General features: G+C 41.5%; 1 protein-coding gene across 1 annotated transcript; it reads right to left on the bottom strand.

Moving 5' to 3' along the window:
* Nucleotides 1-48,208: 48,208 nt before the first annotated feature.
* Nucleotides 48,209-139,836, bottom strand: FOXB1 (forkhead box B1; the record flags this gene model as incomplete). The annotated part of the gene is made up of 2 exons (XM_082448180.1): nucleotides 48,209-48,700; nucleotides 128,709-139,836. The coding sequence occupies one exon, from the start codon at nucleotides 139,834-139,836 to the stop codon at nucleotides 138,859-138,861; it is 978 nt and encodes a 325-aa protein (XP_082304306.1). The 3' UTR covers nucleotides 48,209-48,700; nucleotides 128,709-138,858.
* Between the last annotated feature and the right edge of the window lie 4,343 nt (nucleotides 139,837-144,179).

Raw genomic sequence — 144,179 nt, 5'->3', positions numbered from 1 at the left:
GACTTTGGTTCGAATTCTCACCCTTTGCCGGCTTCTGCCGGTTTTCCCAGGATCCCATCGGCAGGTCTGGAGAGAGTGGGTGTCCCAGCGGGTTTCATCCTGGTCACCAGATACTGTAGGGGAGGAAAGATCATTTTTCCTGTACTCTTTATGGTGAGTGCTTAGCTGAGACCCTCTAGGGCACCTCCTAAATGGATAAGCTTATCTAGGTTAAAAGTTCTCTACTGTGGCCACTGTAATTCCAGATTACCTTTGGTAAGGTTAACCTACCTGTTCAGCCTTAAGACAAAGTTTTATTCACTTGAGGCCTCACACTGGACCTAGGCCAGCTTATAGTCAGACCCAGTCTGACCCTGTACCCCGTCTGGTTTCTGAGTCAGCCCAGTCTGACCCCAGATCCTGTCTTGTTTAAGTCAGACTCAGTCTGAGACCAGCAGATTTCTGGACCCAGTCTGGAAAAAGAGATGCTTAAATAAAATCTGAAAGCTCATAATGCAAAAACTTCGGAACTAGGTTCTAAAAGGGACTTACCCACACCTCTGGACACAGCGAGAAAGCAGAGAGCTCAAGCAGCTCACAGGTGCCTACTATGCCTGTTTGTTTGCTGCTTCTGGGGGCCCTGGGGGTCTCCTCAGTTTCCTCTTGGACACCAGAGCTATCAGAGCTCTTGAATTTGATTTGTTAAAAATTGGGCTTGCCTTTTCTATGTTTTGTTTTGTATTTCATTTTTCTAACAATTCATTTGTATTGCTTTTTTACAAAAGTATTGACCCATGACTGATTGGAAGGGGAAAAAAATGGACTCTTCATCACAGATAATTCAATAACTCGGGGTGTGTCCACAGAAAGCTTAAATGTGTGGACTCTGGAGTTATAGGTCCTGGATTGGTGCCCTGGTTGTCTGGATGACTGTGTGAGTGTATTATCTGCATGACTTTGGGGAGCTTATCCTCTTCTGCCTTGATTTCTTTATCTGTATAATGGAGGTGGTGGTAATTGTACCTACATCATTGGATTGTGAGGAGTAAAGAGGTTAGTAGTTTCAAGGCTCTTAGAAAAGTGCCTTGTGCAGGGTAAGCGGTCAGAGTGTTTTAGGTATTGTCACTTGCCCTTCCAGACGTTATTGCTCACCTGTGTTGTTGTGTAAGCCAGGGCTGATGACTTACGCATTGTGACTTTTGAAGGCCCTAAGTATTTTTGCCTTTATGGGCTGCTGCTTCCAGTAAAAAAAATTAAGCATTATATTTTATGACCTTGTTGATAAAAAGCTGAGTAGAATCCAGGCTAGATTCATTATTATATATTCATCATCATTGTATTCATTTTTCGCTTTTGCTTTTAACATATTTTTGACCGGAGTCATATTAAGGCCACAGGCGTTAGTTTCTGCAAAAAAATCCCCCGGCCAATGATGTGTTAAAATAAATGAGAACAAAACCATTTCTGCAGTCCCCTAAAAGCAGGTTGGGTCCTGGGCACTGTACTTACTGTGGAGGGTTCAGACAAGCTGGAGCTATAGGCCGAGCTGTCCCCGGTGCAAGCTCTTCCTTCCCTTGCCGGAATGCTCTTCTTTCGGGCATCTTCTCTTGAGCATCATTTCTTCTCCTCTTGAGCAGCTCCTCTTCATCATTTGAGATTCCACCCAAGCTTCCTTCTCGGTCCATCCTATGTGTACTGCAGTCTTATAATTGCGCATTTACCCATCTGTTGCCCAGGCTAGACTATAAGTTCTTCAGGCTCAAGGAACACCTCTGTCTCCCCATGACTAAGCACGCTGTAGTCACACCAGTTCATTACTTAATGTGGTTGGATAAAATGTGTCGTTGTGGAGGGAACAGCATGGATTTGGGCCTCAGAGAGTCTTCAAAGGAGGTTTATTTAGAAACCGGGGGACTTCCCTGGTGGTCCAGTGGTTAAGACTCCGTGCTCCCAAGGCAGGGGGCCCGGGTTCGATCCCTGGTCAGGGAACTAGATCCCGCGTGTCGCAACTAAGAGCCTGAACGTTGCAACTAAAAGATTCCACAAGCCGCAACTAAAGATCCCACATGCTGCAACTGAGGATCCCACATGCTGCAATGGAGATCCCTCTTGCCGCAGCTAAGACCCGGTGCAGCCAAGGAAAGGAAGGAAAGAAAGAAAACAGTAGAAGGTTAAAGACAGTCTTTTTATTCTCATTTTGGGCTAGTGCCTGAACACTGGTAGACTTCAAAGCACAGAAAGAAGAGGATTTGAGCATCGGGTAGGAAGAGCTAATACAGTTGTCTGAGCAGTGGGAACTCCCCATTGATGAACATTAACGGGAGCTCCATTCATACATCACTTGGAGAAGAGACCCCTAAAAGCTGATCTGCTGCCTCATTAGAAGCCAGTCAGATGCTTTCAGTGTTGAGTAATAGGTTTGGCTGAGCTGGCTCCAGAAACAGAACAGCAGCGAGGTTCTCTGCTAATTTCAGATGTGGTGGCGAGGCTGGTACAGAGCGGAGCCCTGGCACGCGGATGTTGTGGCTGAACCACAGGATAAAAATCTCTACGGGGAGATGGTCCAATTCGATGAGATTGCCTGCTACAGCATCTCCCTCACAAGACAGGCACGGGCTTTATTTCACAGCATTGCCCAGTCTCACCATCCACTGACTCTTGCAGGGGCGCTCCACTTCAGGGTGCAGACTGAGCACCCAAGAATCTTGTCGAACACGCAGACCCTGGGGCACCCCCAGAGCTTCTGAGTCAGCGAGTCTAGGAGGGAGCCTGAAACTCACAGGTTTAACAAGCAGCTCGGGTAAATGATGTTGCGGATAAATTAGATCAGACTTTAAGAACATGGACACTGCTGACTAGGTTATCTTTGAACAAGGGGGAATCCTTCCTTCCATGTTCTGGCCCCAGTGGTCTGTATCCATAGCACTTGGTGCTCATTTCTTGGATGCCTGGAAACTAATATAGTCCTTAAGAATGAGAGGAAACGAGAAATACTCCCTCTCAGCCCCCAAACATCTCCCCTGCAGATCCTGAAGCCCCTGTTTTTCTTGCTCTTCTGGTTTTAGGGGCTGGCATGTGGGCATCTGCAAGATAGGGTCATCTCGCTTTTTTCCCCCTCTCAGAACTAAGTCTTGTGCTGTGAAACCAGCTCTCTGGAACTCTGCACTGGAGTTTCATTTACTATTAAGGGCTCTAATGAGGAGGGACAGGCAATTATTATTATTTATTCCACTAATTAGCCAGATAATCATTCATTTTGAAACTATTCAGGGTTGGAAATCTGTTCATTTTGTGCCCTTTGTGTAATGTGGATTCATTTCATTTTTTTTTTCTTTTGCTTTACAAAAACGGCTGCTTTGTTTAAATGAGGGGCAAAGGTAGGGAGTGAGAAGAGGGGAATTAAAAAAGAGAGAGAGAGATAATTTCTGAGCTGTGAAGATAATGCAACAAGGAGCCAGAGTCCATAAAAACATCACTTTTCAGTCTCTGAAGACATAATGCTTGATGATAACCATAAAACATGTTAGTGCAAAATGAATTGCTGTTCTGTTCAAATCCTTAAACGTACTGCTGTGGATGTCACTGGAGATATGCAACTCTTTTCTCCGATGCCGAGGTATATTTTATCATAATTTGTGGGGTGGGTGACAGCCTTGTACACATGATTGCCTTTTCCTGCTCAGTTAGCTTGTCAAGGTCAGAGTCCTTTGGCCTTTTATGAATGTAGGACTATTAAGAAATGAGCAGGATAACTGAACAGCATGGAGAGGAAACTTTATTTTTCTTTACTGATCAGTACCTTATGTTTTCATGGTGTTTGCTTATAGCGAGCTACCATTCCACTCTCCAGGTTATTTTGGAGGTGGGAGGGCATGCTGTTGTTGTTTGGTTGCTCTGCATCTTATTTTTGTTGTGAGATGCAGAGAACTTCTGGGAGGCTGGGATTCATCTTCAAAAATAAACTGTTCAGGAACACTTGTAATTTCAGGTAGCATTTTTTTTTTAGATGGATATTTTTTAAAATTTATTTATTTTTGGCCTCACGGCATGCGGGATCTTAGTTCCCTGACCAGGGATTGAACCTGTGGCCCCTGCAATGGAAGCACAGAGTCTTAACCACTGGACTGCCAGGGAAGTCCCTCAGGTAGCATTTTTTTTTACGGTAGATCATTACCATGGAAGTTGTGCTTCTATAGGTTGGTGCTTCTATAGGGTACAAATGCAGTATGGCACACTCTTTGTAAGTCAGGTCTCCTAGATATAATGAGCCTGGTAGATTAGGCTGAGAGTCTGTGTATTTGTTTGTTTGATTTTTGGTTTTGTTTGTTTGTTTTCTGTGACTTCCGTTTTGAGAATTAAAACCAGATCTGAGGACGATAGGAGCTGTAGCCAAGGATCTCAATCCAAGGAAATGTGAGATGGTGGCCATTTCTCATAGAAATGGAAACCCTTGGTAAGCATTGGGGTCGGAGAAAGGATCCTAGCAAAAGGTAGAGGAGGTTTCACCTCCCTGAAGGATGTCTTAGCTAGCTCCCATAACTTAGCAGTACACTTTTCACCTTGGAATCCTCAATAGGTTAAAGGATTCAGTGTAGGAACTTCTAGTCTAAATGACTCTTTTCCCTTATGGGCTCCTGTGTCGTCACTAACACTGGAAATTGCTCGGAAGTCTTGATAAAAGCAGTCAGTCATGCATAAATAAGTCCTTGTGCAGAAAGTTCAAGGAACCGTTGTTCCCAGATCTTCATCTGCTTCTACTAAACTTTCAGAAGTTCTATCAGAGGGAAACTTTTATACCCCAGGGTGGGGGAGGTATCAGGGTTAATTCTGATAGGAGTAACAGCAGGAAAAATGTCCTGGTATCTATTCTACTCACCACCACAGTGATAAAATGTTTACTGAAAAGGATAAAAGGAACTTTAAAAATAAGAAGCCCTTCACAGCATTGAATGTTTAGATCCTAACAGGTTAATTTACTGGAGTTGATCTTTATACTTTATATAGAAGAAAAATAGAAGAAAGTAATGTAAATGAAAGAAATGTTTACACTGCTTAAGAGTGAGATACAACTACTGAATCCAAGAACCACTTTAATATAGTGCTGCCATATTAAAAATGAATTTGATTATTTTCAATAATTCTGCTCTATTCTTGAAAGTACTTTCAAGAGCTCTAGGGGAAGCAAAATGTGAAGGTACTAAAAAACTAGTCAAGCTGCATTTTTAAAAGACTTTAAATAACCTAGACTTCTCCTGAAGGTCATCTTACTAAGTCACCTGCACTGCATGATGACAAAGAAATGGAGATAATGGACAAATGCTGGAGGTCAAGGTTGAATACGAGACACTTGCAGGGACAGAATTTTGTAATAATTGTTTAATATGGCAAAGGATAGACATGAGAAGTTGAGAAAGAAAATGGCTGAAATAGAAAGCAAAGGTGGAGCGGGACAAGGGCAGCTGGAAGTTGTCTTCCTGTTGTAAGATCCTACGTTTAGCACAACATTCGGGTGGCTATGGGAACATCACCTTTTAGTGTCGTTGGGGCTGGATAAAGGCCATGGCAGCAGCTGGGAGAATGTTTGCTCGCCTTAAGAACAAGCCCCCAAAGTGGCAGTTTCTCAGACCTTGAGACACATACACAGGGTCGTCGTCAGAGTAAGCTTTGGGGTCGTTAAAGTAAGCTTTGTAGGCAGTGGTTCCAACTGAGCTGAAATTGAGAACCTGAGGTCTCTGTGAGGCCAGCACTTCCAGGTCAACCTGCTTGTGGAAACCAAAATAGGTTTTCCTGGTCAGTCTCATCAATAACGGGTTCCCTTCGACCTGTCAACGCTCGCCTGCATCAGGGTATTTGCCCTTGCTGTTCTCTCTTCCTAGAATGTTCTTCTCCCAGAGATCTGTGTGGTTTGCCCCCTAACTTCATGAAGGATTCTGCTCAAATATCACTCGTCAGTGCTGCCTTCCTCCCCCAGCCACCCTATTGAGAAGAACAGCTTGCTATCGCTCTCTAACTCCACTCTTTTTTTTTTTTGGCTGCGTAGCATGTGAGATCTTAGTTCCCCGACCAGGGATCGAACCCGCGCCCCCTGCATTGGAAGCGTGGAGTCTTAACCACTGGACCACCAGGGAAGTCCCTAACCCCACTGTTTTTTTTCCTTCCATAGCATTTACCATCACTGGACATAACATTTTTGTTTGTTTGTTTGTCTCCCCTGTTAGAAATTAAGCTCTGTGAGGATGGGGTCTGTGCTGTATGGAAGCTCCCAGCAAGTTGAGAATTACTCACTGCTATATTCCCAGTGCCTTACCAGTGCCTGCCATAGCGCAGGAACTCAATGAATGTTTGTTGAATGAGTGCGTAAATAATAACAATAATAGCGTTCCTTTTTTGTGCACTTTCCCTGTGCCACTGTCCACATTGAGTTCCCCACACACTGCAGTGCCCTATAAGCTAGGTGGCTGCTATTTTATACCCCATTTTACAGAGAAGGATGCCCTCCTAGTGATCCTACATGCGCAGACTCTGCTGTAAGGAGTACAAAGCTGACCTGAGGATAGTAGCACTCTACACCTTCTTCCTAATAAGAAATTTGCTGTCACACACAAAGTTAAATATAAAATGAAATTAACAAAGCATCCACATTACAAAAAAAAGTTAATAGGAAAGGAGAACTTGACTCAGAAGGATTTCAGTTTCAGCAGGCTTCTTGGAAGGGACCTTTTGCTTAGGGTTGCCATTTTGGGAAAAATGGAGATGCCTCGTTAAATTTGAATTTCAGATAGGCAATGAATGATTTTGTTTTTCAGTATTGAGCATGTTCCATATATTGTGTGGGACATGCTTATGCTAAAAAAATTATACATTATTTATCTGAAATTCAAATTTAAGTGGGCATCCTATACTTTATCTGGCAACTTTACCTTTTCTGGTTTCCATTTCTTTTTTTAATTTTATTGAAGTATAGTTGATTTACAGTGTTGTGTTCATGTCTGCTGTACAGCAGAGTGACTCAGTTATATATATATTCCTTTTCATTATGGTTTATCACAGGATATTGAATATATTGATAGTTTCCTGCGCTCTACAGTAGAAACTTGTCGTTTATCCATGCTATGTATACTAGTTTGCGTCCGCTAATCCCTAACTCCCACTCCTTCCCTCCCCCCCCACCTTGGCAACCACAAGCCTGTTCTCTATGTCTGTGAGTCTGTTACTGTTTTGTAGATATGATCATTTGTGTCGTATTTTAGATTCCACGTATAAGTGATATCATATGGTATTTGTAATTTTTAAAAATTTGCTGGTTTCCATTTCTAATGAGACAGAGCAAAAAATAATAATAATGAAAATAATAGTAATACAAACCATTACAGTTACCACTTCTGTTCCCCAGGAACTATGTGCCCTTTGCATATGTCATTTCTAGTCCTCACAAGAACCTTGCATGGTAGGTAGTGTCTTCCATTCTTCAGATAAGGAAATTGAAGCTCAGAGAGGATAAGTAATTTGCCTAAAGCCACACAGCCAAAAAGCCAGTTTTCCTTCTTTAACACTTATCATCATCTCACATAAAATATTGTTTTGTTTGTCTCCGCCACTAGAAAGTAAGCTCAGTGAGGGTAGGGTCTTTGTCCCAAAGAACATGTTACCAGGTCTCTCTCTTTGCCCACTGTTTCCTCTCTATGACCCCCACTCTGTTCTCGGACATACTAGGTTAGAGCCAATCCACGAGCAGAGAGGAGCCCTCGTTCCTAGCTGGACCCCAGAAGGAGCTGCCCGGGATCTGAATGCTCATCTCTGCCTCCTTGGTCCTCACACCCTGAGCAACTTTTGTGCCAAGTCTGGCCAGTTCCCTGTGGGATCATTGAGACATGGGACTTCCTTGTTATTACTCTTTTTTTTGTTTTGTTTTTTGGTTCACTGGAAAATAACTAAGGATAAACAGAAAGCAGCAACAACTTGCGCTATCTCAGTTCCAGAGTCACATGCACTTTATTCTAAATGACAATATTTAACAACAAAATTGCTTCATTTCAACCTCATTGCATTCCTTGAAGTGGGAGTACTATAATTTAAAAATAATAAATGCAACAGAGTGAATATAGTGCTTTCATTAATCCCCAATACTGCTTATTTTCAGCACTTTTTAATTATTTGGGTGTGCTCAATAGATTTAGCTGAAGTGGAAAAAGAATCATTCAAATTTCAGACCATTTGCAATGATCAATTTATCTGCTGTTTTCCAGCCAAGTAACTGAACTTCAGAGTAGCATGTGGTTTGAATGATTTCCTCCCCACCCCCTGCCTGGTATGAAACAGTGAATTAGTCAAGTAAAAATGTCTGTGGAATTGAAGGTGCTATAAACAAGGGCATCATCTCCTCTGAATTATCAGCCAGCACAGGTGATGTTGATTGCATGTCATGGTGTCCCAAGGACATCCAGAGTGACAGTGGAAACTTTCTGCCTCTATGCCTAAAGTAAAGTATTAAGGTAATAATCTAAGCATTTCACTTCTAACCTGCCCTTTGCTTGATTCCCAAGTATTTATTTAAAGGATAATATGCAATTGTAAGGTCTTTAAGTACCAGACCTTAAGCCAGGTCAAATACAGAATGCCCCCATTGAATTTGAATTTCAGGTAAACACTGAATAATTTGTTAGTACAAATGTGCCCCAACTATTGTGTCCTGTATTTTAATTTGCTACATCTGGCAACCCTTTTGAGGACCAATACCCTGTATCTTATTAACATGGCATGTTTTTTGAAGCATGGCAAGGTTGTGACTAATTATAGTGGCTGGAATTTATTTTATTATTATTATTTTTTAATATTTTGCTGTTTTATTTTATGTTTATTTAATTTATTTATTTATTGGCCTCGCGGCATGTGGGATCTTAGTTCCCTGACCAGGGTTTGAACCAGTGCCCCCTGCATTGGGAGCGTCGCATCTTAACCACTGGACCACCAGGGAAGTCCCAGTGGCTAGAATTTATTGAATGATTACTATGTGCCCAGCGTTCTCCTACATGCTTTACATTTATGATCATCCAGGCTTCACAATACTCCTGCCGTTTAGGTGTAGTGTTATCCCATTTTATAAATACAGGAAAATGAGGCTTGGAGAGGTTAAGGTACTCGCCTAAGATCTCAGCAAACAGGCGGTGGTGGTGGGTGGTGGCTGGTGGCTGAGGTTCTTTACAAAGACCTTTCTGTTTTCACTGCACTATGCATTCTAATTAAATGAAAACAAATGACCGGCTGCAGATGAGATCTTGTGTCTCACAAACTTTTCTTTAAGGATACAAATACAGTCTTAAATTCATATGGACAGATTCAAGGTTGAGTTTTGCAGTGTACATGTTAAGGCGTACATGCAGAACTCAACTGATGGGCAAATGGACTGGCCCATTCCCTTATTATCAAAAGGAATTTCTTAACTATGGCAAAAATGTAGATTCAGAGCGTGAAATGGAATGGCAGTAATTGGACAAATGAGTGAAAGCAGCTCCCAAACAATTAGTTGTTTTGAACTCAGTAAAACGGCAGTTCTTTCATTTAATTTTAAACTCATTATGAGTGGCCGGGAGGTGTTTACATTTAATTTGGGGGTTTTTGAATTGTGGGTTTGCTTAAACATAGGCTCCATCTTCTAATTGGATAATGAGCAAGTTCATTTGCAAATGGGCCCAGTTCCATGCTGAGGGTCTCATCCTGACATTTCTTCTTAAATATCTACTGTGCATGATTATTGAAAAGATGATGAAACAGCATGGTGAAAAAATTCAAAAGAAGAAAACAGCGCCCACGACACAGCACAATTATTTTCATTTTTGCACATTCCTTTCCTGTTACTAATTTCTGAAGTGGCCAGAACTGACAGAGATTCCACGGTGCTCGTTAGAAATGAACTCATGGTTTCTGTCAAGAAGAAACTGCCTACATGGAAGAAAAGGCAGATGAGGGAAGAAAACTCATCTTGCAATCTGAAGCAATTCTATTTTTTGTTCTTTTTTAAAATTCCATAAACAGGGCATGCAGTGAAATTTTAAGTGGTTTTTTTTTTCCTCTTTCACCATAATTATTCTCTTTATTTTGGAGGCACTGAGGGTCCTAAGACTTGCTTTCTGGATTCTGAGATCAGGAGGTTCAAGCACCTGCCATTGAGTTAGAAAGAGACTGACATTCAGGTGGGACTTCTTGGTCCCTCCAGCACTGATTTATTGAGCACCCACAAGGCCCTTGGCGCTCGGCACTAGGTTAAGTACTAGGAATGAACAAACACATACTGAACTTGAACTTGCCGCGCCGTGACAGAAGTCTGAATTATTGTGGACAGAGAGCAGCATTGTGCTGGTGGACTAAAATGACTGGTATGACAAGAGGCAAGATCAGAGGGTTGTGATTCTTCCAAGAGAAGCTGCCCCCGCCTAGGACCAGCCTTCACTCGTGCCAGGAAGGACTGGGGGTCATTTGGTCACACAGCTCGTGCCCTCGATCAGTTGACAGTAGTACTGCCTGAGATGGGAAGACGCGTAAAACATTTAAAGAGAACAGTGATTTGCCAGTAAACGAAGGGAATTCAACTGCAGCCCCCATAGAGCGGCCGTATGATGTAACACAAATTGTTCCACCGCAGGATCAATGCGGGGACCTTGCAGGAGCTCGCCACACTAGCAAAAATGGAATGATTTACATTTGGAAGCCACAGCTGGTAGGAAAATAAACATCGAATCAGTTCCTTCCTCTAAGTCCATGTTCCATTAGAATAACTACGGTAGGGGACATTTTTCACATTTTAATTGGTGTTTTGCTGATTTTATCAGAATTTCTGCTGATCAAAGCAAATTGGCTATTTATTTATTTTGCCATGAAGCTAACTGTTCAGTGCAAGTTTAATGTACTGTAATGAATTTTAAATATCCTCCTAGTCAGATTACAGAGTGTTTGAATCAAGATGGCCTTGTTATACTTAAATTATTAGTTACTCAAATGGACAAAAGGCAACTTTCAGATATAATGTCACATTTTAAATGGATCTGAACTGGATGAAAATGTTGGGCCTGCTTTGGAAGATGTCAGAGAAATAAAAATGTTTCCCCCTGCAGTCTGCTTAACCCCCTCATTCCTGCTTGGCTTTTAGATGTATGATAAATACTTTCATTATTAGTTTATTTTCAGTTGCTTACAGAACAATAAGTTTTTATGTTATTTACACTCCAGTGACTTTGGTTTAATTGGCTTCTTTTATGTTATTTATATAAATATAAATCATACTGGGTTTTAAAGTATTAACGATGCATTTTATGTTATAATGCTGTTTTTATCCAGACTAGCACTCCAAGAATTCATACCATCCATGGGTAACAGCTCAGGATCTTTACAAAATCTACTTCAAAAGTTGAAGCAAATGCACTCTGAACCTCGACAGAATTCAGGCTTGGGATGAAAAGATCCACTGAATTGCACTTCATTTGCATTTGAGTTAGCAAATTAATTTATTCAGATATTTCTGGAGGGCAATTCTCAGGTCTGTATACTTGGGAAACTACATAGATTTGTTTTTCAAGGCACTGTAACAAAGCAAAGCAAAAAAACCCATTTAAATAAAACTGAGTTTTAAGTATTTGCTTCCACCAGTTGAGGGATCATGGGCGAATCTCTGGAAACCCTCAGAGACGGCATCTGTCAAGTAAAGAGGCTGGTTGAGACATCTTTTGGTTCTATTTAAATATTTGCGGTTGTAGGTTTTTATAAACACTCATTTGGTGATCGTTGGACATTTTTTGCTCGCATCCTAAGATGATGTTATGAGTAAATAGAATTTTCTCAGGTAGCTCACATTTCTAAATACACTTTAAGATTTTGTTGATATTTAGGTTTTTCCAAGTGACTCTCTGCATACTGGCCTCTTTCAGTGATGAAAGCCATGTGAAAAATAAAAGAGTCAATAAAAGATGTTTTTGAATGGACAAGTGATGTCATTTCAATTGTTGGTTAAAAGCATATGCCCTAGGGATGGGGGTGGGGAACAGATAAATCAACTTGATTAAGTTTAAACAAACAAACAAAACACCCCAGTAATTGTGTGACATGATGAGAGTGGTAATTTAATTTTGGTTTATTTAGGTAAAGTTAGGTGCCCACCTGAAACACAGCCTTGATCTTTGGGATGAAAAAGTAGTGAGTAGAGAAGGATGAAATGCTTCTTGAATTCCTAAAATGTCACTCGAAGTCTACCCAAATACAGGTTTTCTTATTGAGAGGCATGTGATATGAGCTGATTCATTTGTCTTGGTCCTTGTCTTAGCATGTTTAGTTTTCAAAGTGCCCAAAGAGTTCCAGCAGAAGATGATTTTATTATACAGGGTGGGCCATTGAAAGAGCTCTAGGAATCAAAGAGATCTTCCTAGCTGGAAAGCTTTGGTCAAGTTAATTACCCTTAGGGTTCTCATTTATAAAACAGGGATAGTCGTAGTGCTTGCTCCATGTGGATGTTTTGAGGAATGAATGAAATGAGGTATGTGGAGCCTTAGCACACAGTACCTTGTTCCTAATAGTTGCTCAGTAAATGGTTATTATTGTAATGTGTCTTCAGTATAGTTACTCTATACAAGTTTGACAGGATATCAACAAGTGAGTCTTGCTGCTAACTATGGCATATTTTCAACTCAGACGGAAACCACTGGGGGAATAACAAATATTTATTTAGTGAGAATGATGTCACCGAAGAGGAGAATGTCTAATATCTAAACAAGTACTGCAGAAGACACTGGGAAAATAGCTTGTAGACTGTGGCAGCTGCTCTCAGTGTGAATTGAGTGCTCAGTGTGAATTGACAGTTCATTGGATTTGTACTGCACTGATGGCGGGGAAATCACAATCACGTTGGTGAATGTGGCAGACATTTACTACCCTGCCTTATATATCTCTTTTGGTTTACAAAGAACTTACACCAGCCCAATGATGCAAGTGGTTCAGATGTAATAGTCCCATTTACAGATGAAGTCACTGTGTCTCAGGGAAATAAACGGGTTTGCCCAAGACAGAACTTGAGGCAGATCTTCCTTCCTTAGGAGAATATTCCTCAATAAGTAGTTTAACTCCATAATAGGAGCTAACAGTTATTCAAACAATTCATTTAATCCTTACAACCAACCGTTGGAAAGGTATACTACTATTAACCCCATTTTACAGATAAGGAAACTGAGGCACAGAAAGGGGAAGCAGTTTGTGCAATAGCATATGGTGAGCGGGAGAACTGGAATTTGAAGTCAGAAAGTCTGGCTCCAAAATCCACACTCTTCACACTATTCCACCTCCAGTGAACCAAAACTGAGAATAATCTATGGTTCTCAAACTTTAGCAAGCATCTCAAACTTTAGTAAGCATCAGAATCTCCTGGAGCATTGGTTAAAACACAGAATCCTGATCCTCACCGCTGGATCATTAGGTCTGGAGTGAAGCTCGAGAATTTTCATTTTTTTTTTTTTAATTTATTATTTATTTATTGGGTCTTCGTTTCTGTGCGAGGGCTTTCTCTAGTTGCGGCAAGCGGGGGCCACTCTTCATCACGGTGCGCAGGCCTCTCACTGTCACAGCCTCTCTTGTTGCGGAGCACAGGCTCCAGACGCGCAGGCTCAGTAGTTGTGGCTCACGGGCTTAGTCGCTCCGCGGCATGTGGGATCTTCCCAGACCAGGGCTCGAACCCATGTCCCCTGCATTAGTAGGCAGATTCTCAACCACTGCGCCACCAGGGAAGCCCGAGAATTTTCATTTTCAACAAGTTCCCAGATGATGCTGATGCTGGTGGCCTGGAGACCACACTTAGAACCCTTGGTCCAGAGACACAAAACCCTGAAGGTCTAGACGCCCTATACACCTCAGCATTCTTTGGCCTATGAAAGAGTGTTGTTCATTGGGGGAGGGGACTGCACCTGGGGCTCCCCCATAGGCTCACACCTCCTGGTTCCTCTAGCATCCACAGCATACCAAGGTGAAGCCACTTGTTTGAATGCTCATAAAGGACTCCCCTAAAAAAGTTAGTTTGTGTAGTTATGGCCGTTCTCGGGGATAGCGGGTCGGGATGGGGAGAAAGGAAAATCACATGGATCCCCTTCCGGTTACTATTATATGTGCAGTCAATTAAAGTGATTATCACAGGAAGTCTGGAAATGGACAAGAATAGAGCAGATGGAAGGGAAAATAGGAACATGATCCCTTTGTCAGGGAGAGTTATAGGAGGATGTATGCGTTCAGATCCCTAGAACTATGGCTGCTTTTCTGGAATTTTTAGCAATATTATTATTTTAATGACCAAGGTGGCAGTTTGGTTACATCTGCTTAAAAATGCCCAAAGGGTAGTGAATATGTTTATGCATTTGCTGATGTGTTTTAATGAAAATAATATAGCAATAAAAAATACAGTAAAGACATTGTGCTCTTAGGCTCTGCTGTTTAGTATTTAATGTAGCTGCCCAAACTTCTCCCTTGTTTTATGCATTTAGTAAACTTAATACAACAAGACACTAACAGTTATCATTGGTTAAATTGTCCACTTGAAAGAGAAATTAAGTCTAAAATGGTAGTGATCTGCATGGAAATTTGGTGCCTTGCCCCCTACCTACCTGGAGTCCAGGCAGCCTCTGCCCACAAGGACCCTCAGCACTGCTTTTATTCAGGCGTTTGTCTTTGTCAGGCTCCACAACCCTCTGAGGAGAACAAATGTTCTATGCCAGCTTGGCTGAACTTAACAGAAGAAACAAGTACTTGGCAGTGAATAAAACTTTGAACCCAGGGCTGTCTGTTGCTCATCCAACATGGTACTCTCCATCACTGGGGTGGCCAGACCACCAAAGGACAGACGACCTTTGGACTACCAAAGGTATCCAGTTGGCATCATTTTGACCCCCTCTCCACCTGATGGAGTTATTTACACTGAATTGCATGTCTTTCTGTCATTTACATTGGCTTTCATCAAACTGTTGAAAAGAGAGGGCTGAAAGACCTTGCACTTACTGTGTTTACTTTAAGGTTGTTGAAATACATTGCTCGTTACATTCCCCATGTAAACTTCAAATCCTTTTCTTTATATTTATGAAATATCTCAAACATACAGAAAGTAATAGACCTCAAAGTGTCATGAAAAGTTTACTTTTTCCTTTATCTGTCTCATTTTTTTTTTTTTAAATTATTTATTTATTTAATTTTATTTTATTTATTTAGCTGTGTTGGGTCTTAGTTGTGGCATGAGGGTTCTTGGTTGCAGCATGCATGTGGGATCTAGTTCCCTGACTAGGGATCAAACCCGGGTCCCCTGCATTGGGAGCGTGGAGTCTTATCCACTGCACCACCAGGGAAGTCCCTATCTGTCTCATTTTTGAAAAAGAAATAGAATGTTATAAATATGGTTTAACATTCCCCCCCACATCCATTCCCCTTTCTCACTCCTTAGAGGTAACCATTGTCCCAGAGTTGGTATGTATCTTTCCTGTCCACATTTTGTGTGCTTGTTAGTGCGTATCCAAGTGTCTGCAAACAATATGTAATATTGTTTTAAACGTTTTCAAAAGTTTTCATAAATGACACAGTGCATCTCTGTGTGCATGCAGTAGACTCTTCACGAAGACATATGTGAGAAACTTTTATCAGGTATTAGGCTGAGCATCGGTTTTTCTCATGGACACCACAGAACATAAAAATGGTGTTCCCTTCTGTGCGGTGATGATTGGGAATCTGAATTCTAATTTCTCGTCCACTTTCCTTTTGCCTACTTAACTTCATCTGAATAGTTCCTTACCTTATTTTCTCTCTGCTTACATTTCTTCGTTTAATTTCTTAAAGCTTGTTACATTTATATTCTTGTAACAAGATCCTTTTTAATAATTATTTTGAGCCCCACCTCTCCCTCTCCCATTCAATGACTCCTCCAGTTACATACTAGTTACCAGCAGGCATCTTTTGCCACCCTACCCCCCTCAAGCATTGAACTCAAGACAATTAGCAAGGTTTACTATATGCTAAGCATGACATTGTGTTTAGCAAACTAAATTTGTTAATCCTGAAATCCAGATGTGTTACCTGTCGATATCCAAGAAATCAGGTACAAAATGTGCAATGGATTTTCTTGTTAAAATACTTCCTGCCCAGAAGTGGACCCCTGTCTTTTATTCCCCAGTGCCCAAGTTGTTTTCAGTAGGAGAAAGAGCCTTAAGATTGCAGGCTGATGAGCACACATAGCAATATTTTCATAATTTGGAGCCAAAATTACTGCAGAGGAAAGGAGCAGAAGCCTGGGGAAACTATTAACAATTTAAGAATTTACCATTTCCAGTTACTGTAAGAATGTTAATTCCATTTCCAAAGAGAAGCATAGAAATGGTGTGTGTTATGACTCTTAGAGACATATTTTGTACCGTAGAGTATTAAAATATCAGAGTTTGGTGTTTTATCCTTTGAGTCTTTGCTAATTTTCCCTCCAGCTTATAGTTAAGCATGACTCTGGGATTTTTCCTAAAGGCAGCCATTCTAAATATATCTAGATTCATCTTTTTGGAATTATAATGGCCACCTTGAATGGTTGTGTTAGTGTCAAAGGTAACCAAGTGATTCTCCAACTCTAGGCAGGAAACAAGAGTAGTTATATATTAATTTTGACATAAAAGAGCATTTTCAAATAGCAGAGAAATATTTGATAGAATAGGGGAGATTTTTCTTCAAGGCATACAGAGGAATGGGTGTCTACAATTTGTTATTTAAAATAATATGAATTTTAATATCTTATTGATAGTCATCCATGTATTCATTTAAATCTCTCTATTTTCAAGCTATGTCATAGCTACAATATCTGCACAAATTGTTGTGTTAATTAATATAGCTTTGTTAATACAGTAGTTGTGATAAGCCATATATTACCTCATTCCTCCATCTATATGTGTATACACTTACATACAAAAAAATTTACTAAACTCTTATTGTTGACACTCTTGGGTACTAGAAATACAAAGATGAGTAAGATCTGTACCACCCTTTCAAGAAACTTACAATTTCATGTTAGTGATAGAGTTATAAACAAACTGTAGTAAAATGTGATAACTGATATGGTTGATGAATATAAAGAGTGTTATGGAAACACTGAAACGCTGTAAATTAATCCTACTTGAAACTATTGAGGAAAGGAAGAAACAGAGGTTACATTTGAATAAAAGTAGCTTAAGAAAGCATTTCCTGTCTCCCTAGGGCAGATTTAATCTTCCTTCATCTCTCTCCCAAGAATAATATATACTTATCTCCATTGTGTATTATCATATTTCATTAGAGCTAGTGGTTCTCATATCCTTCTATTTTACTAGATAAAACTTCTTGAGACAGAAAAAATGTTTTATTCTACTTTGTATCCTTAGTACCTAGCACAGGATAAGAAGCTCAGTAAAATGTTTGTTGAATGACTAAACACATGAATCAAGAAATATCAAGAGAAATTTTAAATTTTTTGAGCTAAATGAAAATAGAAAGACAAAATTTGTGGGATGCAGCAAAAGCAATAAGTAGAGGAAAATTTATAGCACTGAATGCATATATTAGAAAAGAAGAAAGATCTGAAATCGATCATCTAAGCTTTCACCTTCGACAATTAGAAAAAGAAGAGCAAATTAAATCCAAAGTAATCAGAAGAAAAGAAATAATAAGAATTACAGCATAAGCCAATGAAGTTGAAAACAGGAAATCGATAGAATTAATGAACCCAAAAGATGGTTGTTTGAAAAGATGTATAAAATCAGTAAGCCTCTGGCCAGACTAACTAAGAAAAAAAGAACAGTGGCACAAATGACTAATATCAGAAATGAAAGATTGGGCATCGCTACAGATCCTATGGACAGTAAATGTATAATCAAGGAATACAATGAAAACTCTATGCCCACAGATTTGATAACCTAGATGAAATAAACCAATTCCTTGAAAGATACAATTTGCCAAAACTCACACAAGAAGAAATAGACAATCTAAAAAAGCCCATATCTATGAAAGAAATTGAATCAATAATTGATAACCTTCCAAAACAGAAGGCACCAGGCCCAGAATTAATAAGTGATTATAGGAAGTTTGCAAGATACAAGATTAACATACAAAAGTCAATCACTTTGCTGTATACCAGCAATGAACATGTGGAATTTGAAATTAGAAACCCAATACCACTTACATTACCATCCCCTACCCAAAAGAAATACTTAGGTGCAAATCTAACAGAATATGTACAATGTCTATATAAGGAAAACTACAAAACTCTGATGAATGAAATCAAAGGCAAACTGAATAAATGGAGAGATATTCCATGTTCATGGATAGGAAGGTTGAATATGGTCAAGCTGTCAGTTTTTCCCAACTTGATCAAGAGATTCATTAAAATCCCGGTCAAAATATTAGCAACTTATTTTGTGAATATTGACAGACTGATTCTAAAGTTTATATAGAGCAGCAAAAGACCCAGTACAGTAAACACAATGTTGGAGGAGAACAGCAAAGTTAGAGAACTGACACACCCAACTTCAAGACTTACTATAAAGCTACAGTAATCAAGACAGTGTGGTTCTGATGAAAGAACACACAAGTAGATCAATGGAACAGAACAGAGAGCCCAGAAAAAGACCCCATAAATATAGTCAACTGATATTTGACAAAGGAACAAAGGCCCTACAATGGAGCAAAGTTAGTTTCTTCAGCAAATGGTGCTGAAACAACTAGATATCACATGGAAAAAAAAAAAAAAGAATCTAGACACAGACCTTACACCCTTTACAAAAATTAACTCAAAGTGGATTGTAGGCCTAAATGTGAGACACGAAACTTTAAAAGTCTCAGAAGATAACGTAACAGAAAGCCTAGATGACCTTGGGTCTGGCAATGACTTTTAGATACAACACCAAAAACACCATCCATTAAAGAAATAATTGATGAGCTAGACGTCATTAAAATTAAAATTTTCTACTCTGTGAAAGACAATGTCAAGAGAATTAGAAGACAGGCCTCAGACTGGGAGAAAATATTTTCAAAAGATACATCTTATAAGGGACTGTTATTCAAAATTACAATAAGAAAACATACAACCAGATTAAAAAATGAGCCAAAGACCTTAATAGACACCTCACCAAAGAAGATATACAGATGGCAAATAAGCATATGAAAAGATGCTCCACATCATATGTTGTCAAGGAAACAATAGGGTGATGTACTTAAGTATGTTAATGTTGTCAGGAATCCAGATTTTTAGTACAAGAGGAAAGAAAGAATTATAAAACATCAAAAAACTTACATTAAATTCTTTTTCCAGTTTTACTGAGATATAATTGATATATAATATTGTATTTAAGGTGTACAATATCATTTTATATGTATATATTTATTTGTTTATATAGTGAAATGTGTAACAGTAAGTTTAGTTAGCATGTGTCACATCGTGTAGTTACACGGTCTTTTCTTGTGATGAGAACTTTCAAAAGTTCTCTGTTAGCAACTTTCAAATTTACAATACAATATTATTAACTATAGTCATATGCTGTTCATTACATCCCCCAAACTTATTTGTCTTGTAACTGGAAGTTTGTACCTATTGACCTATTTTCTCCATCCCTTGGCCTCTACCTCTGGCAACCACCAATCTGTTCATTTCTATGAGTTTGTTTTTTTTAGATTTCACATCAAGATAGTATTTGTCTTTGTCTGACTTTCTTCATTTGGCATAAGGTCCTCAAGGTCATCCATGTTGGAAAATGGCAGGATTTCTTTCTTATTTATGACTGAATAATATTCCATTGTTTACATACCATGTTTTCTTTATCCATTCATCTGTCAATGGGCAGTTAGGTTATTTTCATGTCTTGGACTGTGAATAATGCTCCAATGAACATGAGGGTACAGGTATCTCTTCAAGATAGTGATTTCATTTCCTTTATATATAATACCCAGAAGTGGAATTGCTGGATCATATGGCAGTTCTCTTTTTAATTTTTTGAGGAACCTTCATACTGTTTTCTATAGTGGTAGCACCAATTTACATTTCCACCAACAATACACAAGGGTTTCCTTTTCTCCACATCCTTGCTAAGACTCGTTATCTCTTGCCTTTTTGATGATAGCCATACATAAAAATCTTGTAATATTACATTTGAATAGGTAATACCAGTATAAGCTTATTTTTTTTTTCTTTTTTTAGGTACACATTTTCCTAGCTTTTTTTACAGAAAATGTATGACAAAGCTAAGAAGCCCAATGACAACAAACATCTCACTGTCAATGTGGTTTCTTAATACCAAAAGGAATCAGAACTCTTTGGGGGAATGATTGAATGCACGTCTGGGATAAGAAATTTGCAAGATGTCTCTGGAACATCTTGTGCCTGAAAGCAAGGGTGCTATCAAAGACTAATGGTTCATGTCAGAGGGATATGGGAGTCAACATGAAGGAGCTTCTCTGTATAAGGATGGGAAAATCTTAGGACCGGAAACACCAGTGCATTGTATTGAATGAAAAACATTGGCTATATAGATTCCATAATGGTCTTCAACAACAAAAGAAGAAAAGGAGAACGCCAACAAACAAAAACACCTCAGTAGGTACACATTGTTGAAAGTAATTAGGACAATAGTTTCTTACTCTAAAAGGTGTCAATTATAAAGAAAGATTAAGTATTTATCTTGTCTTTCGTGTACAAACATTACATTGGGGTAATCAAATAGAGCTAGGTGATGAGTGAAAGCTTTTCTTTACAGAAAAATTTCACATTAAAAAAAAGTAGAAGAAGTAATAGAAAGTCAGCATTTTTAACCTCTAATGAACAATGGATTGGGGCAATAATCATCAGTGGATAAAACCATTAGATGAAATTTTGTTGGAAACCCTACAATGGAAGAAACAGACTATCGTCTCCCAAACCCACTGATCCATCTTTGCATCAGACAGTGCATGCCTCCTGATATGATGCAGTTATGATTTACAGATTGTGACCTATAAAATAAATTTATTTATATATATATTTACTTATTTTCGGCTGCGTTGGGTCTTTGTTGCTGCGTGCGGGCTTTCTTTTTAGTTGCAGTGAGAGGGGGCTATTCTTCATTGCGGTGCGCAGGCCTGTCATTAAGGTGGCTTCTCTTGTGGAGCACGGGCTCTAGGTGAGTGGGCTTCAGTAGTTGTGGCACATGGGCTCAGCTGTTGTGGCTCGCGGGCTCTAGAGCGCAGGCTTAGTAGTTGTGGCACATGGGCTTAGTTGCTCCGTGGCATGTGGGATCTTCCTGGACCCATGTCCCCTGTATTGGCAGGCAGATTCTTAACCACTGTGCCACTGGGGAAGCCCTGTGACCTGTAAAATATTCTTGCCAAAGAGTTGGACCTGAATCTGATCCAACCTTTAACGCCAACTTCCATTTGGAGGAAATACAAGGGATGAATGAACAATCAATTGACACTACAAGGAAGTAAACAGACAAACACCAAATGTTAGATCTTCTATAGAACAATACATTCGTTCCTTCACAAATCAATTACCTGAAAAAAAGGAAAAATAAAGGGGAAGGAGGAGAGACAATTTTAGATTGAGAGACTTTAGATAATTAAATATAATGTGTGGACCTTGTTTGGATCCCATAAAACCAAATGTGAAAACATTTTAAACAGAGAAATCTGAATATGCGTAAGTCTTGGATGATCTCAAGTAAAGTTTTACATTTATCTATGTGTGTAAAAATGGTAATATGGTTATGTAAGAGAACGCTATATTTTCTAGAGATGCGTATATGCAAGTATATAGAACTGAAATGACATGGTGTCTGAGATTTGCTTCAAAATAATTCACCCAAAAAATGAGAGAGAGAGAGAGGGAAACGAAGGAGGAGGGAGAAAGGGAGGGGGAGAGGCAGGGGAGGAGGGAGAGGAGGGGGGCCGTTAACAAGAGAGATGATGAAGACAGAGAGAGTGAGAAAAAAAAAAAAGGAATTAATCATAGCTACAATAAAATAAAATTTCCCTAAGCTGAAGAAAGACCCAAGTGTTCACATCCCTCAGGAAACAACATACCATGTTGACCCAAAAAATCTGTACTTGTTTGGGTGACATTAACTACTGAGTATGAATACGTACGTGTTATTTTTTAGCCAACAAATAGAGAACCTATGTTCCATTCAGATAACTTGTAAACTTTTTCTGTAATTGACAGTTGGTCACAAAGACTATGTCAACTTTATTGGCTGATTTTTTAGTGGTCATTCTCTGGAATTTAGATTTGCAAATTTATCTTAAATTGGATTTTGATTGTTCTCTCTCTGTCTCTTTCTTTCTCTCTCTCTCTTGCTTGACAGCTCGCTTGCTGAGGCCTCCAGTCTATAAACATGCTTATTCTGCTGGCTCTGGGCTCTGATGTCATGGTGATATTAGAGATAAAGTATATCTGCTCACCAAAACTGAGGGTATCTTAGTTGTGTCTTCTTTCTCCTCCCCAAATTTACTTGGCTATTCCTCACACTTAATGTTCTAGAATAACTTTACACACAATTTGTCAAGTTGTATAAAGTATCCCACTGCTATTTGTTTGGGATTGCACTGATTTTTATAAAGATAACTGAGATAATTGATATGTTTACAATATTCTATCTGGGAACAAGGTATATGTCTCTACCATTCTAGTCTTCTTGTATATCTGTCAATACATTTTACAGATTTTTTAATATTGTTCTTACACGTTTCTTCTATTACTGTGAGTGGGCTTTTAAAAGATTACATTTTGTGATTAGTTATTGGTGGTATGTGGAAGGCTCTTGATTTTTATATGTTGTTCTCCTATCTGGCTGTCTGAGAAAATTTATAATTATTTAAAAATTGATTGGAAATAATGTAAATCTTCATCAATAGAAGAATGATTAAAGTAATCAGGGTAAATCTAGTCTATGGAATATTATGCAGCTCTTTTGAAATTATATATATATATAATATATAGTGAGGAAGAGAACCCTCTCCAAGATAAAATGAAAAAAGCAATTAACCAAAAAAAGGTTCAACATAATAATATAATATGGTTCAGGTGTGTAAAACTACTACATGTGGCGATATGCACATACAATATAAATGCATAGAATAAAGTCTAGAAAAATGCATCCTAATGGTAACAGTAATTAGCTTTGAGTAGAGGAGGAAAGGAGATTTTTCGGGTTTTTACTGTATATATTTTTGTATTGTTCAAATATTTTCTAAAACATGAATTTATATAATGCTTTTGTAATTAGAAATTTAAAGAAAAATGCGAAAATAAGATGTTGGGAAGTAGACAAGTTGATAAAGATTGACATGGAGGAAGCCCTAGGGAGAGTGCATGTAAGTCCATAGAAAACCCTCACGGGTCATTAATTTCCACAATATCTCTAAAGTCACTTCCATTTGGCTTTGGAAAATCTGTAGCTCTACACACCCTGTCAAGAAGTATTACCGGCATCTATTAGAGCAGAAAATGAAGATAAAATGTCGCACAACTGACCAATGAAGTCAGTGGAGACATCCTCTCCCCTATGTTTATCTACCTCTTGTGATTTCTTCTATGCAAGGGCCGTGGACTAGTCAAAGACCCAAATAAATGAGCTGGCTAAATGAATTGGATAATTCTCCTTCTAGCCCTCTCTCATTGCCAGCTGGACACCAGATGAGACCAGCCTTTATTTCCTAGGTCTTCCTAATGTCTAGAGGTTCTGTATGGGAAACTCTTCCAACCTGAATTTAGAAATGGAAGCCTGTTGGTTTATGTGTATCAGGTGGGTCGAGGCACACTTGTTTGCCTTGAGGTGAGCCCTTCCTTGCCTTGGCATGTGAGGTCTTTATGAAAGGACCCTGAGTACCTCATATCATCGTAAGTGCCTGTGCCATGTCCCTTGCAGTGAGTTAGTTGTGACAAAAGCACGTGTGACCTGGACTTCTATTTTTATAACACGGTAAATGGAGAACAATGGTAAACACCTAACACAGTGTCTAGCAGTGCTTCTCAAACTTTAATGTGGGAATCACGTCAGAATGTTGATTCAGTAGGTCTAGGTAAACCCTTGAGCTTGTATTTCTCAGAAGCTCCCAGGTTATGTCAATGTGGCTGGTCCAGGAAACATACTTAAAGTAGCAAGAGTGTAGAGCACAGGCTTGGCACTTAATAAGTATTTGTTGAATGAGTCGTCTTCTGTCTTAACCCCCGGCAATGTGACTCCTCCTATAGAGGACACACCCTTTCTCTTTCTTCTCCGTGTAAGACTGTGGGGCATTTTTACTTTCTGGAAAGCTAATTCTATCAGGCTATTATGTTTTACATACTTAAACCCACATCCCAGTATTCTACCCACGTGGAGACAGGACCCAGGGCTGTTTTCCCATATAGCCAGCATTGCTGTGCACACCTGATCGAGTCACCCTTTCCCAGCCCAGTGTAACATAATGAGCAGTCTCTCCCCTGTAGAGATGCCCCACTGGGGCTGCAGGTCAGCATCACAGGCACAGTCAAGCCTTTTGGGGTCATTTTCCTTAGGGCTGGATCAAAAGCCAAGTGGGAAAATGATGGAAATATGTATGTTGAAATATTCTTTTGGAGTAAACTAGGCATGTTTTGGACAGATAAAGATACTAGTTTTATGGTGTGAAATCATGTTTAGTATTTTAAGAACTGTCTTGTTCAAGATCACTGGATTGTGTAGACAGAAAAATTCTGTTGTCTTACGATCAGTTTAACAGTTATCCTCGCTTATTGGCTACTTAGCTGGGGACTCTGGGGGTACAGTGTTAGCGGAATTCACCTGGGGATTCTCGCACGTGCACATTAGCAGACTAGATTGGGCTGTGATTTGTAGCTCGAGCCTGATTTTACAGGGGGCATTTTCCACCCACCCACGGCTTCGCGGTGATGTTGAAATCTGTCTAGTTGGTGGAGGATCAGTAGCTCTAGGAGCTAATGAATATTCATTTCTTTTCCCTGGGTACAAAGTAAAATAACCAGTAATTAGTATAATATTTAATACTTCTATTCAAAATAAATAAATCTTTTGTGAAAAAAACCCCTAATTATTATAATGTAGCAAATTCCACATATGTAACTGGAATGGGATGTGGTGTTTTGAAAATGCTTCTAAGCCCTCATTTACATGTTTTGAGATTAGTTAATTATTCCCCTTGTATGCATAAAACAGAACTCTAAATTTTTAACCTGCAATTTATTATTCATTTTCCTCTCTCCCAAGTTTAACTGATTCTAAATTTTACTTTTTTTTTGGATACTGAAGATATTTGTATTTTGAAGTAATGTTTTGAATATGGGTTTGTTCTTGTCGTCTTCTTCTCTTGCCTCACAGAGGATGCAGGTGGCTTACAGAGATTCCCAGGTGGTGTTTCTTATCCGATCCTAGGTTCATGTGACAAGGTTTAGCTGTTCCAATTTTTAAAAATACATGTTTTTGAGCACGGAATACATGGTAGGCACTGTGCAGGGTGCTTTCACATATGTCATCATGTTTTTATTCTATGACAATCCTGTGTGGTTTGTTTTTCTACCATCATTCTGTAGAGAAGGCAGTGAAGATCGAAGCAGTTAACTGTGCTCGTGCAAAGTATAGAATTCTAAATGATCCGTCTGTCTGACTTCAAATCCAGTTTATACCACAACTGTGAGATTCTGAAGCTTGTTCTATCCCGTTGCTGAGGGAGAAAGGTTTGGAGGAGGTGATGATATGCTTGTTTGCAAATAAATGCTCCCCAGGGTGTCGTCATGGGGTTGGGTGCTTGTGGGTGCTAACCTCTGCTGGGGAGAAGGGACAGCCCAGGATTGGTGGCCTCACTGTAGACAAGTACTTTCTGAGCCTGTGATAAGCAGGGAAACTTCTCATCCACTGCCTGGAGGTTTCTCGGTAATGCTGGTTAGTACCTGCCAGACAGAATTCACATTCTTGCCCAGATGCAAATGGATAGATCTCTGTCAGATACAGTGGTGATTCCTGAAGACCTGGGTAATTCATGGTGCTGCTGTTCCTCAATTCTATGGAAAAATGCAAATACTGCCATGCAGGGATTTTGTATGACTCATCCAAGGTGGCGATGAGGCAAGAGCTTCTATTTCAGATTCTTTTAAGAGATTCCCAGGACAACTAGAATAAAATTCAGACTTCAGACCATGGCCTTTCAGGCCCAGGTGGCCCAGCTACTGCCTGCCTCTCCCAGCCCTCACGTGGTCCCTTCTCCCCTCCGCGCTCTGCATCCTCCTTTCTGTCTCTCTGACTCGCAAGTTTGTTCCTGCCTCACAGCCTTTGCATTTATTGTTCTCTCTGCTTGGGGAACTCTTCCCTCTGTCTCCACATGGTTGATTCTTCCTCATCTTCAGGCCTTTGTTCAGATACCCCCTCCACACAGAGCCTTCCCTGACCCCCCTGCCCCGCCCCGTCTAAAGGAGCCTCTACCCATGACCCCCGCAGCCTCACAAAAACTCATCATCCTATTGGGCGATGGGGATTGACATGTATACACTGATGTGTATAAAATTGATGACTAATAAGAACCTGCTGTATAAAAAAATAAATAAAATTAAAAAAAAACAAAACAAAACATCATCCTGTGACCCTGTTCACTTAACTTCACAGTTTTGCTTTCTGAAATGATCTTTGTTTATTTTCTTTTTTATTAGCTGTTTTCTCTATCATTTTGTCACCCAGAGAAGCTTTGACATGTTGCAAGTACTCAGTAAATATATGGTAAATAAATGGATGAATGACTCGATGAATGAATGAAAGTTAGATGTATAAAATTACAAATGCTAGAGTTTGAGGGTGCCTGCCAGCTAATCTGTCCCAACTTTACATCCACTATCTTTATTTGATTATTTCTAGTGAGAGAAAGCTCATGACTTGATAAAACGAGTGTCTCCAATTTTTGTCTTGCGAGGCAGTGTGGGACTGTGGAAATCAAGTCAAACTCACCTCGATTTAAATCCAAATCTGCTACAAACTAGCTGTGGACCTTGGTTAGGTCAGTTAACCTTGCCGTATCCTGTTTCCTCATCTGAAAAGGGGGTGACAGTACCTACTTGACAAGCTATTGTGAGAAAGAAATGAAGCCGGGTCTGCAGCGTGTCGTGCATATTTGTATACACATGGTATAGGAAAGGTTAGCATGTCAAAGGGGACACGTAAATGTTCATTTGCTTTTTATTTTTGTTCTCTGTGCCAGTTAGTCCTGGATTATGCATCTCACACGTATTCACATTTAGTCTTACCCACGAGGGAGGTGAAATCTGCATCCATCCTCCTCTTTTACAGACAAGGAAACTAAGTGACCTGCCTGAAGTTTCCCTTCTAAGGAATGGTCCAGCCCCTATGTCCTCAGGTTCTCTTTCTATCCCTCCAAAGCTCCTTCTTCCTCTGCCCCCAACAGCAAACAGCCTACAGGTTGATGAAATGGAAGGAAACAAATCTCCTGGCCAGTTTAACTCTCAGGATGGCAGAGGGCATCTGCTTCACCACCAGGGGCAGCGCAGCCTGAGGACTTGAGGGCCTGTGCTGAGGAGATGAACAAACGTGGGCAAAGGAGGAGGTGCTAACCTCTTATGTCCACCCCCCTCCCAGGCCTTTAGAGCATGGCAGCCTCTCTGTTGGTTAATTCAGGCTTTGGCTCTGAAATGAATCAAGTGACAGGTGAGTTCTTAGTGCTGCTTGTCACTGTTCTTGCATGCCAAGGAACTCTAGCATATTGCTCTTGGGCCCTGTGATGCTCCAGCTGTAGCTGTTGGGTATCACGTGACCTAATTAGGATGTGGTCCTTTGGGAGGGCAGCAGAGCAACGAAGAGCAGGGGTCTAGCATCAGACGTGAGCTCAAACACTTGTTCCATCGTGTATCACCTGTGTGACTTTGGGCGAGTTCTTTTCTGGATTTTCTATTTGCTCCTTCTGTATAATAGGAATAATTCCATCTCCCTCATCAGGTTTATTTGGAGAATTAAATATGCCTGGTGCATGTCAACTTGTGATAGATGGTAGCTACTACAACCATCCCTTTCCTGCAGATAGCATTATTCTCCAGGTAGAAAGGTGATGGAAGTGGTTGGAAGTAACTAAGGACTCTTACCGTGGCCCCATTGTAACAGGGCCAAAGTGTGGAGGCCCTTCTTGTTTCCTACTTGTGTTTTGTCTTCTGAGTGTGATAAGTGAATTCTAGGAGCATTAGTTTACTTCTGAATACTTAGATAAGGTAGAAGTAATGTGAGTGAATATTATCCTCTCTTCCCCAAGATCTCCCTGGTCATTATTCCCTAACCTAATTAGAATGCCAGATGCAGATCCTTCCATTTTCCTCAAAAAGGAGTGGCAAACTGGGGAAAATGCTTCCTGGAAACAAAGGATGGATTTTCCGGGGAGTGGTAGAGACTCAGAAACTTGAACTGACTTCCCAAATCAGATGTGAGGGCTTTTATTGTGCTTTCTTCTCAAATATGCATGTCTCGGTACTTGCCCTTTTTTTAATAGCTAGTCAAGTGTCTATGTTAGAAATTTTGCTAAGGTTTCTAGAGTGTAGTTTCGCTTATGTGGTTTTCCTCCCTTCAGTGTGACAGGAAAACATCTATACTTCCTTGGTCTCTCTCTCACCACATCTCTCAAAATTTCTAGAGCTTAGAATCTAGTCTGTAAGGCACATTTGTAGTCATTCATGACATCTTTGGCTTTTGGGACATTTGTGTGGCTCACACATCCAGATGATGTAGCAGTCAAACTGTCTACCAAATGGGCCTAGATATTGCCAGGAGAAAATCCATACTGATAGGGAAAGTTCTATCTCTGTTGAACCTCCAAAGGTAAGTCAGTAAAACCCAATAGTCTATATGCTTCTCTCTGTGGGGACTGTAGTCAGGTGGTATAATTTGAGGACCCAGCTCAAAATTTTTCTCTCCTAGCCCTGATATATTCATCAAAATTCCTGTATTTGAATATCCCTCCTTCCCTCCCTCCCTCCCTCCTTCCTTCCCTCCCTCCCTCCCTCCTTCCTTCCCTCCCTCCCTCCCTCCCTCCCTCCTTCCCTCCTTCCCTCCCTCCCTCCCTCCTTCCTTCCCTCCCTCCCTCCCTCCCTCCCTCCTCTGTTCCTTCATGAGAATGGCTGTAGCTTGGTGAAGGTAGGGGTCCTAGCTATCTTGCTCACCATTGTTTCTCTAACACTTAGGACATAAAAGAGTAGGAGCTCGACTAATTTTTGCTGAATAAAAGGATGAATGGACATTTACTGAGTACCTACAATGTTCCTAGTTCTTCAATCCTTAGACTTAAAATTATGTTTTCCAAACTCAGCTATTTATGTACTGCCTTCCCAGTATTTGCCAGATCTATGAACTATTTTTCTTCTATTTGTTTGACATTTTCCTTTGAATTGACTTTTCTTTATACTTAGCATCATCCAAAGCAATAATATCCATGAAATTATGGATTTGGTGTCTATTTACAACTTTTTTTTGTAACTCACATTACATTTGTAACTATTAAAATAAAAATGCTTATATCACTTAAAATCATCTCAAGGGCCTCTATAAAATACAAATCTGGAAGCAGTTTACAACATTATTGATCACATCCACTAGCTCTGAACCTCTAAAGTATAGGGGGCCCAGGAACAGAGATGTTCTGCAGAGGAAAGACTGTGGGTGGGGGCTGGTGCTCAAGGGAGCGGGGGACCTGAGCATCCCAGAGGGTCAGTGGGTGTGTGGGAGGCATCTGCACTGGTGCTTCTAGCTCCTTGTGACTTTGGGTCAATCATTTGCTGAGCCTCTTGTCCTTTAAATCTACTGTGAAAGCAACGACCACAGCCATACCACCTTAGGGCTTGGAGAGCTCTGAAAAAGTGTGAAGAACCATTTATATCCAGTAATCATTGTGTAGCAGATACACAATAAATATTTTAAAATTTGTATTATCATGAGGTTGGTAGCAATTAATCTGAAGTTGAATGCCGCCAAACAAAATAAGGTAAGGAAACTGGCTGGAATGAATTTCATTCATTCATTCACTCACTTCATTCAGTTGTTCAGTAAATACTTAACTGTGTTCTAGCCCCAGAACTAGGGGCTGAGAATATTGCAGCAAAAAGACATAGTCCTTCCTTTGGGACTTCCCTGGTGGTCCAGTGGGTAAGACTCCCCTCTCCCAATGCAGGGGGCCTGGGTTTGACCCCTGTTTGGGGAACTAGATCCCGCATGCGTGCCACAACTAAGAGTCCACGTGCCGCGACGAAAAGATCGCGCGTGCCGCAACGAAGATCCCGAGTGTTGCAACTAAGACCCAATGCAGCCAAAATAAATTAATTAATTAAAATAAATCTTAAAAAAAAAAAGTCCTTCCTCTCCTAGTTTAGTGGGAGAGACAGTTATACAAACAGTTACATATGTAATTGTTTAATTATAGCAGTGATAGATGCCACAGTGAGAAATACAAAGTACAATAATAGTGTATAGCAAGGGAGCAGATAATCTGAGCAATAAGAGAGGGCATTCTTGTAGAAGTGACATGTAAGCCAAGGCCTAAAACATCAGTAGAAGTGAAGCAAATATATATAGGAGCGCTGAAAACCCACTTTACAAATGTCCATGAGACGAGGTGCCCCCTCCTTATTGCTTAATCTGCTTGTCACCAACCAACTAGAGCCGACATTCTGGTGGGTGTATCTTCTCATTCCCTTCACAGCTGGTGGAGCACATTGGGTGCCACTGCCTTACCAAAGAATCTGGAAGTGTCCCTTGAGAAAAGACCATAGAACCCAGAGAATTTCACACTGCAAAGCACTAATGAGACTACGTCTCCATTCCCAATTTTAAGGAATTAACTGTTAAAAATTCACTGCTTCTACTTCTTGTGGCAATTCCCTTTGCCAAAGAAAAGAACAAATTTGGTAGGCACAAAAGAGCAAATACGGTAGATTCAGAGTTTGGAAATGAGAAAGGTCAGAGTGTGAAATCTATACGGTGGCAGACATGTTTATTGTAACATATAAATATCACTACCAAGACATCAAGCCCCTGAGTCCTAAGGAGGTGTTCCTTGACAGGCCAGCTAAGAGATGGGCCCATTGAAAACGGGTCAATGAAAACAAGAGCTGTTCTGCTATTGTAGCCAGCCTCCCCGCTGCTTACGATCCCCAGAATGCTTCGGTTTGTTTATTTTTCTTGAGTTGATTTTTTTCTCTCTTTCTCTCTCTCTCTTTTTTAAACAAGGAATACATTTATTGTAGACAGAAATAGCAAATACAGATTGGTAAAAGTGAAATAAAAATTAGCCACTCTCTCACTATCCAGGAAATATTAACAGCTGTAAACATTTTGTGCTATATCATATATATATATATATATATATACCAATTATATATATATATATATATATGTATATATATACACACACATATTTAATTTGAGGTCATATTGATATCACCCTGTTATGTCTTTTACAATTGTTTCCTTTTTTAAACTTTTTTTTTTTTTTTAATAAATTTATTTATTTATTTTTGGCTGCGTTGGGTCTTCTTTGCTGCCCTCGGGCTTTCTCTAGTTGCGGCGAGTGGGGGCTACTCTTTGTTGCGGTGTGCGGGCTTCTCATTGCGGTCTTGTTGCAGAGCATGGGCTCCAGGTGCGTGGGCTTCAGTGGTTGTGGCTCGCGGGCTCCAGAGCACAGGCTCAGTCATTGTGGCGCACAGGCTTAGCTGCTCTGCGGCATATGGGATCTTCCTGGACCAGGGATTGAACCCATGTCCCCTGCATTGGCAGGCAGATTCTTAACCACTGTGCTACCAGGGAAGCCCTCCTTTTTTAAACTTTCAATGAGTTACTTTTAGAATAAACCTTACGCCTTCTATGAAACCAAGTCTCCTAAAAAAATCATTTGTGAAGATTACTCATCCTAATAATCCACAATTCACACTCCCTCTCAGGAGACTTTGTTAACCTTAGGGATTAACAATAGGGCCCCCATCACAACGCCACACAAATAGCTGCTTATGTGGTAGCTTGGGGACTGCTGGAGCTGGGAAGCAGTTTTGGACATTTGCACAGGAAGGTGTCACTTGGGCTTTTCTCCTTTGTCTCTTTTTTTACTTTTCAAAATCACATAAGGAGCAATACCCTCAAGCAGAAAAGCGACTTCCTCTGTAGTTGTTAGGAGCTCAGTAGTTTGGAGGATGGCAAGAAAAAATTCATTCTGTATGAATTTGTAGATCAATAAAGATGAATTCAAACTCTTAGTGACATGGTAACTGTATGCCAGGGTTAAAGCATGGGGCTCATCTCTCTGAGCTGCAGTTGGCTTGTTTCTCCTGTTGCAAGTTTCCAAGGTGGTTCACAATGCTACCACACTGTCAGTGTGCTCAAATTAGATGACTCTGCTTTCCTCTTCCACCACCAAATGCTTCCAAACTCATCAACATCCCCCCTAGTCCATGCATCCGTCAAATTTCTGGAACCAGTATGCCCCCGAACTTCCAGGCATGGACACATCAGGGGGGAGAGCTGGCTGTAGAAGGGACTATGGGCAGATTGGAAGGACTCATGCTAGTGAAGGCTGAGTTTGTTATGGAAATGATGTAATTAGTATACCTATTGGGGAAGGAAATGATTGCTTCCTTATTCTGGAAGTGCCTACTGTGATTAAAGCAGAAAAGGAATGCCGCGTTGGTGAGTACATCCAGTGTGACACACTACGGGGAGAACAGACTAACAGCCCTGCCAAGGTGCGTAACTAGAGCTGAACTGGGTTTGAGGTCCCATTAAGATAAAAAAAAAAAAAAAGATTTATGCTGGGAAATTTTCTGCTTTCATTATAACCTTTGTCCAAAATTTCTGTTGGAATTTTGATACCTAAACGACTTGTGAAAGGGAATTACGATTATCTGGTCTCTCCAAGACAAAACCAACTAAAAGCAGTTCAAGCACATAATGCATTTGTTTGCCTAGCTATAATTATGCTAACTAATGTCTTTCTGGTACTTAACTATGTCTGGGCATTATCTTATTTATCATCTCATTTCATTTCAACAAGAACAGTATGAAGTAGGTGCTGTCGTTTGCTCGGTATTTCAGAAGGGGAAAATGAGTCAAGGAAAAGGTTCCCCCCGGTCTGGTTTGACTCCGAAGTGTATGTTCTTAACCCAGAACTCTACTGCTAACCCCAAGTTCCTTTGTTTTGCACTTGTGACATTCCTGCAAGAGCCTGCGCTCTCTTGCAACATGAGAGAGATGAACTTGGTGCTCTGAGGTGCTCCTTAGCCAACTAGAGAAGCTTTGCAGAGCATGCTGCTAATGGGCCTACTCCGGGGGGCTTGTTTCTTCTGGGCTCCTAATGCCAGGACAGAAGGAGAGATTTCACTTAGACCAGCAACTTGGAGTGGAAACAATGCATCTAAAGTCATGGTGCTCAGAGATGATACAAAACATGATTTAATAAAAGCTGCAGTTTCGCTTTCACTTGAGGGTGAGGCATCTTAAAGGAGAGGAAAAAAAAACTCTGGGCTCGGCCTGTTCCGGCTCGGCGGTCTGGCTTGTTTCAAGCTCTGGACATCCCTGAGGCTTGATTTCTTCCTATCTTAAGTAACACGGTTGAGCCAGATAATCCCCAGCGTGGCTCAGCTCCGAGTGTGAGATGGGTCTGTCTCTGCTGTGGCAGGGCAGTTATAGACAGAGAGCAGCTTCTACTTGCCTTCCTTTTCCCCCTTCTCCCCCAGCTCCTCGTATTAGGGAACAACAGCCCTTTAGAAGGTCAGGGTACAGACCAACTTGTTCTTTAGAGAGAAGCATCACAAACTCAATAGCTGTAGATGTCGGATAGGGTATATACTTAAAAAGCGTCAAAACCGAAACAGAAGGTAGGGCCCGAGGTAGGCTCAGTACCATTTTCCTGAAAACATCTCTTACCCTTCATCCTCTCTCTGATTTTCCCGTTTTTGATAAAGACAGTGGTGTGGAGAAATATTTCCCGATTAGAAAAACACCTGGGCAGGGTGCCCTATGCACGACCAGTGAGCTGGACTGGCCACGTTTGCTTTCTCTGCTCTGGGGGCTGCACATCCTAGTGTTGACACAACATCAGTTTTTAAATCTTGAGAGAATTATTGTATTGTTTTCATGCTGATCCTTTCTGTTCGCCCAGAAGTTTCCTTACGGTTGAGCTACAGTTATTCTCAATTACTTGTGCAAAAGGAGGGGAAGGGGGAAGTGGAGCCTGGCAAAGATAAGTCAGGAGTAATCTCCACGGCTTTCGAAGTCTGTCATTTTCTGGAAGCAGACATGTTTTTCTAGTGTAGTGCCTGGCACATACTGGGCACTCAAAAAACACTTGTGGGGCTTCCCTGGTGGTGCAGTGGTTGAGAATCTGCCTGCCAATGCAGGGGACACGGGTTCGAGCCCTGGTCTGGGAAGATCCCACATGCCGCGGAGCAACTGGGCCCGTGAGCCACAACTACTGAGCCTGCGCGTCTGGAGCCTGTGCTCCGCAACAAGAGAGGCCGCGACAGTGAGAGGCCCGCGCACTGCGATGAAGAGTGGCCCCCGCTCGCCGCAACTAGAGAAAGCCCTAGCACAGAAACGAAGACCCAACACAGCTATAAATAAATAAATAAATAAATAAATAAATAAATAGAGTAGCTATTAATTAAAAAAAAAAACAAAACACTTGTGGCATGAGGGAATAGATAGATTGAGAGATATCTAATACATGAGAAAAGTCCTGTGTCACATGAGTCCTGTGTTGATGACAGGTAGCCAGGTGAAGGCAAAACCAGGACTAAAACCCAGGTCTGCCCGTTCCAAACACCGTGCTCCTTCCATAATCTTCTATCTGTTTTCTCTCATGTTCAGCTTAGCTCCTTGAACTCATGCAGTGATGAGTCAGAGGCTTCCTAGATATTTTCTCACGTTCTCATTTGTAGTCTTTTCTCACAAATTAGGGTGTCCTGGCTCTAAGCAGGTGGGATGTGATCGCTGCAGCCACGCAGAGAGATGCTTCCCCTTCTGTGGGTAAACCTGGAGACGTATGTGCTCAAGTTAAAATAGGTAGGAAGGAAAGAAGAGGTCTCTCTCCATCCCGTCTTCCCAAATTGCTGAACAGCTGAATTCTTGGAGGTCAGCAAAATGTTAAGCAGAAGCCAGTTGCTGGCCCTCTCTGTGGCACCCTCTTAGAATTACTATTCACATGTGATGCAGAGTACTTTAACTGAGGGCCGCATGCTTCTCCTGAGGTTAGCATCAGCAGAAAGCTGAAGTCTGCTATAGCCTGGGGTTTACTAAACTCAGTTGTCCTTGGCATCCTCCCCCTTTGGTTTTTGTTGCTGGAACATCACGAGGAAAAATATTTCCAGCGCAGTGTTTGAGAAACGCATCTTAAATATTTTTGGACACTTCAGTGGCTTCTAAACTATTTATTCAAGACGTCATGCTGTGCAAATGCATGTGATTTGATGGTGTTCAAGGATACAGTTATTTCTACTACCAGGAATTAAGTCAATATTAACTTTAAGGTTCTTAAAAAGTAGCTGTTTGAGAAATTTTTCTTTTATATCATTCATATCCTAATTAGGTAAAATTGAGGAACATTGAGAAATGAAAGAATTCCAGACTTTTGCTGGTTGGGTCTCTACCTATCTCTCTGTCTAATCCATCTGTCTGTCTATCTATCAACCAATCATCTTTCTGTCTTATTATGAACATTTTCAAATAAATGAAAAAATAGACTAATAAATACCCATGTACAGGCGGTCCAGTGGTTAGGACTCCATACTCTCACTGCTGAGGGCCTGGGTTTGATCCCTGGTCAGGGAACTAAGATCCCACAAGTGACGCGGCCAAAAAAAAACCAAAAACCAAAAACAAAAACCATGTACCCGTTTCCTAGATTTAATAGTTATAGTTGGGCTTCCCTGGTGGCGCAGTGGTTGAGAATCTGCCTGCTAATGCAGGGGACACGGGTTCAAGCCCTGGTCTGGGAAGATCCCACGTGCCGCAGAGCAACTAGGCCCGTGAGCCACAACTACTGAGCCTGCGCGTCTGGAGCCTGTGCTCCGCAACAAGAGAGGCCGCGATAGTGAGAGGCCCGCGCACCGCGATGAAGAGTGGCCCCCACTTGCCGCAACTAGAGAAAGCCCTCGCACAGAGACGAAGACCCAACACAGTCAAAAATAAATAAATAAGTAAATAAAATAAATTAAAAAAAAAAAGAAAAATAATTAGAAATGGACTGCTTACCTTTAAAAAAAAAAAAAGTTATAGTTATTAACATGTCACCACTAATGCTCCACCAAGTTCTTTGTGCCAGAGTATTTTAAAGAATATTACCAGTGTCATGACTTTTACCCCTAAAAATTTTGCTATGCATCTCTAGAAGATAGGAACAGACCACTTCCTGTGTAACCACAGTAGTGTTACCTCACCTGATGCAATTGTCAGAGATGCCTCTGTGTCATCTATTAGCCAGTCCCTGTTCAATTTCTCAGTTGTCTTCAAAATGTGTTTTGTAGTTGGTTTATTCAAACTAGGATCCAACTGGGAACCACAGATTGCATTTGGTTGCTGTGTCCCTTAAGGTTTTTTAAAATGTAGGGCTAAATTACAAATGAAAAGCAAAAATAGAGGATTGCAGAAGAAGGTTAGGAATGGATAGATCAAGTTTTAGAACCAGCTCCGCCACTGCCCAGCTGCCTGTCCTTGAGCACAGCACTTAGCCCTTGGAGCCTCTTAGATCTCATCTATAGAATCCATTGACTTACTTATTCATTCTTTCATTTAACAGATATGTATTGAGCGCCCCATATGGCCTGTTTCTTGCAATGGGCACTGTTCTAGAAAGTCAGTTGGCTTCCGGAAAATGATAGAATTCCATAATTCTGCTTCTTGTGGATTATCCATGCTAGGAGTCACCTCTTTGTCTCCTCTTCATTTTCATGACATTGATTTATTGAGGATACAAGACCAGTTGTCCTGAGGAAGGTATCCTAATTCTTGCATCGTCTGAAATTTTTTTCCTCTTGTGGTGGCATTTATCTTGTTTTTCTACTTCCTGTATTTCCTGTATTTAAAGGCAGTGACCAGGGACTTCCCTGGTGGCGCAGTGGATAGGATTCTGCGCTCCCAGTGCAGGGGGCCGGGGTTCTATCCCTGATCAGGGAACTAGATGCCACATGCATGCTGCAACTAAGGAGCCCACCTGCTGCAACTAAGACCCGTGCAACCAAATAAATCAATTAATTAAATATAAATAAAGGCAGTGACCAGATTTGGGTGAAATAGTTCTGATGAGAATATTTTATAGGTGGTGCTGTGTACTTTATATTGCAAGAGGTCCATAATGTCTGGCTGTCGTACTTTTTTTTTTTTTTTGGCTGTCGTACTTTTGTAGTGCGAAGTATCATGGGTTTATGTCGCACACCCGGGTGCCCCACTTGTTTTCCCCTTGTGACTGGTGAGGAATCTGGTGTGTGTGTGTGTTGGGGGTGGGTAGTACTTTGACACTGTGTGAATCTAATTCCCTATCAACCTTTCCCCTGTTGTCCATAGATGATCCTGGGTGGAATCTGATATTTCTTCAGGGATTGCAAAATGTTGATTTTTCTAATTTTATCATTTCTTCTCCATTTACTAACCAGTATTCACCCGTAAAGGCGACCTTACCTCATCAACTGGGGTTTAATGGTTACCCTAAATAGAATTATTTACAATTTTCTTAGTAAGGAGCTGGTGTAATAGCCTACTCCAGTGATAACAAATGAGGATTTGTTTGCTTGCTTTCTCTTTTTTGAGTGTTATTATAGACTCGTGGATTTTTAGATATTCACTGTGTTTCAATCCATTACAGTCCGCTATTCATTTTGATGCTTAAATTTCCCAGCTCTGTGGGTGTCCCTTCAAGTTGGGTCAATATTTGAAGATGAAAAATGATGGAAAGACATCCTCAGCAGAAAACACATCTAAAAACTTGGCTGTGTCTCATATTGGACTAGATGCTGGGCAGAGACATTCACAGACTCAGATTCTTCCAGTAACACTTACTAGATAAGTCCTGAAAGTCTTAGTGAATAATCAAGAGCAAACTGTGGAGTGAGCAGGTTTGCCTTTGAATGTGCCCTCCTTCACCAGGCACATGGAGCAAAGTGAGTCAGCCCTGGCCCCCCTCACCCGAGGATGCAGTCAGGTAGCAAGTTCAGCAGGTGGTAGCCAATGACTCAAATCGACAAAAAGGTAAATCAGACCCGAGATGTGTGGTGGGTTTCAGTTTTTCTGTGTTTGTTTTGTTTCAGCTGTTCTCCTAACTGCAGTTACGAAAGCCAAATCAAAATGATCTCAGCGTCTGAGGCATAGGAGTTGGGGTAGGGTGGGGTGGGGTGGAGGTGAAGGTGTTGGGGAAAGGATGCTGTGCTCTTCCCTCCGTCCTTCCTGGCTGTGTGGTTGAGGGTAGGCAGCTAGCTTTCTTCGCTGGGCAGGGCACCAGTTCCCTGTCCACAACATGGGCCTGAGACCTACTCTGCCCAGGCTTATGGCGATGACCAGTGACTACATAGCAGATATAGAAGCATTAGACTAATTGAAAGACTCACTGTTGGATAACAATCAAGAGGAAGATACTGGCCACTTGTCCTGTAGAATATATCACAATTCTGGAACTGTATGATGTTTTCCCCTTGTAGTATCGTTTATCTTGTCCTTCTACCCCTTGTATGTTCTAAAGCCTGCAGGTAGAAGCAAAAGCTTGGTTAAATTCTGGTGAAATGTTTTTGACAAGAATATTTTGGAGGCCTAATTACCTCTCAACTTAAAATGATAATAGTAGGTATCATTTATTCAGCGCTTAACTCGTAACCCTTTCATCTAACCTCTTTGATATAGATGCTGTTGTTATTCCCATTTTACAGGTCAGGAAACTGAGACACAGAAAAGTTAAGTAACTTGCCCAAGATCACACAGCTAATAAATGACAGACACAAGATTTGAACCTGAGTTTTCAGGCTTCAACATCAGTACTTCTAACTACTGTGCTGTGAATGAATCCTTTCTGGAGAAATCTGTAATAAATGTCTACATCATTTGATTTCCATAGCACACATTTGAATTTTTTATTTAGGCTTTTAGGGAACAGAAGGATGTCGGAGTTTGTACTTCAGCCAACAAGATGCCTAAAACAAAATTTCCATCCAAGATAGAGGCTGTTCATATCATTTTTTGTCCTATAGTTCCCTTCTCCAGTGGGTACCTAGAGGGACTTGACTTCCTGCCTAGAAAAGCAAAGTGGGTGCTTTCTGTCATTTGCTATACAGTTGTTTGAAAGACCAAAATATGTACTTCAAACAGCTCAGTCTACCCATTATAGATAAGAGCATCTCGTTTGGGGCAATATATCCCAGTGGTCACATGCAAAGGCTCTGCACAGAAGGTTCGGGGTTGAATGGGGCTCTGTGGCTTTACTTGTATGTTAGGAGAGCTTGCCTAGGGTAGTGTTAAGTGTGTGAACTTGAGAACAAGGCTGCCTGCTTTCGCAAGCGACACACACAAAGCTTGGTGCATGGTAATCACTCAATAAAGGCCAGCTATTGTTACTGGGATGAATGGCTTTCTTAGCTCAAAAGTGGGTTATGAAGAGAATCTCTGGGCTCTTCTCTGGAGATTAAGACCAAGAAACATTAGGCCAGAGATTCTCAAGGAGGGTTCTAATACCACCTGCTGGGTGCAACCTAGTGCAGGCAGGATGCGGGGTATTCATAACAATGATGAGGAATTCCCCTCCCTCAGCCCCGCACACGTGTTACACCTGTGTCCCGGCACAAGCTGGTGTTAATCCCCGCTCCCCCTGCCAAACAGCCACTGTCTTTGAAGCACCACTTCCTGTAGATCCTTCCTGCTGTGCGGCTCAGTGACTTGAAAAGAACTATTGAGTCCCAGTGACCGGGCTGGAATCCCAGTCTCCCTACAGAGTCGCTGTGTGACTTTGGGCAACTTACCCAGCTTTTCTGAGCTTCATCTTCCCATCTGTGAAAGAGAGACAATACTCATCTCACAGGTCATTGTGAGCCCTTAGAACTAATCAAATACGAAACATAGTGCCTGGATCACAGAGGCTCCCTCCTTCGACTGTAATCATCTGCCAAGACCACTGGGGCATCTTGAGAAGTACCTGAGAACAAAGAAGTTATTTTTAGTGCTATTTTTAGCAGGCAGAATGGACATCTTAAAATGTAATAGTTATTTTTTTGATCTACTTCTTTTTTTCGATCTGCTAAGTGTTCACCCCCGCCCAGCATCTTTTTTTTTTTTTTTTTCCGCCCAGCATCTTAAACAGAAATTAGATAATGTGAGAATTGCCAATTACTGGACCAGATGATTCCAGTAAAGACATAGTTCATTCTTAAAGAGTAAAATGTTTACCTTTTTAATCTTAAAACTTGTAAATTGGGGTGTTTTTTTTTTAATGCTCAATCTAGAGTAGTCAGATTCAGAGAGCCAGAAAATAGACAGGTGGCTGTCAGGGGTTGCGGGGCTGGATGGGGAGTTAGAGTTTAATGGGTACAGAGTTTCGGTTTTGCAAGATGAAAAGAGTTGTGTGGATGGATATTGGTGATGGTCACGCATTGATGTGAGTGTACTTAAGGCCCCTAACTGCACACTTAAGAACAGTTAAAAGAGTACCTTTTCTGTTATATGTATTCTGCTACAATGTCAATAAATAAAAACAGAAGTTTCATGTTCACAACACGAGGGAGCACAGTCTTCGTTTCCTTAAGCCTCCGAATCCTGACAAGGAGGCTACAGGGAGGCACATCTGGCGCCGTGTTCTAGATCCTAAAAGCGAGAGAGTTGCAGCCCCTTTTCAGAAGCAGTGTCCCCGTGTGTGGTCCTCAGCCGCCGGCTGTGGCCAGTCTTGGGCTGTTCCTGGGATCTGGACACTTTTGTTTCATTTCTAAACCTGAGCTCCCTGAAAAGAAGGAACCTCTTTTGTTGAGGACTGTGCTAAAATCAGGTCGGGGGACATTTTCAGCGAAATAGCTCCATAAATTGTGTGTAGATACAAAACTAACAGGCACGTGAAAGATTTGTATTTTGAAAACAAAACCCCAGTGGGATTCCCTCAGCAGAAAACAGAAAGGTCTTCTTAACATTCAGTTGAACTCTTAGAGCTATTTTTGCTGCGGCAAAAGCACTAACGCAGGTACAGCCACTGCCATGGCCCCAGATCGCAGCGCTGCAAATTAGCACGGTTTTAACTTGCCTGCAAATATCAAGCTGGCTGCTCGTCATTATGCAAAAAGGGCCGGGGGTGGGAGGGGGAACGGCACCTAGCGGCAAAGCACATTATAATTGTTTAAGCAGGCCCCACAAGTCATGCATTTCAATTATTTGTTCAAAGCAGCCTGCAATTAGGAGTTGCAAACAAGGCTTTTGAATGCAAAGTCAGACAATTAAAATGTTTCATGAGTGCATTAGAGAAAGAAGTTCTGAATTAGCACTTTGAATACACAAGACCTCTTTTTTTTCTAATCTCTAGTCCCCTTCACTGTTTGAGAAAAAAAAACAAAAAGAGAGTGAAAGGGGAAAGAGATGTTTTGGACTGTGGTGGAGGTGATTTTGATGTTTACTTATTTATATCAAATGCCTGACTAATCCAGGGAAGATGGGACCATCCTAATGGGCCCCTCGTACATTTCAGTGTCTCTTGTTACTTGCCAGATCCTTGTCCCAGCATAATGGCCCAGGTGCCAAAACCCCTCTCCTAGGGGGGTCGTAAATCACTTTAAGCATCTCTCCTCCCTCTTCCCTCACCACTCCCCACTCTGTCCTTTGAAGAATCGAGTCTATTTGAACCAGTGATTTGTGACTTTCCAGTATTTAGGGCACAACCCTGAGCTGGTTGCACGGACACACAGGATGCGAGGAACGAGGGCACTGGACAGTGTGAGGGTCAGAGGGGAGAGTCTGTGTGTTTTGGGGTTGCTGGTGAGCAGAAGCCGCGGCTCTGGGGAAGCATGAAAAATACACTAACCTGCCTTATGGCTTTGAAGGAAGACCAGCTGCTAACCCCCTTCCCCTCCCCCACCCCACTCCTATGCACACAGTCCCTTCCCTAACCCTTAAATACTGATATTTAAATTTTAGTTTATGATTTATTGTACTTTAGGGCATCTTTAACTTTTTTTTTTTTTTTAAATCAGAGAGCACACTTTTAGGAGAGGAGGAGAGTACAGCAGACACAGGGAAAATGTGAATGTTCCTCCTTCAACCTTTTTTCCCTAAATAGTAAGATTTCCTAAAAAGCATTATTTGTGCAAGGAATCAACCATTAATATAAAGTAAGCGATTGTACCCCAAAACACTTTATATTATTATTCAAAGTGTAAGATTAACCAAGAAAATCCAGACACTTAAAGGTGAAAATTGCCAATATATCAGTTAAATGTGTGTGTGTGTGCGTGCCTAATTTGTGAGTCTGGTGGGTAGTAGCCTTAATTTATCATTTCCAGACTGCAGCTGATTATGAAACATCATCTAAATAATCCTATGTATCCTCCTCTATAAAGAAAAAAACTTCTTTAAGAAGTTATGTAGTTCAGGTAGGGGAAAGTTATAAAATAAAAAAAAAGCCTCTACATGGATATTTTGAATATTACTTACGCAGTTCTTTTAAAGTTACTTTGCCTCCAAGCAATCTCTGAGGATTCAGGGCACTGTTAAAATGCCAGGTATCTGCTAGGCTTGATGAGCCTTCATATGAACACTGCATTCTATTAGTTGGAAATTTTTATGTTTTTCTATGGGAAATATTTCTATTTCATCAGATGTAAAAATAAAATTTTTTTCAATTAGGTCATGCATAACTAAGGACGCTGACATGATAAGGATTACAACTCATGGCATTTTAATGCTTGAGATCTGTAGGTACAACAAATTATTGCTTTCTCTTTTTAGTTGGCACAGTTTTGAATCTCTGGCTTTTTTTTTTTTAACAGTTGTGACATTTTAAATTATCTTTTTAAATGCCCAGAGTAATCACCTGAAGCATTTTTGATTGAATGGATTTTTGCCAATTTGTTTTTGAAAATAGTGCCATTAAAAAAAAAAAAAAAAAAAAGGACTTTTAAAGTAATAATAGCTCCAGATTCTTTACCACAGGCTTGTCTCAGGTAATTTACAATAGAAAGAGGTGGGGGACCGGGCAGCTGTGGGGAAGCCCTGCATAAAATCACACTTTGTTGCAGCCTGATTCTCCTCCCAAAACGCCCTGAACAACATCTGCCTGACAGGAAACTTGAATCTGAAGATGAAACCCCCGAAATCAACAGTAGCCAGGTCATATGATAAACTATTAGAAAATAACAAGTAATAAATTATATCTGATTTGATGGTTTCTATATTGTTTCAAAACAACTTTTGGGCCTGCTCATTTATTTACTCATTAGTTTTATGAGCGTTAGTTCTATAACTGGCTCTTTTTCCCTAAAGAGGTAGTTCAATCAGAGAGTGTGCCTGTAAATTGTACCAACACAGCTGGAGTTAAACTCTGCACAACCTGAAAACCAGCTTTCAGGCCTCCTTAATTTGACTCAGGGAGGGAAAACAGAAAAGAAATACCCCCCAAAATGTTTCCCTCTTAGGCTACTGGCTCAAATAGATATTCCTCCTGAGGGTGAGTAAAAGAGAAAAAGCAGTTGCTACTATAAATAAGAAAGAGAGAAAAAAGACCTTCCAAGCCCCACTTTTCTAGATCTTGGTTGAACCTTGGATCTGACAAGTAAGCTGAAAGATGCAGTTGAAGCCAAGGGGAAGCAACTCCACTATCCTTGTCTTACTCCCATTTACATTGAACATTTCATTCCAATCTGTTTCACGATCAAGAAGTAGTGGGAATCTTGCCATTAAAATGCCACCATCTCTGGAACCCAGGGCTGGAAGCCAACCAAACCCTTTGGATATCTCAGTAGGAGGCAGAGAGAAGTTTCTGCTGAAGGACACCAGTACAAATGCCTTTTATGCAAGGAGAGAGACATGGGAATACTTCAAATTATCTACCTTCAAAAGCCAAGTGTTTGAATTGGTACCCGAGAATGGATTCCTGGGTCTGTGAAATGGAAAAACAAAGGTGTTCAGGGCTGGGTAACAGGACGAAGGCTTTTCCCAGCTGTAGAATTCAAGGATGATGAAAGGGAGACACAACAGAATATAAAACCAATTGTGCACTGGAGGGTGGAAAATACAGATTTGAAAGTTAAGTGTCTGGAACAAGAGAGATATGAGTCACTGGAATTTACACGTTACTATAGGAAACAAAGATAAAGAGATCATGAGAGGAGGAGAAACGCTGGTAGCAAAATGACATTTGTTAACTGCAAAACTAGATGATGGCACAAACTGTTCATCAACTCAGGAAAGGGGTAGTAATTATGGAAGACAACAGCAGATAATAACATTTACGGAGTGACCTACAGGGACAAAATTGGATGTTTGGCAATTATGTCAAATGGTAGCACAGATTTTTCTTCCCCTTCAGAATGGTAAATCAGAGAAAATTAGGTCTGGAGGGTGTTCAGTTTCTAGAAGGGGAGACAGTGAAGCTTGGTTTGCTAGAGGGCAGTGGTGTTCCAGCCTCAGGGAAACTGCTTTTCTCTGTACCATATAGCATGTCTCTCTTATGTTAAGGTAGAAAATACATGGGGCTTTTGGAACTTTTGTGTGTGGATGTAAATCGTAATGCATGTGAAGAAAAGTGCATTAAACCCCTGTATAACCACTACAGTTGTATCCTTCCCAACCACAAATTCCTCCTTCCCCCAGAGGTATTGTCCCAACTTTCATTGGAACAATTCTCCTGCTTTTCTTTATACTTCTCTTACCTATGTATATTCCCTAAACTATATAGTTCAGTTTTGTCTGTTTTGAACTGTATATATTTATATAGATAGAAATGAAACCACATTCTAAGTATCTTTTGGGTCTGGATTCTTTTGTTCAACATTGTTTTTGTTGGATTCATTCACATTGCTGTGTGTAGGTGTAGTTAGTTCATTTCCATTGCCAGATCACATCCCATTGTATGAATGGTTTGTGGCAGAGGTTAATAGTGAATCACCACCCTTGTTTTCTCTTGGGTACCTCGTCTTCCCTGAGAATATCCGGACTACAGTTCCCAGCCTCCCTTCCAGTCGGGTATGGACATGGGTTCTGGCCTGGCTCATAGGAAGCGTCCACGTATGATCCTGCATGATCCTTCCTATCTGTCTAGACCAGAGATGACCAGTGGGTGACCTTGGAAGCCATGTGTGGAAGATGGTAGAGTCACAAGGTGGAGAAACCCTGGTTTCCTAGATCACCATTAGGATGAAAGCTGCCCGAGAAAGCCCCTGACTAGGATCACCTACGTTGGGCTATTATGTGAGGAAGAGATAAACTTTCAGTGTACCAAGCCCCTGAGATTTCACTGGCTATTATTAACAGCAACCACCTTAACTAATACAGAATTATTTCTGTCTTTGGCAATTATGCACAATGCTGCTGTGAACAGTCTTGAATGCATATCTTGCTGTACATAGTCTGCATTTCAGCAGGGTATATACTTGGGAGTAGAGCCGCTGGGTCAAAGATTATGCATATCTCCAACTTTATGAGGTAATGCGAAACTGCTTCCAAAATGTACATTCTCAACAGCAGTGTATCGGAGTTCCTGTGCTCTACATCCTTGGTATGATCGGAATTTTTACCTTCTGCCAAACTGAACGGAGTATAGTAGTTTCTTACCATGGTATAAAATTTGCATTTCCTTAATAACTGAGATGGCCCATATTTTCATGTGTTTCTTGGACACTTGGATTTCCTCTTATATGAGGTTTCTGTCCAATATTTTGCCAAATTTTCTCTGGGGGTGTCTTTTTCCTGTGATGTATAGGATTTCTTTATATATTCTGGATCTTCACTGATTTTATATGTTGTCGATTATCTTCACCCATTCTATGGCAAAACCTGTCTTTTCAGGGCTTTTTAATGCTGTCTTTAGTAAATATCATTTTAATGTGGTAGAATTTATGACATTTTCTTTTATGGTTAGTATTTTTTAAGTGTCTTGATTAAGAAATCCTTCTCTACCTTGAGGTCCTAAATACATTCACCTATATTATCTCCTAAAATCTTTATAGCTTCGTCTTTTACATTTAGTTTTTTAATCCATTCATAATTATTATCTGCATATTGGATGAGATAGGAGTCCAGTTTAAATTTTTCCTGTGGATATCCAGTTGTTCCAGTATCATTAATTGAAAAACATGTCCTTTTTCTACTGCTCTGCTTTGCTACCTCTATCATAATATCTCATGTCTATACATGTAAGGGTCTATTTTGGTGCTTTCTAATTTGTTCCAGTGGTCTATTTGTTTATCTCTGCACCAATTCCACAATATCTTGATTATTATAGCTTTATAGTATCTTAGTGCCTGATATAGCAAGACATCCCAAGAATTCTTTTTCAAAAGCGTCTTGGATTTTTGAAGCCCTCATATGAATTTTACGATTTTCTTAACTTATTCCAAAATAACCTGTTGAGATTTGAACTGAGATTTATCATTAAGCCTGTAAGTAAATTTAGAGAGAACTGGCAATATTATAGAGGACCAACCCATGAATACGGCATATCCCTTTACATATTTAGGTTTTCATTAATGTCTCTAAATTGATTTTTGTATAGTGATTTTGCATCTAGAAACTTCCCATATTTATGTTAATTCTAGTAATTTATTAGAATAATTTATTTCTGTAGATTAAAATTTATTTTCTATTTACACAATCGTATCATTCACAAACAATGAGCTTTATTTCTTCCTTTCCAATCCTTTTAACTTTTTTTTCTTGCTGTATTATCTAGGGCCTCCAGTACAAGGTTTAATAGAAGTGGTCATAGCAAGCACCCTCAACTATTTCTCAGTCTCAAAGGGAAAGCTTTTAATATTTCACCATTAAATATGACATTTGCTCTAGGATTTTTATAGACATCACTTATCAGATTAAGCACTTTCCCTCCTAACTCTGCTTTGCTAAGAATTACTTTGATTATCCAATATTGAGTCTGTAGACTGGTATAAGGCCAGCTTGATCATAATGCATCATTGTCTTCTTCAAACACTGTTGGGTTTTTTTTTAAATAAATAATTTCTTAAGAATTTTTGCATCAGTGTTTTTATGAGTGAGATTGGCCATGATTTACCTTTCTTATCTCTGGTCCTTGTGAAATATTAGAATCAAAGTTATATTAGTTTCATATAAGCTGGGGATGTGTCCATTTAATATGTCATCAAATATATAAGCAGAAAATAGCTCATACTATCCTCATTCTTTGTTAATTATCTGAAGAATATATAGTAATGTCCCCTTTTTCATCCCTCATATTGCTAATTTGTACCTTTTCTTGATCAATGTCATTTGTGACTTGTCAATTTTATTAGCCTTTTCAAATGACCAGCTCTTGTTGTTGACCTTCTCTAGTGTGTATTTCTTTTCTATTTCATAAATTGCCCCTTTATTAACTCCTTCCTGTTGCTTTCTTTGAATTTTTTTTATTGCTATTCCCTTACATTTGTTTTTATGGATGTTATTTAATTTAATGCTTACTTGGTAAAGGAAATAATAGTGACATCATCTACTATCTCATGGGGTTGAGGAGAGATGAAATCTTGCCTAGCGTGAACTCTCATTAGAAGCTGTACAAATGGAAGAATCATGAGCTCCAGCATTGGAGATGCTCATTCAGATATCATTTATTTTAAGAATAAATGAGAATATATTCAGATGTCATTTATTATGAGGCTTAGAATGGAATACAGAAGTCTCTCTACAGCTTAGGGGTTTGAATCCTGATCATTGCTGTTGGAAGAAAATTTGAAATTAAGTAATGTGGGACTTAAGGGGAAAAATACTATTGGAGAGCCAAGTGAGGAAGCAAATCTATAAAAGCCCACCAAATAGTGATGTATTTACAAAGCTAAAACAACAGAGACAGCACCTTCAATAAAGGTAATCTCAGTGACGTTTTACATACTTCAACTAGTAATAATGAAATTGTATCATTGGTTTTCAGTGACTGTCTCTTGTTCTATAGAAACTTTGGGCAGTTTCAGTAGAAGACGTGTAAATTCGTTTTGTATATGCGTGCATATCTGTGTGCGTGTATTTATAGATATGTATACTAAGCAGACTTTTTTTTTTAACATCTTTATTGGAGTATAATTGTTTTACATTGTTGTGTTAGTTGCTGCTGTATAACAAAGTGAATCAGCTATACGTATACATATATCCCCATATCCCCTCCCTCTTGCGTCTCCCTCCCACCCTCCCTATCCCACCCCTCTAGGTGGTCACAAAGCACAAGCTGATCTCCCTGTGCTATGCTGCTGCTTCCCACTAGCTATCTATTTTACATTTGGTAGTGTATACATGTCCATGCCACTCTCTCACTTCGTCCCAGCTTACCCTTCCCCCTCCCTGTGTCCTCAAGTCCATTCTCTACGTCTGCGTCTTTATTCCTGTCCTGCCCCTAGGTTCTTCAGAACCCTTTTTTTTTTTTTTTAAGATTCCATATGTATGCATTAGCATACAGTATTTGTTTTTCTCTTTCTAACTTGCTTCACTCTGTATGACAGACTCTAGGTCCATCCACCTCACTACAAATAACTCAATTTCGTTTCTTTTTATGGCTGAGTAATATTCCATTGTATATATGTGCCACATCTTCTTTATCCATTCATCTGTCGATGGACACTTAGGTTGCTTCCATGTCCTGGCTGTTGTAAATAGTGCTAAAGCAGACTTTTTGCCTGGGTCTTATACTTCTCTTAATATCTGATGCCTTTATGAATTTATTGTTCAGGTGAACTGAGTTCACCTCCAACAGTTGTTCTTAAATTTACCATGCCACAGTTATTGGAGCGCATTTACAAGCCCTTAGTTAGTGCTTTCATTTGTTCCTTCCTGCGTCCCACAAACCTATTGAATGCCTACTGTGTACTGTCTAGGCACTGTTCAAGGGACTGAGGCTATAATGATGAACAAAACAGAGAAAAATTCCAGCTCTTATATAGCTTGCAAATGTAGCAGGAGTAGGCAGACAACACCCAGATAAATAAATGCCATATAAACATCAGATGCTGGTGAGTGTCATGGAGAAACACAAATCAGGTAAAGGGGACGGGGATGGGGGTACCAGGGAGTGGAAAATAGGGCTGAGGGAAGTTGGCAGGTTAGATGGTATAGCCGGGAAGACATCACCGGGAAGGTGATGTACAAGCAAAGACTTATGGAGAATGAGGGAGGAGCATGTGGATGTGGAGAGTCTGAGCAGAGAACATTCCAGATGGAGGGCAAAAGTGCAAATGCCAGGTGATGGTCCTGGTAGACCATGATAAGGCTTTTAGTCTGAGGAAAATGTGAAGCTACGGGAAGGTTATATAAGCAGACAAGTGAGATGATATGACATGTTCTCAAAGTATTACTCTGGCTATTGTGCTAAGAGCAGGCCATAGGAGGGCCAGGATGGAAGCAGGGAGACCAGCGAGGGGGCTGTTGGGATCGTCAGATTCTAGATATATGTTCTGAAGACAGACAGGACAGCATTTGTTGATGGATCAGATGAGGAATGTGAAACAAAATATGGGGTCAGAGAGTACGCCACAATTTTTGGGCTTGAGCAGTTAGAAGAATAAAGTTGTTAGTAATAGAGATGGAAGCAGCTGCAGAAAGAGTAGGTTTGGAAGAGTGGATCAGACCCTGAGTCTTAGATATGCTAAATAAGTGTGTAAGGCAACCAAGTGAGAAAACTGGATATTTGAATCCAAACTGAGATGCAAGGTAGGACGTCAAATTCGGGAATTCTAAGCGTGTAGATATTTTGTACAGCTTTGTTATAGAAATACCTTCTTTCTCCATCCCTGACTCCATCGCACAGCTTTTTCCTCCAGATTCCTACCTTCTCTCTTTTTCTAATTATTCCAAACAAGAACAACTTTGTTCTCCTGGAAGTGAAAGTCTCCTAGTGTGGCTAATAGTTAAGAAAGAGTTCAAATGTTCACACTGAAGTATGAATTCCCTATAAAACGTATATGCATTCTCCATCAAAAAAGAAATATAAGTTTAAAAAGTAAAACATAGCAAGACAAATATGTAAATATTAATAGTCTGTAAATCCATTACAAACTTAAGTCCATCACATATGGAGCAAGAATTTAAAACTCTAAATCCTTGGGCTCCTTTGGTGGCATCTCTCTAATTTCAACTTAATATCAGTTCCTGCTCACCTAAATGTTGGTTTTCCATTTTGCTTCAAGAAGAGCCTTCATCTTCTCTCATCTGTGTTGCTCGTGGTTTTTGCACCGGTTTTCCTTTCGACGGCACCTAGTGGCTGAGGCTACCTGATTCAGCTGTGGAGCCAAAAAAGTCTTTGGTTCTTCTCCCCACTATTTACACTGTAAAAAATGTTTCTCACATGTAATTCTTACTCTTACCTCTCACTGAATAAACACATTCAGATAAAGCATCTCCTTGCCACTCTCTCTCTTTCCTGATACTGGCCAAATTCGAAAGTCAGAGGAAAGGTCAGAATACTTTCCTTTCCCCTCATCTGCCTAATGATGCAGCACTGATAGTATTCCAATCAGGAGACGTATTTGAAATATCTCCATGTAATATCTATCTTTCTTCTCTTTCTAGGTACACAATTTGCTTTTCCATCCATCTCTCTAGCCTTTTTATCCATCCATCATGTACCCATCTACCTACCCACCCATACAACAACCCAAGGTTCTTTATAGTTTCCAACCTGCTTTTATTGTGGTCTTCTCACAGGAATGAAGGAAGAAAAAAACTCTGTATTTATGCAGCCTAAGCCCAATAAAAGTGAGAGCAAAACTGTGTTTTTCTACTCATCTTCCCTCTAATTTACTCCTTCTTTTTCCTTTCAAATGCCCACAATCCATAGGCTCTCTGATCCTGTTCTTTTTTCCACGTTGCATGGTATATGCTCCAGCCTTCTAGCCATGGCCACCAGCAGCTGCTTAGAATTTACTACTTTATCTTTTTGTCCAAAGTTACTCCCAAACGTTCCCCAAAACCCACTTTTAGGGGTTTGAAATGTTGCACTTAATAAAGTCTCTCATGCAGTCTTCAGTAAAGAAGTTGAGGAAAACTGGGTCTTACGTTAATACCGGAGATTCCAGTTCCCTCTGATCCCAAAGCCTTTCCTTGGTCATTCTCTCCTTTCCCCCTTTTGTCTCATCTATTAGTGACAGGTGTCCTTCACCCTGCCAAAGCTAAGCCCTCCGCTTTGCCCTTGAGCCCACCCTCACCCACTCTGCTGAGAGCAGACCTCTTACATCTTCTGAGAGTCTCTCTTACCTTAACTGCATCTAGAATCTCTACTTCTCTGCTATCTATTTTCCTCAGGTCTGCAACACGTTTAGGTGTCTCCAGCTCTAGCAGATACCTCCTCTGTTAGTTCCTGCTAATATCACCATTGCTGCCACACATGTTACCTGCTGCTTCAATCTGCCCACCCACCATCTTCTCCCTCCGTAGCCCCTTGCAGTCTGGCTCACACCCTCCCTACTCTCCTGACTGCTCCTTTCCACTTCGTCAGGGACCCAGTGCAATGACCTTTTCTTAAGACTTGTCCTCAACTCTTTATCTGTAGCATTTAACACCAGGTGAAGTTCGACAGAAGGAGCTCTTGACAACTAAAGCAGGGATTTGGTAGGGAAGGGCTGCTTGCTAGTTGGCAAAGACTTGGTTTACTTATGCTGATCTGGTCCTCAGTCTTATACAAGAAACTGGACTTTTTCTATGTACCCAGAGATGCAAATAGGTTGACACTCACTCCCAAGTGGTATGGAGGACCAAATTATTAACATCGTGGTAAGGAGAACATCTTTCTTTCCTGGTATTCAACATCCAGCAAAGCTGGGTTATTGCCACAATGTGCCTTGTAAGTGTTAGCTGTGATGTGCTGTCGCGGAATGGAAGGCGAGTGAAATTAAATAGACCTGGGCTTAAATCTGGCTTCATCTCCTTGGCTAGTTATTTAATTTTGGAGACTCGTTTTGCTTCTCTGGTCCTCAGTTTCCATAAACTGTATCTGTAAAAATATGTGTATTATGATTGTGGAGTATTGTAAAGTTTATCAGTAATTTATCAACATGTCACAGTAATATCACATACAAGGTGCCTGATGTCATCACCATCATCACCAAAAGACATTTGAACACTCAGGTGCGCCAGACATAGTAGCTGACCACATTACAAACTGTGACTAGTTACTGATCCTGTGCTCAAGAAGCCCTCAGTGTAGTACGTGCAGCAGAGATAACCAGTCCAGTGCACCATAGGAACTTGCATGGACATAATGTCTGAGGCATTATGCATGCACAGGAGTACAGTAGTACTGCTTATTTGCTTGGGGGTTCCCTCTGGTCTCTGCTAGACTAACTCATGCCACTCTCCACGTCTCAGGTTAAATGTCATACTTTCCCTAATGCAATTTGCTGCCATGTGCTCCTGTGCTTACTGTTTTGTACTAGTCATCTTGCAGGTAATTACTTGTTTAAGGTCCGTTTCACCCATTTAGCTCCATGAGGCAAGAGCTATCTCTGTCTTGTTTGTTGCTATATCTCTGCAACTAAGGCAGTGCCTGGCACATAGTAGGAGCTCAAGAAACATTTTTTTAAAACTGAATTGAGAACTGTAAGGGGTTTTGTGGGGTTGTATGAAGGAATGATTGGAGATAAGGGGAAAGATTGTAGAGAAGATGATGAAGAGCCTTTTTTTTTTTTTTTTGCTATAAGGAATTTGGACCTTAGGTAGCAGAGTGTGGTGAGCCATTGAAAATTTTAAGCAAGCTATATGATTAGATAAGAGTTTAGAAAGTTACTAGTGTATTGTGTTATGAGGTGTATGGGTACGTGGGTCAGGGGGAAACAGGCATCCAAGAGTTCATTTAGGAAAGTCTTGCTAAAGACCAGGTAAGGAGTAATGAAGACCTAAACCAGGATAATAGCAGTGGGGTTGGAGCAAGATGTTTGAGAGACAGAGTTGATGCCAAGAAGTGAACAAGTAGGTGTGGAAAGGAAGGAAGAAGAGTCTGTGCTGACTTCCAAGTTTCTATCTTGTATTGTGAATGGTGGGGGAGGGGAGATTCATTGTAATCAAAAGATGAGCTTTCAGACAGCTAGGATGTGACATCAGGCGACAGTAGCCTTAGTCTCCCCATCTGTAAAACAAAAATTTTAATATCTACCTTTTGGGGTTGGTGTGCTATGAAATGGCTGGCACCGAGCTGAGACAACACTTAAGTTAGTCCATTTATTCCCACCCCCCTGTAACCAGGCTCTGGCTAAAAGAATACAAGTAGACTCAGTGGGGGGAGACAGAGAATACGGTTTTGCAAACTTTAAGTTTTAGACATCTTTGCGATAGTTAATGTTTTGAATACACAAGAGGTCTTAAAACTGAAACTAGGTCTTACAACGTTATACGCTTCTCTAGCTCTTGGTTTAAAAGATTCTTCTTAGAGAAGTCATGCATTTTTTTTTCCTGCCTTGATAGACTATTGGAACCTGTTTTGAACAGAACTAGTTGACACAGGTCTGCCCTGTGGAATATTAGAACGAGCAGAGACTTTGGGATCAGACCTGATAGAGGGCGAACGTCTAACTCTGCCTCCGATCCCTCACTGAAGAATGGATGGAACTGAGGCTTGTTATCACTCAGGATGTGCAAGCATGAAATAACTTGAGATAGGATACCCAGCAGCATGCTTGGATCACACAGTCACTCAATAAATGTTGGTTTCTTTCCTTTACAGTCCTAAATCACACCATAAATTTTTTTTAAATGTTAAGAACAACTTAAACTCCCACCGGCTGACCTGCAGTCAGTGCACACATTCCTTCAGCCAAATTTCTACTTCCTACAACTACACTACTCACCAAAGATTGTTTATACTGTTGGGTTAACAATGACAATGTAAGAGATGGCATTCAAGGCCAACTCACTAACATCGGGGGAAAATTGGAATACTAAAATAAAAACTCGGGTTAGAATTCAAGTTCAATATGCAGAGTTAAAATGGAAGGTGTAATTCAGTTATCTGTCGATTACCCGGAAAACAGCTTGTCACAGTGCCTCAACGACCCCCAAGCACTTTGCACAGTTGAGATGACAGGGCTCTCTGTATTAGTTTGCTTTGCTGCTAGTTTTGTGTGGTGACATCATCCCTAAAGTCATCCTCATCACAAGGGTGCATCACTTTGCAGAAGGCACACTCTTCCCACAGGAAGAGAAGAATGTCTTTTTTTTTCCTTTTGATTGAAGTATAGTTGATTTACAATGTTGTGGTAATTTCTGCTATACAGCAAAGTGATTCAGTTATACATATATACATTCTTTTTTCATATTCATTTCCCTTATGGTTTATCACAGGATATTAAATATAGTTCCCTGTGCTATACAGTAGGACCTTGTTGTTTATCCATTCTATATATACTAGTTTGCAAGAATGTCTTTTTTAAGCCTCAGATCTTTTAATTCATAAAGTTCTGAACTGTTACCAGTTATCACTCTTCAGTCACCAGTTCCTGTTTTAATCCACAGTAACAAAGGGGTTGGCTGTTTATCTACAAACTTTTTCAAAGCTGAAATACCTGTCATAAAAGTCAACTTAAACAATAGATGCTGTTCAATGAAGCCATTATTTTTTTTTTTTAAAGAAACAAAGATAAAGGCTATTTGATACCAAGAACTCTAGCATTTTCACTGGAATCTCACAGAAGCCAACATTTTGGAGCTTATCGCCAATAATTCAGGCTGTGGTGAGAATTAAAGTCCTCTTCCTTTAGAGGAGGAATTTCAGGCAGAATTAGGCATTCCCTCTGTCAAATTAGTCTGATTCCAGAGTCTGTGCTCTTTCTAATATATCACATGTTAAATCAGTTTAAGTATGTTCTCTTTAAAAAAAGTTTCACAAGTCTGTACCTGTGTGTGTGCACGCATGTGGGTGTGTGTGAGATGGCATATTAGGCCAAGGTATCAAAACAGTCCTTTTTATGAACAGATTAAATGCAGTAACTTTGAGGAAAATGAATAGTGTTTTTCAAAAGATTAAGTTAAAAAAAACTAAGACTGTGATTTCTATGAAAAGACATTCTTGGTTTGAAATGGGATAAACGGCCTAATTTTCTCACTCTTGTAGTAACATAATATTGCAGTTGCCATTTCATGAACTGACAAGGTCCTGACTGAGGAGAAGAGATATCTAAGACGACAGCTGGTAGTTTTATTACAGCAATTTTAGGAGAGGTATCAGAAATGGCTGATATAATTTGACTTTATTTGTGATGGTTAGGAGCTGAGTAACTTTGGTAGCAAAACAGAAAAGTCAATATATGATGTTACACCAACATGATCTCACTTCTTATATATCATTATCATTTACTTTCTTTATAACTAAGGTGACCTACTGCCTGGTTGGCCTGGGCCTTTCCTGGGTTTAGCACTGAAAGTTTCCCTAAGTCCCAGGCAAGTAAGGATGATTAGTTACTCTATTTTTAACCCTAGATATAAAGTAGTCAGCGTCTCTTAAGCAGCATTTTAGAATATTATCCAAAATCTCTTTTCTGCAAAGGATAGGATGATGTGCAATATTTTTTGGTGATGAGGGGGCAGAGTTACTAAAGTGTTTGTCATTTGAATTTGGCAGGTGATATCAAAACAGATGACATATTTTCATTTCTAATCTAAATATTTCTGAATTTGAATCGGGGGGGTCACTATAGTGATGCCCCTACAACTCTCCCTCCCACCCCCATTGTTTTTATGATCTCGTTTTCTCATGAAGCATAGCCCAGGGTATAACTTAACAAAGCAACTGAGATGGACAGACTCTTGAACTGCTTTGTCCCTGGAATGAGAAAACCAGCATCTTAGGCAGTTAGTCCTGAATTCTCTGCAAAACTCGCTACACCTTATCAAACCCGAGACCCTTGAAAGCATCAAGCTTAAACTGGGCACTAAAGAGACCTCCTCCTTTGGCGACAAAGTCGTCAGGTCACCTTTGCTGGTGACTTCCAGTTCCTCAAATTAAGACTCACGTCGCTGTCTGTGTTTGCTCTGAGTCCCAGGCGCAGTTCTCTCCCTGATTCCCAGTCTCTTTGCTACAGAGTGCGCGAGTTCCTGGTAGGCAGTCTGTTCAAAGCTGCCTTGGGCTGGGAGTCACAGAGGTTTATGGTCCAGCATTGCTGGCTGGCCCTGTTCTTCCCAGCTGTTGAAGCAGCGCTCCGGGCAAAAGGTGACTAGGTCACTTCTACTCCACCTGCTTCTGTTGTTGTTTCTTTTAAATCCTCTTAAATGGACTTTTAAGTGTGAACTTTGCAACCACGTCCTGGCCAAAGAACAACCTCAGAGGCAGCTGCAGCCTGTTCAAAGAGATGGGCTGGGTGGGAACCCAGACTCCCTGATTTCTGTTGACCAGCTCTCACTAATGTGACAACCCGGCGGTGAGTGCCAGTGTTAACTGTGTGGACTTGCAAGTGTGTTCCTTTGCCCAAACACTGAAGTCTGAATTTCTCCCATCCAGGGATAAATTGGGAATTCAGAATTTTCTCCTTGCCTTCTACTTAAAGTGCTAAAGCGGGGATGGATTTCAGAAATCAGCTAGCCAGAATCACAGCAACTACCTTTAAGACCGACAGGTTGCAATAGTGGTCTATTGCTGTGTCACAAATTACCCCTTTTACAGTGGAAACTGAGGTGGTGTGGTGCCTGCAAGCAAGGACAGTGGAGCTAGTCTGCCTGGGTTCAATTCCTGGCTTCCCCACTTATTAGCTGTGTGACCTTGTACTTAACTTCTCTCTGTGCCTCAGTTTTTCCATCTGTAAAATGGGGACAATAATAGTACCTACCTCAGAGGGTTATTTTTGTTTGTTTGTGTTTTGGCCGTGCCACGTGGCATGTGGGAACTTAGTTCCTCAACCAAGGATCAAGGCCGTGCCCCCTGCAGTGGAAGCACAGTCTTAACCACTGGACCACCAGGGAATTCCCCAGAGGGTAATTTTTGAAGACCAAAGTGAATATCTGTAAAGCACTTAGAATAGTGCCTGACATAAAGTAAGAGCTACATACTCCTTAGCTGATATCAGTATTATTAGTTTCAAACCTAGCAGCCCATCAAATAACCTGATAGGGGTCTCAGTTCTTAGGATAACATTCGTTAGGTTTGCCATTATTGATTATTGTTGCTGCAATGGACTGAATGTTTGTGGCTCCCCAAAATTCATATGTTGGAATCCTACCCCTCCCCCAGCTGTGATGGTATTAGGAGATGGGGCCTTTGGAAGATGATTAGGTCACAAGGGTGGAACCTTTTTGAATGGGATTAGTGCCCCTATAAAAGGAACTCCAGAGAGGTCTTTCACTATCTTTGCCCAGTGAGGATACAGTAAGGAGTCAGCAGGCTCTCACTATGCTGGCACCCTGAACTTGGATTTCCAGCCTCCAGAACTGTGAGTAATAAATTCCTGTTCTTTATAAGCCACCAAGTCTTTGGCACTTCGTTATAGAAGCCCGAACAGCCTAAGACAGTTGCCAGTATTTTTGGTCTGCTTACTATGGGTCCAGTTCTAAATAAACATTTAACATACGTTATCTCATTTAAACTTTATAAAACCCAATGAAATCGGTGCTATATTATTTTCATTCTACATAGGAGCAAACTGAGGCTCAGTGAAATATGATGCTCAAGTTCACCAGCTAGTAAATGAGAGCTGAGACTCACACCCAGGTGTGATTTTGGGTATGAGTCGATGCCCTAAGGGGTTGAGACTTTAGAGGATATTAAGAAAGGGGTGAATTTAATTTGCGCGAGGGGTGAATTTAATTTGCGCAAGGGATGAATGTGAATCTTTGAGAATTGACTGTGATTGAATAATAGTCCCTTGAAGATATCAGGTCCTAATCCCTGGAAACTGTAAATAAAACCTTATGTGGTTAAGAAAAGGCCATTGCAGGTCTGATTAAATTAAGGCTCTTGCAATCAGGAGATCATCTTGAATTCGCCAAATGGGCCCTAAATGCAATCCCATGTATTTTTATAAGAAGGAGGTGCAGAGGGAGATTTGCCCACAGAAAAAGAGAAGGCAATGTGATCACAAGGAAGCCCTGAATGCCGGCAGCCGGAAGCTGGAAGGGGCAAGGAGTGGATTCTCCTCCTGAGCCTCTCAAGAGAGTGTGACCCTGCCATCACCTTGACTTCCACCCGGTGATACTGATTTCAGACTTCTGGCCTCCAGAAGTGTGAGAGAAGGAATTTCTGTGTTTTAAGTCACCAAGTTTGTGGTAATTTGTTACAGCATCTTCAGGACACTAATACAAATGGTAATTAACATTTGGATTTCTGCCTTTTTGATATAATTCTAAGGATATGGATATTTAATAAAGCTTCCTACATCTGCACAGTTGTACCTAAATGAGGGACAAGTCTTATACACTAAGAGCACTGGTTCCCAAACTTTGCTGAACACTGGGGAGACTGAAATTCCCCAATGCCCAGCCACAACTGAGACCAATTTCATCAGAATCTCTGGAAGTGGGACCCAGGCATTAGTCATTTTTAAAGCTCCCAGATGTTTCCAAAGTGCAGCCATGTTTGGGAACAGCTGACTTAGAGAGAAAGCAAAAACACCTCTATTTGTGATTGGACCTTTGCCTGTGGGTTCTGGGTGTGAGTTTCCAACTGCCGCTAAGTGTCTTCACCTGGTTGCCAGGTACCTCAAACTAACTGTATCGGAAACAGAGCTCATTCCTTTCTCTCTGCAAACGTGTTCCCTGTCCTGTGTACCCAGTGTGGGCGCCGGTACCACCAGCTTCTCTGTCACCTTAGCACTATGGGACTCCTCACTCTCTGCTTCCCACCCTGCCCCCACCCCAAGACAGACACCCCTCCCATCTGAGGCCCTGGAAGGGCCTTGGGGTGGGCTGGAGGGGACGAGCGGACTCAGAATTGAAGCCTTCCCCACTGTCACGCTAGAGCTTGTACTTTAAAAAATACCTGATTAATAAAGTTCTATGAAAGATATCGTTTGAAAAATGAGTTCTGCTGCTTAAAAAATGGAAAAAGAATGAAAGCAGTATAACTAGGTGCATCACACACGCTGTGTCTCAAACAGAAGACATATTTTCACAGGAGCTGGAATAGAGGGAGCTGCTTGGAATGGTAAACCTGATAGCTTACTGTGTCTGGCCAGACAGCCCAGGGAAGCTATAGGTGGAGGCCCAGACACTCAAAAGAGAGCCATAGGAAGTCTGAAGGGGAAGGCAGGCCATATCTTCAAAGCCAGAAGCTACTTCTCGCTACACAACTAGATGATAACCCTTCCTTTTCACATATGAGTAAACTGAAGTTCAGAGAGGTTAAGACACTTGTCCAAAGTCACACAGCTAGTAAATGGTGGCTCCTAGATTTGCCTCTGGATCTTGCTCATCCCAAGGCCCCCAAGCTTAAACTCCTAGTTCGCTCTATTTTCATCTTACCCAGTGTTTCTCAAACTTTGGTGTAAGAATTACCTGGACTGTTTGTTAAAGATTTCAATTCTTAGGCCCACCTGCTTGGAGCTGATACAGCAGGTTCAGAGTGGGGCCCAGGCACTTGTGTTTTTATAACAAGCATCCCAGGTGATCCTCATGCAAGTAGAATGCAGACCACACTCTGAAAAACCTGGCCTACGTTTTCTGCAGGATTTGTGCATAAGTAGGATGCCCTTGGCTTCAAGAACCTGTTGAAACAGTTGGAGACCATGAGCCGCTTACCACCACGAACTACCCCCCAACTCCTCCAATGCTTTCCGGAGACTTTTTGGGCTTTGGCCGGCTGCCAGGTTGGAGGACCAGGCTTCTGTTGGCATTCCAGCAAGATCCTTACCAGGGGCAGGAACAACTGGCCATCCCGTGGGGACTACCTGGTTCCTACCTACCTGCCTCCACCCCCCCCCCGCCACCTCCAAAATCCCATAGATCCCACATTCTGTAGACGATGGGTGAAATGGTTCTGAACATTGTCAAGAGGACCCAATTTTGGGGTCAAAGTTTGCAAGAGTAGCCAAATGCTGCCGCAGTGGCTGTCAGCTGTGTCCTCTTCATGGCCTGCCTGAAAGAGATCATTAAAAACTCACTTATCTGTTGATCTGGCTCTCAGCTGCAAGAGGTCTTCTGCTACTGAGCCTCATTATGGCAGCTTTGAAGTCCAGCGCAAGTGTGAATTTATTGTTTTGTAAAGACCAGATTCCTGAACAGGTCATAAATTACCTTGTTAGACAAAGGCTTCTGGGGAAACACAATGTGTTGAAGTCCTTCAGTGGGTGATTATCCTCACACATTGCTGGCAGAGCAAGTAACTGGCACACAGGCACCAAAACCCAACAGCTGCCAAACTCCAGAGAAGCTGCAGCTAGGCTAGGCTTTGAAATCCTAGTTAACCTTTCTCCTAGGTGAGAAAGAGAGGGGAAAATGAGACAATAGCAATTTTAAAAAGCTGGCTTCCCATTCCTGATCTTGTTTAGGAGAAGTCTTGTTTTGTCAACCCGATGGACTAATTACCATTAAATGGACTTTGGTGGCATTATTCTCCTGGATCCCAAGAGGATTCCCTTTCATTGCTGGTTCATTCTTTCCTGTGCTCACCCCTCTCCTATCTGTCTGGGTGACCTTCCCAGGGTCATAAGTGGCACAGTTAGCTCTTTGACACTAGTCACCGATTGCTCATTATCTGATGATACTCATGGCCGCCTCCCTTCTCTCCAGAGATTTCTAGCTGGGTGACAGGCCTTGAATAGAAGCAAACTGAAAATAAAATCAGGTCAAAATCTGGATTGTAATCTTTCTTTTAGAGTAGTAGTTTTTTAATGTGATTAGGAAAGTAATATGTGCTCACTGTAGTGACTTTAGATAACACAGTACACAAAAGGAAAATAAAAACCATCCCACAGCCCACCAAGCAGAAAGAGCCCCTATTTACATTTTGGCTTAAAAATGGGCTTCCGCTGGACATAATTGCTTTGTAACCTGGCTATTCGATGCAGCTAGATATCACAGATACTTGCTCACATCGTTGAAAATCCATTGGCCGCATCTTTTCCAATGACTACAAAGTAGACATGCTCCTAAATTTGTTGGTTAGAAGAATATGCTAGTATTTCTCAAGTACTTACTTGGTTAAGGGATGTGGACAATAATTGCCTTCCTCTCTGCGGGTCAAGGGCATCGTTCATTTGTTCAACGAACATTTATTGGGCATCTACTATGTAACAGATGCTATTCAAGATGCTAGAGATCCAGCCTGAATAGGATAGACAAAAATCTCTGCCCTTATAGAGCTCCATGGGAGTGTAAGAGGGCACACTTTAAAAAAATGGGTGAACTGCCTTCTAAAACTGAGGATATTGGTTGTGGACACCAAACTCCCATCAAATAAAGGCCACTGATGTTACATAAAATCCTCAGGAATTAATGTTAGTTACATACAATACTATGTTTTTTGTTGATACTCCATCAGCACAGTTTGGGTACACAGTAAATACTCAATAAATGTTGGATGAATGAATAATTTATGAGTCAGTGTGGCAAACATAATTGAAGTTGGTTTGCTTATCAATAGTTAGGACTCCTTCCTGGAATTCAGGAAGGGAAATAAAAGCTAAATGCTATGGTAGCTCTTTGCTCAGACATTTGTCCATGGTTTTTTTTTTTGTTTGTTTGTTTTTAAAATTCATTTATTTATTTATTTATGGCTGTGTTGGGTTCGTTTCTGTGCGAGGGCTTTCTCTAGTTGTGGCAAGCGGGGGCCACGCTTCATCACGATGCGAGGACCCCTCACTATCACGGCCTCTCTTGTTGCGGGGCACAGGCTCCAGACGCGCAGGCTCAGTAGTTGTGGCTCACGGGCCTAGTTGCTCCGCGGCATATGGGATCTTCCCAGACCAGGGCTCGAACCCGTGTCCCCTGCATTGGCAGGCAGATTCTCAACCACTGCGCCAGCAGGGAAGCCCTGTCCATGTTGAAGAGGACAAATCTAATCAGATAGCCTTGTCAGGAGTCGTCTCCAAGCCTGAGTTTTCTTCTTGTGGGCAGAGAGGGCTACACTCAAGTTCAAGAGACATTCATATTATGGCGCACACTGTAAATGCCCCCCGGAAAGGAAGGGGCTGGGATAGCTCTGCGCTGTTCAGACGTTCTCGGGTGAGGAAAGAGAATTGACTTGTTAATCTTAGCAGCAAAGGAAGCAGTTCTTTGCAGAGAATTGTGTGATTTGGGGAATGCATTAAGGTATGTGCTGTCCCAGAGCAAGATAGAGGCTCGATGTATGTGGTATTCAGAAACTCAGAAACTGGAAAAAGAAGAGATTAGATCAAGTTCTTTTCACCTATTTGATTTGTGTCTGATCCCTACATTTTGACAGATAATTAGCAGGTCACATAGAGTACCTGGAAGGCACCGAAATATTACAATTTGTGAGTACCTGGCTCCCGGTGGCAGACTGTACGTTAAGAGTCAAGAGTCACCCTGAAGTTGGATTGCCAGATCTTTGACACTTGCAAGAAATAATCATAGAAAATGTTAGAATTTGCTTTAAGGCAGGACCTAATAAACACATGGGCATTATGGGGACTGAAGCAGTAAATCTATTATTTTTGCTAAGGACTAGCAGACTCTTTGAGAGCAGAATGGGATGAATTAGAGAGGGTGGGATAAAATATGAAAATGTCACTGAAAGTAATGGTGATGAATCGGAGCTGGATTTTGGCCTCTGGAAGGGACTAATAGAGCTGGCTAGTGGTTTGATGGTCAAGGTTTCCTTAATAGAAGAGGGAGACCCAGTTGAGGGTTCCTTTGAGGTCTGTTCCAAGTCAGATTTCCCCTGACTTTGGTGCATTCTTGGGCAATAATAATCAACTTCTATGTAGAAATGGCGAGGAGAAAGGGACTTACAGTGAGTGAGTCTCAGAACTGGAATTCAGGCTTGGGGCTCGTGCCCCACACCCTTTACTCTGTACCCAGCCGTTTCGGGGCCAGACCCTGGCCGCACAGGCCCAGTTTAACCCTGGGGCTCTGCCACTTAATTGTACTGATACTTGGGCAAGTGACTCACCTCTCAGTTCGACAAGGAAAGGGAAATGTTCTCTTCTGAGTAGAAGCATGCAGATAGTGGTTAGGCAAGCAGGCTTTTTTCAGATCAAATGAGTTTTAGAAATTCTACTTCTGTGTTTAAACTTGTGGGAATGCATATTGACTCTAGGCCTCCTTGTACCTTTCCACGTGGTTGTTTCACAGACATCTCACATGCGCTGTGTTGGAAACATTCCCTGCGAATATCGTAAATCCAGCCGTCCCCACATCCCATTGGACCGCAAGCGCCAGGATAGACATTGTGTTGACTTTCTTCATTGCCATGCCCTCAGCGCGTGGCAGAGCGCCAGGCACATGGCATTCATGAACAAAGCATTGTCTTGTCCCTCTATCTCTAGTTTCTCTTTTTTTCCAAGACCTCCACACGCTGTCACCAGCACTGAAATCCCAGTCCCACGTATAACCTGCTTAAATACCTTAAATGGCTCCCATTGCCATTTAATGGGAGGACATGTAGGGAGACCCTCCTGATGTGAACTCAGCCGACCTTTCTGACCTCATCTTCTGTTGCTCCCCTAAGCCCTGCTCTGGCTCCAGCTCGATAGAAAAGCCCGGTCTTTCCAGGCACAGCATGCCTTTACCCTTCTGGGCTTTCCTGTGCCCATCCTTCAGGCTGGAGGCCAATCCGTGAGGAACAAGAAGATGCCTTCCACAGCGCTCCAAAAAAGCCCCAAGAGTTTTTCAGTGCTGGTCAGCATCAGACTCATCTTGCCCTATATATTTTTCAGAGGAGATGGTCATGCAGGTCAGCTGTATTGTATTTCCACATAAACAGGTTGTTGGGAAGTGCATTTATTAAGAGGGAAATGCTCATTTATTTGAGTAGGCCTGTCAAGGTCACCTGTAAAGATAAATGACATTTCTACTGTTAGGAGGGCAAAGAAAAAATCCCCTACATGCAACTGACCGGCGAGAATCACTATGCCGAAAGATCCATACTTGGAGGAAGGTCGCATTCTGCTGCCTTTCGTCAGGTCTTACGTGGGCACAGAAACAGGTTTGGAACCAGATGGAGTTCTGTCTCTTAAGGAAGGACATATGTTGAGGTGACTTGGGGATAGAACTACTATGTTTAACAGAGTGGCTGGGAGAGATTCTCCAGGAAGCTTCTGGAAGAGAGATGGAGAAGACCAGGAAGATAAGAGGCCCGGGCTCTAACTCAGATCTTAGTCTTTTGCCCTGCGATCCACGTCAAGACTCAAGCTCAAGTCCATGGACATTCTTCAGGAACGCCCAGGGCTGCAGAATTTCTGTTGCCCATGGCACCAGAAAACCTACCTTCCAATTTCTGGTCAGCCCTCTCCCCCTAGAAGAAGAAAAAGACCAGAACAAAACTTCTGCTCCCCACCCCACCCTGCCTTCCTCCTTCCCTCCTCCTCCTGTTCCACTCAAGAACTTCTTTCTAATTCACCACACCCATTAGTTGAGCCTCAGGCAGAGCCGTGTCCCTTTTCTCAGGCAAAGAGTATGTCTTCGGTCGTGCTTTTGTACCCACTGTCTTGCCAATACGGTGAGAAATTCATTTTGTTCCTGTCTCAATTTAGGGATCCTTCTCCTAAATTCTAAGAAGAGGAATTTTGTCAGTCTATAGGGGGAAAACCTGAGCTCCCCAAAGAGGTTAGGTTATTAATCATTGGAGTCACTGGCCAAATTCTGGGGGAATTTTGGACTCCATCATCACAGAGAGCGTATTTTTCTCAGGTTCCAAGTGGCTTCGTCCTGTCTGTATGTTCTTACATTGGAAAGTTATTTTTGCCTTTGCCAGTTTCTCAGTATGGTTCATAACCCTTCCTGTGACTGGCCCTTTATCTCTCTTGCTCTCCCTTGGGCCACTGGATGACAGTGAGAAAAGTCTAACAATGACTTCTCTTTTGACGATGCAAGTCCCCGTGGGTATCCAGCAGGTAAAGAGGAGGTCATGGCCGCAGCAGCCTCACTGTCTAGGCAATATTTCCTTTTGAAGGTGTGGAAGCCCCGGCTCACCAGCCTTTCTTTGCTTGACAAATGATGGAGATAATGAAAGTGAAGGTGCGGTGCGGAATGGCCAGGATAGTCTGGGCACGTCTCTCATCGCCACCTGTTTGGTGAGCTTGTGTTGATCTCTACCTTTGAAGGGCTGGCAGGCTGTGTGAACTGGGCCCGGGCTGCGAACACCCAGATCCTGAGCATAGCAAGGCTGGAAGACAGATGAAGGGAATGCTTTCAAACAATATTGCTTTCTCTAATTAGTGCAGCCGGAGCATCCCCCGAGGAGCTCCAGGTGACCTCAGCCAAGCAGGGCTCAGGTATTTCTCAGAACCGACAGGGGCTGGAAACCTTTTCACTTTGCTCAGACTGGTCTGGGAATCTTAAAAGAATCTGTTTTCTTTCGACCCATGATGCTTCTGGGTGTGCGTGAGGGGGGTGGGCGGGGGAAGGGTGGAAGATTCTCTGAGCCATTCGTCCTCATTGTTCTTTTGGTTCTGACATACTTCGTGCGCAGAAAAGTCCGCATTCCTAGGCCCTTCTGTTTAAGACTCCACTGGGACGCCCAGGCTGCCCTGTGCATGACCTCTTCTGATCTTACCCTTAAAGTATATGCTTTTCCACCTTTACCTTTGCATCACATGGAGGAGAAATCGTAATAATGCTTACTGTGGGCCAAGGCCTTTATTATGCCCAGGGCTTTGGGAGGCAGGAATTGTCATCACAATACTACAGAAGAGGAAGCAGAGGTTCAGAGGCTGGAAACTCCAAGGCCTCACAGCAGGTTTCTCAGAGTCAGGATTTGCACCCAGGCCTGTCTGGCTCTAAGCCCTCACACCATCCTGCCTCCCTTGGGAAAGGGATGATCGATACGGCGTGTTGGTACCAATCAGACTCCTGAAATCAACTTTGCCTTAAAAGACAGAAGCCACAGGGGCCAAACAGTGTGCATTTCCCAGTGGCCCTTTGAAACCTCAGCACTGGCAGATTGGCAGGCGTGTACTGGACCAGACGTCAGATGTGTCAGATCCTCATTGGACTGTACTGTTCCTGACCACAGGAGCTTGAGAAAATCACCTCAACTTTCTGAGCAGATTTCCTCGTCTGGGAATGGAGCAAATAATACCTGCCCTTTCCACTTTGTGAACTGGTTTCAAAGGAGTTTTGTGGACTGAAAAGTACTTTAGGAACATAGGGCCTTCTGGAGGACACATTTTCAAGAAAGAGCTGTGATTACAGGAGTACTTTAGGCAGCTTTTATTTTCTCATGATAGGTCAGCGATGTGCTTTTAGAGGTGACAAAACCTTCAGAGTCTCACCTTCAAAGACACAGTCCAGTAAGATCCTAGGCTTCTTTATGCCTGAGTTATAAGAAATAAATGAACACCAATCCTCTGTACTTGTTAGGAAATATAACTTCTTCAAAAGTCTTCTCATGCTGGGTCTCCTGGCTCAAATGCTTCCCAGTCTGGTTAGATAAAAAAATTTAGTATGACCTTCTTTTGTGTTGTTTATTGCCCAATATGTTTCATGCCTCATTTGCCCTCAAATTCACATTTTTATTCATCAGAGTATTTGCTCTGCTTGTGTGTGTGTGTGTGTGTGTGTGTGTGTGTGTGTGTGTGTGTGTGTGTGTGTATGCTTCCTACCCAGTCGTGGAAAACCTTTGCACTCTAAACAGGAGCCAGATGATAGGATATTTATTTTATATTTTGCCAAGCTACATGATTTCTACAGATGGTTTTAAAACTAAAAGAGCAAAGGAAAAACAATTAAGAATTTTGCTTCAAGTGAGCGGCCCCTGACATGCCTACGACGGCAAGGGTCAGTTTTGACTCCGTGCAGACCTTTTAATTGCATGCAGCCTGAATCGGGGGTGGCCATCTGAGACCTGGAACGTCAGACCCCTCATCCGGCGCTCTGATGGGTGCCGTCCGCCAGTGCCCGTGCTTCATGTGAGTCTATGATTCTGTCCTGCCCTCCCAGCAGGCAAGGGGGCTGGAGCCAGGCTGGTTTCCTTGTAATTAAAGAACAGCAAGAGCACATAATTATGAAATTTCTAGGGAGGACTCCCCCTTTCGCCAGTGGAGAGTTCTTCTTCTCTCCCTGCTCTCACCAGTTCTCGTACCTTCAGTCACATCTCATGAAGTTTGGGAATTTTATCATTTTTATTGGGAATCTTTTTCATAGACTTTATTCTTAAACTGCCATAAATATTTTAAAATTTTAACCTCAGGAGTAGATCATTCAGTTAATCACACTTCTCTTGTTTGATTTACGCCTTTATTCCCCACTCTGATTCCCCTGCATGCTTTCACAGGTAACCATGTCAATGTGTTTATACCGTGTGTGTGTGTGTGTGAAAGAGAGAGAGAGAGATCATGTTCTTGTAAATGGTCATGAACTTTTGTCATCGATTTTCCTCTATAGTGACTCTCTTGGGAGCTTTCAGTTCACCTTGGATGTGTTTTTGTTCTGTGGCAAGTGAGTCACATGTGTATACACACAAGTTTTCCATTTTCACCTGGAAATGTGGCCAGAGTTTTTAGAAATTGTGTCTCAGTGAGTCTTTGATGCATATCTCCTGAGAACTCACCCACCGGAAGGGCTTTGAAAGGCCCTTCCTGTAACTACCCCTTCACTGAGGAAGACAGGACTGATGCCAAGGTATGACGGAACGGAGACGTGAACGGAACCTGGTGATGGTAGATGAGACATCTGGGTCTGACACGAGGTCAGTCACTAAGCATGAGCCTTGAGCAATTTATATAAACCACTCAATGCCTCAGATTTTTAACCTGTAGAATGGGCTTCGTACATGCATTATAGGGTTGAGTTGCAGTTAAATGACATAATGTATTGACAAGTACGAAGCTCAATGCCTCGCATATACAAGGTGTCCAATAGGTGTTTGGTTGAATCAGAACATCTTTCTTTGGAGTGATTGGAAGTTTCCTGCTGAATTCAGGTAGTAAGGAAGAGCCCCTTAGCTGGGAGGGCACTAAAACTCTATAAGTACGAATTACTGCAAGAGGTTCATTTGATTTGCCTCAAAAGAAAGGCAGAAGTGCAGGGGACAGCCATGGGCCTTTCCAGAGCCAGTTAACAGAGGTGGGTTATGCAGAAGAAAGTAGAAGCAATGTTAAGATACCTATACTTTCATACTTATTTAGGTATATTGCTTCTCTATTGCTGAACTGTGGACACAGTGACCATCTCTGAACTGGGAGTTGGGAGCTTTAATTCCAAGCCCCAACCATGGGTCTCGGTTTCCTCACTAGTCATTAGGAGTGGGGCGAGGCGGGGGCTCCGCATTTCTCAGTGGCTCAGTGCAGTTCTTCACCGCACGCGACAGACCCAGGCCTGCAGGACTGCGGCACCCCCAGTCAGTGCTACACTAGCCTCTCTCCCCTTCCACCTGCTCCTTGGTGGAAGGGCCCAGATCTTTGAGGTGGCTTCTGGTGCTGGCTTTCAGTGAGTCTATGGTACTACCCCAGAGTAAGAAAGCATTTTCATATTAGTAGGAATAAGTGGTCATTTCATTTATTTACTTCCAAAATCCTTCCCTGCGAGAGGGAAGATTGATGAAAGAAGATACGGACCGGTAGAACAGTGACCAAAGCTGACCACATTCTCTCTGAGGCCACCTTCATCCTCTGCATTTGAGAGAAAACCACCTCCTGCACACCATTCCCGGGGGACTGAACTGTGGTGACCTTCACGAAGGCAAAAACACAGTGCCTGGCTTTTGCTGTGTATTCAATATATATATATATTTAAAGGATGATTGTTTGAGCCCAACATGACGACCTTTTTGGATAATAGCCAGCACATATATCTATGTGCATCCTAGAGGATATTGGCTTCTCTGAATGACATTGAAAATGGTCTCAGTCTCACTCCCTGCCTTTGACCGTGGCCTTGCACGCCTCAGTGCTGAAGGTCCTCCAGGCTTGACGACAGCCCCACACTTCTAGGCTGGCTGAGAAGCTGCTTGTGTGTACTCTGAAATAAGAAAAGGGAATGGAATGAGGTTGGGGGAGCTATTTAGAGCGTTGGTTTACCAGCTCCCGGAAACCTTTCTGTATGTCTTTGCTAGATCGAATGCAAAATAAAGTTGTTAAATGGAACAGGAAAAGGTCCTCGTTGTTTTTGTGCTGAAGTCCGTGATATTTACTTTCGGATTTGGATAAACGGAAGGCCATCTCCTCAGCTGCTAATTGGGGTAGTGCTGGAGCGACAGCGAGCAGCAGCCTTTGACATTTACAGAACTAGACCAGATGCTTTTAGCACGTTAAAATCAGACTTTGGATTTATTTTTATGTACGTAAATATCCCTTTTCCCCTCTAATTTTGTTCTTTGTATGGATACAGCTGCATTGTGCTCTGAACACGATCGCTCTGATTAGCAATATTTATTTGAAATTAGGAAATATTTGTTTTGTTGTGAATTCATTTCCCCTCTTTTCCGGACGCAGTAAAGTCACATACCTTAATGATGAAGAAGGCCCAGGAAGGGGATTCAACCCAGTAGCTCTTATTCATTTGAGTAAGACTGTGCTTTCTGTTACTACCTCGAAAGGGAAAGTTCCCACTGGCCAGGGTTTGTATCTCCAGGTACAACTTTCACCTAGGACAAGGACAGCCATCACGAAAACTTCAGAATCCTCAGAAACCCATCGTGGGAGGGGTGGGTCCTCTTCTTCTGGTTCATCCATTCTGATAAATAATGGATGAACTAGAAGGTCTTTTCCCAACAGTCGGAACATCTTGGCTTCCTGCTGCCTTCCTTCAGGTCAGACAACACGTGAGCGTCACACCTTAGGTCTTAGCATTCTCCAAGGGTGACAGGTTGGGATGAAATATTCACTAGGCGGCTTTTGGATGGCATTCTAATTGCTTCCGGCTCAACACTTTGGAAAATTGAAAAATAAAAAGTGTCTTTTCGGGATGAATGTTTCCTTCCTTGCCGAATGATCATGTTTCTGTGTCTGGCCTCCAGTCACAGCAGGCCTTGATGGAAAATGCTCAGGGATGCCTGGGGCAGGAGTATGACCTGCCTTCTGACTGTGGTGGGGCCTCCCCAGGGGCCCTCTGTGGACTCTCAGACCTGGGCACAGAGCTCCCTTCTAGTTTCTTTCCTCTGGGGGAATGATTAGGTATGTCATTTAATCAATTTGGGCTGCTAGCCTGGGGTTGTGAAGAAGCAGGTGTTGATCATGGGAATAATTACTTAGGGCTGCATACCCCGAATGATTTACAACCTGAGATCTAATGCAGAAAATGCATTCTCACATGTCAGATCTCCTTTTTCCTTCCCCTTGCCCCAAATGTGCTGCCTTTAATGAAAGCACCTCCAGCACCTCACCTGCCATGAGGTGTTCCCCAGCTGCTGTGGCTGTGAGAACGCTCTAGAGATGTACATGCATAGCGGGCTCCGTGTACTAATCCACACAAAGGGCCATCCCCACCCTTCCCCAGCTCACATTTTATAATGCGCAGTCTGAAATGACCTTTAAAAAGCCAGATAATATTTTATTTACCTTTTTTCTCCGATTTACTGTTAAATGTTAATGAAGGTAAGAGATTCAGATTCCTGCTAATAAAACACTTTAATTGACTCAAGTGTAACCGTAACTGTAAATTGGCTACTTTGTACAGACGACCTTAGAGCTTCCCTGCCCCCGCCTCTGCCACCTCTGCAGTTTTGGAAGTTGGCAGCAAACATGTTCTTTGTTCTTCAGTGGGCTGCACGTGCAGCCCGAGGCCCTCTCCTCTAGGACAGGCAACCAGGAGTGACTTTGGGTCTCTCCTCGCCACAGAATTAAGTGCCCTTCGCCCCTCCCACGGCCTCTTTATTGAAATCCTTCAGATTCAGGGTCTGTTTTAAGCACTGTCTCCTCCAGGAAGCCCTAGAGGATCCCTGCTTCCCTCTCATCTGCCTCCAATTGGTCACAGCATTTTGAGACTTGCCTTGTGATCCTTTTTACTTTGTCTTTTGTTATAGTCACTTCTGCCACTGTGTTATCTCCTTACTCAGGTTAGAAACCTTAGGTGCTCAATATGTATCTGTTAAGTTGCATTAATTGATTTGGGTGAGAGGAAAAAAAAAACAGATTTAGTTGGCCTCTGCTGTACCAATTCTCTAGGGCATTCTTAAGAACACTGATGAAATGCTCTTTGTCTGGATTTCTTAGGTAAGGGCACAAAATTTGTAATACCTTGCTGCTATAGAGAGTTTCAGAGAAGAAGAAAGTGGCATAATCTATACCTCTATAATTAAAAAAAAAAGCAAGAGGGAGCCTCTGTATGATCTTATGCAGGGTGAGGTGGGGTGGTCAGAGACATGACTGGACCAGGGTTCTCTTTCTCTGGCTGCAGACTTAGCTACTCCAGTGCTCATTGGAGCTCGGAAGGACACTGGGCCTGTCCGCATGTCGTCTGAACTGTATTGGGCGGGTCTTCCATCCTCTTCCAACTGCAGAGAGCGGCTGGATTTGGTTGGTAAATGGTCAGCTCCTGGACAGCAACATCTGTCACTGGTGTGCTCTGGGCTGCTGGTGGAAGAGGTGGCTTCCGCCAATAATGGTATTGCAAAGACTCGGAAAGAGCAGAAGGGTTAAGACAATTACCATTTAGTTACTGTGTGATCCTGAGTGAGTTATTTCACCTCTCTGTGCCTCAGTTTCCCCCTCTGTAAAAAGGGGATAATTACAAGACCTACTTCATAGAGTTACTTTGACCGTTAAGTGATTTAAGCACAAAGGATTTAAGTAGAAAGCTCTTGGAATAATGTCTGGCACACAATAAGTAGTAAACGTTAACTTTTTACTTCTCCCGGTGGGCAAGCAGAAGAATGGTAAGAAAGAAGATGTGGCACATATATACAATGGAATATTACTCAGCCATAAAAAGAAACGAAATTGAGTTATATGTAGTGAGGTGGATGGACCTAGAGTCTGTCATACAGAGTGAAGTAAGCCAGAAAGAGAAAAACAAATACTGTATGCTAACACATATATATGGAATCTAAAACAAAATGGTCATAAAGAACCTAGGGGCAGGAAAGGAATAAAGACGCAGACCTACTAGAGAATGGACTTGAGTACACAGGGAGGGGGAAGGGTAAGCTGTGACAAAGTGAGAGAGTGGCATGGACATATGTACACTACCAAATGTAAAACTGATAGCTAGTAGGAAGCAGCCGCATAGCACACGGAGATCAGCTCGGTGCTTTGTGACCACCTAGAGGGGTGGATAGGGAGGGTGGGAGGGAGACGCAAGAGGGAGGGGATATGGGGACATATGTATATGTAGAGCTGATTCACTCTGTTATAAAGCAGAAAGTAACACACCATTGTAAAGCAATTATACTCCAATAAAGATGTTAAAAAAATAAAATAAAAAAAGAAAGAAACAAAGGTGGTATACTTTTTCTCCTTTTCCTAAAAAGAGCCCTGAACTTTGGAAAAGGTATTTCCTGCTTGCACCTCATCAACTCCCTTCACCCCTCCGCCCACAGTTGCTCCCTATGAAGCCTTCCACTCCAGGCCCATGTCAAGAACCACTTCTTCCAGGAAACCTTTCCTGATGCCCCACCTTCTCACTCCCTCCACATTTCCGCAGTGTTTTGACACGCATCACGGGCACTTTTCCTAAATAGGGCCTGGAACTGCCTTCCGGTTTCTGGGGGTCTCTTTCCAATCACTTTAAGTCAATGCGTCTCAACTAGGTTCCCATGAAATGTGTCAATTTTAGAGCTAAACAAAGACGTTCTGCAGCTGAGATAGAATAATATCCTTTGAATATTCCTCAGCCATAAAACAGAATGAAATAATGCATTTGCAGCAACATGGATGGACCTAGAGATTATCACACTAAGCGAAGGAAGTCAGAGAAAGACAAATATCGTATGATATCACTTATATGTGGAATCTAAAAAAATGATATAAATGAACTTATTTACAAAACAGAAACAGATTCACAGACATGGAAGATAAACATGATTACCAAAGGGGAAAGGTTGGGGGTAAGGGATAAATTAGGAGTTTGGGACTAGCAGATACAAACTACTATATATAAAGTAAATAAACAACAAGGTCCTGCTGTATAGCACAGGGAACTATATTTAATATCTTGTAATAAAGTACAATGGAAAAGAATCTGAAAAATTATATATATAATTTTGTGTGTGTGTGTGTGTGTGTATCTGAATCACGTTGCTGTACACCGGAAACTAACACATTGTAAATCAAGTATACTTCAATTTAAAAAAAAGATAAAATTCCCAGTACTGCCAAAAAAAAAAAAAAGAAAAGAAAGGAAAATAATATCCTTTGTTTTTCCATTCAGTGGATGGTGTTTTCTCAATTTTAGGGTTTCCTCCCATAAATTCTGCTTATTCTGTCAGCACCTACCTCCGCTTAATCATCTGTGACTGTGTCCCTCAACCCCTGGCTCACCAGGGGGAAGTTAACAACCACTGGCGTCGTCCGGGGAACATTAGCAACCATCACTTCTCCGGCTCCACTCCTGACCAATTAAAACAAATTCTGGGGCTGGGCCCTGGCCATCTGCAGAGTTTAAAAAGTTCCCCAGGTGACTCTAATATACAGCCAGGGCCGAGACCCAGAGATCAGCAACAATCTTGTGTAAGAGAAAGTAGATCGAAGAGTAAATGTATATTAGGTGTATCAGTGGGAAATCTTGGAAATAGACAATCTAGCTTAGTTTCATAGTTTAATAAATTAATATGGCTCTACATTTACATAGAAAACATCAAATGGTCCTATTTGGGTTTTGTTTCATGGCTGTTTTCCTTCGGGCTGTGTTGCTTCATGGCATGCTCTAGCGTTCTACCTGCTGAAATTGCTGGACTTAAGCAAATATGTTAGCTGGTCAACACTTAAGCCGGCAAAGCTTTTGAAATCACAGGCTCCTGTTAGTTTGGCTTCGTTACTTTTGTCCTGTTGCTGTGGCTGCTTGCCGAGGTCTTTGCTTTTCTATCCTCTTTATCAGTGTAGCCTATTGGCCACAAGAGGGATGAGGAAAAAGAATGGCTTAGCACAAACACTTCCCCACTGCTGGGGAAAAGTAGAAAACACATCTTCCCTCCAAGTTGGGAAGGGCGGCATCATCTTTAAACAGAATAAACAAACTGCAGTCACTAGGACTTTTGTCAAATGATGGTACAGAAGATTTTTTTTACCTACAAAGAAAATTGGAAGTCCAGGATATGCCCGGAGTTAGAGCATTATCCAAATTATAAGGTTCCTGCTAAGTTAGCCTGCAGGGCTCAGCAGTTGTTCTGGGGCTGGACACAACTGAGTGTGGTCACCGATTCCTGTGTGATGGTTTGGGTCAATTTGGAAGAGATAGGAAAAGCCACTGGCTTATTGCAATAAATGTACAGTTAGGGTCTAACTCATTTTATTAGGAATTTAAGGAAAACTTGATAGCCCATTCATACTTTTTCATATTTGTAGAGAAACTGTGATAGTTCTGGATGAACAACTTCAATTAATGAATATTCAAGCATTTTGTGCCTTCCAATGAATAAGGATTTATTTGTAGCCCCAGATAAATACTCCTAGTTCTTAGAAGTGAAATTCCTTCTGCGGAGCACTCAGCATTCACTTGTTCTTACTCCAACAAGGAGACAGAGCCTCAGTCAGGCAGCTGATCATTAAGCCAAACATATCTGTGGCCTCCACTTAGCCCTGGTGTTATAATGCCCATTCACTTTGCTAAGCCAGGACTCAAAATCCTAGCTTTCCATCTCTTAAAACCACGGAAAAGTTTGCGTGGGTTTTATCGCAGAATCCTGGCAGGGAGAGAGACCTAGAATAGGAGGATGGTGGCAGGTGGTCTGAATGCAGTTGTTGTAACTTGTTCGCCTGTTTCTATGTGCTGCTTCTTCAATACCTCACAATGCTTTAATGCCTGTGTGAGGGAAAACCACCCTCCGTGAGGAGAGGAAGCAAGGCCTGGGAATGCTATTGTATGGTTTTATCTGCCCTCAGTCTCCCCCTTACTACCTGTAGCTTCTACATGACAGGAACAACCCTATAAAATTAGCTTCGTGGGATGAGACAGGAAGAAAAATGTCAAGAAGCCAGCCTCTCCCCCTTCCTCTTCTCCATCTGGGTTGATATACTCTCGCTTTAGGAGGTTTTAGCCCACGAGACAAAATGCTCTGGGGCTCTTATTGGTTTAATAAACAGACCAAACTCTTGAGGACAAAAGAGGACAAACCTGCCCACTGAAAATTATGTGACTTGGGCTCTTAAAAAGCTTGTTTTGGGCTAGGCGAGTAGCGCGTCCTGATTGAATAAACTGACTGTGCTCGCTCCCCCCAACCCTCCCGTCTACACAGCTCACAGGGCCTGTGCGACCAAGTGTTTACTGTCAACAGCATCCCGGGCACACAGGATCGACCAGTGTCTCGTAAGGATGAGGTTTACACGTTTGGTGGCTTTGAGGAGCGATGTATTTGAGGTTAACAGTTCCTGGACTTAAGGGACATGAGGTTTTTTTCAAAGGGGTTTTGCCTTCAAATATGGAAAACAGGCCCTTTGTGGCGAGCGTGCTTTCCCTGGTACAAAGACTGAATTTGTAAACATCTGTTTATGAAAAAGTTGCATTTCTCAACATCATGGCATGATCTTCTAAACCAATACATAAATGGATCTTTAGTGCACATGGACATCTTTTGCATTTGAATATAAAAATCCATTGAGGGAGGGAGAAGGGAGAGAAAGAAATGGGTAAATAAATACAAAAACTCTTAAGAGCTTCTGGGCTGGTTTCAAGAATGCCCCACAAAACAGGTTTTCATGGTTGTATGGGGTGATGTGATCCTATTCAAGTTCCTTTCCTTTCTTTAGAATTTCTGAAGAAGCTGTTGCAAATGGCTTCGGGGGCTGTTCCTAAAATACATTTTAGAGATGAAAAAATGAGAGAAGGCATAGACAATCTGAGACAAATGATCAGCTCTGATACTGACGCTGAGCTTGTAAGATGACCGCTGTGCCTGGCAAGAAATGAATATTCAAGATGCCCCTGCTGGGTGCCTTTTCCTATTTGAACCAACTACTGTTTGGGCCATGATTCACTTGTTAGCAAATTAAACACTCTTTGCACACAGCAGAGCAACTTTACGAAGTCAGATTTTGAAGTGCAAACATCTTTTCTGCTCTGGCCACAGAACCTGTCACAATCTTCATCGGGAACTGAATTAAGTTTAAAATATCATCAGAGGGTGTTGATCTCTCTTGGGCCTGGAGCTGTCCTCTGTACATCCGGCATTTTTCTGTTGACACTGCGTATCACTTAGCAACGGGCCTGAAAGACCCTATATGCATTGATTGCACACCATTGTCTTTAAGGGGTAGAAGTGTTAACTGAATAAGCCCCCCGGGTGACCAACCGGTCATTCCTCTCATGCTGATAATCTGTGTACATCAAAAATATTGTTTATTCTGTTCTCTGATCTTCTGATTTTTACATCTCTGGCTGAAGGAATACAGTTAATTCCATACATGATGGAGAACCCAAATGTACTTTCCTGATGTGGAGTGACTGATAAAAGCAGTTTTGTCCCTCCTTCTCCTGATAAAGCATTAAATGCATCTGATAGCTAACTGCAGGTGATAATGCCAACTTGCCTCTATGGTTCTCAGAGGATGCAGAAGTTACAAGCCTGCAATTGCCCCATAAAGAGAAAATATTCCTTTTGGTCTGTGAATAGTTTTGAAATGAACGGCAGGATATGTTATATGGCTGTGAAGATGTTAAGGCTTTCAGAGGATGGCGGGCCCTGACATCATCTGAATGAAAGGGAAATAGGGCCTAACCAAGGGGTGTTTTCAGAATGAATGAAATTTCAAAGTGGAAATTCTTGCTTGAGAGGCAAGGGTAGGACACATTTCTGCATCAGTAGCCATGGCTGAAGCTACAGACTAGACTGGTGGGTCAAACACTGATCTTTTTCAGAGACCTTCCACCGAGGCCGCTTTTTCACAGCCCTCTCGGACAATGGAGGGCATTTCAGCCAAGGGCTTTTACACCTTCATCAAACTATGTAGCAGTGACATCGTGGAAATGTTGCAGCTACCTGCTTTGCAGTGTCTGATCTTGAGAAATGTTTTGCACCTTTGTGAGTTTATATTATACTACATCCAGCTATAAAAGGAGAGCGGTCCGTCAGTATGTCTTGAGAGATACGCCAACAAGGCAAGTGACTTCAAAAATCAAGCTACTGATTATATTGCTTTGGCATTACTTTCTGTCTCATATAAGGGGACTATAAAATAAAATAATAGTGTCAAAAGATTCTTTGGTAAATTTTAAAGATTTTTTCCCCACCCGCAGCCGTTTTCATCAAATAGGAAATCTGTTTAAAAGAATCAAATTCTATTAATGTTTCCCCTTCCATAAAGGCCTCAGACCTTTACTCTCTGCATCGGAAGAAAGAAAAATGCAATCCCAGACTTTTGGACGTAGATACATATGAGTGGTGACGTGAGACTATAGCAGGAAATGAGGGGGACTGTCGTGGGTATTCAGGTTAACCATGAGGAGATGTGAGAATGCCTTCATTATTAGAAATAAAAATGTTTTAAATGAATATACAAGGTTTTAAGGGACACCCGTCTCCTCCTGCACCCCTGTCCCCCTAAAACCTCTCGATATTCTGTCTGCATGTTAATCCTGTGGCTAGTCACCTTGGCCTGGTTCAACTGCTAAGTGAATGTTGCTTCTATAAATGTTGCACTGTTACAAGTTGGATTTTTCACAGCATTAACTTTAACTACATGGGTGTTTGTAATGGAATAAAAATTCAAATTGATGTTTTGCCATATTGCTAGTTAAAGAAGTGGGCCTCAAAGGGAGATAGATGTGTGCCTCATTTCATGGGAAAATTGTTACCTCGGAGGCCAAGTTGAAGTTGTAGGCTACAGCTTCACAGAGAAAGTCCTGAAGAAAAAATATGCACAAAGCCACTACTTTTTATATGAAATTCCTCAGCAAATTTCCAACTGCATATTAATTTAAAGTTGATGTTAAATATGCACAAGCTTAAATCAATTGAGTAGAAAATAACAGGTTTCAACTCAAACATCTGCGCAGATCTCACTCTAGTTAAATTACTTTATGTGAAACCCCAGGAGGAAGTTGGAAGAATTTGCCCACTGTCCCTTTCAAGGCACTTGCCACTTCCTTTACATTGAAATGCATTTAAGGACAAAGTTCCTAACTTCTGCCCAGGAACCAAAGGCTTCCTTTCTAAGAGGCGGATTATTAATTGTGGTTTAGATTACCCCACAAAGGGCACAGCCACTTTGAACTCCGTTGAGTGGGTGGTGGTGATTTGTAAAAATCATCATTGCGTTACCCGACTCCTGAGTTTCCACAAGAGGGTTAGGAGCAAAAATCACTTGAACGGCCATGAGTCCTTTCCTGAAGGACCCCTGCCCCCACAGAAAACATCTTCCTTTTTCTTAAAATGTTATCCCATCTAGGTCTAACAAGGTGGATATTAAAATAATAATAGCGGGAAGGCTGGAAGACGGGGCCCCTCTTTATAGTTAAATGTTTTCTGCTTAGACTAATATTGCAGTTGCCACCCACTGACATAATTTGTTTCACAGTCACAGCTCGGCAGCATGAATCCCATGTTGACATTCTAATTTCATGCACACATGGGCGTGTGGCTGAGCGGGCCTGCAGCCTCCAGACCAGTCTCTCTCTGTACCTGTGTAAATCAGGCGGACGAGGCGTGCTCTCAACAGCCTGCTGCTGAAGTTGCCCTCTTCTGTTGGGAGAACCTCTGAGCCTCCTCCTTCTTCTGTGGGCGTGGGTGTGTGTGCACGTGTGTGTTTGCCCCCTACCTTGCGGAGTGTCACGCAAATACTCTTTTACTCCTGTCGGCAATGTGACCGTCCTTGTCTTTTTCGCCTTTGTATTGCAGTCCTCAAAACTTGCCTTTAGTTCTCAATTAGCAAATGTCTCTTTGAGAAAATACCAAGGAGAATAAGTAGTATTCAGCAGAGGCACCCTGATGACTGGCAAGAAGCGAGGCTGGTTTCCTTCTGGATATGCACCCCCAAATTCATATGCTGAAGCCCTAACGCCCAGTGTGACTGTATTGAAGATACAGTCCTTTAAAGAGATAATTAAGTTGAAATGAGGTCATAAGGGTGGGGCCCTGATCCGATAGGACTAGTGTCCTTAAAGGGAGAGGGAGAGACGGACACACACAGAGAGAAGTCCATTCACGAACACAGCGAAAAGGGGGCACGCTGCAATTTAAGGAGAGAGGCCTCTGGAGAAACCAAACCTGCTGACCCCTTGATTTTATACTTCCAGCCTCCGGAACTGAGAGGAAATGTCTGTTTAAGCCTCCCAGGCTGTGATAGTTTGTTATGGCAGCCCTAGCAAACTAATACTCCCTCCTGGTCAAGGGCCAAATTTCCTGTGAGTGCTCTGCCATTGATCAGGTGGCCCCCTAGAACCACCCAGCCCATGGTTCTCCCACTAGACAGTCTCAGTGTGAAGAGAGTTTTAGGGCCACCTAAACTTGCCATCAAGAACTTGAATGAAACCAGCAGAGCGTTGCAGGGCAACCCCTGTTTGACCTTCCACTGGGGAAGGATTAATGGCCAGCCCTTTGTGTTAGAAGAGGATGCTCTGTGACCACATTCAGCCGGACGTGGGGGAATGTTGTTTCCCAGTTTCAGTGACAGGTTGTCCTCAGCCAGTCCCATGCATGCACTTGGTTCTTCTAGGTCATGAGATAGCAGGGAGTGGGCCGGGGGTCATGGGTAAGGGTGTCACTGTTGGCTGAGGCATGGAGTAGAGCAATTGATTTGTACAAGAATGCACTCACCTCTAAGTCTGTGACTCAGTTGTCTTGTCTTTTTTCAGCTTTGATGTCATTGCCTCTCTCAGCATCAGTTTTTCCTACTGATCGGATATTTCCAAAAAGTCCAAACCCATGCTCAGTAGGAAATTCTTCCCAGAAATTATTTGTCACTTAATCATTTGGTCGTCAAAGACTTTTATCATCATACTTGTTAGCCTTGAGTTTTGTATAGATGCTCAGAAATATTCTGAAGACTTTTGTCCCCCTTAAAGAGTTGATACTCTGGAATCTGTCCCATATAGAAATGTTGAAAACTGTAATATTTTTCACCCAAGAGTGATTCATGTAATCGGGAGAAGGTGGTTTGGGGCCCAGCTTGAGTGCTGTCTTTGGGATTTGTCATTTACCTTTCTTGGGCTCTAGTGTCTTCACTTGCAGAAAAAGGGTTAGTCTCTCTGGTTGCTCCCAGTTTAATGATCTGATGATTCTTTTATTTAAAAAATATATATCATAAAAGTCCCCGAGAGATTCAAATTCAGCTCAACTCAACAAAAATATACTGATGCTTGCTATGTGCCAGACATGATGCGAAGTGCTGAGTCCACAGAAATGCAGTAGATGTAATCCTCAAGCCTTAAATAAAAGGGGAAAATTGAGATCAGACTTCAGAGAAGGGAGAAAGTCTGTGACAACAGAATTATTGTGTAGTGGCTTGTGTAGCTGTTTAAGGGTAAGTGTTATTTACTAAACTGAACTCGGCTTATAGAAGAACATGGAACAGTTGTTACCCTGGTCCATGGAAATAAAACTTAATGGCTTCTAATTAACTGTGTGACCTTGGAGGGGCATATAACCTTTATGGGTCAAGGTCACCTTCTCTTTTAAGTACAGGGATTGGATTATGCTTTCTAAGGTTTCTTCCAGTACTAACATTCTATAATTATGGGAATGTGAACTAGCTAAACAAATAATAGTCCCAAGAACCCCCAAAGGTAGAAGAAATTGACTGATTTTCTTGGAAAGCGTGTTTTCTTTCATGTTTCGAAGATAACAAGCTATGATACTGTCTTCATGTTACCAAGACATGTGTAAGTCAATTAAAAATATCCAAAAGACTAACCTATATGAGTGGTAATAACTAAAGTTCTCTGAAGAAATTTGTCATTGATGGATTCTCCCTTGGCCACCATCCCAAACTTTGTATTCCTTTGTCTCTTAGTTACTGGAAACTGTATTCGAAATTTCCTTTTGGTGTGGTGCTGCCATAGTCATCCCCTTAAGTATGCCTGCCTGCTCCCTCAAGAATATACAACAGTTGATCAGGTTGAACCCAGGCATCTCAGGCTGTGATTCAAGGCAACAAGCCTGTGTTCTCCCTTTCTGATTTAGAATTGTTACCCGCCTCCCCCAGAGAATCTGACCTCATCAGGCCAGGGCCTCCCCATCTCCCTCACACACCATCACTCGATCTTTCTCCAGCTTTAGTTCCCTCTCTCCTCCCTACACTTCAGGAGGTCTGAGTTCAAGACTCCACCTCCTCCTTGAACACTTGTCCCATACCTAACACCACAGAAGTTTATTCCTCTCTTTTACTCAATCCAACATTCTTTTATGTAGTTTGGCGGACTCACATGTACTTATGCATTTCCTTCAAATGCTTCCCTGACTGTGAATCATCTGGATTTTTTGTCACCTAGAATGGAAAGTCTCCCAACCTAAACACGGTGCCTTCCACATGTTTTGTGCTTCCCAGGATGTGTGGCTAAGTGCACGACGATGCTCAATAAATGTTTAGAAATTTCAGTTGAGAAAATCTGAAGGTATATATTTTTTGAATTTATGTGCAGTCTAGCTGATTTTCAACAGAGTTTTCTCGTTACTGTAGCTGTGGAAGAGGCGTGGTGACCAGCAAGAACCTGAGATTTAAGAGTTAGATCCATATCCGAATCCCAGCTCTGCTAATTTACTCTGTCAGTCATGAAATGTTTATTGGGCAACTGCTGTGTGGGAGACTTGGTTGGGGCTGGAGGATAGGTAAATAGATAAATCAGATATGGTCCTTGTATTTAAGAAGTTCAAGGTCTAGGAACTGTATTAATTTCTCTAAGCTTCAATTTCTTCAACTGAAAATGAGAATGATTAACTATTTCTTCGAATTGTAGCTACGTCAGTGTTTCCTCTTTTTTTCTTTTCCTAGTTTCTTAAGGGCCTTACATTTAAAAATCGATTCCTTAATGGTTCTATTTTTTTCTCCTTTAAATGAGTCTGTTGTCATTTGATAACAGTGACTCTGCATTTTGTTCTAACACTAGCCCTGAATTTGAACCCATATACATTATTTTTAAATTTTAGATCATAAATGACCACAAAAAATGAATCTAGGCATTGATCCTGAGATTGATGTTAATAATCTCACTTGTCAGTGATTAGATTCTTTCTGCATTATCTTTTATCTTTTTACGTGACTGCTCTGGAGGCCCAGGCTTAAGAAGATAAACTTTAAAGTGCAGGGACATAAAAAGTATGCCTCAGATATGAATGATTCCTCCTTGACATAGCATGGTTGAAGGTGAGACTAAGATTGGTAAGCTGTAGGGATGCAGGTACCTTCCAGAAGAAGCTGAGAGGAGGACAGGCCATAACCTAGAGCTCAGGTGTAGCCCAGTGTAGATCAAGGCAGTGTGATCAGTGAAGCCATCATTAGTCAGAAAAACCCATCTTGTCTCTGAATTCTTTGACCCTGACATGCATTTCTCCCTTGGGAGAGAGGGGTTGGGATTACATTAGAAAAGAACATGGTCTAGCTGCCACCCAAGTCCTGGTTCCCATTCATCCCGGAGATGCTCTGATACAGAGCCTTCTCCCTTGTCACCACATGGCCCGACACAGTTCCTCTAAGATGCTGGTTTTGTGACGAGAAGTTCCACTTGCCTAATGAACCAACCATATTGTTGAATTTTACCCTAACATTTGCAGAGGGTGATCTTTGAACTTTGATCTATGATACGTGCAATAAGAAGTCAATCTTAGACAAAGTGAGAGAAAGGCTGACTTAGTGATGGCTCTGAATTGTAACATATTTAAAATATGATCTAGTGATTTGGTTTCCCCATGTGTAAGATGCAGAGGTTGGAAGGATTCTTTAGTACTAACCCTCAGTGATCCTGAGAATATAACATAAATGAATGAACATTGCTCCAAACTGCCCCCCTCCAAAAGGGAAGAAATTGATGAATGTCTAAAAGGTTGTTTTGTTCATATGTGTGGGACATTATGTATAGTATTAGTTATAATGCCACCAAGACATTTGAAGAAATACAAAAATCGAGGTCCTGACTAATCACGAGTTACTATGATTCTCTGTCAGGTACCTTACCCTTTGGGCTACCAGTCTGTCTCTTTCAAAGGGAGATCCAAAGGCCACCTCTTCTCTGGCATATAGTTGAAGCTCAATATAAATATGTTAAATTACAAGTGAAGATTAAATATCGTAATGTAGAATTATTTTGTGCTCCGTGAATACTATCTTTTTTTTCATTGTCAGCAAACTTCTACTCTTCCTTTTCACACAGCTCAGTCATCACTTCCTCAGGGAAGCCTTCCTTGATTGCCCTCCCTATGACAAATTTCCAATTACATATTCCGATGGCACCGTATATCTATTACTTGTAGAATGTGATAGCATTGAACTTTTCCTGTGAGATTACTTGATTACTGTCCCTCACCCAGCTAAGCTCTCGGCTCGTCAGATAAGGCCCTCATCTCATTTTTCTTGCTCTTATATCCCTAGTGAACAGCACAGTACCTGCCACTCTGAGGGCACACAGCACATACTCTGTTTACTGAAGGAAGCAGGGAAAAGAAAAAAGAGAGGAATAGAAATATACATTTTCAGTCACTTGAACTAGAATGGCAAAATATTGCCAAAGCAGAATTCACATGCATGGGTGAATCAGTGATAATAATTTGTCACTATCACAGAGCTTCTCTATACATAAGTGAAATCTGAGAGGGGAGACAAAGTTACCGGTTATTATTGAGGTTAAATTTCTAGCCCTGGATTCTTCCAATATTATTTCAGGTTTTTACCAGTCTCGTTCTTACGAGTAAAATCAATTTCCAAACAGAGATGATCTAAAAGAAGCACACACAGAAAGTTTCCCCCCAGCATCTGGGATAATGATGTTAAACAGATGGGAACTGATTTGGGCTTCATGTTTCCTGGCAGCTCAGGCAAAAGGGGAAACACGTACTTTCACGGAGTTTTCTTTTTCTGACCAAAGAAATCATTCAAATCCATCAGCAGACATATATTTTCCTGACACCAAACTCAAGCAGAAATTTCTGCAAGGGCGGCTCACAGTTTCTTCTATCCAAAAAGGTCCATCTAGCTGGCGTTACGACATCATTACATTTCAGGCAAAACTCTTTCACATTTCTATTTTGTTTACAGGTGGTCACTTCACTAGGGAATACCAAACCAATGTCATTCCAAGAGGATAGAAGTCTTTTTTTTTTTTTTAATTAATTTATTTATTTATTTATGGCTGTGTTGGGTCTTCATTTCTGTGCGAGGGCTTTCTCTAGTTGTGGCAAGTGGGGGCCACTCTTCATGGCGGTGCGCGGGCCTCTCACTATCGCGGCCTCTCTTGTTGCGGAGCACAGGCTCCAGACGCGCAGGCTCAGTAATTGTGGCTCATGGGCCCAGCTGCTCTGTGGCATGTGGGATCTTCCCAGACCAGGGCTCGAACCCGTGTCCCCTGCATTGGCAGGCAGACTCTCAACCACTGTGCCCCCAGGGAAGCCCTAGAAGTCTTTTGTTTTGGTTTAATGCCTTGAGTTTCCTTAACATGTCCTGAGCTCTCAGAGCCCTCGTAACTGCTTCTAGTCTTCTGTGCAGTGAAAACCCAAGGCTCAGAGTGAGAGTTCCTCCCTCCAGGCCTGCCTTCCACTGCACTGTGAATTCTTGTCTGCTCTTGACGTTTGTATATTTCCTTTGACAAGAGCATACACTATCAGTGTTTTATTTAGCAAAAGCAAGTATGTTTTTCCTCTTTGCTCTTGTTTATTTATCTACCATCTGGCGAGATCAGAAGATGAAGTCTGGAAGGAAGTTTTTCCTGCTTCTCTTGGCTAATGAGAGTGTGGCAGAGGGGTGGAATAAGCCAGGGGCTGGATGAAAATCTCTAGATCAGGTGGAAGGAAACCAGTGCTCATGTGACAGGTGACCCAAAGGCAGCTTGCATAGCTAATGGGCAGTTACGAAGGTCTATACTTGGGTGATGGGGAGCCTGATGTATTACGGCTATCTGCTCCTCTGCCAGCTGGTTTGTGGGGAGGTGGTATCTCAGATAGTCTGCCACGGTGGCACAAATGGGGCTTCTCAGGCAACTGGGCTGTCAGTGGGTGCCCTTGGGTATCTGGAGTGAAGAAAAGGCAAGAACAAGTTGTGGCATCAGCAAGGGGATGTGAGGATTCCAAATTAAATGCAGTTAAATTCCCTATCCTACTTTAACATTTTTATCTCAATTGGGTCAAATGTACAGCAAGTGGATTATGAAATGTTATAAATTAACCCCACCTTCTAGGTCAATAGAAACTAAAAAGCTTAATGTTAATGTTTAAACCAATTAGTGCATATTTTTTTTCTAATTTGTTAGGAATCTTTTCTGTGCTTATAGGTAGAAAAGGGGGAGAGAACAGTCTGAACAGATAAGGAAGAAATCTGTATTGCAAGGAGGGAAATTTAATAAGCCTTTTGGTCTCTCTTTAAATATTTTCTGTTGTGTAAGAGGGAAACTGATTTTGGGTCCTGCTAACACTCTTTTAACTTCTCTTGCCCAAGGTCACATCCAGAGGCCATGCTGGGAGAGTCTATGTAAATGCAATTTCTTGCATGCTGGGAAAGGCAGACGTTCCTTTTACTTAAGGTTGTTTTATCCCCCTTAATTTATCATTTTGAAATGTATCTTTTTAAAATGAAGCCTCAAATCATAAGAAAAATGAGCAAAGGCTTAGAGCCCCATAACATGTGGCTAATTGAGAGGGACCCATCCAAATGAACCCACTTTGCCTAAACACAATCCCACCACCTGGCCATTTTAAATCAACTACCTGTGGAACTTGGTAGCAGCAAATGAAAAACACACATCCTGGTAAAATCCCACCAAGGAGATCCAGACTCCTCAGGTGGGTCCTTGGCGTGTTTTCCAGCTTGGGGGTGTCCCTCACCTTGATACCCTTCGAAAGATATAATACATGGTGAAGCCATTAAGAGTGAAATGTTTGCAGCAACATGGATGGAACCAGAGATTATCATACTAAGTGAAGTAAGTCAGAAAGAAAAAGACAAATATCGTATGATATCACTTATATGTGGAATCTAAAATATGACAAAAATGAACTTATCTATGAAACAGAAACAGACTCACAGACATAGGGAACAGACTTGTGGTTGCCAAGGGGGAGGGGGGTGGGGGGATGGATTAGGAGTTTGGGATTAGCAGATGCAAACTATAATATGTAGGAGGGATAAACAACAAGGTCCTACTGTGTAGTGCAGGGAACTATATTCAGTATCCTGTGATAAACCATAATGGAAAAGAATATAAAAAAGAATATGTATACGTATAACTGAATCACTTTGCTGTGCAGCAGAAATTAACATAACATTGTAAATCACCTATACTTCAATTTTAAAAAAGTGTGAAATGTATTTTTAAGAGAAGAGATTATCCTTCTATCAAGTCAGGGTTTCTCAACTAGAGGCAATTTCCTCTCCATGGAACTTTTGACAATACCTGAAGACAACTGGCAAGAGAGCGCCTGGAATGCTACTAAACGTCCTACAATGCAAAGTCCCCACAGCAAAGAACTCTCCAGCTCAAAGAGAATCTTCCTGCCAGTGTGTGGGAACATAAGACCCTTTTGTACCCATAAAGAGGCCATTCGCACCCTAAAAGAATACTTCAGTGATGTCTTTAGTACCAATTCTCACTCTTCCCTGCAGGTTCTGATTCTCCACAGGGACTTTAGGTAGTAAATGCAGATTTCAAATGATTGATTAAAAAAAAAGAGAGAGAGTCTTCCACACCATTTGTCTTGCCCTTGTCCTTAATCTTGATTTGCCCTGTAGGCTACTCTTATCATAAAGGCAGTATGAATGACTGTCTCAGTGTCTTTCCTCATTAATGCTGCTAGAAATTGATGAGTAGCTCTCTGGAACTGTGGATTTTTTTGCAAGAATTATAGCCCTTATTTATTTTGGAGGACCCATGCAGCTTTCTAAGTAAATATGTGTAGAACATTCCCCCCAAAATAAATACCACAAGTAATTGCTTGATGTATGAAGTTGACATTCTGGCTTTGTGATTTGCTCTGATATGTAAAAATCTAATTTTCTCCATGGAATGATGCCGCTGCAAAATTGTGACTAAAGTAGAATCAGTGGTTTGCTTAGATTATGAGTTATAGCTTCTGTTATGATGTATCAATATTTATTTACAGTTTCTTAAATTGACCCAAATCCCTTTGGCAAGTGTTAAATATGTGAGTAAATATGGCAACAGAGTGATAGAGGCTCGAGTTCTTCTTGTCTGAGTTCTCGTGACAACGAGAATGTGTTTGATGATTGAAGTTTTTTTTTTTAATTTTATGTATTTATTTATTTATGGCTGTGTTGGGTCTTCGTTTCTGTGCGAGGGCTTTCTCTAGTTGCGGCGAGCGGGGGCCACTCTTCATCGCGGTGCGCGGGCCTCTCACTATCGCGGGCCTCTCCCATTGCGGAGCACAGGCTCCAGACACACAGGCTCAGTAGTTGTGGCTCACGGGTCTAGTCGCTCCGCGGCATGTGGGATCTTCCCAGACCAGGGCTCGAACCCGTGTCCCCTGCATTGGCAGGCAGATTCTCAACCACTGCGCCACCAGGGAAGCCCCAATGATTGAAGTTTTGAGATCTTGTGTACACTTTGTTTTTTTGAATTGACAGAAAATAAGTTCATCAGGTCTATAATAAATTAAAAGTTTATCTAAATCAAAAGTTCTTACTGCTCTACCATCTGATCAGTGAGACAAGAAGCTGACAGTAGCCCTAAGGAGTGCTTCTTTGAACACTGATTTCTATATCTGGATATTCTCAATCAGTATGTAAAGGGATTAGAGTGTCATAGCAAACAGGCAAACCATTGGAAAAATCTACCTCTTAGGTGTACATTTGTAATAATAATAAAAATGTTTCAAATTAGATGTAACAGCATCTCCATGTAAATAGTTAACAAGTTCCTCGCTGTCACCCCAAAACTGAAAACAAGGGCCTTTGTATGTTTAGGCTAGTCTGCCTTATGCCCTTATTAACATTCCAAAATTAATTTGAAACCTCTAACAGAAGCTGATTTAAAAAAAGATCCACTTTGAGCTTTTATAAAATGGTAATTACAGAGGCCAAGGGTCTGGGACTTATATGCATCATTTTTATGGGCTGATTTACAGCAGAATAAGTTATCTTGGATATCATTGTTTCCTCCCTTTACATTTACTTTGAAGGTAGTATGTGAATAAGTCTACGGGGATGCTTGTCACATTACTGATTATATGATAAACAAATATCAGAAATAATTAGGGGGAGGGAGAGGGATGGACTGGGAGATTGGGGTTGGTAGATGCAAACTATTACATTTAGAATGGATAAACAACAAGGTCCTACTGTATAGCACAGGGAACTATATCCAGTCTCCTGTGATAAACCATAATGGAAAAGAATATAAAAAAAGAATGTCTCTATGTGTATAACTGAGTCACTTTGCTGTAGAGCAGAGACTGGCACAACATTGTAAATCAACTATACTTCAATTAAAAAACAGTAAAAAAAAAAAAAAAAGAAATGTTCAAAATTATGGAATTAAATAAATTTTAGTAATCCATATGGTAGAATATTATGCAGCCACTAAAAATGATGATGTAGAAATGTACTGACGTGGAACAATGATGATGAACTAGGAAAAGAAAAAAAAACTAGTTACCAATAGCACACATAAAATTATATATTTTTTGATGCATATATTTGTGGTAGGCAGCCTGTAAGATGGCCCCAGTGATCCTCACCTCCTGGTATTCACGCTCTTGTGTAATCCCTCCACCTCCCCGCCCCCCCACAGTGTAACCAATAGGACATGCAGAATTGAAGGAGTGCAACTTCTGAGTCAAAGTATACACAATATTTCAGCTTCTGAATTCTTCTTGGATCAAACTCTCTGGGGGAGGCTAACTGCCACATCATTGAAGACACTCAAGCAGCCACGTGAGAGGTCCACCTAGCAAAGAACTGAGGTCTCCTGCCAACACCAGCACCAAGCCAGGATGTTGAGTGTGCCTTCTTAGTAGCAGGTCCTCCAGCTCTAGTCATGCCTTCAGATGACTACATCTTGACTGTAACCTCATGAGAAATCCTCAAAGAATCTCATAAAACCTGAAGAAATCACCTTAGTTTTTTCTGATCCTGGCTCCATCAGTGGCAGGATTCATCCCCATGTTTCTTTGTTGAATGGAAGAGGCAAAGGAATTGTTTGGGTCGAGAAGATGGCCATGAGACTTGAGGGGTCACAGAAAACCTTGCACTGTATCAAGCGCAGCCACTGTCTGAGGCATCGACCCTGTAGCAAGTCCCAGCCAAAGGTGCACTATTCATTCTCTAGAAAGGGGAATAGTAAGCCCTTCAGCATCTCTTGTTACTTTGGTGTAGAATAATTGATCAAGAGACTCAGAAAATATATCAGGGTGGTGTTTTGGAAGCCATGGTTTGTGAGGCCATTTTGAAGGAACAGAGGCAATGGGATAGTTTGTTGCAACCAAACTTCCCACAGAGCTGGGGATGAGAGAATGTAAAATGTAACTGAAGGCTCCCACTGAAGTGGAGCTGAGACGAAAGACACATTGAAAATGCGATACTTGATACAGTAGGACATGGGTCGCTTCTTATTTGGGCTTGACTGAATGTGGGATGTAGTCTGAGTTCAAATAGCTTACTGAGGGGGGAGATAATCATGGGTAACCTCTTTGATGTGCCTTGGCCTATTTTACTTTTTAAGCTGCTCAGGGCCAAATTCTAAATTTGAAGAAGGCTTTCTACAATATAAGCTGAATCTTCAGTTTCTGTGGCATTTCTATGACAGCCTTGACTTTTAAAATGGAACCAAATGTCATTTGGAAAATGAGCCAACCCAGCACATCTCTGTTAACAACTTGAACTTCCGTGCTCTTGGTCTGTCACTCTCCCTTCTAAGGTTTCGGTAATTTGAGATGGATGGAGACCTAGGTAATCCAGGGCTGACATGGAGTTGGAGGATGAGGCATCTAAGGGAGGAAAAGTTGATTGTCACACGGTCATGTTGTACAAGGAGCCCATGATGTATAAATACAGGATGCCAAGTTTGGGAGGACAGTGGGGATGGGGAGAAATGTGTTGATTACTATTAGTGGAAAGGTCCCTGGACACTGGCTGCTTTGTTACTTAGCTGGTCAGAAAGGAGGCTCATCTCCCTAGAAATTGTGGTGTTAGAGGCTGAGAAGTCAAAAACAAGCCTCCACAGTGGCATTCCATGGTGTTTCGCCAGCCTCCAGTGTATGTGGCCAGTGAGTCCAGTGTCGGACTGTGGGGAACTCTTAGAGCTTGCCGATTGCTTAGGAAGCGAGCCGGTCTGTTTTGTTTGTTTGTTTGTTTGTTTGCGAAAACAGTTCATGATGAACATGTTTCTTCTCAATTTTAAATAGTTCTTCTGTGTTTTTAAGTTAGGGTAGAGGGAAGGTGGGAAATACTGATTTGCTACCTGAGGAAATGACTTAAATATAGGCATACATCCCTCCAATCACCTGGACGTTTTGTTGAAGATGAGCACCTTAGTAGCTAAACCCCTTTAAATGGCTACCAAAGTTCTGTTATATGGACTGAATTACTTTAAAAGCTTGGGCTTATTTCTGTAGAACATAATTGATAAGAATTGAAGAAATTGAACTGCCCTTTAGAGTAATGTAAATTACAAACAAACACGCAGAGCCTTAACAACAGCATTAGGAACAACAACAAAAGACCCAGCAAAGAGGAAGATGCTGGATTAAAGAGAATGAATTGAACATATATTTAATGTGCTCCTTCCAAAAACCCCTTTAAAGTGATAGTAAAATACGTATTTTAAAGAATAAACTACAAGGACAACGAGTGTGTGATAGGAGATAATTGCAGCAAAATTTCAGAGGCTGGAAAGCGGAAGAACAGTGATAAATGTATCAAATATCTTTCGTACACCACTGGAAATCTTCATAGCCTTGGGGCAGGGCAAGAGAGCCGAAAGATACTCATCCAAAGCACTCTGGGCCTCTCTGAGTGCACTGCAGAGGCTCTCCAGGCCTGGGGACATAGCAAAAAAGATAGAGAAGAATCTCCTGAGGAACAAAAAGAACCATCTAGCAGTCCAAAAGGTTGGCAGTCTGGCTTTAAGCAGAGATGGATCTCCTCTGTCTAACACATGGGTGGCTGGGCCGTACAGCACAAAGAGATCCTCAGACTCTCTGCAGTGTGCAGATCTCAAACCCTGCTGGAGAGAAAGTCCTCATCCCTCCCTTAAAACATGTGGGGCTGAGGTGAGTGAATCTAGCTAAAGCTGCAACAAAGTACAACTGCAGTTTAACTGACTTGAGCCTCCACACTGATGGACTGGCACAAAAAGAGGTGTATGCTTTCCTGGAGGTAAATGTCAGTGAGTTATTATCTAATATTCTCTAACCCACAGTTGCTAGCATACAATCAGACTTGAAGAGCTATGTGAAGAAGTAAGGAAATACGAACTATGGTTAAGTGAAGTCAATAGAAGCAGATCCAGAGATGTTCCAGATGTCAGAATTATCAGACAGGGACTTTAAAACAAGCAGGAAATATATGCTACAGGATCTGGTGGAAAAGATGAACAACTCTCCATGAATAGATGGAGAGTATCATCAGAGAGCTTGAAACTATAAAAAAAGAACCAAATGAAAATCTTACAGATGAAAAAAGGATATCACAAATGAATGTATTCAGTATGTTTAACAGCAAACAGGAAACAGTAAAGGGAAGGCAGGTGAATAGAAGTTATCCAAATTCAACTATAAAAAGAAAAAAGAGTGAAAAAATGAAACATAGGGCCCAAGATGTACGGGACAATATCAGATTGTCTAACAGACATGTAATTGATGTCCCAGGAGGAGAAAGAGAATGGAGCAGAAGAAATATAAAGAGGCAATTGTTCCAAAATTGGTGGAAGACATCAACCCACAGATATAAAAAATCAGAGAATCCCAAGAAGGATAAATACAACAAAATCTAAACATAGGGGTATCAAAGTCAAATTCTGATGAAAACCAAAGCTAAAGAAAAGATCTTAAAAGCAGGCAGAAAAAAATAGATGCATGAACTTAGATGTAAATATTCTTCAAAATATATTCATAAATTGTATCCATCAATATATTAAAAAAATGATATATAATGAGCAAGTGGAGTTTATCCCAGGAAAGGAAAGTTGGTTTAAGATTTAAAATCTTTCAGTGTAATTTACCACACTAACACAATAAGGGAGAAATATCATATGATGCTCTCAAGTGAGGCAGAAAAACAAATCTGACAAAATTCAATGCTCATTAGTGATTAAAAACATACATAAAACCTGAAAGAGAAGGCAGCATGCTTAGTCTGGTAAAGGGCTCAGAAATTGATGACATTAGGTGCCTTTGAAAATGAAGATAGGATTAAAAACTGGAAGAGTTATTTAAAGTTTGTTGAAAAAGCAGTTAAGCCTTAGATCTCCTCACCAACTCCATGCATTACAGTGACAGCCCCCTGCTCTCCCAGCAGAAGTTTTGAGGTTTGTTCTCTGTGGCAAGAAGACTGTGGACTATGGGAAGTTGGGCACAATTGAAGGCAGACATTTAGTGAAAATTTATGAAGTGAATTTTGAAACCTCTTCAACCCTTTCTACTCATTCTCTTCCTAGAATGCTGACAGCCAGCTTTAGATTCTTTAGACAAGAGATTAGAAGATCTCTAATGACTCCAACTAGTCTAAGAGACCAGTCCTAAAGATATTGGCATTAAGGTTTTCCCAAAGAGATGGCCCGGACAGAATACCATTTATGGTATTCTGATAAAAACCACAGGGGCTTCCCTGGTGGTGCAGTGGTTGAGAATCTGCCTGCCAATGCAGGGGACACAGTTTCGAGCCCTGGTCTGGGAAGATCCCACATGCCGCGGAGCGACTAGGCCCGTGAGCCACAATTACTGAGCCTGCGCATCTGGAGCATGTGCTCCGCAACAAGAGAGGCCGCGATAGTGAGAGGCCTGTGCACCGCGATGAAGAGTGGCCCCCGCTTGCTGCAACTAGAGAAAGCCCTCACACAGAAACGAAGACCCAACACAGCCATAAATAAATTAATTAATTAAAAAAAAAAAATTGCAGCCTCCCTTTTAAAAAAAAAAACAACAAAAAAACCACAGTCAGCAAGTCTCACCCATTTGCACAGATTTTCCAGTTTTTAAGAAATATCCCATTAATAAATATGAAGAAACAGTTAAGGACTAGTAAACATCTGAGAAAACCTATAAACCAAAATAACAGAACAATTGGTAAGATATAGAGATTATCCAGAAACATGAAAACTTAAAAAAAAACCCAAAGACCTATTATTAATACCCTCTGAGGTAGAATAGGGTTCATGAAATAAGAAGAGGGTGTTATTTTTAAAAAATGATTAGAGAACAAGAAACACCTCTTGGAAATTAAAAGTATGGTATATAAATGAAAACTCAATAGAAAGTTGGAAAATAAAGTTGAGAAAATTTCTTTAAAAATAAAGGAACAACAAAAAAAAACCCCACAGAAAAATGCAGATGAAATAAATGAGAGAAAATGCAAGAAAATTATGAGACTCCCCCATTAGATCCTACATTTGAATAATAGGAATTCTAGGAAAGAATGGCAAAAATATGGCATATCATTGCCAAATTTCAGAATATTGAGGATAAAGAAAAAAAATCTTACAAGCTTTCAGAGAGAAAGAGAAAAAAAAGTCACATATCAAGAATCAAGAATCAGATTTCATAGCACCACCAGAAGCTGGAAGACAGTCGTACAGTATCTTCAAGTTTTTGAAAGAGTATATTTTCCGACCTAGATTTCTATACCTAACCAAACTATCAATAAAGGCGGGTAAACCGAGGACATTTTCAGACCTTCAGGGGCTCAGAAAAATCATGTCCCATGCATCCTTTCCCAGGAGGCCATTAGATAATGTGTTCCACAGAAATAAGGGCATAAAGACACAGGATCCAGGAAGAGAGAGGTGAAAGGCATTTTCAATAGTTTGTTGAAATGAGACCCTAGGAAGAAAGTGTGGAGCAGATCTAGTGTAGCAGGTGAGAAAATGCCAGGAGAGAACAATTCAAGTAAAGGAAAAGGTAGAACACCCCTGTGTGTATGATTAAATAGAGAACAGATTTAGACTATTGAGGGAGAAATTGGGCTGAAATACATAGAAAACTAAACAAAAAAGAAAATCATTGCTTTACAGAAAACAAAAAATTGTGCAAGAAAGGAAAAATAAGGATAGTATTCTATATGTTCATAGCTCAGCTTATGAATAGCATTGCCATTGTCATCACAACACAAACACTGAGTATTGATCTAAACAAAAGCATATTGTGATTATACTGAGAGGAGCATAGGACAGAGTTTGTGTGTATGTGGGTGGTGGTGGTGGTAGTGTGTGTATGATGAAGGAATGGGAGATGGTGAGTAAGAGCTAAATCCTCATCTTCTATAGATAATGCCTAAAACTGAAAATTCAACAAGTAGGAAATATAAGCATGTTACTTAGATGTATAGAGGTGAATAACAAAAGAAACAGCTAAAATAGTTGGAGGTGGTTGCTTTTGAGAAGGAGATGAGGTGGGTAGAGTATAGGAGAATGCTGTTTCTGATAATATCTCATAGAATTGTGTGATTCTGTAAATTATGTACAAATCTAATTTTGATGAAAATAATAACAAAATTTGAAAATGAGAGAATTATGCTATACCCATCTTTAAAAAGCAGATGGGGGACTAGGGAGTGGGGCCAGATTGGGGAGATGGGACCAGTCCATTTTACATGGATAATTGCAGACTCAGAACACTGGGAAGGAGAAATCTGGAAGCCTTTGGGTGAGGGGCAGTTAACCCTAGATATGGCACAGTGTTTATACCTACGCATTACCACTGTCCAATTTAAATCTAATTCAATCCACGTTTATAATTTAACCCTTTTGGAAGCCACATTAAAATAAGTAAAAAGGAAATAATAAAATAATTTTAATACTGTATTTTGTTTAATCCAATATGTCCAAACTATGATCTTTTCAACATATGATAAATATAAAAATTATTAATGAAATGTTTTCATTCTTAGTAGTCTTTGAAAGCTGGTGTGTTTTTTACTCTTTGACACATCTCAATTCAGATGCTAAATTTTTTATCAGAAATACTTGATCTGTGTTTAGAGTTCATAAAATTTACAGTTGAAAAATTCGCATACCCAAGTTGTCCCAAACATACTTAAAAATTTTCCAGTAACTGAAGTGAGTACCAAAAAATTATTTCCTTTAATGTTCACATTTGTATTTATAAAACTGGTTCATCTTTTTGTTTCAAAGAATTGATTCAACTTTGAAGCAAAACCTTATCAATTTTAAAACTACATCTGTTCAAGTTACGTAAATTCACTAACTCTAATATCAACTCAGTATTATTAACATTGAATTCAAAGGAGTATTGCATAAATTGAAAAGCAATTCTAAATGTATCAATATTAACAAAGTGATGATCACGTTTTTCTGTTTTTTTGCAGCCAATTTACCTGTTGATTACAATTAAAATAAGCATCTTGATTCATGTTTTAAAAATTTATAAAAATATTAATTTGCTTTATGAAAATTTCAATTTCAATACAGATTCTTTTTGCTTTCCATAGAACTTAAGTTTAGATCATTTATATGCAATATGTTATAGTTGAGAAAGCACTAATCACACTGCCATTTTTTTCCTTTAATTATTGACTGTGAGAAGCATTTCTTTTATTTCAAAAGAAATACTGAACTCAAGTTACCAGTACTGTATATCTTTGTAAAATTCATCCACAACTCAAGTAATGAGTGTTGGGAAAGAATACTCAATTATTTAATTCATTGTCTATTTCACTGTCTTCTCATTGTAATGAAGCAAAAGGGAAACATTAGTCCCTTGTTTTAAAATTCTGATAAATCCAAAATTTTGACCTCATAGCTGGGCCATCATCTGTCTTTTTTTTTTTTTTTTTTGCTTAGGTTGATTCTGGGATCTCTGTTCTGTTCCACTGGTCTTTGTGTCTTTTTCTAATACCGGTACAATACAGTTTTGATTACTATATGTTTGTAATATAATTTTTAAAAATTTTATCGAAGTATAGTTGATTTACAATGTTGTGTTTAATTTCCGCTGTACAGCAAAGTGACTCAGTTATACGTATATATGTTCTTTTTCATATTCTTTTCCATTATGGTTTATCACAGGATATTGAATATAGTTCCCTGTGCTATACAGTAGGACTTTGTTGTTTATCCATCCTATATATAATAATTTGCATCTGCTAATCCCAAACTCCCAGTCCTTCCCTCCCCCACCCCCATCTGTCTTGATAGAAACTAATTTTTTCTTATCTATCTGAAACTCTTCTTTGACATTTGTAAAACACCCAAAACTACCTTGACATTGAATCTGATTTTTTTTTTAGGTCATGAATAGACAACATTTTAAGTAAATTTGAAAGTTTATCGAGACAAAAGTATACCCAAAGTATTAACTGTCTCTTACATTATATAACTTATCTAAAGCTTTAAAAAAAAGTACATGCGATTTTTCATATTTTGAATCAATTGATCTTTGACATTGTTAGAAGGTCTTACATTCTATAGGCACTTGTTCGGTGGCTTAGTTGAAATTTCTCACTTTTTGTAAAATAACTTTTGGTCTTTGCTTCACAATTTTCTAAAAACTACCATAACTGAAATAATTTCTTTTACCATTACTCCATCTAAACATGATTTTCCTTTTCTGTAGAAGAATTCAAGCCATTTTTGAGTTGGCCAAAATTACAAGCTCAGCTCTTGTTAAAAATTATTTGAGAAATTTTGGTTGGACATTTAATTGATTTCATATAACTTCTTCAGTTCTTTTTTTAGCTGTTGAGAGGAAACACCAAATAGTTCGTGTGTTTGCTTTAAATGGCTCTTAGTATTGTCCACTTTATTATCTTTTTTAAATGTTTATTTAATTGGTTGCACTGGGTCTTAGTTGCGGCACGTGGGCTCCTTAGTTGTGGCATGTGAACTGTTAGTTGCGGCATGCATGTGGGATCTAGTTCCCTGACCAGGGATCAAACCCGGGCCCCCTGCATTGGGAGCATGGAGTCTTATCCATTGCACCACCAGGGAAGTCTCTTAAAATCTTTTTACAGAACAGATTTTTTTGTTTTCCCTGTAGCAGCCAACTGCAGTTGCCACATGTGATATTTGGAGCATACCTTCTTCCAGTCTCTTCTATTCTTCATGTTCTAGGCATAGTACTAACTTCTGCACCTCCACTCAATTCCATATCCAGAGTGTGCCTTCATTTTCCATTTTATTTATTTTTTCTTCCAGTTTTATTGAGATATAGTTGATATACCGCACTGTATAAGTTGAAAGTGTACAGTTAATGATTTGATTTATATATGTCGTGAAGTGATGATCACAATAAGTTTAGTGAACATCCATCATCTCATATAGATACAACATTAAAGAAATGGAAAAAATTTTTTTTTCTTGTGACGAGAACTCAGGATTTATTCTCTTAACTCTCATGTGTAACATACAGCAGTGTTAATTATATTTGTCATGTTGTACATTACATCCCTAGTACTTATTTACCTTGTAACTGGAAGTTTGCACCTTTTGACTGCCTTCATCCACTTCTCCCTTCCCTCACTCCCTACCCCCACCTCTGGTAACCACAAATCTGATCTCTCTTTCGATGAGTTTGTTTGTTTTTTAATTTTATTTATTTATTTATTTATTTTTGGCTGTGTTGGGTCTTCGTTTCTGTGCAAGGGCTTTCTCTAGTTGTGGCAAGCGGGGGCCACTCTTCATCGCGGTGCGCGGGCCTCTCACTATCGCGGCCTCTCTCGTTGTGGAGCACAGCCTCCAGATGCGCAAGCTCAGTAATTGTGGCTCATGGGCCCAGCTGCTCCGTGGCATGTGGGATCTTCCCAGACCAGGGCTCGAACCCGTGTCCCCTGCATTGGCAGGCAGACTCTCAACCATTGCGCCACCAGGGAAGCCCAGTTTGTTTGTTTTTGAAGTATAATTGACTTACAACATTACGTTAGTTTCTGTTATACAACATAGTGATTCAATATTTCTCTTCATTCCAAATTGATCACAGTGATGGGTCTAGTTACAGTATGTCACCATAGGAAGATATTATGTGGTTTGACTATATTCCCCACACTCTACATTTCATACCGGTGACTCATTTATTTTGCAACGGAAGTTCCATTTTCAGTTTTAAAATTTGTCCATACTTACTTTTTTTTCACTAGAAACAATTTAATTATACTATAATTAAAATTCCAATTTCATTACCAATTATTATTTATATAGTTGTCACTGGAACTTGAGGTGTCTGCATTTTATATTTTGTTTTCAAATAAACATTATAATGTTACATTATTGCATAGATCAAAAAAATCACTTGAATCAATCAGTATGTCCATTGGCTGGGTCAGTGACAGTGTTTATGTGTACCATTAGAAATGATTCTGGTGCCTGATACGCACACAACATAATAATACTGTATCATATGTGATGCAATAATTAAAGTGTATTCCTACCATTATGCTAAAGTTGTATTTACCAGAAAAATTTTACACTGCTTCAGTTTTTACATTTAACTCTAAATTAATTAAAATTAAATTTAATTAAAACTTCGATTTCATCATCTCAGTAGCTGCATTTCAAGTGCTCAGTAGCCACAGATGTCTAAGGGCTGCCTTCTTGGACAGCACAGCCAGGGACAGCAAGGGAATGAGAACCTATTATTAAGGAACCAGGCATTTTGTTAGGCACTTTCAAAGGCATGATCTCAAAACAGTCCCAAGTGTTATCTACATTTTACATAAGGAGACAAGCTCACTGAGATTCAGTCATTTGTGCAAGGTGGGACAGTTAGAGAAGGAGCTGGAAGGACAGCTGTTAGTCTAAACCCAAAGCCCTTGTGTGTGCCGTGCTGACGTGGCCATTGCTGGTTGTAATGGTATATACCACTGAGCAAGACATCAGGATGCTGCCCTTGTCTCCCCACCTCCCTGTAAAGTTTGCTGGCCTCTAATTGTTTTAGCAAGTTTGTATGAATGAATTTATTCAAGAATATTTGTCACCTATGGGCCAGGCACTATTCTAGTGAACAAAAGCCAGTGTCCCTGCATGCATGGAGTTTATGAGCTTATGCGAAAGGAACAGAAAATTACAAAACACAAACAAAAAACAACACTTTCAGTGAGATTGTCTTCTCCAGTTTAAACTTTGTGGGCTTGCTTAACATGAAGCTCTCAAAGTTTCAGTGCTTTTTGTGATTTTAGAATGGGGACAAGGTATCTTTGCCAGCAGTAATTTTGCCAAAGGCAGTCATGCAAACAATTGCTTACTAGGAGCTCTGGCTATTGGTTGTGAGGTAATTACCTCCACTTCTGGGTAATTATGTTCATTCCTATTTGTCCATTGTTATTCTTGGGGCTACTGTGGTCCAGCATCTCAGTAAAAGTGGGCACCTGGACAAAGGGTCACATGGTGAAACTTGAAGGGCAGCCTCCTCCTAGATGAAGAACATCAGACTGCAAAGGGAACTTTTCTGTTCCTTCTAGGGAAGCCCGGTTGGTGATCCCTGTACTAAGGTACTGATTTGATGAGCAAACCATGATCTTACAATGTATCATACTTATGGCTTATTTTCAGACTATTGCAAAAGCTACAAGAAATTAAGTTTCCTGTGTCTGAGTGGTTCAGTCAACCCCCCAAAACTCTACCACCTGTGTTTCAGGAGGCGGGCGGGAGGCATGGGTGAGGGGGCAGGGGCTGGGTCTTCAAGGGTAGAGATTTATGCAAATGAAAGGGTTTGTCTTCAACACATCCTCAGGGAAGATAATGCTTAGAGTATTTTATTTTTTATTTTATTTTACTTTTAACATCTTTATGGGAGTATAATTGCTTTACAATGGTGTGTTAGTTTCTGCTTTATAACAAAGTGAATCAGTTATACGTATACATATATCCCCATATCTCTTCCCTCTTGCGTCTCCCTCCCACCCCTCTAGGTGGTCACAAAGCACCGAGCTGATCTCCCTGTGCTATGCGGCTGCTTCCTACTAGCTATCAGTTTTCCATTTGGTAGTGTACATATGTCCGAGCCACTCTCTCACTTCGTCCCAGCTTACCCTTCCCCCTCCCTGTGTCCTCAAGTCCATTCTCTAGTAGGTCTGCATCTTTATTCCTGTCCTGCCCCTAGGTTCTTCGTAACCATTTATTTTTTTTAGATTCCATATATGTATGTGTTAGCGTACGGTATTTATTTTTCACTTTCTGACTTACTTCACTCTGTATGAGAGATTCTAGGTTCATCCACCTCACTACAAATAACTCAATTTCATTTCTTTTTATGGCTGAGTAATATTCCATTGTATATATGTGCCACATCTTCTTTATCCATTCATCTGTCGATGGACACTTAGGTTGCTTCCATGTCCTGGCTATTGTAAATAGAGCTGCAATGAACATTGTGGTACATGACTCTTTTTGAATTATGATTTCCTCAGGGTATATGCCCAGTAGTGGGATTGCTGGGTCGTATGGTAGTTCTGTTTTTAGTTTTTAAAGGAACCTCCATACTGTTCTCCATAGTGGCTGTATCAATTTACATTCCCACCAACAGTGCAAGAGGGTTCCCTTTTCTCCACACCCTCTCCAGCATTTATTGTTTATAGATTTTTTGATGATGGCCATTCTGACTGATGTGAGGTGTTATCTCATTGTAGTTTTGATTTGCATTTCTCTAATGATTAATGATGTTGAACATTCTTTCATGTGTTTGTTGGCAATCTGTATATCTTCTTTGGAGAAATGTCTATTTAGGTCTTCTGCCCATTTTTGGATTGGGTTGTTTGTTTTTTTGATATTGAGCTGCATGAGCTGCTTGTAAATTTTGGAGATTAATCCTTTGTCAGTTGCTTCATTTGCAAATATTTTCTCCCATTCTGAGGGTTGTCTTTTCGTCCTGTTGATGGTTTCCTTTGCTGTGCAAAAGCTTTTAAGTTTCATTAGGTCCCATTTGTTTATTTTTGTTTTTATTTCCATTTCTCTGGGAGGAGGGTCAAAAAGGATCTTCCTGTGATTTATGTCATAGAGTGTTCTGCCTGTGTTTTCCTCTAAGAGTTTTATAGTGTCTGGCCTTACATTTAGGTCTTTAACCCATTTTGAGTTTATTTTTGTGCTTGGCGTTAGGGAGTGTTTTAATTTCATTCTTTTACATGTAGCTGTCCAGTTTTTCCAGCACCACTTATTGAAGAGGATGTCTATTCTCCATTGTATATTCTTGCCTCCTTTATCAAAAATAATGTGACCATATGTGCGTGGGTTTATCTCTGGGTTCTTACAGAGTATTTTAGAGTTCAACCAGGTCAGAGTATTTTAGAGTTCAACCAGGTCATTGTACAAATAAGGGAATCTAAAATTCAGAGAGGTTAAGCGATTATTCGAAGGTCACACATCATACTCATTCAGTGAGACTAGGACCTCTACATTTTCTTTCCAGCTAATGAGTTGTGGGCGAGGAGAGAAAGAAGGGAGGGGGTGGGTGGGAGAATCAGAGGAAGCTAAAGCTTGTGCGTAAAGCTCAGTAAGGCTAGGGTTTAAAATCTGTTTCTGTCCTTTCTACTCTGACGTTAGGTTTCTTAACCCTGCTGAGCTTCAGAGTTGCAGCTGTGAAACAGGGATGACACAGAGCTCCTAGGGTTGCAGTGAAGATCTGATGAGCTGATGCCTGTGAAAATGGCTTGACCTCTTGAAGACAAGACTTTTCCTTTACTCACTATCTCCAAGTATCGCTTCCTTTAATCGATCTTCAAACCATCCATTTCAAACTTCGAGCTCCCCAGGGCTCAGTCTTGAGAGTTCTGGATTGGCAGATCATACTCTGCTGCCCTGCACCTGCTGACCCCAAGCTCCCCTGGGACTCTTTGTCTCCCAAGACTTCCCCATTCTCCCCCAGAGGCCCGTTCCTGTGATCACACCCTATACCAGCCTCTTCCTTGTCACCTCTCAATATCTGGCCCATCCTAGTTGGGGTTCCTCCTAACAATAGGAAGCCTTAACAAGTATTTGGATAGTGTGACAGGCTTCAAAGTGCTTTCACAGACATTCTCCCCTTTGATCCTCACAACAGCCCTGCAGGGGACACAGGGCAGCTATTATCATCCCAGCTTTACTACTAAGGAACCCAGAGTACACAGAGGCTAAAGTGATTTGCCCAAGGCCACTGGAGAGCTGCTTGATGTGCAAGAAGGAACAGTCTTTGGGGTCAGGAAGTCCTAGGTTCGAGTCTCAGCTTAGCCACTTGCTAGCAGTATGGCTTTGGGTAAGTAATAGAACCTTCCTGAGCCTCAGTTTCCCTATCTATTAAATGGGGATATTTGTTGTGTATCCTGCAGGATTGCATATATTGTATATGCAGTTCTTAGTTTGGCGAGCCAGGCCAGAATCCCGTGCATCACACTGTCTCTCTGTAGTATTCCTCAATACCGCTCCAACTAGAAATAAGCTCTTCTGTCTCTGAACTTCAGGAATGTTCTTTGTCTTTGCTTTCATGCCTCAGAAACTAACTCTGGCTGACAGAGAGCAAGTAGGATTTTGCCCTGAACCTGGTAAGGTCACAGAATGGAAGCGATGATAAATCACTTTCTGGGAAGGAACCATGGCAGCCCCTGGGCAGGGTCATTGGGTGACTCAGTGCCACCTCTCTTTCTTCTTCGTGTTTTTCTCTCCATTCAGAATCCGAATTTACAGAAGAGAAAGTCTGATTGACCTAGTTTGGGCCATGTGCCCCCTATGTGGGCAGGTGGGCAGACGTGGTTGGCAGCCCACTGGAACAATGTGGAATGGAGGAAAGGCAGTTCTGCAAAGGGAGAAATGCTCTCAAATAAAGGAAGTCTGCTACTTGGTCCTCATGTAATTCTAAAACCAACTGTTGTGTGTGGCTTGTTGTGGATGCTCATATTCACTTATGCTTCTGTCTTAACATCCATCTAGACCATTAGTCCTGGGAGGTCAGGGCTGGGAGCTGGGGGGAGGACACCTCTGTCTTATGCTCAGATTCAATATGGAAGCCCAGAGACTGGCCCAGTGCCTTACACATAATTGGTGCTCCGTAAATATCAGATGATTGATACATTTTGTTGATCTTATTACAGTCCTTGGTCTTTCCAGTCCAAAAATCAAATTAATTTAGATCTTTCCTGACTTATCCCGGCTCCTAAACCTCAGAACTCCTACCTACATGCAACCACCAATAAAGCAATCAATCAGTAACAATTCACCTAATTAGCTTGCTCACATGAACCAATAGATTCCTCAGGCCTGGTCACTTCCCATCACAATCACTGGTGGGGTGCCAGGTGTCTTGCCAAAGGACTTGATTGAGAAGTCACTGTAATTGAAGCTGAATACAATTAATTGCGTAATTTTGAACTCTTCAAGTTTAATTCCACAAAAATTACATCACAGAATTGGGACATGATGAAGTATTTCTAGTGAAAGGAATAAACAGAATTTGCCTAAGCACTGGTTCATATTTGTGACCTGTTATGTACACACCAGGCCTGGAATCTCACCACTCCTGTCAATAGAAATCCACAAAGCTCAAATACATATATGAATTCCTAAACACATGACCCATTATTAGAAAAAACTGGACACTCTTGTCTCAATCAAGCCCAACATTTTGATAATATTAGTGACACCCTCTTTAAATGTGACCTGGTTTTATCTTTTATAGGCACAGACCCCAGATTAGCTCACACTTTTTTTTTTTTTTTTTTTTTGGTCTTTTTTCTCTCTTTTTGCAGTTGCCTTAAATTTGTTCTCTCAAATGGTTAACTTCCTAGAGGACATGTCAGAAAATAGCTGATGAATAAAAATAGTGCTGTCTGCCTTTGACAAAACTTTTACCCAATTGAGTAGGCAGGATTTTCATGAAGAAAATCTGAGAAATTAATTAATTAACTGTAACTGAATTTCACCTCTTTAACCTTAACTCGTGAGCAAACCTGAGCTAAATAAACATCTGACCGTTCAATCTCTTCCACTTAAGGTTAACTTGAGTTTATTATTCAGGCTACTGCCCTTGTGTATTAGGCAACGCATAAATTACGCATACTAATTACTCTGGATGGGGCACCACTTTAATGAATTCTTTTAATTAAACTGCAACACAGTGGTTTTGTGCAAGATGGTCTATATTTCATCTTTAAACTGCGTTAACCTTCATCTTTGTCTGGGCAGCTCACACATCCAACCGGAGGTCTGAGTTTAATTCATCTAAGTACATCCATTCAAGAACCCACCCCCACCCCCGGAGGAAGATTTGAAAAATGTTTCTCTTTTGCTTTGAGGTTAAGAAATTAGATGCCTCTGTGAAAAGTTATGATTCTGCTGGGGATCCTAAAGTGGAAAAAAAAAGGCAAAACAAAGCAGAAAATTGAAAAAACAGAATCAATCAGCATAGCACTGCAGTCCTTAAAGTATAAATAATAGAAGTCATAATAAGAATGTCCTAGGGCTTCCCTGGTGGCGCAGTGGTTAAGAATCTGCCTGCCAATTAAGGGGACATGGGTTCGAGCCCTGGTCCAGGAAGATCCCACGTGCCACGGAGCAACTAGGCCCGTGTGCCACAACTACTGAGCCTGCGCTCTAGAGCCCGTGAGCCACAACTACTGAAGCCTGTGTGCCTAGAGCCTGTGCTCCACAACAAAAGAAGCCACCACAATGAGAAGCCCACACACCGCAACTAGAGAAAGCCCGTGCGCAGCAACGAAGACCCAAAGCAGCCAACAATAAATAAATAAAATTAATTAATTAAAAAAAAAAAGAATGTCCTTACTAGTATGTGCTATTAAAGCCAGGGGCACTCTTTACCTTGTGATCTTTATATTACAGATTGTACAGTAAATGATCTATATTATGAGTCTAGTTTTCAAAGATGCAATTAGTTCTCTATTATCTGCAAGCATTAGTGGGTGAAGCAGTAGAGGAAATTGAAACCCATGTACATTTTAGCTGTGAATATTAATCTTCTCTTGCCTTTTTACTGAGCTCCTGCTTCTAGGTAGTAAAATTGACTGTTTTGAGTTTTACTTCCCTAATATCTGAGAGGGGGGAGTGACAGAGGAAGGAAGGGAGAGACTCAAACAGCTGAAGAACTCTCTAAATACCAGGAACCTTGATAATCCCCAACTCAGTCAATGCATATTGAGCATCTGCTGTATTCCTAGCACTCTGCCTGGTGCCAGAATATCATGGAGGTTGAGAAATGCTTTATTTGTGCTTTTTAAAAAAGAAAAGGAACATTTGCATATATATGTTTGTACTTACATAGATAAAATTGGGAAGATACATAAAAAACTGTTGTGAGAGTTTGCTTCTGGGATGTACTGAGGATCTAAGTTGGAAGGGAAAACCACTTCTTATTATTCTATATTTTTTACTCCTGCTCCTCCTGCTGCTGTTGTTACTTCTTTTTCTTTTCCTTCTTCCTCTATCATGAGCATGTGATACCTTTTAACTCAAAAAATGAAAAACAATAAAAATATCTAGAGAGTTCATAGTCTACTTGGAGAGACAAACATATCACAGTGCAATGTGGTAAGTGTTGTCATAGGTGAACATGCAGACTATTCTGGAAACACAAAGGAGAGATCATCCAAATCAGTCTGATGGAGTCAGGGAAGGCTCCTCAAGGGAGGTGGCATTTCAATTGGGTCTTGAAGCATGAGTGTGAGAGTTTTTCAGGCTGAGCATCAGCTGTTCAGTAATGGGAAGGGGATGATAGCTTAGGATGATTCTGTCCACCCTAAGATTGTTCTCTCTTAGAAATTCTGTGAATAGATAAGCTCCTGCAAGACTTCCCTTATGACATGACATATGTAAGCAGTGATTACATCATTCTCATTTCTGACAACAAGATGATTGAGAGTGATACTTTGGAAATGATCCCAAAGAAAAGTTACTCACTCTGGAAAACAATTGGATATTCCTGAAATTCTGACTTCAGAATTTCTCCAAAGGTCCCTGTAAATTTTTCACCAGGCCCTAATTTAAACCTAAAGTTTGTACAAAAGCAACCGACCTGTGGGATACAACCAATCTTTATTTTGATGAAAAAAATCAGGATTATAGGGTATTTTTAACAGCAAAGCCTAGCTCTTACTATCGTATCATTACATTTAGAAATGGAATTCCCACTCTTTTTTGACCCACTTTATACCGATGATAGAGGAAAGGTAGGGAAAGTGAAGACCATAATTGTCTCAAATTTTATATTCTACCACTGGAGTTATTTGGGGCACCAAATTCCCTAATTCTGAGCCCATTAAGGAGCACTGGTATGGACCCAGCTGTTCTAAGCCCCGAGAGGGAATCCTGCCTTCCAACCAGAACAAACAAACCCTAAAAAGAGGGATTTAGTAGAATCTGGCGGGGCTCTCTTGGCCTCTTAGGGAGCTTCATTTGCATGTGCAGTGGCAGGGGGAGAGGCTAGCAGATTTATCTCATCACTACCCTGAAGCTGGTAGGATCAATACCTTTCAGTTTTTTACTGAGCCACAGCTATGTGCCAGATGTCAGGGATACAAGGATGACTGTTACACAGTTCCTGCTCTCCAAGAGCTCACAGGGAAAAGAGAGTTGCAGACACACCACTGTAATGCAGTGGAATGTGCTTGTCTAGGTAGATAGCCAAGTTCAGAGCAGGAAACCAGGACTTTTCCCAGTGGAGCTGGGAGAGCTTCATAGAGAGCCTGAAGACCCCTAACTATGTACAAATATACTTTTGAAATGGGAGTTATTCTGAAACGCTTAACTCCTGTTTTCTGTTTTAGACCAAAAAGGTAGAAGAAAGAGAGGATGGCTGATATGAATGGGTAGAATGTAATTTAAAGGCAGAGAGTTCTGTAATTCTCGATAGCTAAACCCAAAGGGAGGTTTTTTTCCCCCTCCGACCCTCCCAGCAAATTTAGGAAGCCCCACAACTGGTTAAACAGTCTATGACAGAAACAAGGCTCCAGAGTGATTTTTTGTGATGACCACAGTGGCCCTGGAATCAGACAACCCAGTTCTCCTTTGGGTGTGCTGTGTGACCTTGGACAAGTCACTTAGTTTATCTAACTCAGTTTCCTCATCTGTAAAACTTGGATAATAATAGGACCTACATCGCAGGGTTGTTGATGGTGATTAAATGAGATGATACATGGAAAGTACTCAGCAAAGTAATCAATAAGTGTTAGCTATTATTATAATTAGTATGAGTAAGGTAAGTGCATCTCGGACCTCCAGGCAAGAGGATTTTATTGCCAAGTTTGCAAAATGAATGTAAGAGTCTTCCAAAGCTGGTAGAATATAAAAAAGTAAGTTACCATAACAGTATAATCACATGGGCGTGTGAAGCTGCAAAATACATACACAAACATATTCATTTCAGTTTAGAAACCAAATTGCTGTCTAGATGACCCATTCAAAAGCCCTGAGATGAATTCTTAATCACCCAAATGCTACTTTTGTTGACTTATGTAAAAGCTGAAAGGAAAGTGTCAGTCTTTTTTGACCCACAGATTCCTTAGAAACAACTTGTGCACCGCAGAGGGTAAGTGCATGCTTGCTTTCCCGAAGAGGGTGTATCCAGATAGCAAGAGTATTGGCTCTAGAGGAAAGGCCCTTGCCCCCAGGAAGGCCGTAGAGGTGACCAGGAGGCAACCACCTGGGGCCACCCACTCCCCTGGAGTAACTCCAGGACTCACGCTTTGATCCCTTTGTGTTTCTCACGGCTTCCCAGGTGGCATTTTCTGCCCCAGGCTTTCCACATGCCTCGTAGGGAATATATGTTGCGACATACCATCTGGCCTTTATGCGTCTCCCCAGTGGCCAGGGTATAAAAACCTGCCTGTTTGGCAGCTACAAGTGCCCACAGTCCCTTTGGTCTCTTTCTTGGTCTGAGTGTTTTTCAACATCAATGGATGTAATTAGGAAGAACTAAACCAAGCATATGGATTCAGGACTGCATTATGACCACAGAGGGAGCTTTACCTTGGAAGAGGAGCTCCTTGGGGCGGACCCAGCTCCAGGCGCCCAGGAAAATGGAGCGAATGTGCCAGGGGAGCTGGCTGGCCTGTTTACAGCTGGGCGCCGTGTCATACAGGCTTAAAGCTCAAACTCTGTGGGTGAAGTACGGCTCGTCGGTCATGTTCCCTGACATCCAGAGCTTGGCTGAGGGGAAAGGAGGCAGCTTGCTGACGAGAGCACACGTGTCTATTGGCTCTTTGCAATGGAGAAAATACCAGAACTGCTCAAATCCCGAAGTCGGCATCATTTGTGTTGCTCCTCTTTGAAGAATTGCCAGTTGCTGAATGGCAGTTATTTCCAGAAGGTATGGAGGGAGAAGCCAAAATCAAGCTCCAAGAGAATGGAAAATAGAAGATAAAATTTAAAAGTGTAAATTACTATATGTACGTACAATGGAATACTAAGCAGCTAAATGAAAGGATGGGGAAATTCTTTATGTGCTGATATGGAAAGAACTCTAAGATGTCTTAAGCAAAAAAAAAAAAAAAACCAAAAAGACAAAAAAGGAAGATGGAAAATAACAGTGTATAGATTCTTCTCCCATTTGTGTAGCAAAGGAAGTTGGGTGTGAGGCGAGAGTGTTTGTATTTGCTTGTCTATGCGTAAGAGTGTCTGGAGGGATATGCAAAACACTAATGACAGTGGTTATATATTTGCGGGCAGCAAGGAGAACCTAAGCTGCTAGGGGATGGCATGGCATTTCTTCATATTTTTATTTTAACCAATTTTTGAATTCATTACTCCTTCAAAAAAATTAAATAAGTATAACTGTGTTTATAAGTTTTGAAAGTGACATTATAAAGCATATTGAGAGGCCAGTGGAGATTGCATACTAGTAGATTTATAAATACATTTAAATTATCTTGTCTTTATGCCCATCTTTCTACATGAGTAAGGCTGTTTGATTTCCATCAGTATCTTCTATAACTGATTATCACGTGATGGAACAACTGAGCATTGCATATTTTACACTGAGCATTTTTCCATCAGAAAAACCCAAATAAATATGATTTGTATTCATTAACAAATTCAGAGTTTGAAAATGGTTATGTGTTAATCACTAGAAGGAAGGATTAATCCTTTGTCCTTATTCCATTCGTTCAGCTAACATTTATTGAATAAGTATAATGCACTGTTGACAATTTGCTATATAGTCCACAGTTTTCATCGCATGAAACTGAGTTTGTATAGTATAATTCGTGCTATATCCACATAGGAGTAAGTTTGGTTCAGGAACTTTTCTGAAAGATTCTTAACTTAGCTCGTTTGTCCAGAATGAATATCAATTGGTTCCTGCAAGTTCAAGTTTTTTTTTTTAATCTTCTAGCAATATCTCGGGAGCATCAGAAAGGTGACCAAGACACTGCTTGGAATAAGGGATATACTATTTACAAACTTGTAGAGCCAAGGATATTTATGTTCCTTATTGTCTCTTTCTCTCCTCCCAAAATACACAGATCTAACCATAGTGCTTCGTGTAAAAAAATCCATGTCCACTTCTTTAAAAAATTGTGGAAATTCTTACTATAGTGGCTTTATACTGTATAAACTTAGCTAAACCTGAACTAATTCTCCCAGGATTACTTTCCCTGGAGGGTTCCAGGTTAGGATTAGCCACAGAAGAAATCTGCATGAGATTTGAAAGGCACAAGTGAAGTAGTATCAACTTTTAGCCTTTGAAGTTTGGTTCAGGGTGTCAGGCACGGCAGTAACTTGATGGGTTGACACTGATCTGTCAGCTCACATTGAGGATGTGGGTTGTACCTGGGCCTACAGTTCCTATAGTTCCCATTAGATTTCCTGTCTCAGCTTTTCCAAGCCTTAGACCAGGTATGTGTACAGCTCTGTGGCAAAACCTAATAGGTTTTTCCTGCAAGTCACCCACGTCATTGAGGATGGAGGCCTAGAGAGATAGATGCAGGTTCCAGTACGTCTTCCTGGTTCTTGTTTGTCCTGTTCTCCTCCACTTCACTGTCAAGTCTTTTTCCCCAGTTGCCAAGCCAGTTCATACCCTCCCCCAGGCATAGAGGCCACATCTTGCATTGACTTTTCCACTTGCTCCTGCAATTGCATTATTAATGCTTTATTCTTTATCTCTTACAGTGTTTCTGCTTTTCTGACAAACTCTGACTGATGCAGTACCCAAAATGTTCAGAGACACGTCTTAGTGTTGCCGTTGCCAACAGCACAGCAAACCTAGGCATCAGTATCTCCATTTTGCAAGAAAGCTGACCCTAGAAAGACAGGTAAGCCACAAAGTTGAAAATCCAACTCTATCTAGCTCTAAAACTCCTATCTTTCCACCATACTATATTGCTTTGGCTTTCAAAGTAAAAGAGGAACACAGTGCAAAAGCGCATTGTCATAATAACTGAAAAACCAGCCTTCATGATAGACTAAAGAGAGCATTCACAGCTCTTAACTCAGAGCAATGGGGTTCAAAATGGCACTTGTATTGTGATACATGGCCAACATCTAGAACAAAAATGCCTTGGGCATCCTAGGGTTGAGAAGATGAGTGACATTAGCCTCATAACTTTCTGGGCTATTTTGAATGAGGTGCAGAGATGAGAGTTAGTCATGTGACGCTCAGTACAATGAAGTGAGGAATTTGGATTCCTTCTATACAACGCCAAAAAGTCTTCTATGAAAATACCCGTAAATATCTCCAAAGACTGAGGATATTAAGCAATGTTTGGAAATGTAGATTTTTGAATGCGTTTTGCTGGATCCAGCTCTCCTTAGAAACACATGTACAAAGGTAATACCTACGCTGTTCACTAGGTTATTTGAAAATTTTCCATCATACAAAACTTACTAGAAAATGTAATTTTCAAATCTAAATTAATGTTGGCTATGGAAGATGAAAGTCATTGCCCACTGGATAATATAGAGCAAAAAGAAGTTCTCAATTTCATGTGTTAGTTGAAATGTAGCAGGGAAAATGTTAGGAGAGAGCAGGTCAGTTTGGAACTGAGAGATTTCTGAAAAACCTTGGGACAGAGGAGTTCTAAATCCATAGAGCAGAGAGTGTAGGATTAGGCTTATTTGTAACCAGGTGCACTATTGTGCTGAGAGAACTGCCTTAGGCTGCTTGTGCTGCTATGAGAGATGCCACAGGCGGGGTAGCTTAAACGACAGCCATTTAATTTTTCACGGTTCTGGACACTAGAAGTCCATGATCACGGTGCCAGCCAATTCAGTTTCTTGTGAGACCTCTCTTCCTGGCCTGTAGATAGCCATCTTCTCACCGCGTGCTCACTTGGCCTTTCTTCAGGGCATGTGCATGGGGAGAGAGAAAGAGCAGGCTGTCTGGTGTCTCTTCTTATAAAGCCCACAAATCCTATCAGATCAGGTCCCCACTCTTATGGCCTCATTTAACCTTAAACACTGGCTCCGTCTCCAAATTCAGATACGTTGGAGGTTAGGGCTTCAACATACGAATGTGTGTGTGTGACACATTCAGTCCATAACAAGAGTAAAAGTCTGTTTAGAAAGAGAGCAATCCAAACCACAGCCTAACATTCTGTCTCTATTTCCCTTGTGAAGATTGTCTAGGTAAAAATCCTACCTTGATTAAAGACCATGGGTAAACAAGAATAAATAAGAAGACCTTGAGATTTTGGCTTTGTGTTTGAACTTAATCCATTTTGTCTTTCACATCAGCATCTCAGATTTTCCCAACATGTTCAGGTTGTAACCCCTCTGATTAAGGAAAATAAGGCTTGCCTTACCTTAACAGGCAATTAGTTTTTACAATTAAATAGGAAGAGTCATGTTTAATGACCTTGCTAATTGTTCTTCCCTGGTGTGCACATTAATACCAGCAGAATGCTCAGAATTCTGAGGAACATGCATTCTTTGAGCCTACCATGCTCCATTGTGGTGGATCCAAAGCTGAGGGAGACTCAAACCCTGCCCTCTAGGAGATCAGAGTATAGTACAAAAGATATGTCAACAGATATATTACAACAACAAGGGAAAGACCTTGTCCATTTTCCTGATGTCTGGCATGGCATTGATGGAATGTGTACCTTAGCCAGTTAATTGCCAATAACCCCAGCAGGCTTGCGAGGAAGAAAGTGTACCATGGGTATGCAGGAGAAATTCTGAATCATTGGTGGTATGGCAGTTTTCTAGAATGTCCTCAAAGGAGGGGAATATGTTCAAATTGTACAAACTAAGTAGAACCCAGAATTTTACTTTGAAGAGAAGCTAGAACAGTATTTCCAATTGTCCAGGTAATTGCTGTCATGTAAAGAAATCCTACCCAATCTTTAGGGGTCATTTCCTCTATTGAACCTCTCAATTCTGAGAGCTGGAAGTGACCTCTCCCCCTCAGAACACTCCAGAACTCTGTTCCACTTAGCTGTCATTTAATGCCTTCTTACGTAACTGTTATTTTTTTAAATTTTGTTTCTTTTTAAAATTTTTATTGGAGTATAGTTGATTTACAATGTTATGTTAGTTTCAGGTGTACAGCAAAGTGAATCAGCTATGTATATATGTGTGTATATATATGTATCAGCTATACATATATATATCCATTCTTTTTTAGATTCTTTTCCCATATAGGTCATTACAGAATACTGAGTAGAGTTCCCTGCGCTATAGCGTAGATCCTTATTAGTTATCTATTTTATGCATAGTAGTGTGTATATGTTACTCCCAATCTCCTAATTTATCACTTCCCCCCACGTTTCCCCTTTGGTAACCATAAGTTTGATTTCGAGATCTGTGAGTCTGTTTCTGTTTTGTAAATAAGTTCATTTATATTATTTTTTAATTAGATTCCACATATAAGTGATATCATATGATATTTGTCTTTCTCCACTTAGTATGATAATCTCTAGGTCCATCCATGTTGCTGCGAATGGCACTATTTCGTTCTTTTTTATGGCTGAGTAATATTCCATCGTATATTATGTAACCCTGTTATCATCCCTGGGGAGTTTTGCATCCTAAAAGCTGAATGTCAGAACTGTATAATGTTAGGCCAGAAGGCTCACAGATTTTTTGATTCAGCTTCACCCACTTACATATGAGAAAACTGAGGCCCATTCAAATAACATTCATCGAGAGATTAAGTCTCTCTGAGATAGTGACATTTAACCACAGACTTAGAGGCGGTGGAAGGAATTAGTGCAGTACCTTAGAGAGGGCATGTGCCTGGCATGTTCATAGAAGGCTCATGGTCAGGAGGCTGTTCTAGCTGGAGCAGAGGAGCAAGAGGGAGAGTGGAAGGGGATGAGGTCCAAAGGGGAGGGGAGGATCAGGGCATGGAGGGGCTATTGGCTTACAGTCACTTACTCTGAGGAAAGTGGAAGCCATTAGAAGGACTTTTGGGGAGGGGGGGGTCAGTTCAGTGTAACTTACATAGAGTAAAATTCCCCAATTTTTTTTTTTAAAAGGAATTCCTTTATTATTATCATTTTTATTATTTATTTATTTATTTATTTATTTTTGGCTGTGTTGGCTCTTCGTTTCTGTGCAAGGGCTTTCTCTAGTTGCAGCAAGCGGGGCCCACTCTTCATCGCGGTGCACGGGCCTCTCACTGTCATGGCCTCTCTTATTGCGGAGCACAGGCTCCAGACGCGCAGGCTCAGTAATTGTGGCTCACGGGCCCAGTTGCTCCACGGCATGTGGGATCTTCCCAGACCAGGGCTCGAACCCGTGTCCCCTGCATTGGCAGGCAGATTCTCAACCACTGCGCCACCAGGGAAGCCCAAATTCCCCAATTTTAAGTGTACAATTTGATGACTTGACAAATGAATGCAGTTGAATAAACACCATCACAATAATCAAGATATAGAACAGCTGCGTCACCCCCCAAAAGTTCCCTCATATCCATTTGGAGTCAATTCCTGTCCCTACTCCTAGCACTTGGCAACCACTGATCTGAATTCTGTTCCTGTATTTTTGCTTTTTCCAGAAATTCATATAAATGGGAATTCATATAGACTCCTACAGTAACCTTTGTATCTGGCTGCTTTTACTTAGAATAGTGCTTTTGAGACTCATCCAAGTTGTTGCAAGTGTCAGTAGTTCATTCTTTATTGCTGAGGAGTGTTGCAGTGTATGGACGTACCTGTTTGTTTATCCATTTACCAGTTGAAGAACATTTGGATTGTTTCCAGTTTGGGGCCATTATAAATAAAGCTGTTATAAACACCCATGTATAGAACTTTCTGCAGAGTATTTTTTTCTCTTGGGTAAATCCCTAGGAGTGGAATTGCTGGGTCATGTGAGAAGGGTATGTTTAACTTTATAAGTAATTACCAAACTATTTTCCAAAGTGAATGTCCTTTTTGTATTTCCGTAAACAATGTATGAGAGTTCCAGTAATCCTGCATCCTCATCAACACCTGGCATTGTTGGGTTTTAAATTTTAGTCATTCTCATAGGTGTTTTTTAATTTGCATTTTCCCAATGAGTAATATTTTTTGAGCATGTAGCTTTTCAAGTGCTTATTTATCATTCATATTTCTTATTTGGTGAAGTGTCTCTTCAAATCTTTGCTTATTATTTTTAGTCTTCTTATTATCGAGTTGTAAAAGTTCTTTACATATGTTGGATACAAGTCCTTTATCAGATATATGTCTTGTATCTTTTCATTTTTTCTTGATTCCAGTGTATCATTTTTTTCTTTGATGATGTCCCCTTTAAGAAATCTGGCTAGCCCAAGGTCACAAAGATTTTTTTCCTATTTTTTTATTCTAAAAGTTTTATACTTTTAGGCTTTACATTTAGGTCTATGATCCAGCCTGAGTCAAATTTTGTGAATGGTGTAAGATAAAGGTTGAGATTTTTTTCCATTTAAATGTTCATTTGTTCAAGCTTCATTTATGGAAAAGATTATTCTTTATCCATTGAATTACATGGACACCTGTTTTGAAAATCAATTGACCAGATATGTGTGGGTCTATTTCTGGTCTCTGTCTGTCTTTATGCCAATACCACAAAGTCTTAATTAATGTTGCTTAATGGTAGGTCTAGAAAATTTAAGAGTATTAGAATGTGAAATGCATTTGGGCCAGTCCAGCAGATGAAACTTATTCATAATTGCCTTTGGAAGACTATTTGTTGGTGAACAGAGTCTAACTGAGCCCAAAAAGAATGCCTTTCAAAAGTGGAAGATGTTGAAACCAGGAGATGGTCGCATGTCCTCTTTCCTAGCCTGGCAACCGTGTGACTGCAAAAGTAACAGTATTTTTGAAAGCAGACTGCTTGGATTCTTTTTGTAGAATCTTGTTTTTTCCAGAATTGTACTGGTTCTTTAAACGGGAGGAAAAATTCATAAGTCAGCAAGGGAAGTATTTCGTAGCTTCTCAGATAAGCTTCCTGCCTTTTGTGCCTCGTTCCTGCCAAGTGGGCAAAGTTTTCTACCTGTTGGAAATCAGGCTGTTCCTTATCCAAATAAAACATCTTCTTCTCTTACCACCAACCTTTTTTCTCCTGATAATATTCCTCATGGGTAATGGCTCTCCCTTTTCTAAAATTTGGCACCTTCCATCTATGTTGGTAGAGCTGTTCCAACGACAAGTCCTTTGAATGTGTTGCGTGGTGTCTCAGGAAACTGTGGAAGTTGTCATTTGGTTACTAACTGGGTGACCTGGGGCAAATTATTTAACCTGAGCTTCATCCTTTCCAGTACAATGCAGCTATCACCATTAACTTCCCTCTTTCCCACAAGACTTGTGAAAATCAAGCGTGATAATGTACATAATGATATTCTAAGGAGTCTGGGGGCACAGAGTATAAATGTTGGTCACTAGAATTGCAAATAGTAGATAGTGTTGATTCTGTGCTCCTGCTTACATGTTTTTAAAAATATATGGAACTAAGCCAGGGTTTTTTGGGTGGCTACAACATGCTTGGCATGGGACAAGCTACTATGGGGTAGAAAAGAAGTATAGTTACACTACCTATCACCTCAAAGAGCCAATAATTTTAGGGAGGAGAAAAATCTTGCACACATGAAGTAATGAGAGACCAATAATAATAGCTCATATTTGGAAATCTTTTCAAGTTGCTGATTTCTTTCACGTGCTTTATCTCATCTCATTCTTACAAACAGCTTTGCACAGTTAAGTAGGGCAGATATATTTTGTCCTCATTTTACAGATGAGGAAACCTGGGCCAAAAAAGCTCAGATGATTTCTCCGAAGTTATAAAGCTTATCAACAGTGGAATTGGGACCCAAATCCAGATTATTTTCTGACTCCTAGTCCAGAAAATCTGTTCTGGTGGTTCTCAAACTTTGATGTGATTAAGAACTATTTAGGGAACTTGTTAAAAAATGCGAGTTACTAAATCAGTTGTTCTGTGTCTTAAGAATCTGATCTTTAAACAAATAGTTCATATAATTCTCCGGGAGGTAGGCTATGCTTTGTTTCCCACCAGTTTACTCTGCTGGCTCAAACTGTGACAAGCAGAAGCGGAGAGCTGCTACACTTCTGTGCCGCTGGCATGCAGAACACAAATTCTGGAGCCAGGCTGCCTGCATTTGCATCCTGCTTTCTTAGGAGATTGGGATTGACATAGACACACTACTAGATACAAAACAGATAACTAATAAGGACCTACTGTATAGCACAGGGAACGCTACTCAATACTCTGTAATGACCTATATGGGAAAAGAATCTAAAAAAGAGTGGATACGTTTATATGTATAACTGAAGCACTTTGCTGTGCAGCAGAAACTAACACAACTCCAGTAAGAATTTTTAAAATTAAAATAAAATAAATCCTGCTTTCATTGCCTTCTACCTGGGCAAATCATGTAACCACTTTGTGTCTCAATTCCCCATCTATAAAACGGGGTAATGGTAATTCCCTGGAGGTCCAGTGTTTAGGACTTGGTGCTTTCACTGCCGGGGCCCTGGGTTTGATCCCTGGTTGGGGAAGTAGGAACCCGGAAGCCACGTGGCCAAAAAAAAAAAAAAAAAATGGGGTAGTACCAGTACATACCTCACAGGCTTGTGATGAACAGTAAATACATTATTGATTGTAAAGTAATTAAAAACAGTGTTGGTATTTATGTTTGTGAGAAGGGGAATGTGGCCCATAGAAACACTGCCATGTGAAGGACGATGGGAAACAGCCTTTCTGAGATGCAGTCGCCTCATCCTTCACCCTAAATACCTCCCGTTCCTTCTATGCCCACTCTTCTCATCTTGCAGACAGCTATTGGCAGCCCTAGGCACTAGTTCCTTGGGAGGCAGGCTAAAGCCAGTTATCTCTGCTTGCAAAGTAACTGGACGGTTCCAAGGGGCCCTCCAGCCTTAAGTCGACTTTGTTGCTTTATCCCATTTAAATCCACATTCTCTGTTGAAGGAAATAAACCAACACAGTAAAGCTTGCTGATAGTCACTCCATCTGTATTATGGCACACAATGATGGCTGGACGTTAAAGGTTTGATATATAGGTCTATTTTTTTATTGCCAGTCCCTGCCCCTGAAGAAAGTATTAAAATTTCCAGATGAGTAATCAAACAATAAATAGATGAGACAGTTGCTGTGAATATCTGATTTTTTGCATAATAATGAGATATGGCTGGATAATGCACTCTGCCATCCCCAGTTTGTCTAAATTATCATTTTGATTGGTCAAATGCATAAGAAAGATATACCAATAAAGTCATGTCAAGTGCTCCGTTGTAAATTGATGCACGGTGGAGGTTTCTGTAGCTTTGAGGTGAGGTGGGGGCAGGGAGAACTGGTTCTTCTGTAAGTAACTTTGGGGAGATGTTTTCTTCAGCCAATTCATTAATCAAAGACATCTGAAATCCTCACTTCTCCAGGGTCACATGCATAAACATGAGGTAGTTTGTACCTTCTGAGGCCTGGTGTGTTGTTTTTGGAATTGAAAATAAGAATCAAATTTGGAAGAGAAGGGTTGTTCTAGGACATCTGAGATTTGTTTTGTGCAGAGCTTTTGCATCTCTGAGATATAACATCAGAATGTTGATAGAACTTCTGAATCAGAAAGACCGTTCATTAGGGAACATGATGTCAGTAAATCCAAATAGCTCTTTTTTCAACTTAAAAAAAAAAAAAGGAAGAATTCCGTAAGTTCCAAATTGGGATGAAAACTAAAATTGCCTGAAGTATTTTGACTTGCCACTGCTTTTTCTTCTTGGTTATGTAACATTTGGTTTAATATGTGTGATAATTCATCCTGGATTTTATTTTTAAACTTTTCCTATTGCTGCGTTGAACTCTCGTATTCATCCTTTGTACTGATGTAAGTGTTCCATGGCCCGGCCTGTAAGCTCCTTGAGGTGAGGATCTATATCTTGGCAGGATATATGCCCTGGGGGGCTTGCAAATAGTAGGTGCTCAAGCAGAGCACCAACCTAGCATTCAGAAAGTCTAGGATTGCTAAACATGAATTATGCTTTCAAAATTTTCAAAACAATAACCAGAAAAACTATAGGATGGTATTTATTATAAACAAATATAGCAGTCATTTATCAAGCACCAACCATGGGCCAAGCACCATACAGACGTTAGCTCTCATTTACTGTGTATGTCTCGGCCAAGAGGAAATTCTTACCCCTCTTTTTCAGGGAAAGAAACTGAGGCACATAAATGCTTGGTAGTTGGGCCACAGTGACACAGTCAGTAATTACATTTGCATCCATCTAACTCCAAGATTCCTCTCGCTAAACCACACATTATTTGCCATTATCATTATTAAAATTATATTACTCCAATCTCTTTTGTCTCCGGGATATCCTAGTCAGCCACTCAACTGACACACATACCCTGACATCTGAGTGCTTTCCAGGTTGGCATGTAAGTCACCCCAGCCTTGAGAGCTGGGAACTGGCATCTTTCAAAATCCCACACCTCCCAGGGGCTGTCGACAGAGTTGAGCTAAAGAGCCTTCTTGGAATGACAGCTGAAGATTTCCTGGAAATCAGAGGCTGCATATTCTAGTAACAGGATACTTTAGTAAAAGGCAAAATGCATGGAGGTAACCTGGGATTTTAAATTTTTTATTTATTTATTTATTCATTCATTCATTTATTTATTTTTGGCTGTGTTGGGTCTTCGTTGCTGCACACGGGCTTTCTCTAGTTGTGGTGAGCGAGGGCTACTCTTCGTTGCGGTGCGCGGGCTTCTCATTGTGGTGGCTTCTCTTGTTGCAGAGCACGGGCTCTAGGCATGCGGGCTTCAGTAGTTGTGGCACGTGGGCTCAGTAGTTGTGGCTCGCGGGCTCTAGAGCGCAGGCTCAGTAGTTGTGGCGCACAGGCTTAGTTGCTCCGCGGCATGTGGGATCTTCCCCGACCAGGACTCGAACCCGTGTCCCCTGCGTTGGCAGGCGGATTCTTAACCACTGCGCCACCAGGGAAGTCCCTGGGATTCTTTTAAAGGTAATAATATAAATGTAAAGAAATCTCTAGTTGCACTGGGGAAATAAAATTTGGGCTTGTCTCAAAATCTGTGAAATATATAGTGTGATGAGTTGATCATGGAAGGGAAATCATTGTGCCTCAAGGGAAGAATCTTTTGTTGGACTGATTTGCTGTGATTAATTTATTATTAATTAATGACACTTTGAGGATCATCTGAGGAAAAGGATACAAGGTGTGACGTACACCAGGGATAATGTCTTTCCTGACTAGTATTAGTCTAGTCACTATTGGAGGTGACTAAAAATATCTCGGATACCTGTTATTCTGACTGATACTGTTTATAGCTCATTGCTTTAAGCTCCATGTGTTGTATCTGTGCACTGCTCCCTGCCCCCATTTCCCCTCCTGACCCAAGGAGATCCTTGAAGGCACACATTGACTGTCTTCCAGGGCTGAGCAAAATATCTGATCAGAGTAAGTATATATCATTGTGGTATAATAAAAAATAAATATTTGGTTTTGGTCCCAGATTCCTGGAACAGAGCTCCTAAAACCCTTGGAATTTATTGTCTTTTATATGCTAATGAGATGATTCCTGGAGGAGAGCCCTAGGTAGCTTCTGGGTAGGGGCTGTTCACCAGAGAAACCTACCAAGTGGTTACAGGCTTAGAACTTTCAGCCCCACCTCTGGAGAGGGGAGAGGGGCTGGAGATTGAATTCAGTCACCAACGGCCAGTGATTTAATCAATCATGCCTATGTCATAACACCTCCGTTAAAAGCTCTAAATGATGGGGTCGGGGGAGCTTCCAGGTTGGTGAAGATACTGATGTACTGAGAAGGTGGCGTACTCAGAGAGGGCATGCAAACTCTGTGACCCGCTCCCCACCTCCAAAAACATTGCCCTGTGCATCTGTTGCATTTGGCTCTTCGGAGCTGTATCCTTTATCATAAACTGGTGAGTTGTTCTAGCAAATAATGGAACATGCAGGGCATTGCAGTGGGAACCCCTGAATTTGCAGCCAGCCAAGCTGCAGTGCAGGGAGTGTGGGGATTCCATTTGCAGCTGGTGTCTGAAGTGGAGGCAAGTCTTGTGGGACTGAACCCTTGATCTGTGGGGTCTGGGCTAACTCTGGGCAGCTAGTGTCTGAATTAAATTGAATTGTAGGATACACAGTTGGTGTTGGAGAATCGAGGATTTGGTTGTGGTTGTTTGGAAAAGACACAACATTTGGTGTCAGAAAAAAGATACATAATGTTTTATGAATGAATGAATGAATGGAGGAATGAAAGAATCTTTGTTACTTGGTATATTTTAGTCACAAGTGAATGAAAACCTGATTCAAACTGACTTCAATACTAAAGGAAGCTTACTGATTCATGACACTTCAAAGGTCCAGGGCAGGACAACATCAGGCTGTGCCCTATGGAGTGACTCAATAATGTCCCAAAGACTGTTTCTTTCTGCCTCTCTCCACTCTTCCTTCTGCAGTGCCATGTTAAGGTGGCTTCCCTGGGGTTCCCAAGATGGAACTTAGCAACTTCCAGCCACTTCTCATTAAATTCCAGGAGGAAAGAATGACTGTCTTTGTGGATCCATTCCATCAGAATTCTGAGGATCATTCTGATTGGACCAACTAAGGTCACATGCCTATCTCTGACCAATCACTGTGCCTGAGAATGCCCTGAGTGGCTTAGTGTAGGTTATTTAGTAGAAGAAGGTTTCTTAGGACTTCATGCATTCTCATACTGAAACTGGAGGTTTTGGAGAGGGGAGAGTAGATGCTGGGGCGGCAACCAGCTAATCTCCATTCCATATGGAATGTGCTTATGTGGTATAACAGGTAACATCGTTCCTAAATGTATTCATTTGTTTGTTTACTACCTTATTAGAAAATATTTCAATCCCCTAATCCCTAGCAAATGTTCCGTCCAGGAGAAGTCAGGCCTTACCACAAGCTGACTATGTAGTATATTACATTTGGATCAAACCAATTGTGTGTCTGATAATACTTTGTAAACTACACAGCCCGTAAAAGCAGATGAGGTGATCCTATGAGCAACCTGAGAAATATAAGCACATATTGTGACAGACTTTTAATGTTTGACCCAGGTTCTGTAACAAGCTTTGAATAAGCTTATTAATAGCCCCAAAATTCACAATCAAATAGATCATTACTTGATGAAGATCTAGACTTCACCTTGACCTTTTGCCAGATTTGTGGCTCATTTACCACCCAATAAAGGTAGGTGTGATAGCAAAAACCTCACTGGCCAGTTGGCACTCCAAGTTTTTAGCCCTCAAGTTGGCACACTTAAAGAGCCAAAGAATAAATATTTTAGGCTTTGCGAGCCATGTGGTCTCTGTTGCAACTTAATTCTCCTATAGTGAGGCAAAAGCAGCCGTAGACAATGTGCACGTGAATGACTAAGGCTGTATTCCAATAAAGTTTTATTTATGGGAACTGAAATTTGACTTTTATATAATTTTCATGTGTCATGAAACATCAGTAATCTTTGAATTTTTTTCCATATATTTAAAATATACAAACCACTTTTAGCTCATGGGCTGTACAAAACCAGGTGGCAGGCGGGATTTGGCTCATGGTCTATAGTTTGCCAACCCCCATGTTAGCTCAAATGCGGCGAACCATGAAATTTATGAAGAGGAGATGAAAATGACATTACCTGGTCCAGTAATTTGCACATTCACAAAAAAATCTTACCCTACTTTGTGTATAGGTTCTATAAGTTTAGTCATTTTTTTGGGTCTCTTTCATTAAACCAATGGATGGTTCAGAATTGTCAGAATTCACTTTTATCTTTAAAGTCAAAAAGATTTAAGCTTTTTGAAGAAACATGGGAGTGATTTCAGGTTATGACTGGGATCAAGATTAGGCTGCATCTTTGTTGGAGCTGGTGCAAGCTTAGCAGATCCATAACCAAACTCAACATTTTCCTCCCAAAGTTACTTGCTATCAACCATGCCTATTTTAGGCAATGGAACCCCATTACTAGTTAACCAGGCTTGACTCTTTAGAGTTATTGTATAGTGAGCATTTTATAGGAATCCAGTGTAGTGGACCTGCCTCCCTGGGCCCTGGAGATGGGACATGACCCATATTTAACCAGAGTACTGTGTCTCCTTAGCTACAGCGATTGGTTTAGGGATGGGCCGATGACCCAAAGAAATGATCATATTCCTTACTGGGACTTCTGTTAGAATCATCAGGTTGAATTGAGCTTCTGTTACTTGCAACCCAAGGAATCCTGACTAATTGAATTGCCATTTAATTCTCCTCTCTCATTCCCAGCATCTCCCTGCTCACTATCTAGTCTGTCACCGTGCCCTCTAATTTATCAGAAATGTCTTTCAAATCCATTCTTTTCTCTCTATTCTTAATTATTTCACCGTCACCTCCTTCTGTTTGTCACAGTAGCCTCAATGGTATCCTATTAATAAATACTTTTTTGACAGACAAGCCATAATGTTACAATGGCAGCGGAGTAGATTGGCAAGAGCACTGGATTTAGAGTCAGTTAGAACCTGGGTTTGAATCTTATTCAGTCGCTTACCAGAAAAATTTATTAAGTCCTTTAGATATTAGTTTCCCTGTTTTTATGACGAGGATTACCTCCTAGGGTTAATGTGAGAATTAAAGGAAAATAATACATGTGAATCAAACAGTACAGATACATAGTAGACGTCCAAGAAATGAGGGTTCTTATGGGTGAAAGAAACTGTGAAAGACCCAGCTGGCATCCTTGGAGAGTATTCAGGTGTTCTTTCCACGGTCCTTGCTCCCCTTCCATTTATCGTGCTCATTACTTCTTACCTTCCTGCGGAGGTCGTTTCAGTGTGCAGCCTCATTACGCATAAACCTCCTAAGGGCTCCGCTAGCTGCACAGACTCTTCACTCTGACCCCAAGAACCTTCCATTTTCTGTCTTCACCCTATCTGGCCTCCCTCTGGTCACTACCATGAGGCCTCTTTTTCTACCAAGTGACCTCTTCTACCGTCTGCCAGATATACCACCTGAAGTCCTTATGCTGGTAAACTTGAGTTTGAGCTATTTGCCTTCACCCAGTCTCAAACCCTCCATTCTCTCAAGGCTTTCTGTTCCTCTTGTTTCTCCACCTCCTTCTCAGTACATTCACAGAACTTGTTCTCTTATCTAGGCTGCTCTCCATGTGTGTCTTCTCTACTAGCTGGCAAGTTCCTGGAGATCAGGGCTTGTTGGGCATATATGTGTAACCATCTCCCTGTTGCCGAGCTCCCACGCAATGGAGTGCCCATGCCCAGGGTTCAGTAGGTATGCGCTGAGTGAAGGAATCCAGTCTTTCATGGAGCTGATGGGTTAGGAGACCCAGGGTCATAAACACACTATTACTCAGGATTCCGTCTAGAAAACAGAAATCACACTAGATATTTCAAAGAGAGGAAATTTAATGCAGAGAATCAGTTACATGGGTGTTAGTAGGCTTAGAGCACAGAAAAAGGAACACTGGGCAAATGTCAAGGTAGTAACTGCAGGAAGCAGCTGCCACTCCTGGAAAAGGAAGAGGTGGGAGACGGCAGAGCCTAGGAGTATGGAGAAGGAGCCCTGGAGAGCAGAGGCCCAGACCTGAGGAGGCGGTGCTGCCCAGCTGTTGCTGGCGCCCCTGGTGGTCAGCAGAGGGACCCTGAGTTGCTGGCGCTCAGATCTCTGCTGGCACATTGCAGGGGGGGCTCGGTGAGGCCTGGGAGGGCTTAAGGGAGGTGGAGGCTAGAGCCCAAGCCACTGTGGGAGGGAAGCCAGCAGGAACAGCACAACCAGGAGGGAGGCTTCTTCTCCCCCTCTCTCTCCTTCCAGCATTCCTCTAGGACTTCCTGTTTGCAGAAACTCACTGGAAGTCAGCTGGCAAAGGAGTCTGGGAAATAAAATTTTCAGAACAAAGTATAGAGAGCTGAATTTGGAGCTGAGAGAGGATTGGCAAATAACCAGCTCAACATGTTTACTATAACTCGCGTGTTTTAGAGGAAGAAACCAAGGCTCAGAGGGTTTCAGTGATTTGCTCAGTGCCTCCTCTTTAAATCTTTGATTCCGTGATCTTACTCTACCCTCTTAGGAATACTGCGTTTTTTTGTGTTTTTTTAGGAGGAGATAGTACCCAACCTTGATAAATTGTAAGAATATCTTTCTACTTCTCTCCCTTTGGGCCCTTATATGCTGATTAATGGCATGTAACATGCCGTATAGGACACGTATGATGCTTTGAACAATTAAAAAAAAAAAGCTGACTGCTTTGCCAGATGTATTGATTGCAGAACAAGATATTTTAATGAGATTCAGCGAGGGTCATGTGAGTCAGCCTACCCAACAACATATGAATTTCTAGTTACCAAGTCACTGGGGACAAGGGTGCCTCAATATGGCTCTGAAAAATAAGTGTAACAAATTGCAGCAGAAACCATCACAGAACACTTCTACTCCAAAGTAGTAGTAGGGTTTGTTTTATTTTTGCTATAAGAAAGTTGGTAAATCAAGGGAAAAAAAGAACATCTCCCAAATAGATTATTTAGCATCTAAAAGCATCTTCTCCCAGTGTCCCTCCATGGCTTTGCCAAGGAGCATGGACATTCGCAGACACCAGTCCCAGGAGACTGGCAGTTGACGGGCTGAGCCCTGCACAGATGACCATTTTGAAACTCAGATGGAAATAGAATAGAATAAGGGAAAAGGTGCAGAAAGGACCCTGACCTTTGCCACTGAATCTATCCTTAAAATGAAGTGGGCTGGAATGACTGCAAGACTAAGTATGGTCATTGGAGAAGTAGCCCCAGGACCTCTTGTAGTTGGGGGAGGTGAGGGTTTGTGCAGTGCAGAGAGGCCAGAAACACAGGGTGTATAACATGATTTACCTTATTTAACAAGGTGAACCACCAAACCAGGGTGAGGTGACCAAGAAGCTTGAGTGAGCTTCACCAGCGTTCTCAGCCCAATCACATCCAGCAAACACAACTCTGTTAGAACAAGGCTGAGAGACTCCTAACACAGCCAATGGGGAGCCCACTAGCCAAGTATGAAAACCAGCTGTTTCCTAGGAGTCACTTGTAACTGAAGCCAATGGTCAAAAGGGAGGCCGGAGTTGGATATAAACACAAAGACATACAACCTTCTTAAAATGCATGTTTATAAGTATATGAACGCCTGCCTCCTGGTAGTTAGATTGTAAAAGATATGTGAGTACCCAAGCGTATTTTTAGAAAGTATCACTAAAGAAGTTTGAGCATTAAGAGAAAACTTCAAATATTGACTCCTTCAGTATTTGGTTCCATCAGCAACAAACAAAATTATGCTTACTGAGAAAGTTAGATCAATCTTCTTCCTTCTTCCTTCCCTTCCCCTCTCCCTCCCTCCTTTCTTTCTTTTCTTTTTTTTTTTCTTCTTTCTAAAATCACATTGAAATTACAAAAATGGTACTTCTCCCCCTCACCTTCTGAGTTATGTTTTGATCTGATGGAGAATGCAAGGGAAGGAAAAGACACATAGGTTGGCAGTTTTCTTCTAACTACAAGAATACATTCCTGCTTAGATTTCATATTGGATCAGTTGCCCTTTTTCCCAGAAGATTTGAGTTAATTGTGGATGGATCCAGGCTGGTTGGATATACCTTGAGGTCCATCTTTTTTTTTTACGGGGTGAGGGGACGCAGGTGGCAGTGTTCCATTGTGACTTTTTTAGTGTCTGATCGGACTGAGATCAAAAATCAAAAATTGTTGTGAGTTAGCGTAGAGGGTTGTTTTTGTTGTTGTTGTTTTTGTTTCTATTAAAGGTGGTCTCTCCCTTTGCCCCCCCCCACATAAGTTAAATAGAGGTTTGTTTAGGAAGAAAATGCAATTTAGTGAATCATAACTCACAGCAAAGCTGGGAGGGGTAAGAGAAGTAACAAAAGAATAATTACATGGGCAGCTGCAAAAATCATCTTGTGTTTGAGCTAGTCAGCGTAAAGCCAGCAGAGGGTAACCCCCCTTCTCCATCTGCAGACCTGAATGAGCTTCTATAGCCCGTGCATCTGGGAACTCATGTGATCTGCTGCCTTCAGTAACAAAAGTATTCTTATATTAAACCAGCTTTTATTGAGAGTCCATTGGGCATCGATTCTGTTTCCTCGCTGAGTAACCTTGGACAAATTAGTTAAATGCCCCATGCCGCAATATTCCCATCTGTAAAATGGACATAATAAAAACCTGTTACTCATAAGGCGGTTATTAGGATTAAATTAAGTGAGTTATTATTTGTGAAGAACTTAGAACAGTACCTGGCCCATGGTAAATCCTACATAGTCACTTATTAAATTATTTCAAGTGACAGGGAAGTAGCTTCTGCCATTGGTTGGTGGGGAAAAGAAGGCTAAAAGTGCCCTCAAAAAACTGTCACACTGTTTCCTCTCAAGTCCTTTCAGCAACTGTAATAGCAGTTTGTCAACATCATATCTTAAAATCTGTGAAAAGGCCCACTGTGAGAAAATGCAAACAAGGAGCAATGGTTTCCTTTGCCATAGCACCCCCTTTCCACTGCCAACCTACTTCACGGGGGTGGGCACAGGAAAAAGTGAAAACTGGGGGGTTAAAAAAAATAGCAGGAAAAACAGACCTTCCCTCTATGAGTAGGCAATCTGTCCTGAAGAGCTGAAGACTAAACTCCTCTTAGGACAATTTTTATTTTTTTTTAATTTTTTACTTTTAAAATTTTTTATTGGAGTGTAGTTGATTTACAATGGTGTGTTAGTTTCTGGTGTACAGCAAAGTGATTCAGTTATACATACACATATATCCACTCTTTTTTAGATTCTTTTCCCATATAGGTCATTGCAGAGTATTGAGTAGAGTTCCCTGTGCTATACAGTAGGTCCTTATTAGTTATCCATATTATATATAGTAGTGTGTATATGTCAATCCCAGTCTTCCAGTTTATCCCTACCCATACCCTTCCCCCTGGTAACCATAGGATTGTTTTCTATATATGTGACTCTATTTCTGTTTTGTAAATAAGTTCATTTGTACCGTTTTTTTAGATTCCACATATAAGCGATATCATATGATATTCGTCTTTCTCTGACTTCACTCAGTACGACAATCTCTAGGTCCATCCATGTTGCTGCAAGTTGCATTATCTCGTTCTTTTTTATGGCTGAGTATCTATGTACAATTGTATATATGTACCACAGCTTCTTTGTCCATTCCTCTGTTGATGGACATTTAGGTTGCTTCCATGTCCTGGCTATTGTAAATAGTGCTGCAGTGAACATTGGGTTGCATGTATCATTTCAAATTATGGTTTTCTCTGGATATATGACCAGGAGTGGGATTGCAGGGTCATATGGTAGGTCTATTTTTAGTATTTATTTTTTAACATCTTTATTGGAGTATAATTGCTTTACAATGGTGTGTTAGTTTCTGCTTTATAACAAAGTGAATCAGTTATACGTATACATATATCCCCATATCTCTTCCCTCTTGCGTCTCCCTCCCACCCCTCTAGGTGGTCACAAAGCACGGAGCTGATCTCCCTGTGCTATGCAGCTGCTTCCCACTAGCTGTCTATTTTACATTTGGTAGTGTATATATGTCCATGCCACTCTCTCACTTTGTCCCAGCTTACCCTTCCCCCTCCCCGTGTCCTCAAGTCCATTCTCTACGTCTGCATCTTTATTCCTGTCCTGCCCCTAGGTTCTTCAGAACCTTTTTTTTTTTTCAGATTCCATATATATGTGTTAGCATACGGTATTTGTTTTTCTCTTTCTGACTTTACTTCACTCTGTATGACGGACTCTAGGTCCATCCACCTCACTACAAATAACTCAATTTCGTTTCTTTTTATGGCTGAGTAATATTCCATTGTATATAAGTGCCACATCTTCTTTATCCATTCATCTGTCTATGGACACTTAGGTTGCTTCCATGTCCTGGCTATTGTAAATAGAGCTGCAATGAACATTGTGGTACATGACTCTTTTTGAATTATGGTTTTCTCAGAGTATATGCCCAGTAGTGGGATTGCGGGGTCGTATGGTAGTTCTATTTTTAGTTTTCTAAGGAACCTCCATACTGTTCTCCATAGTGGCTGTATCAATTTACATTCCCATCAACAGTGCAAGAGGGTTCCCTTTTCTCCACACCCTCTCCAGCATTTATTGTTTGTAGACTTTTTGATGATGGCCATTCTAACTGGTGTGAGGTGATACCTCATTGTAGTTTTGATTTGCATTTCTCTAATAATTAGTGATGTTGATCATCTTTTCATGTGCTTTTGGCCATCTGTATGTCTTCTTTGGAGAAATGTCTATTTAGGTCTTCTGCTTATTATTTGATTGGGTTATTTGTTTTTTGACATAGAGCTGCATGAGCCATTTGTATATTTCGGAGATTAATCCCTTGTTGGTTGCTTCGTTTGCAAATATTTTCTCCCATTCTGTGGGTTGTCAGGACAATTTTTAATAGCGGTTTTTACTTTACTATTTATCCATCATCGACAGTAATAGTAACTTAAGTTTGCATGGCACTTCAAAGCACTTTCATCTGCTTTGCTCTACTTTATCACTGAGACAAGCCTTTGAGGGCACCTTATTCTCTTCTGAGAGAAGGGTAACTAACAGAAAGCTCAGGAGACTTGCTCAGAACCATTTAGGTAAAAGGTGACAAAACTAGGACTCAAATTCAGGTCTTCTGACCAAAATATGTTTTTGAAAGATCTTGTTTGTGCAGGTGATGCTTAGTGATATTTGTCGAATTGGATTAAATCAGACTGAGTTGAATTGGCCGGAACTGAATTAAAAGGAAGAGATGTGTTAGGTGACCTATTTAAAGGACCGTGCTAGCAGAATCATCAGATTTTCATCCAGCTGCTTCTCTTCCTCTCAGCCTTCCTCTATTCCTCCTCTTATATCTCGCCTCTTGTTGTTAAGTGAGCCAAGCCAAAGGTAGGAGTGATTAGCTCAAGGAGTGTGGTTGGGATGGTTTGGGAACTATAGAAAAGTAATTGTGAACAAATTCATTTGGTTCCATGATTTTTTTTCCCACCAAAAAACACTGATTCCAATTCAGGAGATGACCTCAACCTTAGCCACTGGTTATGGCACTTTCCCTGCTTGCTTTTCTTCCTGGGTCCACTCCAGGATGCCTGGATATTCTTCAACCGACAAGCACCCCATTGGCACCTGTGTTGTATCTCACACAGTGTGAAGCCACTTGACTAAAAACAAATAAGGGCTCAAGAACCTGGAGTGGGGAAATCAGACATGAAAGTGTCATGTAAGAAAGGTTGAAATGAAATGCTGCAATAACAAGACAAAATCAGAAACTCAGATTCCTGGCCCGTTTTGGCCATCCCCACCCCAGAAGCCCCTCCTGCCATCTCCCATCTTGAGAATTAGCATCTCACAGCAGCCAAAGAAATGAGGTAGTAACACCTGCTGTGTGCCTGGACCCTCTAGACTCCTGGCAGTCTGTCTGGAAGACCACTTGTTTTCCATGTCAGGAGGGTATCACAGAGTTAAGAAATGGTTCAGACTCGAGGGTGGATCCCTTTCTCTTCAGACCTGGAACTGAGCAGTGACCATTCCCTCTAGTTACACAGACTACCCCCAGCCCCCTTCTGAAGGCTACAGCTTGTCATGCTTTGTAAACCGCTTTACAATGAGGTGAGCGAACGTTATCAAGTAAAAAGCCTTCATTTTGACAACTTCAGTACTTTCTTGATTTCTGATTTTTTTGTTGCATTGGTCTGGCATTGGTGGTAGGACCGAATTTTTGTTTGACTTTCAGAGCTTGGCTTTGGTGTTGTTAAATTATTTGGATGTAGATAAAGGAATATATCAGTGGGATTCAACAAATGAGTAAAATAATTGACTTCCCTGGAATCTCTCAGGACTTTTCCAACTCTAACGTTCAGTGTCTGTGATTCTAAGTCCGGCAATATTGCTCTGGGTCGAGGGTGAGAGCAATGGAAATGTAAGAACTGAAGCAGAATCCTAAATTAAATTACATTATTGAATTTGCAGGGAGCCATTAGGGAATTCCACATGTCAATGTTAATATATTTTACATCATTGGAAACAGTGTTTAGTTAGGTATAAAAGATGTTCACTGCAACGGTCTTTGTAAAATTGGCAAAACAAAGAAAAAACCAAAACCTAAAAATATTCAAAATGCCTCACCCAGGGGAATTCATTCAGTTGGCAGGCTATACAACCATTAAAATTGATGGTTATTAATATTATGTAGTCCCATGTTATGACAATATGGGGAATGTGAGAAATGCTTATGATATAATGCTGGGGAAAAGCAAGATATACAAATATATGTATACTGATTATAATTATGGAAAATATTGAAAAGAGAAATTGATTATTTTAATATATGCATAGGAAAACATAGAAAAAACATTTTATTACATAGTTGTGATATCTTTACAGTAAGGACTAAATTTCTAAATGAAACAGAATAGAACAAAACCAAATACATATTTAGAAATCAATATAAATCTCTCCATAAATGCCACCATTTCTCACTGCAGTGAAATTCCAAGTAATTATTTTATATGATTTATTCAGCATCTGTCATTTTAAGAATTGAATAATGTTTGGCTCCACAGCAAGGAATAATTAGCAATATAATTAATCAAATTGCTGTTTATATTTCTATGTCAAAGTTAATCATTTTCATTTTCTTGTTTTATGGGAGGGGTTTGCCTCTTATTAAAGCTGATAGCATCCACAAGTAGATTCAAATGCGTTTCATAGGTTTAAATTGTGCAAACTTGGTATCACAGCTGAAATCTACAGTCCATACTCTCACTTACTGACAGCTGGAACAAAGGCAAAGCGCTTTTACCTAAACTAAACAGGACTATTTTCAGAACTCGCATTCATTCAGTGAGTTATTCTTCTGTGTTGGGGACAGGAATCACTGCATATACACCACCTGAACTAATCTGATAGTCCTCAGATTTCATCCTTGCCTATTCTTCCTTACTCTCCCCTGCCCAATCCCTCCCCAGCAACACACACGCAAGGATGAAAACTGTTAGCATCTTCCAGGCAGTCACAGAAATATATGATTCAGACTGACTCATCCATTGAACAAAGGAGGGTTGGATAGTCATTTGTCAGTTTTTCTTCCCCCGATATGAAATCCACATCAGGAATCTTGAGACAGATCTGTTATTTCAGGTTGTTGTTGTGGTTATTTTGTAGCTGACATAAATATCACTGCACCCAGGGTGATAGGGACCTTTGCAATAAGCATTTTATTGTTATACACAGACCTTCAGTATGTCTATCAAACATATGTAAATAAATAATATATATGTTGACATTTCCAAGTGGGCAGACCCTTGCAGCTCTGTGTTTCTGTATGGCAGATCTAGTGGGGGAGTTGAGATGTGTTTTCCTGTTGTGTGAAACAGTTCTTGGCTGTAATGTCTCTCCAAGGAGCTGCTCTAATTAATGTAAAACACTCTAGATACTACTTAATAAATACTAAGCTTCCTCTAAGTGGCACAAAATTAAGATCCTTTATTGAACAGTTTCTCTATATGCTACTATGTGGTGGAATCGTTGGACCAATGCGTTGTATTTCAGAAAGGAGGGGAGAGAAATCAATAGCAAAGGCAGAGTTTGGAAACACTTGTTTCTGCAAACCAACAATTCTTTCTGCACTGTGTACCTTAGTAAACCCCCATCAACAGGGAACACTCTGGGGAAGAAATTAACTGGGTAAATAAAAATATACAGGCTGCAAAGCATGAATCAAATCACAATGTCTCCAAACAACAGATACTTAAAGAATGCTTTTTATCTGTGAGCTTAATCTGCTCTAATTAATGCTCCGAGTTTGTTCCTTCAAAAGCTTGCAGCTGATTTGACATCGGTTATTTGCAGACATAGGCAAAAGGAGGCTGCCTCCAAAGAACCCTTTGTCCGTATATTCTTGAAAATTTCTGGAAGGAAAATCTTCTAAGGAAGGTTTTATTTAGCCAATTACAATTTTTCATGGATATTTTCTAATTATTTTCTTATTTTACTGTAGTGATCAGTTTATTGCTTGTTATTAATTCTGGTGAGTTTGATAGCTTACGGTTATAAAACAACCAACTATTTCTTCAGTATCTTTTTTGTAGCTGTAGATCTGAGCTACCTCCTGTCTCCTGCTCCAGACGCCAATCCCACAAATTAAATGAAGAATAGTGTCAAATATAACCTTACAAATCTTGAAGCTGAAATGAAAAGAATTCAAAGTTTGAATGCATCTGGAAAAAGTACCAGGCACGTTTTAAAAAATACAAAATAAAACCCTCCATATACTTCCTCCTTCAGATCAGATCTCCTTTAGACTACAAGTTTAAGGAAAACTGGTTCATTCCTCTGCAATCGCACCTCAAAAGCTGAGAAGTCTGCTGCTTTATTTTTCCCTGTTCTGTCTCTAGAAGCAGCTCTAACAGCACTGTTAGCTTTCTAAGATGTTGACACATAAAAATCTATAAAGTTCATCAAAACAAAAATATCGGCCATTGAAGACACAGGACAGAAGTAGTGCCACAAGGTTATCTCAATTACCACAGACACATGTGGCTTGTTCCCCTGCCCCGAAAATGGGAAATGAAAATGTAAGAAGATTCTGACTTGGAAATTCTAACCAAAGAATGTCTCATCTCCTGATTTTTACTTAACAAATTTACCATCGTGGTGCCTAGATAGGGTTGCTATCAGAAAGTGGTGTGTATGTGTGCACATGTGCATGTTAGAGAGAGAAAGAGAACAGTACTTAGCAGGTGAGGTTGAAAGCTTAGCTTTCAAGTCTGCTGTGACACCAATGACCAGATATTAGTTGAAAGAAGTAAACTGGACGACCCAGACGTGATTCTGATCTTTGAAAACAAGCCATTTATGTAATCCGTGCCAAGCAAGGAGGTAAGAGGCTAGGAGATGTGTGATATAATGATACTTCTATTGATGTAGATAAAGATTTGTTTAAATCAAAGTTATTATCTCAGAACTGAGTGTCAGTTGACCACCAAGGGCTCCTTGAGAATCCTGAGGCCCACATAGCCACCCCCACTCACTTTCTTCCCCTCCCCCATTTTTTCAGAAGCCAGAGGATGCCCGCTGCATCTTGCACTGCAGTGCAAACAGATCCCCGCAAAGAGAGAGGAAGATAAAATGAATTTAAATTCCAAAGGGGTTCCAGTGCCGGTTTCCTAGTCCCCGAGTCAGCAATGTGTTTGTGAAAATTCAGCCTTTTTGTCTCCCAGTAAAAAGGAGCTAAATCTACATCGGTGGCCCAGTCTCGGGTTGCTATTCTTTGCATTTTCTATTCCAGTGAATGAGAGTGAATGAAGTGGCCGGGACCCTTCATTTGATCTACTCAATTGCATAAAGTGACAGAATTCTAATATATTTGTTTAATGCTCTTCAATGGGCTTTCACTTTTTTGCTTGCAAATGAAGCATCCGTGGGCAAAGTTTCATCCCCCTTTAACACCGGGACATATTTCATAACTCAGCCCGTAGTTTGAAGTGATCTTGAGAGGAGTTTTAGACTCAAAAAGTGGGAAATAAAGAAACAGATGTGAAGTTATTGTAAATTCCTAGAGTGGGCTCTGGGGCTATTGTGACCCCACGGCGGGCGGTCCAGGGGCTGCGCCTTTCATGCTGTAATTGAAACATATTAATTAGATAATTTGTTGTTAGTTTAAACGAAACAAATGCATCCCCTTTGAGGCTGCACAGCCGGTGGGTTGGATTGTTTTTTGTTTTGTTTTTGTTTGGGTGTCTTTGTGCATATGTGGCTTTAGGAGAAAAAAAATGAACTGACATTTATATTAAGAATTGGAGAACAGATCCTGATCCTTGCCATTTCTTAAATGGATATCTTTTTACAGAGGGAGTTTCCATTTGCAAAAGCATAAACCATCCCTGAACACTGCCGCTCCCCCCACCCCCCCGACAAACCTTGCATAAACTAACGTAAAACCTTCTGTTAGAAGTACTCCGTTGGATTCTTTCCCCCTCCCACCTACCAGCTTCATCCCACTTGAGCACCTGGCCAGATTTATGCTTCCAAGACACTCAGTGTTTTCATCTATTTTAAAGGAGTTAAACTTGCTGCTGTAATAGTTAAGCCATTCCGACGATCATTTACCAGCCCTTCTCCTGCTAGTGTTCAGGCTTCTTAAGACCCCCCAACCCAGGCAATAGGAGCAGTGGGAACTTCAGCAGCTTCTCTCTCAAGAGAGTGTACAAAACTCATCCATTGTGTAAGCATTTCCCCAAATCACAGAGAAAGCCACTTAAAAACATAGTTGAGCACAGAAGCATGTTAAAAACCAAAAGTAACAGAATAGCCCAGTTTCCAAATCAAAAACCTAACTTAAGAAAAATCAGTACTGCCCAAATTTACAAAATAGAAAATAATATAACTAAACTCCCTTCTCAGGATGAGATCCCAAACAGACACTTCACTGCACGGTGTTGTCTCTTCCAGTTTTATTTTAAAGCTGTGTGTATTGACTTTGGACTTGAGCCAGGTGAAAAGATTTAACATGACAAAGAGAGCCATTGAAGGTATCCTAGTTATAAACTTCCTTATTTGTGGGGTACTTCAGCTAAACTGGGTGCAAGTCTCAAAGCTGGGGATGGAGTGGGGTGGAGGCATGTGTGTTTGGGCTGCCTTTGGATTCCTGATCAAGGTCAAAATATCATCAATGGATTTTTTTACTTTACTCATTCAACTTCATCTGAGAAAAGATGCCTGCAGTGGTGAAAGGAGGACTCACAATGCCCAAGTTATTTCATTCTTTGCAATACACCATGACGAACTTACCAGCTGAAAAGCACATTTTCAAATACTGAGTTGAAATCACTCCTTTACTAAAAATCGGAAATAGGACCTGCGTCTTACTTATCTCCATTTATTAAATGTGTGTATGTACACATCACTTGCCTCTGAATCCTACTGCTACTACTAGGAAGAGTATTTTACCTGACTATCTAAGCTGAAAATTTATAAAATGTTTGAGACCCATGTTAGCCCTTTATGCTTCCTTCATTCCCAGTTCAAATTCAGTGTTAGTGAATTCCAGGAGATTAGAATATTCCAGAGATGGCTTTAATTTTATTTTGCAGGAAGTAATGAAAATGTATTTCACTTTTTAAAAATGTAGATGATTTCTGGTTGAGAACAAAGTTTCAAGAGTTTCCTGGCCCAGGGTGGGTAAGTTTTCCAGGCATTCTTTAGCTGATCGTGTTGATATAATTGTGAATTGGGCTTGATGAATGAGTTTAGTTGTCCCCTGTCTGACGAGCTTTAGTGGCTTCATGCATTTTAATCAGTCCAATGATTCATTTATTTTCCACCTTTTTTTTTTTTTTGGCTGTGTGTGGGATCCTTCCTTTAAAAAAAATGGTCACAACAGGATTAATTACCCTTTGCATTAATGCTAAAAATTTTTTTCAGATAACCCTCTGAACATATAAAGGTCACAGGTGCTAAGGGTTCTGTTTGTGGAGTATAGTGATGATGATTTCTGTGTGGGTTTCTCTGTATTGCACAAGGTCTCTTGTTTAATCATTTTACACAGTAAAGTGTTAATCACCATTTAAGTTTTTCTTTGTCTTGTAACTTCATTAGTTGAATATACACCTCACTCTGGAAATACTGTGACCCTTTCAATAAAGTTTTAATTGGCCTTGAGCCATACATTCTTGGCAAACTTTAATTCTCTGCAAAAATCTGAAGAAAAGCAAATACTCAGAGTCAAGCATTTAAAGTAACTTCATTCGCTTCTTTAAAATAAACACACCAAACATTATTTTCCCAGATGAAGGAGTAAAGAGAAATCTGTTCAATTAAAGGTGAACAGGTTTCTCTACAGGCTAGGTGAACTTTTAAGTAACTTCTGAAAAAGAAAATTTCAACGATTGCAGTAATTTAAAGGAGCAAGGAATCAAGGTCCACTGCAAATAAGATGCATCAGAATATAAGTATTGGGTAAGCAAGTTTGCCTTTACGCTGTATATCTCCATATCGCCTCTACCTGGTTTCTGTAGAAGCCTTACATTTATATAAAGTGCTGTATATTTTGTAAAATGTATATTTAAAGATAGTCAAAATACATATAAAGTTACTTGGTTTTCATTAACAGTTTTTCTTTTAGCACCACACCTGTGCACCTGATCTATACTAGAAATAGTTTGTTTCATCTTTCTCTCTGGGCAAATATCTTCAAGAGTCCATCTGCATAATTTCTTCCCAGTCTGCAAGTGCATAAGAGGAGGTTTGCTTTAAAAATAAGTTATGAAAAAGACAAACTACTCAGACAATGTATTGCAGAAAGCATGCTTAGAGAAGCAGTGCATCTATCTTTGGTAAAGTTACTGTTTGTAGCAACTCTTCAAAAACACACGAAACTAAAATTTGCATTTACATATTTTAATGAGAAAATATTATTTGGACTAGGTTCATAATTTAACATAGACACCTTTTTAAAATTCTTTGTCTTAAAACAGGCATGCTGGGAACAAGAACATCAATATTTAAAATGCCATGCTAATTCTGTACAGGGAGGGAGAAAAATGAAAGGTAAAAATTGTACAGCTCTGATGACACTACAACTTTTTTTTAACTTAAGCAGGTCACACCAGAACAACAGTTCATTTTCCAGCAAATTACCTAAGACTCTAAAGGAATATAGCCAACAAAAGTGCATTTTACACAGTGTATAATCATTCCTATTCACAAGCATTTACATCTCTTTGCAGCCCTTTAGCTTCTCGGAAAAGTTCTTGTAGCAAACAGAAAGGCTTGTCCATGGGAGACCTATCCGGTGATACCTCCTTCATGTTACCAGTCAGCTTATCTAAGTTCTTCTAGGGTTGCCCTTGATGCTTTCTTAGTTTGGACTTATTTCATTTTCTTTCTTTCTTTCTTTCTTTTCCTTCCAGCAATAAAATAAATAGCTAAAAAGGTCTCTAAGTAATCGGAAAGTTAACATTCCAATTAACTTTCCCATTCCCCCTTTCCCTCCCCTAAACCTGGCCAGAAATGCAGAGTAAACATTCACATTACAACAGGTACTTGTAAAGTGGGCTTTTGCCCGCTCGCCCGCCAAGCACTACAGATTCAAGTTCACTGTTTACGTTTTACCGGGCGCTCTGTAAACATACAAGGTTAACTTTTAGTTTTATTTTGCTTGTGTGGAGGACAAACGTCCCCTTCCCAGGTTGGTAGCCTCTCCCCTACACTCCCAGCGCCTGGAGCCTCTGTCAGGAAACAAAACCCCAAACAAGAAAACTCCGCAGAAGCCGGGGAGGCAGGGCCGCTACTCCGGGAGCCTGTGGTCCGCCCATACCCCTGCCGGATGGGCGGAGGCGAGTAGGGTAGGAAGCCGGTGGTTCCTTTTCGCGGCAGATTTCCAAGACGTAAACAGAGATGTGGCTCTCCGCTGTGCGTCTGCAGCCCTCAGGGAAGATCTGTTCCGGGAAACCTCCGAGGAGGTTTCTCTGGGCTTGGGACTAACGGCGCCGTGTCCGAAGCCTCGCGGATCCGGGCCGAGCTTAGACGCGCCCCTCTCCGAGACTGCGGGAGGCAGGGTTTCCCCTGCCTCTTCAGTGGGAGGGGGATTTCGGGGGCCCCGGAATGGGACGAGCTGGCTCAGGTGCCCCCTGCCTAACCCCTCTAGGGGGCGAGGACAACTCCCACGCGCCTCCAGGCCCATCTGCAAGTTTGTGTTTCGTCTCCTGGGTCCAAAACAGAGTTCTCGTGGGGGAGAGGGGGTTGGCCGAAGGTGAACTGGACAAGTTAGGGTGGCGGTCTCAGATGGGGAGGGCAGGACTGGGAGCCGGGGTAGGCGAGTGGGCTGGCGGGGAGGGGAACGAGACGGGGCGCCGGCCTCTGCGGGTCAGTGCACCGCCACTGAGTGCAAGGCGGAGGCCGGGCTGGTGAGCGTTTCGCTGGGAGTGGCGGGGCTGCTTTGGCTGGTGGCTGTTTGAGAGGACGTGGGGCTGAGCGAGGGCGGCGAGTTCGAGAGCAGGGTGGGGATGGGCGCAGGCAGCGCGGGCAGCGCGGGCACTGCGGCCGGCGTGGGCTTAATGGGCACGGGGATGGCGGGCAGCGTCTGGCCCGCTGCGTGGCACAGAGGCTTCAACGGCACGCCGTAGGCGCTGTAATCGCCACTGGCCATGGAGATGGGGGTGGCCGAATCGATCATGCCTGCCGAACCGTACACGTGTGGCCAGCCAGTACCCAGCGAGCTGCCCATGGTAGTCAACTGGTTGGGGAGCGGGTAGGCGGCGGGCACGGGCTGCATGGCGGAGAAGGCCAGTCCCCCAGGCATCTTGTACTCGCGCGCGATGATATTCTCGATGGCGAAGGGATGCTTGAAGCCCGAGGGCTGCGCCACGCCGCCCAGGTTGTAGGCGGCGGCGGGCATCTGCGGCAGGTGCGTGCCCGAGGCCGCCAGCGCGCTGAGGCGCAGCTTGGCCTGCTGCTGCAGGTACTGCGCCGCGTCAGCGGGCTTGCTGGGCGCCAGGTGGTCCGACTTGAGCACCTTGAAGCGCTTGCGGCGCCTCAGGAAGCTGCCGTTCTCGAACATGTCCCCGCAGCTGGGGTGCAGCGCCCAGAAGCTGCCCTTGCCGGGTTGGTCTGGCCGCCGCGGTATCTTGATGAAGCAGTCGTTGAAGGAAAGGTTGTGGCGCAGGCTGTTCTGCCAGCGCTGCGTGTTCTCCCGGTAGTAGGGGAAGCGGTCCATGATGAACTTGTAGATCTCGCTCAAGGGCAGCATCTTTTCGGGCGAGCTCTGGATGGCCATGGCGGTCAGCGAGATATACGAGTAGGGCGGCTTCTGGTCGCTGTACGTGTTGCGGCCGGGCCGAGGCATCTTCTTCTTTGCCCCTTTCTAGCTCTGGGTCCGCGCGGGCCTGTTCGGATCTGGGAAGGGGGGGAAGATAATGGGGGGAAGGACGTGGATGCAACAGACACCGCGAGGTCAGCCAGGCCGAGAACAGACTTCGGGGGTGGCGAGTAGGGGGGCTTGGGCGCTGGATCAGCCAGCGCCTGAGCTCTTTAGCCAGCAACTTTGCGTGTCGAGTTGGGGGCGGCCAGGGGGCGCGGGAGGGGAAGCCCGCTATCGGCGCGATGGTAGCCTGGAAGTCAGCCCGGACCGGGAGCGGGGACTGGGGGTAGGGATGCAACCGAGAGCGTCTCACCTTAAAGTTGCCCCAAGTTGCGCGTCCGCATCCGGGATGGCGCTGCGCGCAGCCGGGTCGCAGTGTCCTGGCTCGGCTGGGCTCCACTCGTTCCTGAGCTCCGCAGCTCAGACCCGCAGCGCCCCGCGCCGCCCGGTCCGTGGCGCTTCTGGCCGTGAGCTCCGCGGGCGGCCGAGCTCGGCGGCGGAGTCCCGGCGCGGACAGTGGCAGCGGCGGCCTCGGGGCTCCGGAGGGCGCTGCTGTGGGCTCCGCGGCTCCACTGAGCTAGGTGGCTGCCTCCATGTCCTCCCTCGAACCATCTGATAGTTTTAAGCGGTGACAGGAGCAGAAAAGACCCCTGTAGCGGCGCTTCATTAATGTGCCACTTCTTAGCTATCATATGACAATCGCCTTGGGGGAGGAGGAAGAGGAGGGGGAGCGGGGGATGCAGAGGGAGGGGACTGAGCGAGAGGGGAGAGCCTGGCCAGCTCTGATTTCTTTCACACCTATTTACATGGACACCTTGGCCAATAGGAATCACTTCCAGCTCCAGACTGGGCGAGGGGGAAGAGCCTCGGCCACCGGCGGGGAGCAGGACGCGCGGGCCAGGGTGCGCGGTGTGAAGGTATGAGGAGGCGCCGGCCGCGGAGCAGGGATTCAGGCGACCACTCACATTCACAGACCGAGCCGCTGCGCAGATGATGTTTGACATGGAAATTGCTTGGCCGGGGTATTTTGTTTCCTCTGCAGTGTATCGGGTTTGTATTGTTAGCTAACTTCAGGCACGGCTTTCCCCTGAAGCTGACCCTTTTCCTGCTCTTGGCATTACCCGGGACTGGTTGCATGGGTTATTGTAATGAAAATACACCTTTCCTCCACTCCTCCAAGAGGCAGGTCAAAGTTTGATTTGACCTTCCTAGGCTGCTGCCTTAGCCCGGCACAGTGGGTGTGTAGCTTTAAGTGATGGGGTTTAAAAATACAAAAATATACTCGGACAGACCCTTGTAAGAGCCCATTTTGTATCTAAGTGTATTGGCCAAATTAAAAAAAAATTAAAATAGTGTATCTGGGCAAATAAGCAAGGTCTTCACTTTAAAAGTCCTCCAGGAGTTTGGTTAGACACAGGATGGAGGCTCTGGGCTGTTGGGGAGGACGGCATGTGGACCTGGGCAGGGCCTGAGTTTGGTTGACACACTTTATCAAGCTTGAGGTCTCTCGCTCCCCAGGTGGTTTGAAACTTAGGAGTTAGGCGTGGCCTGGAAGTTTGCATTTTACAGCCGGAACTTTCTCCCCCTTCCCCCTTTTTTTTGCATAGAAAGAAGTTATTTAGGGTTTAGAGGGCCCAGCAAAAGCTGCCTGCGGCCCCACTAAAAGAGAAGTACCTTCTAGATTTGCAAAGAACCAGCGGTTTTCCTTTTTTGGAGAGAAGAGAGGATGGGGATGTGCCTGGGGTCACCTTGCCTAGTGTGGGCGGCTTGTTCCCCGGTTTGGATTAGTCTCTGGAGATTCAGTTAATAATAATAATTATTATTATTGTCGTTGTCATCATCATCTAATTGCTATGAAATAGTGAATCAACCCCGCCTGCTTGCACGCAGTCTACAAGTATAGACGCTAGGCATTCCCACTGGTTTCTGCACATTCTCCGACCTTTATGGTTTTTAGAAGAAATTCCTTCTACCGCGTTGGTAAAAACCCAATAGCAACAGCTCAAGCTAAATCATCTTCAGTCTGGAAATGTGAGAACTTTTTTTTTTTTTTTTCAGGAGGAGGCGGTGGTAGTGGTGGTGGGAGATTTCTGGGTGTGAAGTTTTGATACTTCTAGTGATATTAGAGCATTATTAGTGGAGCTATTTGGGGTTAGCATAAAAAAGATCTTTAAACGCGTGTGTGCGTACGCGCGCGCGCACGTGCGCGCGCACCCCCCCCCCCCCCATTAACCACAGTTTCTGAGGTGGTCAATAACTCACCAAAACGTAACTTAAACACGATGAATTTAGGAGATTAAACAATTTCATTAATATTGAAATGGCCCTCGCGTCTGGGTTGCCTCGCTTGAGATGCAAGCGCACGTTTTTCAATATTAACAGAAGTGCTTGAAGAAAAGAATAATGTCACCTTCTTAACTTGGAAAATATGACCAGGAGGAGGAGGTGGGTGTGAAGGGGGGGGGAGAGGGACGCTGACCTGTCTCTGGGGGCGCGGCTGGAGAAGGGCAGGTAAACCCCCTGCAGATAAACCAGTGGGACCCGGGAGGAACTTCTGCCGAGCTTGGGGGTAGGCAGCGGTACTCGATGGAGCTGCGGCGTTTGGGGGTTATATGGCGTGGCCAGATTAGCCTAGAGGGTCCTGAGATGGGAGGAGCTCGGGAGCTTGAGGGGCCCCTGATGACTAGGAGTGAGGGCTTGTGTTTCCCAGACCAAACGGCGTTGGTCCACAGCTTTCCTGCTCTAGAAGGCAGCTGCCCTGTGAGGTACAAAGCAGAGGGTGGTCCTATGGGCGAGGCAGGACCCCACCTGGGAAGGGGAGCATCGAAGCCCGCAAGGATTTTTAGGATCCTTTAAGAAAATATGTACATACATATAGAAACAAGAGTTTTGAGAAGGGTTGGATTCGGGATATGCAACGATAGGAGTGAAAGATCTCTGTTCCCCCTGCTATAGCCAGGAAGATTCTTTTCGACCCCGTGTGTGTGCGCCCGCGCGCTCCCGCGTGTTGGGGGTGAAAGATGGGGAGAGAGATGTTTTCTTGTTTTAACAACTGGCATTTTGTTGCCTTGCAAAGGGCCTTTGTGTGGCTGTCGAAATCATTGCTCCGAGTAAACAGAAGATTAACTAAATTCTAAGAGTAGAAACGTTTGGATGGAAAAAAAAAAAATCCAAGTTGGGATAAGTCTCTGTCCGTCTCCCTGGGAAAGTTATCACCACCAAGTTTGGGACATGGGAGGATACAAGTAGGAATCTTAAAAGTTTGGCTCGGGTGAAGGTGGGGGGTGAGGCACTTTGCCTGTGCCGGGGGCTCATTAAGAAAATTGAACCTAATAGCACAACTTTGCCTTGGGTGGGGCGAGGAGTTAGTTGTGAGATGCACATTTAAAAAGTTACTTTGCTGTAAAATTGTATCTTATTTCCTACTGAAGATCTTCAAAGCTCAAGGGAAGGGAGGGATTTGCATGCTATTTACAGAGTTTTAAGACTAGTATTATGAAGAAGAGGAAGGAAGGAGCATTTTCCAGAAATCTTGAAAAGTGCATCAGTCTGCTGTACAGAACCCAAAGCAAACAGAAGCTTTGGGGAGGGGGCACATCCGACCCGGAGGCTTAGGGAGTTGTTGGGAAAACTGTATAAAATACACATAAGTCAATTATACCCATGTGCAAACCAACTGGAAATCTCTTTCGTGCAATAGCCATTCATTGCCTCTGCGGAGCCCACCACCGACCACCTTTCTGCTTGGAGAGTTCGCAATAGCCTCTTTTCCCACAAGCTGGACCACACACGGCTACAGATTTCGTAATAATTTATGCTAATTTCCCTCCATAAATCCACAATTCGCTTCAGTGGCACCCGGGCTGCTGATGGAGTAAAAAGGAGACAGAGGGGTGACAAATACAATATTGATTTTGATTCCTTCTGTTGTCAAGCAGGTGTGTGTGTGCGTGAACTGTGGGGCTGGGGTTTGGGGGCGGGGGCTCTCGGAGAGGAAAACCGCCCGGAGCCCAAGCCAGCCGCTCCAACCACACTCCAGAAAGTAACGCGCCCTGGTTTGTTAATATTTACCAAACGCCGACGGGAGGTGGAGGAAAGTACCCGGCAGCTTCCGAAGGTTTCCTAGGCGCCAAAAACAATACCCGCCTTCCAGACTTGGAAAGTGAACTCCGCGCTGCCCGGAGCGCTTCGGCTAAGCCTTCCTTGGCCCCCTTCTCCTCCTCCTTTCACTCTGGGAGTCGTCCCCTCCTTCTCCTCCATCCCGCCTCTCTCCCTCTCCTCCTTTCCTCTTCCCTAATGCACTCTTGTCCCTCAGTTCTCTTCGCTTC

Source organism: Balaenoptera physalus, assembly GCF_965194825.1.
Source record: "Balaenoptera physalus genome assembly, chromosome: 2".
Classification (NCBI taxonomy): domain Eukaryota; kingdom Metazoa; phylum Chordata; class Mammalia; order Artiodactyla; family Balaenopteridae; genus Balaenoptera; species Balaenoptera physalus.
Note: the sequence above shows the minus strand (reverse complement) of the source record. Positions and strands in the feature narration are given on the sequence as shown.